Source organism: Mercenaria mercenaria, chromosome 6 (genome assembly GCF_021730395.1).
Source record: "Mercenaria mercenaria strain notata chromosome 6, MADL_Memer_1, whole genome shotgun sequence".
NCBI classification, from domain to species: Eukaryota; Metazoa; Mollusca; class Bivalvia; order Venerida; family Veneridae; genus Mercenaria; species Mercenaria mercenaria.
Genome location: NC_069366.1, coordinates 85,241,122 through 85,385,300, shown reverse-complemented (window position 1 = coordinate 85,385,300; position 144,179 = coordinate 85,241,122). Strand labels below are relative to the sequence as shown.

Sequence of the window (144,179 nt, the reverse complement as noted above, 5' to 3'; positions counted from 1 at the left end):
CAGGTACAACATGCATTCCTCAGGATATTGTGTATATGGTAGACTCGTCAAGTTACATTGGTTATGAACATTTCAAACAGCAGCTAAACTTTATAAAGAACAACATTAAATACTATAACCTTAATCCTCAATGTACTCGGATAGGTATTGTAACATACAGCTCTGGTGCGTACAATCAGTTCTACCTGAACCATTATACGACACAAAGCCAATTGTTCAATGCCATTGACGGTATCCAGTACCATGCCGGAGGTTCAAATACCGCAGACGCCATCAATTATGTCACAGGCCAGGCATTTACCTCTGCTCATGGCGGGCGCACAGGTGTTCCACATTATGGAATTCTTCTCACCGGCAGCTCATCCACAAACTCTGCTCAAACGGTGGCTGCTGGAAAGGCTGCTCAACAGGCTGGCATTAATATGTTCACTGTTGGCATCGGAAACGGCTACAGCAGCACAGAATTGATGGGTGTTGCAAGCAGTGTTAGAAATCAGTTCACATCCCAGAGCTACAATGCCCTGAATTCCCTTGCAGAACCACTAGCAACCAGAGTCAATGGCGGTATGTATTGACTCGAGATATAAACCTTTAACAACATTTTTTTATGTTTTTATAACAGATCTATCCTCTGTTAAAACATTTGCATATAAAATGAAAGTAAATCTATCTTTAAAAAGTTATGTAACTCAAGTCAGAATGATGTCCTCCACTAATTTATATAAAAAGTCATGACATTTTCAATGGTATATATAGAATTATTCTTCTCTTTAATGATAATCATTTCTTTTTCTTTTGGTATTAACAATTGCAAAAATGATGCCGTCCTCAAGATAAATTAAGATATTCATGAAGTTATACTTACATAGCCTTTCTTAACAGATTAAACCAAGGAGATTTTAATCTACTCAGTGTCTGCCATGAAATCCAGATTTGTACATTTTTGTTTATTTAAATTTTCAGCTGTTACACCAACTACCGGCCAAGCAATGGGTACACCAAACTGTAAGTAAAGCATTTTTAAAGATATTGTCAATACTTCAAAATTCCTTGCTATAGCTACTGTTGAATATGGAATCCTTTAAATAAAAGTTAGCTATATGTCCTCTATAATCCTCACTGCATACTGAATTACAATCAAACCTGTACTGGTACTAAAGACCACCTCTGAATAAAGACCACTATTATATAACCTGCCTTGAAAAATCACTTTAACCTAGAAGCTGTCTAATTTTGCCAGTTACAAAACACTTTTAAAAAAGGCCACTTTTTTTTATCTTGCATGACTGTGTGGCCTTAATATAAACAGATAAACAGGTTTGACTGTATAATGATGTATGAACACTTGTTGTTAAAGACAACATACTTTACCAGTCCTTTTGTTTATATTTGCCTTATACACATTTTACTTTCCAGAACAATAGTTGTCTATTTTTGATATTCTATGGAATCAGATAAAATCTTTCTGTTTGGTGTCTGCCGTGCTACATTATAATGGATCTTATATCCACTTAGCACATTTATAGCCATCAGTTCTATATTATCGAGACATGTATACTTTCAGCATGTTTACAGCAATAAATACTATATTATTCAGTCTTGTACATTTTCAGCATGTTTACAGCAAGCCGACATAGCATTCCTAGTAGATGGCTCAGGAAGCATTGGCTCAGCAAATTTTCTCAAACTCGAAAACTTTGTTAAGGGCATTGTGGGTCAACTTGACGTAGGACCAAACAAGGTACATGTTGGACTCGTCCAGTTCAGTAACTACCCAAAACAAGAATTCCCGCTGAATATGTACTCCTCAAGACAGGATGTTATGACAGGTACAGCACCTATTTCCATCAAAGATCTATGTTTGAAAAGGTAGACATAGGCTTTAGAAACCGTGTGAGATATGTGAATCTTGCATTCACTGAAATCATTCATCGGCTGAAAGTTGTATTGATAAGCTTATTCTTAATAGAAATAAACTTTCCTAAAAAGTTTGGTTTGTAAAACAAAATTGAAGATAAGAGAAAACTGTCTTTAATGAATTTAAAATCATGCCAGTATGTTCATGAACTACTTTCTTTGTTCCATAGTGCACTAGCAAAATATTTACATTTTGAAACCGGAACTGTTTTTGTGATACAAACTAGTAATTTCAATCATTGGAATTAGGACTTGCAATTTTGTGATTTAAATGCTGCAAAATAACCTAGTTTTATTTGTACGTATTCATGGTTATACATGTATATGATTACACAGTATTCTGAAACTGCTAAGTTTCCAGTCGTAAATCAAGGGCATTTCAGTGGAAGGCTTATAATGACATTTATTTTAACAGGTGTTGACCAAATGCACTACATGGGAGGTGGCACAAACACAGCTGACGGTATCAAATACCTTAGAGAACAGGTATTTTCTCAGGGAGGTGGTGCCAGACCTAACGTTCCAAGGATTGCTGTGGTGATCACTGATGGCAGGAGTGCAAACCCCACGCAGACTGCCGCCCAAGCAAACCTGGCTAGACAAGATAACATTGGTAAGATCTTTGTATTTTGAATATCTAACTTGTAAATTATCTCCTAGTAAAGGTTGAATATATATTTTTAAGTTTTGCTTTACTGTTTTGGAAATAAATTTTCTTTCATTCATTATTTAATTTTAAAGACAATTACAGTATAGAAATTTACTACATTTGTATGTGTCTGTCTTTTGTCACAGGGAAGGTATGAAGAACAGCACTTTTTTCCATATTACAGATAGACTAATTTGTATTTCCATAGTTGTAATATTATTAAAAAGAAACATTAAAATCTTAATCCAGATAATAAATTGTATGGAAACATTTACAGCCTGATCATCAATTACTCAATGAGTCCAGAGTGATTATATTTGTCTCAGCCATATTTCTTTACTGTAAGGAATACTTGATTAGTTAGACATGGAATTTGATCGGTATGGATTGTTCTGTTTTTAAACTCAGGCTTGCCTACCAAAACGTTGCGCTTTCGTTGATGCTTACATGCAGTGCACAAACTTAGTTGTAAATGTTTTTCTATATTTGAGCTGCATTTGTGACCAGCATGGATTCAGACCAGCCTGTGCATCCGCGCAGTCTGGTCAGGATCCATGCTGTTGGCTAACGGTTTCTCTAATTGCAATAGGCTTTGAAAGTGAACAGTATGGATCCTGACCAGACTGCATGGATGCACAGGCTGGTCTGGATCCATGCTGGTCGCAAGTTCACTATATTGGTTTTCTCATGTTTTTCTATATTTTCTATTGCAGGTTTGCTTGCTGTTGGTATTGGAAATGGTGTGGATATAAATGAGCTACATCAAATAGCGGATGATCCGGACGCATCAAATACCTTTACAGTCTCAAACTATGACCAGCTTAACAATATCGCTACCCAGATCATTACCCGTGCCTGTCATGGTATGCTGTTTTACTTGCCCTTTTTTAAAGAATTTTTTGTTTTAAGATATAAATATTTATACTTTTTTTATAGATTAGAAAGCTCAAACAAGGAGACATTTTATTAAGAGAAATTTTCAGTTAAGATAGGTTTTTTCGAGGTTTCTTGGTTCGAATGATTTTTTGTCTGTGACAGTTTTTGCTTTTGATGACTAATGATTTTTTAGTGTTTAGATAGGTTGTAGTTAAATTTCAAGCAAGAATACACAAATTTGATAAATTTTGAATCTTGATTAAATTGGTTTTTTCTTTCATTATCATGCAAACAGTCCATTAACAAATATAATTGTAGCTATCTTTTTAACAAAAGTCCGATTGTTTTTGAAGGACAAGTAAAATCTTTTTACAATGAAATATTGCTATAAATGTTTTCTTTTGGATAGCATGTTCATGTGCAAACTTAGTTTTCATATCTCTTTCTTTTTTTCAGTATCAGCTACTGCACCTCCACCAACAAAAGGTAGTTTACAACTTTTCATATATCTCTGGCTATATAACCATTACTGACTGAAAATTGAAAAAAGTGTAGTGATTATACTGTTCTTAGGAATTAAGAATTTTAGATATGTGTTGTTTTGAATATTTTTCATGCAGATAAAAAAAAATTTACAGACTGAAAGATTTGACCAAAAAAAACTCACTTAAAGTACTTTGAAATCAATTAATTTCATGGTCATGCACAATATTTCATGGTTTGAGCTAAAGTGGCTATTTTTGTTTGGACCTAGTTTTGTTGGCGATTATGTTAGAAGACTGGATATATAGGACTTTCCTGTGTTTGTTTGTATTTAATTTTTTTAATTGACACAACCACAAATCCACAGAAAATACCCGCCCCCATGAAAATACCCGCCCCCATGAAAATTAATGATTCTACAGTACATTCCCTTGACTTAATGACAGTAATTTCAAATAATAACATTTTAGTTTGATATATCATTTGAATGCAAAATATGCCTTGAGTTTTGGTAAGTTCTACCAAGAGTATTAAAAAAATGAGAAATTGTCTATATATAAGTAAACATTTTTATTTCAGCATCTGGGGTTGTGAATATCAAAAATGACCCATGCCAGAATCATATCTCAAACTGTGACTCATACCCAAAGTCTGTCTGCTCTGGAGACTACTTTGGCTGGGCCAAGGACAACTGCGCAAGATACTGTGGATTCTGCGTCCGTAAGTACAGACACTATTTTTGATAATATATTTACGTATCATCATAGTTCATATCTTCAGTATCTAAGTTCTAATAGATTTAAATTGCAGTCTTTCATTTCAGGTAAAGTTATATTTATACATTGGAGTAATTATTTATACATTGGAGTAATTTTTGCTGTAGACAGATTTTTAAGATATCCCTATTGTTCTTAAATTGTGTTTTAGTTTTGAAGAGAACAAGTTGCTTGGAAAATTTGTCAAGAGAAAAAATTTGAATGATAATTATTTACAGGTTTTTACATGTTATTTAGATACTTCAAGTACTTATGATATGCTGTTGGATATCCTTTTATCAGGATAATTAATCTAGAAAATTCAGCCATTTGCGCCACATAAAATCCCCCTCCCCACCCAAGAAAAACCCATACTGTTTGGCGTCACATTCTTATATTACATGCTGTACAATAAATAAGCATGAAAAATATGGAAATTAAAAAAAAATGTTTCTTGTACTGGAGTTTTATATAAAAAGTTCTAATCTGCTATTAGCAGTCACTCTACCATTTGTCACGGAGCCATTTGCTACAAATTCATGAAAGTCACTCTGCTTATTTTAGACAGTTTTATTAGTAATATTAGGTAAAATTCTATTTTTCTTACCTTTATACTCAGAGTGGCTCAATTAAGTTTTGAGCCAATATGACCCCTAACTACATGTATATTGTTAAAAACTGGATCTATAAATTATGTGCCTTAGTCTTTATATTTTCATACTTACTTGAGATATGAAATATATGTTGTATATGTATATGTTGTATATATGTATCCTAAAAATTAATAAAAAATTACGTAAAGTCTATTGATTTTATATTTACCAGCTCTGTTCACAACTGCCCCACCACCATGTGAAGACAGATTATCCAACTGCAATGAATACCCAAGCTCCTCCTGTGTAGGAAAGTTCTTGGACTGGGCCCATGACAACTGCAGGAAATACTGTGGCTACTGTGGTAAGTTACTGTATTCAAGAGATTTTCTCTCGCATGTTTCTCAATTACTACATCAATTTTGAGTATAACTCAATGTATTGAGTTTGCACTAAATTGTACTTTACTTATGCAGAAATGTATAGTTTTTAGTCCACAATTATTGTGGCTACAAAGCTGCGCATAGATTTGTTTTCTCAAAGAACACTTGATGTTAATTAACAGAAATGTTTTCACTTTTTTTTGCAGAAACAAAAATTATCTGTTTTGGTATTGTTTTAAAGTAAAAATCAATTTAACTCGATAATTTGTATTTTATTTTTCCAGATTCCAAGTCTCAGTCTTTGGGATTTTGTAAGTATTCTTTCTCGGTATATAAGGTATATTTCTTTTAACTGAAAAAAAAAAGAAATACATACACTCGTTAAATGCTGATGCTTGCAATTTTTGTATGCCTATGAAATGGGATGTGTTATGGGAACATCTGCAGATTGTTTGTAGTGTCCACAAAAATTATCCACTCTCATTCTTGTGCAGTTCTTATCCAATTTTCAACAAACTTGGTCAAAATGTTTATGGACGTAATATCTCAGCCAAGTTTGATAAACAGCTGGGCTGTCCCAAGTAACTCGAGATTTGATCCTTGAACTACTCAAAATTGAAAAATTGGCAGAGTTTGCATTTATTATCCAGTATTTTCCAACCTTTGTCAGAATGTTTATGGGCATACATCTTGGCCAATTAAATAACCAACTTGATAGTTCCAGACTTTTTGGAGTCGTTGCCATTGACTTCCCCAAAATTTTGAAAATGACAGTATCCACTCAATTACTAGGAACTAAAGCAAATTCTACAGCATGTGCATCCTTACAAAATCTAGGCTACATGTGATATTTAGCATATTCTTTCTTTGATCTCAAGTAAACACGTACAGAATGTGTGTCATTGTAAAAGCCAGTTATGTTTGATAACCAGCCAGTTTGTTTAATCATTTCCAGAGTTATGGCCCTTGATATAATCAAAATAACAAAAATTGATGGTGTTTGCTCAATAAGTGTCTTTAAAGCTAAAATTTATTTGCTGTTACAAACTCATATTGTGACTGTTTGGCCGTCTTGTAATGCATTCATATGATTATGATTAAGAAATGATTTATAGCAGAAGCATAGTTTAATTAAACTAAACATGATGAAAAGGTTATACATCCTGTTTAATAATTCCATGAATTACATATTTTGTTGACAGATAGTCAATGTTATTACAAGGGTCAGACATACAAGCAGGGCGAGACTTGGGATGATGGTTGCGACTACCAGTGTACATGTATCGATGGACAAACCGGAAAATACCAGTGTTATAACAAGTAAGTTATAGTTTGAGCCGTGCCATGAGAAAACCAACATAATGGGTATGCGACCAGCATGGATCCAGACCAGCCTGCGCATCCGCGCAGTCTGGTCAGGATCCATGCTGTTCGCTAATAGTTTCTCCAATTCCAATAGGCTTTAAAAGCGAACAGCATGGAGCCTGACCAGACTGCGCAGGCTGGTCTGGTCTGGATCCATGCTGGTCGCATACCCACTATGTTGATTTTCTCATGGCACGGCTCGTTTGAATTTTCGCTTATGCTGTTATACAGCAGATTTTTTTTTTCATGAAGGCAGAAGAAAAAAATGCTTGATTTATAAGGCTAGTTACTACAGTGTTAGAAATATTTCCAATACATTCCATAGGTTAGGATGTGCAGTTCAATAAAAATTATGACTATTCTGTTGGTGGTAGATCTACTTTAGGTTTACATTTATATTGAATAAAGTGTATGTATTTTATGCACAAAGAGGGTGAAATACAGCATGGTTCTGCTATCCTTAGGGGCTGATGGTAAAATTCCTTTCAGACATAGATATCATGTGGCTGTGTTAATGAATTATTTTTTATTGACTGGTTTGCTTTGCCACATGAAGTGATTAGTTTCTAATGTTTTCACACTTATTTTAGATGTCCAGTCTATTACAACCTACCTTCCCAGTGTACCCTGGTAAAGAGTGAAACTAAATGCTGTCTGCAACCAGTCTGTGATTTCAATCCAAAAATATCCTCATTTGAGACGACCAGTCCAGGAAAAACAACTGATGGCATAGGTAGGATGTCTTTCACAGTTCAGTTTATTGAATACCAGTATGACTCTTTTCTTTACACAAAGTTAATTATATAAATATTAGGAAGAACAGATTTAAGGAAAGATTTTCTGGTGGTTTAATTTCCTTGCATTTGTGAATGAAACTTCTGTTGACACCTCCAAAAAATATCCAGGGGACTACCTTGATTTCAGATGTTTGCCAATTCCAAGGTCATCAGTACTACCAAGGTCAGACATGGGAAGATGGATGCCAGTACACATGTACTTGCACAAATGGAAAAACTGGAACATACAAATGTCAGACCCTGTAAGATCATTTTATGCATAGCTATTGCTAGTCAAGTCATAGAAACTTGTCAGTTATTTAAACAATAATTGGAATGAAATATTGAGGACTGTTTTTTATGTGAAAAATAAACAGAATTGTTTCTGATTCAGATTTGTAATATTCGTATTGCATGTATTTTGCTGACTGCAATGCATTGCAAAGATCTTGTTTTGATGAATGAAATATAACCTGATGTTTTATTTAACCATGATTGAAATGAAAGTGCATCCATGCTATATTGAGTGTCCATATAGTGTCCATATACTTAAGGCTTGTGCCTTTTGAGGAGCTATGGTAACCTGATCCCACTTCAGACTTAAGCTGCATAATATGAAAAAAATTATCCTATTCATTGTCAAAAATTGTTGAATTGATGAAAAAAAAATGGAATTTCTTTATGATGTTATATTGTTACATGGTAATGTTTTATCTCCAACAGGTGCCCTGATTACACAGCCATTCCAAGCTTCTGTCACCTTGAGACCAAGCCTGGTGAGTGCTGTTCCAGGCCAGTTTGTGAGTTCAAGACCCAGCAAGGTAGCTTCACCGGCTCTGGAACCATAAGTGGACATGGTGTTGGTAAGAAAGGCTCATTGCTATTTTACAAGTTATTCTTATGTGAAGACATGGTACATGGTTAGATGTTGTTTTCAAGCTGTGTTTAGTGTAGTTTATGTTTACGAATCTTCTGTATTTATTTATGCTGTAAAGTGCTTCAGCCTCCAACCTTGTAGATAATATCCATGGATTGTTATTCATAATTTCACTGTTAAAAGAGCATTTTACTTTAAAAAATGTAACTGACTAAGATAGATAGAGGGAGATGATAAATTAAAGGGAGGTAATAAAACATACACACCATTGTATTTGTGTATTGCAGCTGTATCCCCGACTGCTCCACCAGCTTGCATTGACACCTTACCAGACTGTGACCGATACGGGACTAATGCATGTATCAATTTCAAACCATGGGCCAGAGACAACTGCAGAAAGACTTGCAGTTTGTGTCGTATGTATGATAAATTATTGAAATGGAGATTAAAGCAGGCCTTTTAAAAACACTGAAGGTTTTGTTGATATCAAATGTATCTTCCTGCTGCTGAATTTATTTTGGTACATGTAGCAGTAATACAAATGAAGACAATTTTAAATGCCCTTTAGTTCTATTCAGCTGAGCACTTATGTGCTATATTCAAAATACATGTAAGATATACAGTGGATAAACAAGTCTTTTTTTTTTTATAGCGGTTGGTAATGCCCCGAACCCTGAACCTACTGGTAAGTTTTGATATTATAACTACATCATTTATATATACATGTACATTTGCAAATTGACAGTAAACATTGAATGGAGACTACAGTACAGTGATAATTATTGTGAACTTTGTAACTTTTATGTGCTAAAAAACTGCAACTGTTTTCCAGATTTATAACAGTTTATAATTCTTTTGAAGTTTTTTCCCTTGATTGACTTTACTTAACTTATATACTAAAATAAAATTTGAAAAATAGAGATGTTATGAAGATCACAAAAATTACTGGTTTTCAAATTATCTCCCTTTTTGTTAATGATTTTCCATTTTGCTAAGCTTAACTCAAAAAGCACTGAAAAGATTCAATGAATATTGGAATATAGATAGATTTCAGTGAGAGGTTGTACATGTTGCAAGAACCAGTGAAACTGGAGTATGAATAGATATTCAGGAAAGGAGATATTCTTCCTAAAGTTTTTGCAAAAGTTATCTCTCTTTTGCAGTAATATTAAGATTTGTCTACAGTGAATTATCAAGAGAAGTGAAGGAATTTCATGGAATTTGCAATCAGTATAAACTGCATTTTTGAAAAGTAAATAGTGGAAAAAGTACATTGTACTTTTAAACAAAGTTAATTTCTGTTTGGTACATTTCTAAGAGTTGCTTCACCATGCATTATGACACAGCCCTGTGGAGGAGCATCCTTCGCCTTGTAATATGTTGACTTTATGTATTTTAGATGTTTGTATATACAATGGTAGAGCGTTCCACCAGGGTGATTCATGGAAACTTGGCTGTGATACCACATGTACATGTGAAAATGCTGTATACGGATACTACAGATGCGTTAACTCGTAAGTTAAAAAAAATACGTTTTTAGACAGATTGTGATTTCTAGAAGGGTAATAATATGTTTCGGAAAACATGGTTATAATGAGCCACGCCATGAGAAAACCAACATAGTGGCTTTGCGACCAGCATGGATCCAGACCAGCCTGCGCATCCGCGCAGCCTGGTCATGATCCATACTGTTTGCTTTCAAAGCCTGTTGCAATTACAGAAACCGTTAGCGGACAGCATGGATCCTGACCAAACTGTGCAGATGCGCAGGCTGGTCTGGATCCATGCTGTTCGCAAAGCTACTTTGTTGGTTTCCTCATGGCACGGCTTGTATATGTCTGTATGACATTGTACAAATGAATTAATGTACTGTCCTGTTTTAACTTCACATTGTTACAGTTCATGTTATATGACAACATTGTAGCTTTTAACCTTTATCCTGCTAAATTTCTAAAATGGACTGGTCCATTATTCAACTTGGGTAATACCATTTATCATTTGAAGGGTGTTCACTGAAAATTAAGTGACTGAATAGCGAACAGTGCAGACCATGATCAACCTGCACGGATGTGCAGGCTGAACTCCACTGGTCGCAAAGGCAGAATCACTTGCCGGCAGCATGCTAAAGGTTAATGGTAGAGGGAAGAACCCAATGTGTATATTAGAAGCCGGTTTCTACTAAAGGTTTGGAATGATATCTTAAATGACGAGATCATTATTTTATAGATGCCCAACATATAATAACATACCAGCTGATTGCAAGGAAGTTAAAAAGGCTGGAGATTGTTGTACCACAGTACAGTGTAGCACCGGAACTTTTGTCTCTTCAACCGGAAATCTCGCTACCATTGGTGGTGGTGGTTTGATTCAGACCCCCGGAAGTGTAACACCCACACTGCCATCTGGCAGTACACCAGAGCCTGGAACTGGTGGTACAAGCTTCACGGCACCATCCCTGAGTAAGTTATACCTGGTTTTGACATAGTTTAACTCTTTTCATTCAATTTGTTGCAAATAGTAAACACATAATGAATTACATGACGTTGTGTTCTTCTTCTAAAAATAAGATTGTTTAAAGAAGTTTCTACAAAGGTTTCAAAGTAACTGCTTAAGTGAAAAGTGATTAATTTATTCAAATGGAAGTTTAGATTGCTTATTATAACATCTGTCTTAATACTCATGATACATTAGCTTTCTCTTAATATACTAAACTATGTTTCCATAGTAACCAATAATTGTTTCATTGGCCTGTTATTAGGATTTCTATTTTTATTTGAACTGATAAGTAAGAAATAAATGAACACACTATTTGTATATTATAGAGGGTTGCCTGTACAAAGGCAATGTATACATTTCTGGCCAGACCTGGGAGGATGGATGTCAGTATTCGTGCACTTGTGAAAATGCCGAGCAAGGATTGTACAGATGTAGACAGAAGTAGGTTTTTGTCATTTTTGTTATATTGCTTCATGGTTTGAAAACCATGGAAAATTAAGATGTTATTTTTGAAGAAAGCTTTCCCAGCTCTTGCCAATAGCTTTAGATGTCTATTGACTTATTGTATTGTTTCATAATTCACATTTTTGCACCGAGTTCTCTGTTGGACATTTTTCTTATCTATGTTTAAGTTAAGACTACTGTTACCAGTATCAGTATTTCTGTCATATATGTTGTAAATTAAACATAATCACTTGTAATCTACATGCACATAATTCACTCAAAACTGCTGTTAGGAGTACTGAATAGTTAATTCATTTGCAGAATAGGAATTGAATTGATTTTTTTTTTGGGTATAAGTCTGAATTGCTTTTCATCTGTAACCTGTAGATTTATGGCTGGCAGTAAATGTATTGGCACCTTAGAATGTAGATAAACTGTTATTACTTTTAATTTTGTCATTTTTTTTACTACAAGTAAAGTAACTTTTTTATTTCTGTTTAGATGCCCAGAGTTCCCAACTCTTCCATCAGAATGCCACCTTGAAGTTGACCCCAGTGACCCCTGCTGCCAGAGACCAAAATGTCAGTTCACTGGTACCCCAACACCAGTCATCCCAGTATACAAGCCGAGTACCACAGGACACAATGTTGTTGCTCCTCCTAAACCAGGAGAGTTATTCCAGGGAACCCAGACTGTTATTGCAGTTATGACATTACCCGGAAACAATCCTAACCCACCAACAGCTGATCCTAATGCCCACTCTGGTGGAATAGGTAAGGAAACAAATAAAGGTATAAAAACAACAACAAAAACATCAAAATTTAATTTTCTTCTTGGTAGGTTTTGAATTAGATAAATGTGATAATAAAAGAAACTTTTGAAAGAATTAACAGATTACTCTACCATCTATACTAAACATCTTCAGCTTGTAGTAATCACTGGTGTTGAATTTAAGTATTTCACTAATGAACCTCTCTTAACAAAAGAGGAGATAGGTTTAAAGGTTCTAGATTTTTAGAAATACTGTTAGCCTATTTATGTGGTATTCATTAGTGTAGACTTCATGATTGTTATAGAGAAACAATCCACGAAATTTAACCATGACATAAATAAAAGATCCTCATGGTGTTCATTTTATCTTTAAAGTTTGAAGTCAGTAAATTAATGCCCACTAAAAATAGTTATTTTGTGCCATGAACCAAACAATTTCAAGCCAGTGAAACTAAATGATTTTACAGTTTATAAGATACAGTTATTAGTTCTATCATATTCACAATACACAAGAATAAAATGTATCGTATATAGGATACTGCGAGTACAAAGGTCATACATACAAGCAAGCTGAATCCTGGGAAGACGGCTGTGACTACGACTGTGTGTGCGAAGATGCTTCTATTGGATTCTATAGATGTAGAGAAAAGTGAGTTGCATTACTCATTGAGTATAGCTTAACACTCCAGGGTAGAGAAGGCTGTTATGCTAATAATTGAGCCACACTATGAGAAAACCAACATAGTGTGTTTGCGACCAGCATGGGTCCAGACCAGCCTGTGCATCCGTGCAGTCTGGTCAAGATCCATACTGTTCGCTTACAGTTTCTCTAATTGCAATAAGCTTGAAAGCAAACAGCATGAATCCTGACCAGTCTGGATCCATGCTGGTTGTAAATGCACTCTGGTAGTTATTTCACCGTGTGGCTCATATTGTTACTCCCACCTATAGAATAACTTGCTTGTCACAGTCTTTGCCCAGTCAAAGAGTAGAATTGTTTTTTGCCCTGCTGATTTTGTATGACTTGTTACAAGCTGAGAGCCAGTCAACCTTGCGTCAGTCTAGAGTTAGTAGAGTTAAGCTCGTCTATAAAGAAGATATGATTAGTGGTAACTAGACTTAACCAGCAGCTGGACTCGCCACCTTCTGTAGAGTGCATGAAATTAGTAATATTAATTTTTTTTTCATTTTTATTCACTACAAATGCAACTGTTATATATACATGTAGGCATTAGTAACATACAGACTCTTTGTAAAGAATGATTTTGCGAGCCAAATATTCTTATTAATATTAATATTGGAAATAAATATTTTAACAGTCAAATAAAGAGAAAGATAAAACAAAATAAGCTGAACAGAAATGAGCAGTGCCATGAGAAAACCAACATAGTGCATTTGCGACCAGCATGGATCCAGACCAGCCTGCCCATTCCCACAGTCTGGTCAGGATCAATATGTTCGCTTTCAAAGCTTGTTGCAATTAGAGAAACCATTAGCGAACAGCATGGATCCTGACCAGACTGCGCAGATCCATAGGCTAGTCTGGATCCATGCTGATCGCAAATGCGCTATGTTGGTTTTCTAATTATGCGGCTCAAATAATGTTTTAAGTTTACCTTACATCCTAAAATTGAAAAAAAAGAATGGTCATTTAAGATTGTTCAGTTATGATGCAAAGAAACCGGCATCTTTTCATGGCATACTTTTCTCCTTTTTTGATTGTGAAGGACAAGTTTAATTTGATTGAAAAAAAAAATCAGAGCCTTTATTCAAGCTGAAAATATTACATTTTCATGGCAGAATTCACTGTTCATGTGTTTTAAATAATGTGGTGAAGAAAATTACATATCAAGTGAAAAATTAAGACTTTTGTCATTTGAACATAAATGAGTTTGAATTGTTTTACAGGTGTCCCAAATACCCACCTCTGCCTGCACAATGCCAGCTTATACAGGATCCTAACAGCAGATGCTGCAAGATCCCAAAATGCCAGTTCACAGGCCAGGTGACCTCAATTAGTGGACATGGGACAATAACAACCCCAAGACCCATAGTGACCACTGCAAGACCAGTTATACCGGTCACACAAGCTCCAAGTAAGATACTGATACTCATTATCTTTAAAGACCTTGAATAATGATATTTGTAATGTTTATAGACCTTACACAACCTGCTTCTTAGTAGCTGCATTGTTAATATAACTATTCAGCAAGATTGGATTTAGAGTTGGAACTAGTTTTTTATATTTTTCCTGTCATCATAACCTTGTTTGATGTGTAGAATTCTTCATATGAGATGCACCATGAGAAAACCAACATAGTGGCTTTGCGACCAGCATGGATCCAGACCAGCCTGCGCATCCGCGTTTGTCGCAAACCCATTATGTTGGTTTTCTCATGGCATGGCTCATATTAGGAAGCAGTTCAGCTTGGTCACGAAAGTTGATGTTTCTACCCAAGGTACTTGCCCATGGCTGTAACAGTGCCTGGAGGGGCATCTTGCAATTGAAAGTTTTGTCAGATGACCTTTATTGTGCACTGAAAAATTTAAAAATCAGACAAAAGTGGTTTAGCTGTATTTTAAATAGGCCAACTAGGTGGTTTAATATGACAATATTGAACCAAAAGATATCACGTCCAAACACCCCTTGGAATTATACTTGAGTGCATATTATACATGGTATAATTTATTAATGATATTTACATATAGTCACTTACCCCAACCTTAGGATTTTAGGTTGATATTGGGGATGGGTATTATACATATGTGCATATTATACCTGGACTTTTACGGTATTTACAGAAATGTGTGTGTACAAGAACAAACAGTACGGTCAAGGTCAGGTATGGTTTGACGGCTGTGACTACAGATGTACCTGTGATGATGCTAATAGCGGATTCTACAGATGTACAAGAAGGTTGATATAAACTTCTTTATTAAATAACACTAAGCAGATACTATAAAATGAGCTGCACCATGACAAAAAACAACATTATAAGAGCATTTGTGACAAGCATCTGCACAGTCTGGTCAGGATCCATACTGTTCACTTTCAAACCCTATTGCTATTAGAGAAACCATTAACGAACAGTATGGATTCTGACCAGACTGCACGAATGCGCAGGTTGGTCTGGGTCCATGCTGGTCGCAAATGAACTATGTTGGTTTTCTCATGGTGTGGCTCAAATAGTTTCATTTTCTTTGCATAAAATTTCAAGATGAATTGTATTTTATTTCACGGATTGATGCAAGTATGAAATTAACATAAAGAAGCTCCCTTGAAAAAATATTGATTTTAAAGGATGTAAAAAATGTTAACCACTGAATTAAGAATATTGATATGAAATTTGTTTGCCACTTAATTCATTACAATTCTGTAGCAGTCATGTGCTACTTTTCAATGCTCCTTTATAAAGCAATTTATTTTCATGCAGAGCTTTGATGGCATGCCATTGGTGGTTGAGTTTATTCTTGTTGAATATCTCACAACTTCTACACATTTAACAAAGTGTAGGACAAATTATTTTACACCATGTCTTTTATCAGGCTGCATAGTTTAATATTATATTTATTGTGTCTTTAGATGTCCAGAATTCTTCAATGTACCCAGCGGATGCGTGTATGTACAAGATCCCAATGACCCTAGCTGCTGCAAGGTCCCACAGTGTACACCAACACCACCACCGGGAGCCACCTTGGCACCAAACGCCATTGCTACCATCCCACCTGGAACCTTTGTTGGCCAGCCAAACGCAACAGCAACTGGTATCGGTAGGTATAGCTGAAAAGCTGTTCTAACAAAATTCTGACACAGAACTCTGGCAGTTACCGTAATTTGAAAGGACGCCCAGTTAAATGGTGAAAATTTTGAACCCTTGGGTCAGACAATTTATCATGTAATGATTTGACCAACAAAATTAGTTTTCAGTTCATAATTTTTAATTTCAGCTACATTGTTATGAAAGCTCCTTTGAATCACTCATCATCTGCATTCTTGAAAAAACCAAACCAATTAAACCCACAACCACATAGTTTGAGCAGCTAAAATGTTAAATCCAAAGCTACTTTAAGAAAACAAGGATCATAATCGTTATGGTATTTACCCTTAATTTGAACGTGTATTTTAAGGTTACTGTGATTATAAGGGAATGCAATACAAGCAGAATCAGCAGTGGATGGATGGGTGTGATTATTCATGTGTATGTGAGGATCAAAATACGGTAACTTTTTTGTATTTGTTACCTGGAGGTTGTATATAGATATATTCAACTGAGTTTTAAAGAGGCCAATGATATCCCGTTGCGGACCCCGCCTATTTTGATCTGTATTCAAGTGAATTTTCCCTTTTAAGAGTCTCCTTGAGCAGCATAACTAAGCCTGCCCCTTATTTGGGCTTGTCAGCAGTACATTTTTATAATGTAATACTGCGAAAGAATTTAATTTTACTGGTATGAAACTATTTGATTTCAGATAAGAAAGCGTGGGTATGAAGACAATAAAATACTGGAAAAATAAATCAGAAATTTGTTTATTTTGGGATTACCTAAGTGGCTGTTTCTGAGCTTAGCTGCAGTGTTTGGTCAAGACATATTTATAAGTTTACATTTATTTCAGGGTCGTTACAAATGTGTTGACCGTTGCCCAAGTTATGGTGCCCTACCTCCACAATGTAGAATGGTTGCCGACTTCACAAATCCATGCTGCCAGAAACCAGACTGCCAGTTCTCCGGAAACTTTGGTGAAATCACCGGAACATTAACACCAGCTCCACAACCAGGACATTCTGTTGCACCAAACATTCAACCAACAAATGCACCCAAACCTAGTTAGTTTTCTTTTCCAAGCTTTGATCTAGGCCTAACAATTTTCAGTTAAATTTATTCATATGTTTTTGGTTTTGTATTTCAAATATTTGTCTGAAATGCTGTTATGAGATCATTTTAAATCTCAAGAGGTGATTATGAGCATTTAGTTCAGTTTCTGAAATCAGTAATAACTTAAAACCAGATTGCTACTTTTTTGTAATTTATTTTTTATTTCTAGGGACTTCATTTTACAGATTCACATATATCATGAATAATTCAGTAAAGAGTTAACAGCATGATTTGTTAAATAACAAACACAATTGTACATATTATAGTAGTTGCAACTTGACCGCGATGGTTGACCTTAGGCTGATTTTCATATCGATTATTTTATTGTAGAAATATGGGGTGCTTAGGGTATCCGTCAGTTTTAAATATAAGAATGCAAACAGCTGAAGCGTGTTACGTACACTCCTTTTCAATAATAGGTTGTATCTAATTATGTATTATAATACAAAGGTCAACCATCGGGGTCAAGTTGCGTCCACTATACATGGTTACTACAGTCAGCGAATAACAATAAAATATTTGTATATTCTATTGCCAGCAAAAATTTGAAGCGGATGAAAAGCTGTAGCTAATATTACAGACTTTCTAGCTGAGTTGTTCCCTTTGTAAACAAGAAAAAGCAAGATATTTAAAGGGAGATAAAAAGCTGTAGCTAATGATAAGATATTCTAGCTGAGTTGTTTCCCTTTGTAAGACTTCATCTTAACATGTTTATACCTCTTCTTGTTACAGCGTACTGTGTATACAAGAGTGCCATGTACAGTCAAGGACAGACATGGAATGATGGTTGCTCGTACAAGTGTCGCTGTGACGATGCTAGTAGAGGACTTTATGTCTGTAACGACAGGTACTTTCAGATACATTAAACACTAATTGCTCACAGTCACCAGGGAATGGGCGAAATGGGCAAGTTAGCCAGGGTTTCGAGCGATCCAGATATAGAAAATAATATGGAAACTCGCTAGGGATCACATTCAGTTCTTGAGTAATCCCCGGGTGATTGAGTCCTTGGTGCATAAAGAAACAGTAATTCGCGGTAGTTTAAAAAAAAGAAAGAAAAATGCATTAAGCCCTGCTTCTTCGAAGGATGTGTTATTGTGAATGCAAGTCCTTTCAGAATTTACTGATTTGAGTATGATATAATTTTTTTTTACAACTGCCAAAGTATTGGTTTTGTTTATTTTACATCTTTATGTGGGAAGGGTATAGAGTAATATATGCAAAGTTTTTGGTATGCTGCCTAGAGAGGTTTGAGTAGAATGGTGGTTTTGTATTAATGCACCTAACAAAAATTGTTGTATATTTTCTAAGGTGAAGTTACATTGAAAGTGAGTCTTCAAAATAAAAGTTGTTGTGTTTAGGGGTTCTGCAAAATTTGCAATGGATAAGTTGTTTTCAAAATCATTTAGGTGCAATACTTTTATAATGAAATTTGAATAAATTTATTTCATAGATGTCCATCGTACCCCAACATTCCTCCACAGTGCCAGATGGTAACAGATCCTCGTGACTCCTGCTGTAGAATGCCAGAGTGTAACTTTACACCCACTCAAGGACAGATCACCGGCACGCTGGCCCCTAACGTGATCCCCACCAAGGTACCCAGCCAGATCATTGGTCAGGCCAATACACCAGCACCTACACCATACCCAGATGGTCACACACAGGCTCCTCAACCACTGAGTAAGTTTTCTGAATCTAGATTTAGCCATTACTACATACGAAAAAAAGCTATTTTATGTTTACCAGTATTTTATGTCCAGGGTAACTCTAAAATTTCATCAGATTTTGTAGAGTAGTCCTAATCTCTGTCCTTTCACACGTATTTTGAAAATTCCCAAATTTTGTGTATGTATTGGTACTACTATAAGGATACTAAATTAATTGTATTTTTGAAATGCCCTTTTTGCAGGTAAAGATACATTTATGCAGTATTTTGTTTCTGAAAAAGTCATAAGTCATAACAATTTAATGTTTAGTGTGATACTATGTGCAAATGTATTACTGTAAGATTGTTGTGTATGAAGATTGCTTAAGACTACATATGAGCTGTGCCATGAGAAAACCAACATAGTGCGTTTGCCACCATCATGGATCTTGACAAGCCTGTGCATCCGCTCAGTCTGGTCAGGATCCATGCTTTTCGCTTTCAAAGACTATTGCAATTAGAGAAATCATTAGCGAACAGCATAGATCCTGACCAGACTGCGTGGATGTGCAGGCTGGTCTGGATCCATGCTGGTCGCAAATGCACTATGTTGGTTTTCTCATGGCACGGCTCATATTTCTATATACTTAACAAAAGTCTTTATATAATAACAATGTGCAGTAGAAATGAAAAGTACCTTACGTACCTCAAACTTTTTGACATAAGCTTTACAAAGGAAAACTTTTTTTTTCAGATTTCTGTATATACAAGGGTGGACAGTACAACCAAGGTCAGACATGGGATGATGGCTGTGATTACAAGTGCAGATGTACAGATGCTACCCTCGGAAAATATGTCTGTGATGAAATGTAAGGCTTAAATGATAACAATTACTTAAAGTTATCAGTGGAGAAGTTTTGAGTGTACCGGTAATTGTACCTGCATTTAACTGCCTTCCAGTTACATTACAGAAGCATATTTAACTGCCTACCAAAGTTAACAGAAAAATGTTCAACTGTCTGCCAATAGTCATTCATTGCAAAAGTATATTTGATTGCCTGTCTTTAACTGCCTATCATGTATTACATTTTTTTAAAACTTCTTGTCCAATTTTATAGTAAAATTTTCAATTCCTTGACATATTTTATGTGTAGAAAAATATAATGCATGAAAATATATACATCTTTCCTAGGCTTACTTATCCACTATATGTGTAATTTCCTTGCTATTGTTATTTTACTAATTTAGCTATTTGTTATTTTTTAAGGTGTCCAAAATACGGAAGCCTGCCTGCATCCTGTCACTTGATCAAGGATGCAGCAAATCCATGCTGTTTCAAACCCGTGTGCAACTTTGTACCAACCGCCGGACAGATTACCGGACAGGGCAGCACACCAGCACCCATTCCAGGAGTATCTACTCTAGCACCAAACCCAAATCCAAATCCCAACCCGAACCCGAACCCAACGCTAGCACCACTGCCAAAAGGTTAGTTGATTTGCATCTGTTACTGTTAGTTTTGACTCTGGATGTTGCTTGAACATCTTTATTGAGATGCTGAGAATAAAATAAAGAGCTGAAATTTACCATGATATGGCAAATTGTGCTTGAACTTATATATTTCTGAGGTAATTTTCCAACTTAAGTATTTCTTTCACATGCAAAACTTAATTGTTTATAACATATCTTGCACTGATTCATTCAATATTTATATATGTGAAGTACCTAAGAATGTGTATACTGTATGTATTACAGCTGTGTGCGTGTACAGAATGGACCAGTATACACAGGGACAGCAGTGGTTTGATGGCTGCAACTTCAAGTGTACTTGCGAGGATGCTATGCAGGGTACCTACAGATGTGATAAGAGGTAATTTATATTATTAATCTAATGTTCCTCAAATAAAGGGTATTTACATACATAAATTGAGATGCTCAGTTACTGGTTAATCAGATTTTTGTCCAGCAGATTGTAGATTTCATATAATATTTACTGATTGTATTGACATATTGTATCAGAGAAAAACAGGATACTTGCTCGTGTTTATTGAAAATGCCTATACGTGTTAATCAGCCAGCCAAGAGAGTGAGAAAATCCTGTTTTTTATGACAGATGATTGCATAAGGGAAGTTGACAGTGAAACAAGAATTCATTTGAGCTGCACCATGAGACAACCAACACAGTAGCTTTGCAACCAGCATGGATCCAGACCAGCCTGCGGATCCGCACAGTCTGGTCAGGATCTGTGTTGTTCGCCAATGGTTTCTCTAATTGCAATAGGCATTAAAAACAAATAGCATGGATCCCAGTCAGACTGTGCAGATGTGTAGGCTGGTCTGGATCAATGCTGGTCGAAAAGTCACTATGTTGGTTTTCTCATTGCGTGGCTCATTTCATGAAAATAACTGTTTAAGGCAAGTGGCTGATTAATACAGGTGACCGCTTAGGAGGTTCAGTTGTATATTGAATTTGAAAACATATTCTTGCTATTATTTTTTGCCAGATGTGCTGCCTACCCAAGCCTGCCAGCTGGCTGTACTCTGGTTGCCGACCCTGCCGATCCTCTGTGTTGTAAAGTACCTTACTGTCAACCAGTGACCAACTCCACCAATCCCTTCCCTACTCTGCCAACTGGAGTCATCAGTGGAGGTAGTGTCACTAAGGCACCAACACCTGCTCCACAACCTCAGCCTGGTGTCTCCACGCCTGCTCCACAACCAGGTGTCTCCACACCAGCTCCACAACCAGGAGTCTCCACACCAGCTCCACAACCAGGAGTTGTAACACCGGCTCCACAACCGAAAGGTAATGACAGAACTGAAATCCTCAAAAGCAGTTCAGCTTAAATAAGTGAACAAGTAATTGTGCCGATTAATTTTTATCTTCAAAATTAAAACTGCTAATTAATGTCTCTGGGAATTAACTGCTTTGACCCAGCCATGTGCTTTTATGCTCCTCTAAATTACAGTCAAACTTCACTGACTATAACTCAACTGTGCTGGCCAAATTTTTTCAAATTATCGGTAGTTCTAGCCATCGAAAAATATAAATTATAAAGTAACTTTGTGGGGACCTGACGATGAGTTCGAGCAAAAGTTTGTTTTCGATTTACCCAAGTTCGAGTGAACGAGGTTCGACTGTAAACGATTTCATAGTAAGATATGTTTCATCACTGACATTTATACATTATGTGTATTACAGCTGGGTGCATTTACAAGGGCAAACTGTATACACAGGGTCAGAGATGGCGAGATGGCTGCGACTACAACTGTGTGTGTCAGAATGGCATGACTGGTGTGTACGAATGTACAGAAATGTATGTACACAGTAGTATTTTATATTTTAATCAAGACTGTTTTCACATATTGCTATCATTGATTGAATCTGTAATACAGAAATTATTGTATCTACCTTTTTATTTGTACTATTTGTTACTGTAGGCTCATTGTGAAGTGACATTTTATACATTTACTGAGTGGCTTGCCGGTCAATAGTCAGAACTATTGACCTTGGTCCATGGTGTTTTATTAAATGACAGAAAGAAATGTTTATATTTATTTTCTTCAAGTTTTGACTAAAGCCTAGAAAAAATAGTGTTAACTACAGACAGGTCAGAAGTACAAACTATTGTCTGGCTATTTATTCCATATTACTCGACATAAATAAGAACATGTACCATTCTTTGTCTTTTATTTATCTCATTGTTATACTGTTAAATGTTTTAAGATCATATAACACATTATGACGAACAAATGACTTAAAATACTTGATTTCTAACTTAATATATTCTACATCTGCTAAGGTAAATGCATCAATAGATCTGAGAAAAACATTGAAAAGTTAAGTTGGCATGTTTTTGGCCGCTCTGTCTTCAAGCGAGAGGAGACCAGGCGCAAGCATGAGACAACACGCGATGCGATGACCCCTAAAAACCGCAGACGGCACCCAGCACACGGACCACACCTGAATGTATGACAGCAGACCTCAGCTCACCACGGCTCCGCACCAAAACGATGCCACGAAGCAAGTCAAGAGCTGCTACCAAACACTCAGTGCTAGAAAGCTGTCTGATATATGTCTGTGCTAAAACAAGAATGACAATATTGGCATTATTGTCCACGAAAACGGCACGCGTTAAATATTCATGAGACAGCCCAATTTTTCAGCTAGTAAAACTAAAATACGGACTGACCGGGCCTACCACACAAAACACCAACTGATGCACCCCAGACACACTTCACCTTGCAAGAAGCAACGCAACATAGGCACCACACAACATTATAGTGAAGCATTACAGACAACGGAATGCAACCAGGGCCTCACCAGTACCATTGTGATGCATTACAGACACTTCATATCGCAAGAAACAACGCAACATAGGCATTACCAACACTATAGTGAAGCACTACGGACAACGGAATGCAACTTGGGCCTCACCAGTACCATAGTGATACATTACAGACACAACCTAGGTTTCGCCAATACTGTAATTATTCACTGTAGAAGCTTCACTACGCAAAAAAGCAAAGCAACCTAGGCATCACCAGAACCTATAGTGGTGCACTACAACCACTTCACAAGCAAGCAACGCAACGCAACGCAATGCAATCTAGGACTCGCCAGTACTATAAGGACGAAATCCTAGTGACCCGAAACAACTTCAGGTCAACCAACCTTAAATAGCAAGGTGCATCTTTTGCAATGAACAACCTTTGGTGTACTGTTTAAGACAATAATGCCCTTGTGATAGGCCCGATAAAGGCAAACATAGCTTCACCAAACTGAGCGGACCGTGTCCATAACTGACAGACGACAACGCAAATTACACTGAACTGTTCCGAATAAAATTCATCACACCAAACGCATAGATATATCTCTAGTTCGGCGTCTACTGTATAAATCGCCACAAAACAAACACCCAACCGGTTATTGTTTAGCAATCTAATTAACTAGATATCTCGCCTGATCCCCTCAATTCAACATTATTTGAGCGACAGTCCTAACATTTAAGGTATAATTACCGATTCATAAAAATTACAAAACACATAAATAACTGCCAGTGAGCCTTATCTTTTATCTAGAAGCTAAGATATAAATGAAAATACCTAAGCTAAAGTAATACACAAGTTCATGTAATTTCTTTCCTATATATTCTTTTACAGAAAATGTCTTAAACATTAATTTAATTTCCGATATCCTAAAAAAGCACACAGTTCCAGTTAAAAACGTTCTAACGAATGCTGTTATTTATCAACACAATACACCTGAATTCCATAAATCGGGAGCTATCCAAAAGTTAATTTCCAGGAAGTGTCTACGGTACTTTGAAGTTCCTTCGACTTGGCTTCTATCACAGAACATTCATTCGTAACTTCTTTGAGTATGATTATAATTTGGATATCGGAGACTTGACAGTGTACGTTGCACTAACAGCTCACTGACATCTTCAATAAACGCCATATAAGAAATCTGTACCCTGAAAGTATAATACAAAACGCAGCAAATCTGACACAAATTTCTCCAGAATGTCAGGTCTTTCACCAAAAAAACTAACTTAACCATAAAAAACTACTGCATTAGCAACTTTAGGGGTGTGGCGGGAGGGTAAGTTTATCTTTACTGAACGACATGTAGAAGAACTGTAGATTCTGTCAGTCAGTGTATAATAACGGTCTATTCGCCCTTTCAGACGCAATGTGAGAAATCTGCACGGGCTTTTTGCTTTTATACCGAACAACTGGCTGTGTTCTCAGCTCGCTGAACATGCACATCAGTACTGTATTGATAAAATGAGAACCAGTTCAACTGAATAATAAAGGCCGATTAATCCCGAATCCTTAGCAACTAACAAACATTTTAAGTCTCAAGGAATAAATGAAATTATTTTAAAGAAATAATTTATATTATATAAAGAGTCATGCGATAGTGTAAAGATTATATAAAATGGAAAATTGTTTTACTTTGTACCCTCATTGGTTGTATAGATTAGATATGATACCACTGCCATTGTTGAAATGTAGATTCATAAATATATTCATTTGTTAGGATATAATATTCAATTTCTCTATCTCCAGCTGCCCCAAATATCCATCACTTCCACCACAGTGTAGAATGGTACAGGACTACAACCAGCCTTGCTGCAAGAAACCCTACTGTGATTTCTCTGGTACCACTGGAGAGGTCACCGGCCAGGGCAGCACCCCTGTCCCCATGCCAGGTGTTTCCACAATAGCACCTCAGCCAGGATCCTTCAACACACCTGCCCCAACCCCAAAAAGTAAGTATGAATTCCTTTGGCTTTTTGTTCATTGATTAAAACTTATAATCTGTTGAAACACTGTTTAAATTATGTCAAATCGCAGTTTATATTGTAGGGATAACGCATGTTTTTTCGTGTTATAACATCTGCAGAATCCCGAGGGATTCTGCAAATGTTATAACACGAAATGAACATGCGCTAATGCTATTCTAGCATAAATCGCGTAAAAACTGATAAATGGATACAATGTCTCTCAACGTCATTAATTTTCCACGAAATGCGCGGGAATGTCTGAGTTGTTTTTTACGTTGACGTCATTTCGTTTTGAATTATCCGTTTAAGGGCCGAATGACGTTTACGCTTTGCCACGGAACACGCATATATAAAAATGTGTTATAACAGCACGCGAGCGCGATAATCGCTCTGTTAACACACGTTTTCTCTCCTGTTAAAACACCCCTGAAAAGTGACAAGAACAGCAGTTTTATGCTAGAATGTGTAATACAGTTAAACAAGTCTTGGCAGCCATCTGTATTAAGCAGACGCTTTGCTTAAACAGTCAGTGTGCTTACTTTACATATTGTTTTTTTTCTTGTATTTTTTACTAATCTTAGGCAGCCACCCTCCTTCAGCAGCCACATTTTGTCTCTCTTCCCTGGACTTGCAGCTTAATACAGATTTGACTGTTTTTATTGCGTTCATTTTCTGTAATACATTTTCTTGACATTTTCGAGTTCTTTTTCATCTTAATTTTCAAGATTAAGCCGCGCAATGAGAAAACCAACATAGACGACTGCGCCGATGCGCAGACTGGTCTGGATCCATGCTGTTTGCTTTCAAAGACTATTGCAATTAGAGAAACCGTAAGCTTAACCGTATGCAAAGCCACTTTGTTGCTTTTCTCATGGCATGGCTCATTTTTCAGTAATTGAGGAGCAACATTTCAACATTGTTGTTTATTCTCTGGTGAAAATTTTCAACGTTTTTGAAATTTAAGCATTCTGCTAGTGAAATATTTATGAAATTGTACAATTTTTATGAATTTTGTCTGAAGAATTAACATTTTTGTTGTTTTTTAATTGCAGAATTGTGCAGTTACAATGGTGTATTGTTCAAGCAGGGAGACAGATGGGACGATGGGTGTGACCTGAAATGTGTCTGTGAGAATGAGATGACTGGATACTATAGATGTAACCAGAGGTCAGTGTATGCTTTTAAATCTTGCAGATGCCATGTGTTAAATTAAAGGGAGCACTGATCTAGTGGTTAAGGTTTCGGCCGCACAACCTGGGGGTCATGGGTTTTGAACCTCACTGTGTTCATTACCTAGCTGTCTTGTACGACGCCAGTACTGTTTTTTTTTTGTAGGAAGTGGACTCTGGAATGATTCAAATAAGACTGAAGCTTTCATCACAATCAAATTAATAGATTATGTTTGAAACCTTTTTGCGTAATCTATATGTGAAAGATCCTTACATTTTTTATGGTCCTTGAAAATTGCTTCTATATGAAAGTCTTCATAATGTTCTTTGACTTACTTTCTGAAAGGTAACCATTTGTTTGATGATGACAGAAATTTAAGAAAGGTGTAAGAAGCAACAAAAATATAATGAAAAAAGTGTAAGATTTGAATTAGTTCAGGTTTGCTAGCAGTATAGTCACTCTCTTGAAGTATGGTAAAGCTAACAAAATAAGGTGATTAGATTTTAATTATAAAAAATTACGTCTTTGTTGTAGCAGTGAGATTAATAAAATGTGAAAAACAATATTTCAGATGTGCCCAGTACCAGAGCGTACCAGCCGGATGCACTCTGGAGACTGATCCCAATGACCCATGCTGCCGGGTACCAGTCTGCAAGAACCTGCCAACACCAGCACCAAACCCAACACAGTCACCAAATCCAAACCCCAACCCATTCCCAACAATTGCACCTACATATCTTCCAGGCCAGTCCACACCTAAACCAGGTGTGAACCCAACACCAGCACCCAACATGACACCGGGGCCATCTGTGAACCCAACACCATACCTACCGACACTTGCGCCACCGATCATCAACGGACAAGGTAAACAGTTTGGTCGCACTTAAATTATGTTAAAGAAAGATAGTTTATTAAAGAGTTATTTATTAATTATAGAATTTGAATATTTCAACTTCCGTTTTGAATAACCCAGAAAATTTATTTCTTAATGTCTATACCAGTTTTCATGAAAATACTACATATTTATTAAAGGAGTGACACCAACACCACAACCTGGTGTAACTACAAACAAGCCACCTCTTCCTGTTTGTGTATACAATGGTAAATCCTACATGGAGGGTCAAAAATGGCAGGATGGTTGTCAGTACAACTGCGAGTGTGTTGATGGTATGTCTGGCCAGTACAGGTGTACCGAAAGGTAATGTGCAGTTAGATATTCCACATTTATGGTTGATTAAGAATATTGAGGGATGATATTGAACTCTTCTCACTTAACTAAGGTGTAATTTTCCCCCCTAGAATTAAAACTAATAAATCTGTGACCCAATGTTGATGAGATCCATCTCCCTGAATAAACTACTGTGAAATTAGTTAATTTTGTGTGCTTTAAATTTCGTGGTTTTTGAGAAAGCGACTATTTTTTAGGGGATATGAATTAGTGGATTTCAACTTTTGAAGATAAAATGAGCCGTGCCATGAGAAAACCAACATAATGGCTTTGCGACCAGCATGGATCCAGACCAGCCTGCGCATCCGCGCAGTCTGGTCAGGATCCATGCTGTTCGCTTTCAAAGCCTATTGTTATTAGAGAAACTGTTAGCGAACAGCAAGGATCCTGACCAGACTGCGCAGATGCGCAGGCTGGTCTGGATCCATGCTGGTCGCAAAGCCACTGTGTTGGTTTTCCCATGGCGCGGCTCAAATGAATGAAAATTTTCTTTCTTTATTGGAATTTAATTTCAGGGATTGGCGCATCCATGAAATACATGAAAATATTAGTCCTCCAAGAAAACTTGTGATTTCAAAGTATTGCATTTGAGCATTTAAAAAGGTTTAACCAGACCTTAAATTAACTAAAATTGTCTGTATCCCCGTGTGAACTTATTGATACAGTCTTACCTGAATTTTCATGCTGTAAACATAGTTTGGTGAAGAATTATTTCTAATTGAAACTCCAACATGTGATTTAATGTTTTGTATTCATACTTTTTTTATATTTTACAATATTATGTGTACTGTATATATATTGCATATAGATGTGCTGTGTACCCAGCTATACCCAGCAACTGTAGAATGGTAACCAGTCAAGCAGACCCATGCTGCAAGGTCCCAGAATGTACACAGGTCCAGCCAACACCACAACCAAACCCATACAATACACCACGACCTCTTCCAGGTCAGTAATTCCAAAAATAGTTGCTTATAGTTCTATGTTTAGTTTATAAGATAAACTTGATTCATATTTTATCAACTTCTTTTCTGGATAAACCAGTATCTGTGTCATGGTGAGGGGTGCTGTTATTTCAGCAGGTGGAAATAATATCTCCTCCTCTCATTTAAGTCCATATTTGTTTCCATACAAAATTTCATCATTGTAACATTTTATTTTTGAAATAAAATCCATTTTTATAGATAATAATCTAAAAACTGACAGGAGAGTTTGAAGTTTTACTAGTATCTACATGTGACATACTTTTTTCAGGAGTTTCTACAATCAAGCCTCCACTAGGACCAGTATCTACACTGGCCCCTAATCCACTCAACCCAAATCCTACACCAGGGCCAAATGTAACCCCTGCTCCTCAACCAATGCCAAAACGTAAGTTCCGGGTAAACAAGTGTCATGTTTTCTGTTGAATGCTCCTTTTTTTTGTACATTTTTATCTTTTTGCCTATTTTTTTTTTTTAAATATTAAGGCTTAAAATTAGTCTTTATTTTTAATTATTCAATTAAAAAATTTTCACATCTGTTCGATGCTTCTTAAAATATGCAATTTAGAATTTTGAAAATTAACAAACCTTTATGTTAGTTGCTGTGTAAGTTAAATGCTTGCAATATATGTATTCAGAATACTGTGTAATGAATGGCATACAGTACACACAAGGACAGAGATGGAACCAGGGCTGTGACAAGATATGCGTCTGTGATGATGCCTCAACTGGACATTACACATGTAATCAGAGGTATAATTCATAATGTGTATTATGATCTTGAATACCAAAAGTAAATAATTGTTATCAGTTGTAATGCGCCTGTAAACATGTATATCCAGTTCGATAATAAAAATGGCTTTTTCAGTGCTTTCTTTTATGTGTTAAGCAATATTATCCTATACCTATTTTTCTCTTCCAATCAGCTATTTGCATTTGTACCACTTGACCATCCAATATATATCCATATTGGAAACATTCTATTCTGTATTGGATGATGCAACAGTTTTGCTTTGAATCGCCATGTTTAGTAAACAGTAAAAGCCATTGACTGATAAAAAATACTTGAATGAATATCAGCATGTGTAAATGCTTGACCTGATATTTCTTTTTAACATTGTCTTATATGATAGATTATATTTTTGGACTCCCAGCTATCCATAAAACTTGATGGACACAATGGCTTGTCCAGTATGTTTCTTCAAATGAGAACTCAACCCAGTACATTGCCATATTGTACATAACATTGTTTTATGGCCTAAGATTGTCTATGCTTAATTTATTTCTTATATATAAATATGGTTCTGGATGATTATATCTTCAACTGATTATTTTTGCAGATGTAAAATATATCCTACTGTACCAAATGATTGCACAATGGTTCCCGATCCGAATGATCCAATGTGTTGCCAGGTCCCACAATGTATCCAAGTGCCAGGAACCAATGGATACCCAACTCCAGGACCAACAGATAAACCACAGATATACACAAACGCTCCACATGCAGTGGTGACCGGAACTGGTACCCCACCCACTCCACTACCAAGAACAACTGTGGCACCACAGCCCGGTGTGTCCCAACCAGCAACTCCTGCTCCACAGCCAGTACCAAGTATGTGTGACACCTTACTTAATTTTTTCATTTGGTTGTGTTTTGTGTTAAAATGTACCTTTAACTTTTCCATCATATATTCATATAGGCAAGCATAGTGGTAACAGTTGAGAGTTTGAGACTTTTGTTTGACAAAAATGGTCCATGATGACTGACGAAAAGCTTTGTATTTATGAGTAACGGCTCCCTGGTGGTGTTTCAGCTTGGGGAAAGTTGTTAAGTTACTTTCAAGCTGTTAACAAAGATACATTTTAGCAGATAAAGCCTAGCAAAGAAATGTATCCAGATACACAGTGACATTTGTAAAAGCATAATCAACACTGCTAACAGATACAGTGCCCTATAAATATATGTGTTATTATTTTACAGTGTCATTGTAATGAATATGTTCTATACATTTTACAGAGGTTTGTGTGTACAAGGGACAGCAGTATAACCAGGGACAGAGATGGCAAGATGGCTGTGACTTCAACTGTGTCTGTGACAATGGAATGACAGGAAAATATACCTGCACAGCCAGGTAGGCAAACATTTATACCAGTATAAGCTGGTTTGATTAGTATATGAAACTATAAAATTCTTTAGTCTGGTGGACTTTAACTGGTGTTTCATAAGGACTACAGTCAAACCTGTATTAAGCAGGCAGACAAAGGAGCAAAATAACCTGGCTGGTTAAGGCAGGTGGTTGTTTAAAAAAGAATGGAAATCAGAACAGCATGTCAATTTCAGAAGTAAGCTGCTGAAAACAAGTCTCTGTTTAAGTTAGGTGACTGTTTTGGTAGGTTTAGCTTTCTGTTTTTCTTCTCTGTTCTTAGAAAAGACCATAAAACACTGAATTTAATAGAACTTTTTTAAACTGCTGTTGGTTGCTAGTAGTAAGAATATGTGTGGGATACATTTATATGTTTTTTGCATTGTTCAGTAGAAAGAGAGTGAAAGCCTACTGGACCATGTTAATCATATATGAAAACTTTAGAGATTTATATTAAGTATGAATGTTGTGAAATAGCATAATTTAGTAGTAATAACAAAACTAACAATATTTCAGGTGTGGAGATTATCCGAACTTGCCGAGACAGTGCAGACTTCAGAGAGATCCAAGAGACTATTGCTGCTACATTCCAGTATGTGACTGGTCTGCTACTACGCCAGCTCCTGTCTTTACCCCAGCTCCAGTACCAGGATCCACCATGGTACCAGTGCCAGGTGTTTCCACTGTTGCGCCACAACCAGGAACTAGGACCACTCTTGCTCCTCAACCCAAAGGTCAGTACTTTAAAGGCTCATAATTTTTATGATGCATAAATAAGATAATCATATGCAAATGAGGTTCTCAATACAAATTGCACTCATATCCTTGACTTTTCTGTTTGGTAATATTTGTGCTTTCTTTAACACACACATTAAAGTGCTAAGATTTGATTAGTATGTCACCAATCATTTAATAAATCTCTGTAAAATAATGCTAACTCAGGTCACAGGTACAAATCATTCCAGTGGTGATATAAAATATATGTAGGTAATGCCCTATTCAGACTATTTTCCTGCAAAAAAGTGTACACATATGTAATATATATATAGTTACATTTTTTAAAATATTTCAGCACTCTGTGTGATGAATGGAGTAACATTTGGCCAAGGACAGGTACTCAATGACGGCTGTGCTCAGAGATGCAGATGTGATGATGCCAGTACAAACTACTACAACTGTTATGACAGGTAATGTACAAACACAGCATAACCCCGAATAACAGCACCTCTGTAGAGTGAATACCTCTCCTTTTCCCCCATTAGAGTAAAGGAACTTCTCCAGAGCAACATCCTCGGTACAACAAATGCATTTTATAGTCTACATTTCAGAGTCAGAACATAAAGGACTATTGGCCTAGTTTCATGTCCCCAATATAGTTTTATCCATTTATCCTTTTTTCTTTGAAGAAAGACTTTGTATATCCTTCTCGATCATTGATGATTAGAGAAAAACTCAAGATTTAGGCAGCTTACTGAATTTGGAAATGTGTGGAAAAAAACAGAAGTAAATGTAGAGGCTACTTCAAGCCCATCCACTCGGCTCAGTAGGGAGAGAGCTGATCTTCTGATCATTGTTGTGAGGCATAATTATGGTCTCCATGATGATTTGGTAATATGCATTATATCTGAAATCCTTCGTCCTCCACCTCCAATTTATGTGGAGAAGTTGGTTGTTACTTTTGGAGAAGATGTCAGTACTGGTACAGAATCCAGGATAACAGGTTTGTTAACTGCCTATCGTTACCTCACTGAAATTCTGTTAAATGGGGCTACACCCAAACACCAAAGTAGATACCTGGTACTTGAAAGGATTATCTTGAAATTTGACATTAATATACCAAGCAGTGTGAATTCTCTGTGACCTTTTCACCTTATATCTGCACAACATAATATTATGTTTTTCAGATGTGCTTCATTTGCCCAAGTACCAAAGGGTTGTATAATGGTAACAGATCCCAGTGATGCCTGCTGCCAGATTCCACAATGTAACATCATGCCCACACCTAGACCTAATGTACGTTTTATTTTTCTATATTTCTTTAAGAAATGAATGCTTTCCATTATTTCAGACCATTTCTGTTTGATATCTGAATTTCATAATACTTTTTTTTGTGGGATGAGGGGTGAGAGTGTGGGGAGGATATAAATTTGTGGGGTTTACATTTTGAAGATTAGATTATTGGGAATTTTATTTGTTTGTTTGGATTTGATTTCATGGATTGATACGATTATGAAATCCATGAAAATTAGTCCCCCAGAAATATTTATGACTTCACAGTATATTAATGTAATATTTTGTACAGGAGTTTTGTGTGAAAATGATTGATAACCTTTTCTCTGGCTTCCTCATTAAAATTTCATTATTAATGATTAACGAGAATTGTCAGTTTAGATGCAGTTACTTTTGCTTTGAGCTGATTATGTTATTCTAGTTAAAGGGATATTTTTATACATAGCATATATATTTACAGATGACACCAGCACCTAACCCTCTAGGAACCACTGTTGCTCCAGTACTGTTACCGGGTCAGACACTGGCACCACAGCCCCACACATTCCCAACTCCCGCACCTTCCCCGATCCCAACTGCCGTCCCTGGACAGATCATTAGTAAACCAGATGCAACAAGACCTCCACAACAGAGAGGTAACTTAATACACTCTTATTGTGCTGATTTTACCTAGGTTTTCTTCCACTGTTAAAGGTAGCTATCATTTGTAAAACGAATGAAAATTGAAATAGAAATCATGCTTAGAAGTGTTTAGCCAGGGCTAGGAACATTCAGAAAACTCACTTTGGTTGTATTTTGTTCTTCCTTATATTTTGCATTTTTCAAACCACACCCACTTTTTAGAACTGTTCACCATAGAGGCTGATTATGTAGAATTTGTTTCATTTCTTGCATACACAAATATTGTGTTTATATCTTGTCTGTCACAAATTAGAAAATTAGTAACTGACAGTGAGCATTATATTTTTCCTCAAGGATTCTGTGTATATAAGGGAATACAATACACAAAGGGCCAGACCTGGGATGATGGATGTCTATACAACTGTGTATGTCTCGATGATATGACAGGACAATACAAATGTACTGAAAGGTAATAAATATCACACAGTGTTTAACCATACAGATGATTAATTGTTCCTTTTAACTGGTGCTGAACAGTTGTATAGATAAATACCAGACAGAATTATATTGATGTCAATGGTTTATTTCTTGTACTATGCCCGTGTGATCATGCATGTATATAAACATTTCACCATAAGAAAAATTTTGTTAAAATGTGGATACATATATAATTGTACATACTACTTACAGACTTCTTGTGAACCTGTTAAAATTTATTTTTGTATGTTTTTTAAAGATTTTTATGTACTTCAGGTGTCCAAGATATCCAAACATTCCAACATACTGCGTGTTGGTACAGGATCCGAATGATCAGTGCTGCAAGACACCATACTGTCCAAATGTTGTGCCAACCCCAGCACCCAACATGACACCTGCACCAATACCAGGAATCACACTCAACCCACCTACACTTGGCCCGAGAACACCTGCTCCGGTACCTGGGCAGTCAACAATAGCACCACAGCCAGGACATCCTACATTGGCACCACAGCCCGGCACCGTGGCACCAGATCCGTTCCTGCATCCAACACCATCAACACCAAAACCACAACCACTTCCCAAAAGTGATTATTTATCATTTGTCTTGACTCTCAGACTTGTACTCATACCTCATCATTTATAGCTAAGGTTTAAGCTTGACTGAAATGAAATATTGATTTTTTATGTGTTCTCCAAATCAGCTGTTTTGGAAATGCCTCTACTAGTATTTAAGGAGGACTCTTTGGGCATTGAATTCTTCATGTGAGGAAACCATTCAGCTGGCTTATGGAAGGTTGGTGGTTCTACCCAGGTGCCTGCTCAGGATGAAATAATGCCAGGAGGTCCACCTGGGATCTTCCTCTACCACCAAAATTTATAATTGTGTCTGTGTGATGGTTAACCAAACCCAAAAACGAGACAAAGAGGACCCCTAACATGGTTGAACCTCTTCCTCAAAGCTTTTTAAGTTCATTCAAAATTTTGACTTTGATTAGGCATGAAAGATGTATGCATAAAAATAGTTGCCATGTTTAAGCATTGTTGTTCGATTACAGTTTTCATGATGTAATAATAAATGAGACAATTAAGATTATGTAAAAGCAGTAATACCATTAATTGTCGGTACATAGATATTACCATTGATTTTAATTTATTTCAGATGTGTGTATTATGAGTGGTAAGGCGTATACTCAAGGCCAGACATGGTACGATGGCTGTAAACAGATTTGTGTATGTGACGATGGCATGACTGGACATTACACGTGCAATCAAAGGTTACATAATATTTTTATATGTTACAGTAAAACTTGGATATAATGATCGAAACATGACTAATGAAAGATATTTTGTAGCGCAGTCTCCTTGCATACATAACACTGAAATGATGTGATATCATCAATATTTGTGGTGGATAATTTTTGTAGATATTATGATTGAGTCAAACCACAAAATTAAATTCCAATAAACAAGTAAAATGTCCTAATTTAAAAGTTAAAATCTACAAATTCATAACCCCACCAAATAGCCATTTTAGCCGAAACCACAGAATTTTGTGCCCTCAAAATTAAATGATTTTACATTAAGTTTTCCATTAAATACTTTCTATTCACTAGAATCATATTTTCACTTCCAGATAATTTTTAATGTGACGAGGGCAGATTTATGAGAGAATCTGAAGAAAAACAAATTTTATGATGTTAAATTTTGCAAATGTAAAAAGTTTACAGTTTCCAAATATCCATGGAGCATTAAATCATTCCCCACACCTGTTATTGTGAAAGATGTTCTGTTTTCTGCAGATGTGCGACATACACGGGGTACTCCTCATCTTCATGTATCTACGTACCTGATCCCAACGATCCAGTGTGCTGTCAGATACCACAGTGTAACCAAGTTAACAGTACAGTACCCGCACCTGTCACAGGTACGGTATAAATGTTTTAAAATACAGTATAACCTATCTACAATGACACCAATTTTCTTTCCTGTAACAGAAAAATTCTTAGTAAATTAATATCTTCAGAGCAACAACCTCTTTGAAAGCAAGTGGGTTTGTGTCTTCCCATTGTTCTTTGATCCAGCAATGTTGTACTGTAAATAGATTCTACGGAACTTGATGGAACCGACAAAATTTGTCCGAGTTATATGTAGTTTAAACCATCGAACAATATACATTATACAGGGACTTTGTCAGGACCTGACAATGAGTTCGAGTGAGGGGCAGTGCTCAAATTATCCAAGTTCGAGCAAGCGAAGTTTGACTGTATAAAATCATACCTCAGCTTACCCTATTTAACCATCTGTTTAGTCAGATATTTTTAACATGTAACATTAACTAGGAATTTTATGTATTGGCCTTATTTTTTATTATTCTAAATATTGGTACATGTTATATTTCACAGGTATACACACTGGAGGTGGTCCAATCCCCACACCCGCTCCCAACATGACACCAGCTCCAGGTAAGATGAGAATTTGTAATAAATGGTTTGTTGCAAATTGAGTGATGTTAATGTACCAAATATAGAAACTACTTCAGACTTTAGAATTTATTTAAATGTAAAATAACAAATATAACAGACTGTACGTAATGTGCTTTTGAATGGATTGTTATTGATTTGCTTTGAATATATTCTTCACCATTTGTTTAATTTACAGTAAAGCTCTTGGTTATCCTTAAAATCGAAATATTTGAAAGACAGTTATAATGGTCTTAAAATGCAAGTAAAATTTTTAGTACTAAAAGCTTTCTTATAGGTATGTATTATTTTTTTTGTTTTCTTATCAAAATCAGTATTTTGAAGGTCTCAATCCAACCTTGAACCCACCAATGCCAGGACAATCCACACTAGCACCTATACCAGGAGTCAGCACAGTGGCACCAAACCCTAATGTCAACCCCACTCAGGCACCAACACCTGCACCAAGTAAGTTCAAGTCATTTTTGTTAATTGTATATATTTATATTTCGGTACTGAGAACTGTGTGCTGTGTAAACAGCATGATAGGCTTGATCCTTTTCTTGCATTTGAAAATAATTTAAATAGGTTGGCTTGTTGAAATAAAAAAAATATTTGATTATGCATTATTAGAAAAGATATCTAGATGATGAGTAATTTAATTATCTTCCCTAGAATGGTTTTGGTCCATAAATATTAATTGGTCTTAAAATTAGATTTTTACGTTTGTTTCAGAAATATGCGTGTACAAGGGCAGTATATATACACAAGGCCAGACATGGAGAGATGGTTGCCAGTATGATTGTACGTGTGATGATGCTATGCACGGAAAATACACATGCACGGATGTGTAAGCATATATGTATTTGTATTGGTTTAAAATCATAAAAAAACATTTACATTTCAAAAATTGTTTACACTTTGAGAAAAACTTGCTAAATAAAGACTGCACAAAAATTACAAAATCTACAGTACTTCATAAGGAAATAAGATTGCTAGGAACAGTTCTTGGTAGGAATATATTATTGGTCCCATAAACTAGACAGAAGTGCCAATTATAGTATTCAAAATCTTCATCATGATGTTGTGGATGGATTTCTTTGAAGAGTTGTGCCCCCTAGAAGTAAGCACTAGTATAATAATAGGAACATAGTTTCGGAAAAAATTGTGTCAGTATGAATATATATATATGTCTGTGTAGAATGTGTATTGAGTAAACTGAATTTAAGTATTCTAATATGTTTAGCTGCCCAAGATACCCAGGTCTGCCACCACAGTGTAGACTTGTAAGAGATCCAGTGAACCCATGCTGCCAGAAGCCGGATTGTTCTACACCAGCACCTCAGGTCACCCTGGCCCCTGTACCAGGAGTCAGCACTGTTGCACCAAACCCCAACCCATACCAGACACCCTCAACAAGTAAGCATTTAAGATTTAGTTGGTATGTGTAAAACAAATTCGGGAAAACTTAAAAAAAATAGACAAGGTACTTTTTTTGACGTAATTATATATATTTTTATTTTGAAAAGTCGAATAATTAACATTTATTTTGAAAGGATCGTCACTGTTCAAACTAATGGATTATTTATAATGCTAATTATGTTAATTAAAAAGATATTGTAAAGTTATAGAATTCTTTATTACCTCCACACAGGAAGAGTACATTTTGTACATTTATTAGCATTAAACTTCATTCTGATGTAATTATTTTAGGGTCTTAAAACCCAAGGCACTGACTAAGTCACTGGCATAGAATTATTTAATGTAATATAATGCATATATTTCAGATTTCTGTGTATACAAGGGTGTTCCACTCAGGAAGGGAGAGACCTTCAATGATGGTTGTGACAAAGTCTGCAGATGTGAAGACACAATGTTAAACAGCGTGGTTTGTGATGATAGGTAATACAAACAATCTGTTTCACTGTAAATCAGGTGAAATTCGAAGAAATGAAATAGTTTGTCTGTTTTAAGCATGAATTTTCAGAATTGAAGCAAATTATAATTTAAATATTCTTTAAACCAGGGATTATACAAAGAAAGACTGATGTAGTAGGAATATGTGTTCAGTCTTTGTTAACATATATTGCAGCACTTTCACATTCTATCAGAATCTTTGAAATCCTTTACTATAGTGTTGTTGTATTGGCCCAAGCCCGAAGTTTATAAGAGGAAAAATAATGAAGCAAATCGAGGACTAAATGCAAAGCTAGTATTTCTGTTTCTGTATTTATATATGCATAGGCTAGTTTTGCAGTACATCCTCAGAATATGAAATCACTTGATTAATGATAATTTTACTATGTTAACACCTCTGCGTAATATGCCCTCACGATTAATCCCATTTTTGGCCATATTTTCTTGTATTTTCCCGATTTTTTCATATTGGCCCTTGTTTATGTATTTTGACTCATCTGTGTTTGGTATTGGCTCATTCTGTTTCATATGATGTGCACAATTTAGTTAATATTTCATTCAATTTTGCATAATCAAATAAAAGTAAAGAAAACAGAAGATAGCAGATCTCCTACAAGTTGAGTTAATTTACTTTCTAGATGCCCAACCTACCCAGCACTTCAACCTGGCTGCACCATGGTGACAGATCCTAGAGATTCTTGCTGCCGAGTACCACAGTGTCAACCAGTGAACCCATCAACAAATCCAAACAGCACCATTATTACAGGAGTACCAGGCACAATCACTGGACATACACAGCCAAACCCATCCAATCCATTTACAGGGACCAGAGGTAAATAAAACACAGCCTAATTCAGATTCTTGTGTTAAAGAGGCAGATTTCTTTATTGGTTTTTTCCCCCAAAACTTATTATTTAAAGCTGAAAAGAACTTTTAGCCTTTAAGGTAAAGGAAATATAAATGGGAATTTTATTTATTAGGAATTAATATTGTAGACTGACAGAGCCAAAAACTCCAGAGAAATAATGTTGCTTCGAATAAAAATGATTTTGCAGTAATGTCCCTGTTTATTTAAATTTCTAGAAAACTTTTAAATATTCTGATGATACATTTATATTGAATTCAAATATTATTGTCATGCTATTGCAGATATGTGCTTGTACCAGGGAAAAACCTACAAGACTGGAGACAAGTGGGACGATGGATGTACATACACATGCATCTGTGTGGATGGTATGTCTGGACAGTATAGATGTACTGAGAGGTATAGACATGTATCTAAACCATTTGAATGTTGTACAAATTTACCAAATTAAATACATCCACCTGCTTAGCTCAGTAGGGAGAGCACAGATCTACAAGGCGCGGGGTCTTGAGTTTGATTCCTGGGTGAGGCATATCTTTTCTGTGATGATTTGATGAAAGACTTTGTGACTGAAAATCAATTATCCTCCACTTCTAAGTCATGTTGATAAGTTGGCAGTTACTTGTGGAGAATAGGTAAACTGCCTGCTATTACATAACCATAATACTGTTGATTTTGTAGACATACAATAGGTTTTATTGAAAGCGTTTTCAGGCACACTTTATGATTTTACTGCTGTCTGATAACCTGCAGATTTTTCAAACAGTACATATGAATTCACTTCAGCATAGAGATTCTTCTTAAATACATAACAAAAACATGATAAAATGGTTCATTTTAAGAAAATTTTATGGTGGAAGTTCTGTCATCTAATTGGTTAAAGTTCACGCAAAGTGCTTTTGGTTAGGTGGGGTGGGTTGGGGGCTTTATATTGGTTTGAATGACTTAAGGTGAATGAAACATAATTTAATATCTTCTTTGTTTAAGTATATCTCTTTTTATGTGTATTTTAAACATTTTTAAATTTCATTCTCCCTTGAAGATGTGCAAGATATCCCAATGTACCCGCCCAGTGCAGCATGGTATCCGACCCTGCCGACAGATGCTGTCAGAAACCATATTGTCAGTTCTTTGCCCCGACCCCTGCACCGAATCAGACACCAGCACCAAACCCGAACCTAACACCAAACCCATATCTGACACCACTTCCAGGACATTCCACAGTGGCACCAAACCCAGCGGTCACAGTCGCCCCTCAGCCTGGTAATCCACAGCCAACACCAGCACCAAGAAGTAAGTTTCCTTTGTTGAAAAATAAATTGTTTGAATACAATGACCCTTGAAATATTTTTAACTTGTCTTATATTTGTTGACTGTCATGCAAATTTGAATACAACTTTTAAATCATCCTAGGTGTTATATGTAATTTACACAAAGTCAAGGTATAAGAAGCTTAGAACAATTTTCTAGTGATGGAGAAACACAAAAACGTCCATAAAGCGGAACAAATTCTTACTTTTACATTTTGCCAGCTGTATTCATGAGCATTCTGCAGGAAAGTATTTCACAAAAATGTTCCTTGGGTGACCATGCTCTACAATTGTTAGGGCTTTTTAAATTTGTCAAAAAAGCATTGCTGCCTTGAGGTTGGGATGGGGGTATATTTTCATATATTGTCAATATGCAATCCTCAGTCAATTGCTAAACATTGTTTTTACTTGCAGTGGTATGTCAGTACAAGAACCAGTTGTACAAACAAGATCAGGTGTGGTATGATGACTGTAATGCTGTATGTAGATGTGAGAATGCAATGACAGGATATTACAGATGTCAAGAAAGGTCTGTGTTATCGTGTAATAATACATTAGCCATAACATGAAAAGCTTTTAAAGATGGGACTGTGTTTACCCAATTTTATTTCTGTTTTCTTAAAGAGAACTTTATTTGGTTTTTCAATATGTTAAAACATATTTTCCTGCTAGTTTGTTAAAGTTAATTTAATTTGAAGCAGTCTAGGGTAGATTATAAAGTTAGCGACACATCAGTCTTGTCTCTTATGTAAGAGTATAGATGTTGTCAAGATATAATGTAAAGAAAAATACAAACATGTTCCCAAGAATGCAGCATCTGTTCACAACTTGCATGAAGAATGTCTAGAATAGATTAAGCAAGACTTTGATAGATTTTAAAATTATCACACATTATTTCTTTTCAGGTGTGCTAAATATCCAAATCTACCTCCCTCGTGTACCCTGGTACCTGATCCAAAGGATCCATCGTGTTGCAAAGTAGCATCTTGCCCAACACCCCCAACAAGTATCCCACCAACACCAGGATACCTGAAACCAAACCCCAACACACCAGCACCACCAATGGTCACAGGAATAGCCCCAGTGCCAACACAGCCATCTCCCTATCCCAACCCCAACCCACAGAACACACCAGCACCACAACCAGGAGTATCTACACCAGTACCACAACCAGGAGTATCTACAGTTGCACCACAGCCAGGAGTAAATCCAACACAAGCACCACAACCAAGAACAGGTAAATACTGTAGAAAAACAAAGGCTGTATAATTCATTTTTAGGGGGGCGGAGCTTTGACTGCCTAAACAGGTCTTACAGTAACTGCATTGATTAGTGGGCGGAGCTTTGACTACCTTTACAGGTCTGACAGTAAATTGCATCAATTAGGGGGCGGAGCTTTGACTACCTTTACAGGTCTGACCGTAAATTGCATCAATTAGGGGGCGGAGCTTTGACAACCTTTACAGGTCTAACAGTATACTACATTAATCAAATGGTGGAGCACTGATTACATGTAAAGGCCTAACAGTATATGCCATCAGTTACAGGGTGAACTTTTTCTTACCTACAGGTCTGACAGTAATAATACATTAATAAGAGATGGAGCTTTGACTACCTGTAAAGGTCTAATGGTATTTGGCCCGTTTAAGTGACTCCTCCAGAAGACTGTTGGTTCTTTTAGTTGAAGGATAGTGCAAAGTAAAGAAGATGCTCTAATTCCAGAAGCTTCAGTGTTTTTTTAGTGTGCCAGGTATAAAGCACCCAAACATGGGACTCTTATCCTAATGTCAGTAATTTTTAGTTGGAGGAACATGGGCTCGAACTCACAATCTTTGGTTCCATAATCAGACAGTGTTACCAATGGACCACTCTGTCTGCTGTGAACAAATATCTATCTGGTATCCTAACTTTCATTATAGGATGTTATTTCAATGGTATGGTGTACAGTAAGGGCCAGAGGTTTGACGATGGATGCGACTACCACTGTGTCTGTGTTAATGATATGACCGGACAATACACTTGCACTAAACGGTAAATCTTTTCTTGAATATGCAAATTATTTTGTTCTGTCATTGTACATAATTTTTCAGGCTTAAATATTAATTGTTTATCTTAACATTTATAATCTGTTTTTTTTTGTGGTGAGACTCTGTGGAACATAAACATTTACCTGCTTCTGTATTGTTAAAGTGTGTGTATAAAAGGGTGTCTGAGATTATTACAGACTGCAGTTACATTGTCTAGTAATTAAAGGGATAAGATGTAAAAGGATGCTTGTTTTTTTTTTCAATTTCATTAAATCATGCATCTAGAAAAATATAATGCTAGAAGTATATAGCATAGTCTAAATGTCTAATAGTTTTGTAGGTGATTTTAGGGATTTCTTAATTCGAAAGCTTTTCAGAAAGATAAAGGCTTTCTTGTTTATTTCAGTTGTACTGATTACCCACAAGTTCCAACACAGTGTGTGATGGTACAGGATCCAAAGGATGCTTGCTGCAAGGTTCCATACTGTGACTATGTCAACCCATCTCCATTCCCACATGGCATTCCAACACCAGCACCTAACCCATACGTGACACCTCTACCAGGCCAGACAACACTCGCTCCACAACCAGTCACAAGACCACCCCCAGGTAATATGACAGATCTAATCTGGGCATTTCTTCTAATTTGTACTTAAAGAGGCTTTTGTCTGGTCTTAATTTGACAACAGTGTATATATTCAGATTATGTTTAGTTGAAAGCTTTGTATATATTCAGGTTATATATAAAATTTGAAAGCTGTGTATATAAAATATACAGGTTTTATTAAGTTGAAAGCTGTGTATATATACAGGTTAGATATTAAGTTAAAAGCTGTGTATACATATACAGGTTATTTAAAGTTGAAATCTATGTAAATGGTCAGGTTATTTTAGATTGAGAGCTGTTATATATATATTCAGGTTATTGTGTATATAAGGGAGTATACTATCAGCAAGGCCAGACATGGGATGACGGTTGTCAGAAGAAATGTCGCTGCGATGATGTCTCTACTGGATACTATTCTTGCTCAGACAGGTATAATCTAATGTTAATTACCCACCTTGCTGGTCACCTGGGTAGCAAGTTTGATCCCTAGGCATGACATATGCTGACTGTGATGATGTGACAGGAGTCAGTTGTCCTCTACATCTCTACTTTTTCATTTGTCATTACTCCATTTTTATTTGTTATTTAATCTCCCATTATTGCTTACACTTTGCTCAATGCTTTTCTAGGATCTCAGTTCACTTTTAGTTATCTGAAATGATGACAGAAACAGAAACACGAAGAAACAAGCAACAAGGTGCTATATACTTTTTTTTTTTACAGATGTCCAAGCTATACCAATCTACCAGCAAACTGCAAACTGGTCACCGATCCTAATGATGCCTGCTGTCTGGCACCCGATTGTAACACCTTTACACCAGCTCCAACACAGAATCCAGCAATCTTTAACCCAGGAACCAATCCATCGGTTACCGGCATTGGAAATCCCTCTACAACACCTAAACCAATAATTGTTATGCCAACCTATGTACCAGCCGTATTCTCAGGTTCCAGCAGTAACAATCCTGGAGGCAACTTCGGAACTGGACCAACAGGAAATAACAGTAAGTTACTTTTGTCAAGGGGAAACAAAAAGAGCAATTGATTCTGTTAAAAAAGCATTTAAATATGTTTTTTTCCATCATTGCCTTGAATCTTTTTTTTGATTTCGAAGAAGAAAAGATGTACTTTTGTTGCTTTCTAAAAACTTTGAATTATCTCTTTATTTTAAAATATTTATATACATGTAACTCTTAGTGCAAATGTTATTCATTTTTTTATTTATTTTGTATTTTGTTTTTAACATTTTTTTTAAAGAAACTCATTGAAAAATAGTGAAATGGGTTGTAACAGATGACCGCAAACATACATATTAAAGCTAGTGTGTGTACGGTAATTATAGGTTATTAGCTTTGTATCGGGAAATATGCACGAGTTCTTCAGCGGAAATATTGCGCGACTTTAGGAGCGCAATATTCTTCCGCTGAAGAACGAGTGCATATTTCCCGATGCAGAGATAATAACCTTTTTATTACATACGCATCTACACGCATAGATATGTAAATATAATAAATATGCTCAGTATCCTGAATAACTAAACAGAAAAATAGTGTAAGAACAAACACTGAATTACGTCACGCACCCAATATGAAACTCAGGCGTCAGTATATGGAAAAATATTGACGTTTCCGGTACCAGTGTAACTTAACGGGGAATAGAAACGAGTATGTAATAATATAACATACACATGTGTTTAAGTGTTTAACGTTGATATATAAAACTAATGTAAATTTCAGAGGTGTGTGTCTACAAGGGTAAGATGTACACTCAGGGACAGACCTGGGATGATGGTTGTCAGTTCCGATGTACATGTGTGGATCAGTTGAGAGGCCAGTACAGATGTACTGAAAGGTGAGACTCAATGACTCTAAAACTGTATCTCAAAGACACTTCAGCTGTACACCAGTGACTCTATGACTGTACATATGTATGTCAAGGACACTAAAACTATGTCAAGGACACAAAAACTGTCAAGGACACTAAATTTGTATGGCAAGGACACTTAACCTGTATGTCAATAAACTTAAATTTGAAAAATGGCCCACAGTTTATACCACAAGAATCTTTGGGATAAAGTTTCTGTGTAATTTGCACTATGTAAGTGGATATAAAATGTAAGGTGTAGTATACTAAGTAACCTTGACCCAGACTAAGACATTTGTTCAGTCTGAATGGTTGCTTGTTTTACATGAAGTCTGATTTAGAAGGGTTCTACAGTAATAAAATTAGTTCTATTTATAGTCAGCAAGAAATACAAAAACTTGTGATGTAAGTTCATTAAGGATTTTTTTTACACATTTGGGTGACCTAATAGCTTGTACATTGTGTAGACATATTGTATTTTCAGTCATGTATGATCAGCTGGAAAAAAGTATGTGATTCAGCATTTTTCATTTGCTGCTAAGTATTGCTAAAATTTTTACAATAATCACAGTAGAAGCATTGACGTATGAGAGATTTACGAGAGTTGTGTCCACTTACTTGATTGGAAAATTTTGAAATTTTTTAACATTGCACTTCTATATAGAGAAACGTTTTTTTACATTATTTAGATGCCCAAGGTACATTAACTTGCCAGCTTTCTGCACCTACAAACAAGATCCAAAGGACGCTTGCTGCAAGGTGGCTTCGTGCGATGTTTCACAGGTCCCAACTCCTGGAGTGTTTGTACCAACACCCATTCCAAATTATACTGGAGTACCAGGTATGAACACCGGACCTTCAGGTTCAAATCCACCATACACCTACCAACCTGGCTACAACACCGGACCTTCTGGCTCAAACCCGCCATACACTCTCCAGCCAGGCTACAACACTGGACCAGCTGGCTCAAACCCACCAATCAATCCAACATCAGGTTCCATCTCTGGAAATAGAGGTAACATTTGATAATTTATTGAAAATGTATTTTACTTGGAGAGTTGTAGTATTTTTACCTTGAAACTTCCTGAGTTTTAAAATAAATATGAAAATTCCCATTTCTTAATGTGCTTTTCATTAATTCCTGTCTTGTTGCTAATAGAGACGAGATTTTTAGTGAGAAAGCAGGAGAAAGTATGTAATTTAAGCCTCCTTTATGATTTGTTGACATCATGTATGAACTTGCCCTAGCAAATTTGTTTGATGTTTGATATTTGAAAAAAGAACCAGTAATTTATATTTTCTTATTGTAATTAATTTAGATTACTGCTCTGAAATGTTGACCAACTGCTAGAATTTTTTTTCTAGCAATACATTTTCCTCTTATTTTGAAGAATGTTTGTATAAGGATTGGTAACTTTGTGATTTTTTTCACTCGGTTTAGAAAGATGTGTAAATCTTCCTTTTTTAAAATTATGAGTTTGCCACTTTGGTTTCAGACAAGTGTATATACAAAGATATGACAGCCCATCCACTAGGCTCTCAGTGGCAGGATGATTGTAAGAACTGTATATGTGAAAATCCTCTCACCAACTCATACAGATGTACAGACAGGTGAGTTCAAAATATATTCTATAATGTCATCTTTGTAGCATGTAGTTAAGAAGATTTTTTCGAACACAGTATCTAATAAGTCTTATATTTAGTTACAGGAAGCTTTGCATCAAACTGAAATACAGTAATAAAAAAATTTATTACTCTCCATTAGTATTCATTATTTATTTATTATTTATGTTACAGATGCCCAGTATACTCTGACTTACCAAGCACTTGCTATCTGGTTAAAGACCCGAAAGATCAATGCTGTGCCCTACCTCAGTGTTCTGGTACCCTTTCACCTGTTACTGCGACTGGTACCCAGCCTTCAGGACCATCTGGCTCTAACGTTGTACCAGTTGGTACCCACACTCAGTTTTCTGGCAGTTCTAACCCCAATCCAGGTTCAGGAACCGTAACAGGATCAAGAAGTATGTTCAGTCATCATTTTTTATTGATTCAATATTAAATATACTGTAAAAGTAGAAATTTTCACAAGTGTTTAATATTTGCTATATTCGCGAGGACCTACATCTGGAGAAAATCAGTCATCACGTAAATACCTTAAGTATAATTCAAATTGTAATAGGATACCATTTTAACAATTTCACGAATATAAAACCTCGCAAACGTACTCAAATTGGAGAAAGTTTGACCCAGCGAAAATATGTGCCTTTTACAGTAATAGGTTTTGATATCAATACTTGTGCATGCATGTTTACATATTAGTAAAACTTTACAAGTTATTATAAGAAATTGATTAATAGAATTAATTGAGTATTTTGCTACATGTCAGTCTGAATGTTTTAAACTTTGCATTTCAGTATTACATGTTAATGTATATTCTTCTTTTCAAGCTCTTCAAAATTAAGAGGTTTCAATTTTATACTAGTATCAGTAGATCTATGCAAAAGATTTCTCCTTCTTATTTCAATAAATGAGCCACGCCGTGAGAAAGCCAGCGTAATGGCCAGGATCCATGCTGTTCGCTTTCTAAGCCTATTGATATTAGAGAAACCGTTAGCGAACAGCATGGATCCTGACCAGACTGCGAGGATGCGCAGGCTGATCTGGATCCATGCTGGTCACAAAGCCACTATGTTGGTTTTCTCATGGCATGGCTCAAATGTCTATGGTGTCACAATCCAGAACATCCAGTTATTCACAGACTTTGGTTAACCACATTTAAAACTTACACGTGATACTGAAATCCAAAATTTAAAACGTTCAGATTGACATGATCTACACTGGTCGCACGCAAAGGCTTAATCAGTCATGTCCAGCATGATAAGAGTTAAATATTTCAAGTAAAACCATTTATTATAGATGTGAGCTGTGTAATAAATAATACTCGGTTGCAAATTCTGGAAAATATTGACTCTATTTGGGACTTGCTTATTTCAGCTGCATGTGTTTACAAGGGAACTACCCACAATCAAGGGGAGTCCTGGGATGATGGCTGCGCCTATACATGTACCTGCACTGATGCTAAAAATGGTCTCTATACATGTACATCCAAGTAAGTGCATGAGTTTCTCATGTTAAACTTATGATTATGATTTAGGATTGAACACACATAGGAATATGACTGTCACCAGTGATTTTCTTTTGAAAATGAATCAGAATGTGATTAAACTTTCATAATAATAGTAAGTCAATCGCTTATTTCAATAGATACCTGAATTAACTAATAAATAAATAATTAATTAATTGATAAAAAGTACGGTCAAGCTTGATTTACCTTTTAAGCTACGTATTACTGCACACAGGGCATTGTCTTTTTTTTTTCAAGTGAAGTCATATGACTAGGCACAGTTATGTAAACAGGAAACTTTTTGTATATTTTCAGGTGTCCAAGATACCCAACTAACATTCCATCCTACTGTAAGATGAATACTGTACCAGGCATGTGCTGTAAATCTATGAGCTGCAATATCCCACAGGTTGGCAACTATGTACCATCTCCAATGTTGGTACCCACACCAGCACCAACCCTGGCTCCAGGCATGACACCCGCACCAAACTCTGGAAATCCTAATGTCATTTATCCATCTGGTACCCAGCCTGTTATTGGAGGACAGAGCCAATATCCAGGAAGTGGTTATGCTCTACCACCAGGTACCACTGTTGGAAGCATCAGAAGTAAGTCTATAAATAGATTGTAAAAGTATGCCTTATTACAGATTTTTTAGTTTGTAAAATTTTGTGCAATGCAAAATTTTAAACATTTAACAAAGTTAACATATTTTCTTCTTGACTTTATCAAGTGGTGTAATAATCCTTACATATTTAGGAAACAGTCTTGATACTAAGATAATGTCTGCTTATTTTTTAAAGGAGTTTCATATTTAGGGTAGTGATTATTTGTTTTGTTCTAAAACTCTGCTGAAAATATTTCTACTTAAATTTTAGAAAACAGCTTGCAGGCATTTTTAATGCGAACATGTAGCAGTCACTTAATAAGATACTGTACTTAAAAATAAAAATGGATTTTACAGGCCAGTGTGTGTACAAGAACCGCCTGTACAACCAGGGTGAGACATGGAATGATGGTTGTGAATATACCTGTGAATGTATGGATGGCAAGACAGGATATTATCAGTGTAAACCACAGTAAGTGCACTTTATTTGCTTGCAAAAAATAGTGACAAAACAAGCGGGACGCATGGGCGTTGAGGGGTGTCTTCATGTTTTTTAAGTAATTCTTTACAGTCTCAGTAACAGTGTTCTGGGAGTTCACATGTTATATTTTTATTCTGGGTACAAAAAGGCCACCTGATATAGATGATGCATAATAAAAAAATCCATAAGAGTTACTAATGAACAATTTTTCATGCAACAAAACCTGCAATTAACCATTAGAGGTGCATATATTTTGAAATATAAACTTTGGAGGTCTTTAGACAAACATATTTGAAGATAGTTTTGTAGATATAATATCATAAGGAGATAGAATATTATTTTTAATAATTAATGTTTTTGTGTTAAACAGGTGCCCCAAGTACCAACTCCCACAAGGTTGTTACACAGTCAAGGCTGTTGGCAAATGCTGTGATGACCCAGTTTGTATGAAACCAGATGGTACAAAGTTCAACCCAGTGACCAATCCACAGACAGGCTACCCAGTTTATGGCTCATACCCAGTTGGAACAGGAGGATTCAGACCAGGATACAACCCCAGCACGGGAACCTCTGGTACCACAGCTGTAAGTGGATATGCAAGTAAGTAATAAAACATTTTCTTTATCTTCTAATTTAGTTGGTTCAATTTGTTCAGTTCATAACATCTAAAATCATTTGCCATCTTTCTCTGAGTCTTTCTGGGAACTTTTCAGGTCTTTGTGCCTAGAACTAATTTTTTTTCAGAAATCGGCTGTTCGAAATAAGCTGTTAAAACTGCATTAACTGCTTTTATGTTAGTTAACTGCCATCAGATAACTACTTTAAAAAATGGCATTCAAGAAAACTAACTGACAGACTGAAGGCATACCATGCCAGCTATGAATGTTGTATTAAAGAAGTTGAGCAGCACCATGAGAAAACCAACATAGTGTGTTTGCGACCAGCATTGATCCAGACCAGCCTGTGCATCCGCGCAGTCTGGTCAGGATCCATGCTGTTCCCTTTCAAAGCCTATTGCAATTAGAGAAACCGTTAGCAAACAGCATTGATCCTGACCAGACTGCGCAGATGCTACATGCTGTTTCTACTTGTTTGTTACAGACAGATGTGTCTACAAGGGTAGAATTTACAACCAGGGACAGACCTGGGATGACGGTTGTGACTATTCATGTCAATGTACCGACGCACAGCATGGCATGTACACATGTTCACCAAAGTATGTACATTAATAATTTCATCCTAAATGTTTGTTATTCAGTTCCTTACAGTTTTAAGGATATATTCCACATTACATAGAAAATTGAGGTGTCATTTAAGTCTGTTAAGTCTCTAAGAATGAGTTCTAGAGTTTTATTCCATTACCAGTTTTTTATATACCTGCTTCAAATGTTTATTAGAAAATGACTTCATATGTTGTAATTGTTTTTGTTTTAAAACTTTGTCTTTAATGGTTTTGTCTGTTTGTTAGATATCTTCATAGATTATAAATTTACTTTAGAACTAAGGTGTATCAAATTATAATATTGTTGATCAAGATCATGTAAAATACAGGAATGGATTCAGGAGTTGAGGATCGCATTCAGAGGTCACAGATTTACATCCAACCTGTGGTAGCACTTGACTGCTTTAAACATTAGCTTGTATACACAATCACTAACTGCAGTATGAAAATGGTTTCAAGATCATAAATTTGACTGTTTAGACCAGTCACAAATCTTCCATCATCTGATTGGTTGATATTTTGATGGATTTTGAAATTGACCAATAGCAATGAAGTATTTTGAGACTGGTCTCTGTATTCAGTTTTATAAGCTTGTGCCTTGGTTAGCATTTCAGGGAGCAGTCATTGAGATTGTAAGTCATAAGAAATTTCCATACAATGGATGTTTGATTAGTAGAAACATAAATAAAGCTTTTTTGTGTAAACAGATGTCCAACTTACACATCAATGCCATCAGTATGTCGCATGGTCACAATACCAGGCCAATGCTGCCAGGAGCCACGCTGCAACTTCCCAATGCAAACCACCATTGCTACACCAGTCATCCACACTGTTGCTCCACAAATCTCAGGATGTGTCGATGCTATCCCCAATTGTGCTGCATTCGGACAGACAAGCTGCGTTGCTCCATATGATAAATGGGCACAACAAAACTGCAAGGCCTACTGTAACCTGTGTCGTACGTATTTCTCTTATGTTTTACTTTAGAAACTACTTTTAGATGATTTTTTTACCAATATTCAAATAATGCTCCTTAACTTTGTTTTCCTTTTTTCATTTTTAACCAGTCTTGTAACTATCGCTTTTTTAACCAGTCATATCTGTAGTTGTGGTGCCTCATAAATGGAAAATCTAAATGAAAATGATACATCGGTCGACACTAAGCACACAGTATATAAGTAATTCTTATAAAAACATGGTACTGCCTATTCAGTATGCTAATGAGAAAATATTCTAGGGTCACTGTTTGCTAAATTTAATCTCAGTGTAGTAAAATAATATACCCAGTACTTTCTATGTGTTGCATGAATATTTATGAATATGATTTTCTTAGCTCATACCCAGAGCCCCAGTACTTACCAGTGCGCAGACAAACTCCAGAACTGCAATGCTTATGATGCCTCATCCTGTACCGGTGTATATGAACCATGGGCCAGAGAGAACTGCAGGAAAACATGCAACCTTTGTAGTATGTACTTAAAGTTTTCTCTTTTTGATACCATTGGTTATTAGCTTTAACAAATAGTTTTGATACAGACAGCTTCTTAGTTTCTAAATCTTTTTCGATTTATTTCATCTTATATATCTCACATATATATCATAAAGTCTATATTGTATTGTGTTGATTTAAAGCAGTTTTAAGGCAATCAAAGTTAACTTCAGACAAGCCTTTGGTCTTCAGCGATAGCGCTAGTTTGATGTTGTAAATTCCACCAGCATTTTTATAGTACTAATAAGTTATGCTCCCACAATTTACAAATTGCCTAACTGAACATCATCCTGTATTTCATTATTAATTTCTTTAAATTTTAGCAACTGCCCCACCATCACTTGTAACCCATTATCCACCAAACACACTGCAACCTTGCACAGACAAATTGTCTAACTGTGCATCATACGATAAGAACACAGCCTGTGAGGGTTTATACGAGCAATGGGCTATTGATAACTGCCAGAAATACTGCAACAAATGTAGTAAGGGAATTTTGTATTCAAAATGTATATATTAGTTTATACTAATTTGTTTTGATTCATTTGTGATGAATGCTTCAAGCTTATTTGAACTATTCTCAAATTTGTTTCCTGGAAAAAAAACTCATTGAGGCTCGAACCCACAACCCTTGCATTCCAGTTGAAATGTATAAAGTAAACAGCTTGAAGGTTTAACAAGAATGTGAAGGAGAAATTTAAAACTTCATTTGTAATAGCTACTTTTGATTAAATGTTATAATTGAAGTTCTTATATTCTTGAATTAACAGATCAGGTAAGATGAAACTTGGTTAACAGTCAGTATGGATTAAAATTGTTTGGAGCAAAGTAGGAACATGTATAGCAAAGATTCATTCAATGCTCTTCATATTGTTTGGTGTAACAGTGGTATAACAGTATTTATCTGATATATTTCAGGTGCCACAGGAAACTATGGAACAACAATGACTGTACAGTTACCAAGCAGCAGTAAGTTTAATTAACTAATTCTTACCTTTACTGTCATTCTTTCAATTAAAGTCTAATTTTTCTAATTAAATCCAGCTCATGGGGGACTACTTTTCATGGATTTTATTATTTATTTCATTCGGATGCATTTTTATTATTTTCACTGCTCTCAGATTTGTTTTCTCCAGCTCTGTTTTAACTTTTTTTGTCAGCAACTGCTTGCAATGTTTTAGATAACAGAAATTCAGACACCTTTCTTTCCACTAATGGATTTGTCTTGGATGAAATTTAAGCATAAAATGGAAGAAGGAGAATAACAGATTGGTTTGTGTAAGGGAAAGCTTGCATACAGCTCTGATTGACAAATCATGCATTGAACAGAAAACTGTTGTTACTCATATTAGATGAAAGAATCACGACATTTTTCTGTCAAGCATGAAATGACATGCTAAATGCTAATAAAGACTACTTCATCTTCTTTACTTTCTGTTCAGACTGGATGATCATGATGAAGGGTGTAGCAGGTGTACCGGGTGACCTATACAACCTCTGGCATGGAACTGGAACCATGAATCCAAATGTACCAGAAGCCATGTATCTAACTAGCACATATGCAGGACATTACAAACCTGACCTGTCCAATTACTGGAACAGTCTATGTATTGACAAGGTATTTATTACAGAGCAAATAGATTCTCAGTAATTTGATCTTGATGAAATCAAAGTCTTATTTAATTTATTTATGCTCTAGTCTATTTATGTCACATTCCTGTTTTTTTTTAGTTCAAAATAGTTTTTGTCAAGTCTTTTTTCTGTAATTTCATTACAATTATACAGAAATTAACTGCAAAGTCAGTCTAGGGCAGTGTACTGGTACATGTACCTGGTTCATTGTGTATCAGAATAATATATTTACAAAGCAGTAGATTTCAGAGAGCTAAGTGCTTCCCTACAAAACGCTGAATAAGTAGTAGAGGAGAACCTTTCTGATTATTTTTATTTACCTTTGTATTGCTTAAGAACTTCATAGTTTTGAAGGTCTTTCTTCCCAATTATTCTGAATGCCAGTTCTACTGCTAATGAAAGCCGCTCTATTTTGGTTATAAAGGTCAATCGCAATAAAAATAAAGCCCTCTGGGCTGCAGAAAATCTGTCTCATGTAGTTGATGATTTATGTAACATTCAGTGATTAAATTGTTTGCAGTGAGAGACATCACTGTATAACATGAACACATAATTTGTAAATAAAAACATTCCAATGATATTTCAGGTGAAAGTCGCAATCTTCAACAAAGGTGTAGAGAAGGCAAACATCATCTTTGATGCTACTGGCTCTGACAAAGAGAGTTGGTTTAATCCAGACAAAATTATTTCATCCACATGGACAGACATCCGATATGCACCTAAGAACATCTTTAGTTTATTAGGGTATGTACATATATTTCAGCAGAAATTCAAACATTGATTATTTCTCACATTAGAACTTATATTAACGCAACTTTGGTGTAAAGACAATAGCTTTAGCAATCTTCTTCTTTGATAAATTAGGGGTTGCACAAACAGTAGAAGTAATACTATTTTTTGATGTTTGTTAGATTCTGTGCATCGATTAAAAATTATTGATATTTCGTAATTTGTCTTTCAGTGACCAGGCTACAGGACACGAATTCCTTGCCAGTAGTTCCGGAAGTGGATGTAACTCTCAGGGCTGGATTATGGTATCAACAAAGAATAATTGTCCATTTGAACAAGGAACCCAGAAACCTGCCTTTTACTATGCTCCAGGACAGTCCATGACCACGTGGGGATCAAGTAAGTGAATTAGTGGTTTTACTGGTTAGGGTAACTCGGTTACTGGTAGCCTTAATCATGGGAATTTCAATCTACAGCTCTAATCAATGGAACATTTCTCTATCAAGCTATAAGCTCTTACCCATGGAACTTCTTTCTATCAGTTTATAGCTCTATTAGATGGAATTTCTTTCTACCAAGCTATAGCTACAACCAATAAAACTTCTCTCGATCAAGATGCATTTGAAAATAACTGAAAGAGCACTTTCTTGGAGAGTGAACCGGGGAGACATCGTACAGTTTTGATAAAGTGTTGCACATGCAAATATGAAAGTTCACACAATATGTCACATTTTTAATTATAATTTCAGCTCAGGCTGGTACTGGTGATGTCTTTGCCATTTTGGCTCATCCCAACTGTAAGTTTATTCAATAATATGACTTATTCGTAAAGTTAGATTACTACTATAAGACTTATGTTTGAAATAGCTTAAGAAATGTAGGGAGATACCAAAGGGAGCACCACTGCTTGTTCTCAATATGCACACTTAATTTACGTATTTAGTAATAAATGTTTAACACATTTGATCCAGAATTTATACATTTGAAGTAATTTTCTAAAGATGAAATATTTTAATGAAAGATGCCCATTAGATTTTTTTAAACCATTGTTAAAAAAATCCTCTAATTTATGTAATGTTTAGTTGACCTCTTTTATTTTCATTGTTTTTGCGAGGATACGTTTGTGATGTTTTAAGAAAAGGGAGTTTAATATTACTGTTGTTTTGTAATGTAATATATGCAGCAAAGTTTCATTTAGATATATACTTATTCTTACTTGGATTATCTTTGGTTTATTTTCAGGCAATGGAACGGGCGGTCCAACTAGACCATCTCAGACATTTGTATCAACATGTGAGTGTACATTTTATATTCAGTTTACTTATGAAATAATGTATTGACAAAATTGTGTTTTGAAGTTGTAAATTACACGAAAATGAGGTTATACATGCCAGAATAATTTCACAAGGACAGAGCGCGAGTGAATTATTGTGGGAACATATTACCGATTTAGAGTGTATTAATTTGAGTAAAAAACGATTTTGCTATACATTATATCGATTCTAAAAATACATCAAATTATGAAAATACCTGTAGCCAAAAAGTAGAAAGTTTTCTACCATCTTATCTGCAAACAGACTGTCCAAGTTTATTATATCACCCACCTCATTTAGCATAACACATTTCTGTTATCAATGGTGTTATAAATAGTCTTTGCAAGACAGTGTCAGAATGACCTTGTCTGGACTTTTAAAATTGTTTTCTTTCCAATTATCGTTTTCTATCGGATTATTTCACTAAATGAAATGTTACACATAAGTATGTTATGTTTTTTTTAAATTATAAACTTAACTGAAGTTACATTTGAAATGACTTTGAAAACCTGTGAAAAGAGTCTCGCATACAGCATGAAATCCTTCAGAATTGTTAATATTCTGCTTTCTGCAAATGTCCATATTCTATATTCATATACCGCTTATGAACAGTGTCATATTCAAAATATTGTCATTCCAATATTTTGGTTTACAGCTAGTTTCTGTATATACAAGAGCAAAATATACAACCAAGGCGATATTTGGCAAGATGGTTGTCAGTACAACTGTACTTGTGAGGATGCAAGGACTGGATTCTACAGATGTCAAGACTTGTAAGTTATTTTTGGTGCCTCTCTTTGATGCTGTGGTAGTGAAAGCGACTGGTGAACTGGATGTGTACATTTTGTAACTGTTAGATGCTGCCACTATGGCGGCACTGGTCTAAATCCGTACTCCAGCTTTACTTATTTTGTATTTAGATTTCTGATGTTAAAATATTTTTTTGAAAAATGAGTTGTTTTATTTTGTCTACATAATCGTTAAAGTATTCAATATCACCTCTTTTGAGTAGTATATCACAGTTTGAAATAGAAAGTATATCAGTTGATCGCCTTATTATTACAGATGTCCAGTATGGAACAATCTGCCATCCGGCTGCACGTTAGAGAAGAAGCCAGGAGAGTGCTGCTCTCAGCCTAACTGTGGAGGAACAATTCTACAACCTGGAAGTACGTACTATAAATTTCTTGTTTAAATTATTCATATATATCTTTGTAAAGATTTCATAAAGCTGTGTAATATATGGATATGATGAATAAGTATATTATACATTTTATATTTTAACAGATATAACTAGAGTGCCAAATATTTCATAACAGTTTATGTAGCTACAAGAAATACATGTCAGTTCAATGGCAAATAATATTAAAAATGTTAAAACATGGAAACAGTTAAGGAAATATATAGATATTATAAATCACTTCATTCTGGTGGCAAATAAGAATTTTAGTCAGTATGACCGTAGTCGTGCTTCTACGGAGGCAAATATTATTTTGTAGTTAATATAGATACAGCATTGACTTGTCGCTACGGTGGCAACTTTTATTCCCCAACATAAATGTTTACTTTAGAGTCAGAGAACAGATTTGTTAACATGACAAAATATTGTTTACCATTTCAGATACAGCAAATACATGCTACTATGGTGGCAAATATTACCACGAGGGAGAACAATGGAGAGACGGATGTAAATACAAGTGTACTTGCCAGGATGGAAAAACAGGATTCTACCAATGTCAGACACTGTAAGTTATACTTCTAAATATCAAATAACATAATTTATAAAGTGCTTAAATAGCATGAGTGAAATGACAGTTTATAAATTTTGGAAATTCTTTTACTTATATATTAGTTGCTAAGTGTCTGTACGTAAAAAAGTTAAGAATAGACAAACATTGACAAAACTGAAATCATTCAGTGAAGCTCATAGTGCGGATACTGACACTAGAGCGGGTTGAATAACTTTGAAATTACAAGTTTCTAAAAGAGCAAATTCAAGTAAAAGCGTTTACTTATGTTCGTCGAAATGGTGATCGAAAGTCATTGTTTTTCCTTCCAGTTGTCTACAATGGACTTTACCCCAGAGCTGTCATCTAGACCCCCCACCAGCCGGAAAGTGCTGCCAAGTACCGGTTTGTCCTAGCAACGTGCAGCTTCAGTATCCACCTGGTTTTGTTCAGGAATAGAAACATTGATGAAATCTAACATCTTAATATTTGTATTTATTTGTGTTATATAACTTTCAACTTAATAAAATATGTTTTAAATGTATTTTAATTTTGTAATTAATTTGTTTTCATTACACGTCTTAGTACATTTCACATCAATTATGATGATAATGGTGATAGCCTGGATGTATTTCGGAAGTAATGACTTTCGGCAATTTTACTTTGATTCTGTTTACTCCTAATGTCTTTCCGGCACTCTCCGGCTGCTAATGTAGTTCATATGAAAAAGCTGGAGAATGCCGAAATCGCATATGGAAAATTAATCAAAACGAAAATGCTGAATGTCATTACGGGTCCATTACCTTAAACTTTTGTATTAACATTGTTAGTTTCATTAGTATCATAAACATCTTCCTTACGAAAACAATAAATGTAAGAGGGTTCAAAATGAACCTCTTCTGTTTCGAGATACTACACTTAATGAAATTTCTAACGTCCTCCTTCTATATCGTTGTCAGTATCTTTCATATTAATGAAAGTACATTTTTTAAATTTCTCACATATGCAGCAAACTATGTTGAAACATACATGGGATAATTTCAGTAAAATCAAATGATGCTGTGTTATCGTCAAATTTATTCTGCGCCAACCCAATTTAAAGTCACAAAAATACACGTTAATTGGTACAATTTACAAACGAGCGATTTTCGTTCTGAGGCAAGAAAAGTTTGTAAAAAATATTTCTTTATGTCCTTCCCTTTCTTTGGAATTAATCTAAATTTGTTTGATATTTTACCATATATCAGTCAAAAGTCAATTTTCACACCTTTTATTTTTATAAACGATATTTGCTCATATTGTGAAAGCTATTCATTTATGTGTTATTTTGTGACTAGTGATCATAAAATAGTTGAAATGATATATTTGATCTGTGATAATTTTGATAAATGTGTATTGAAAATAATGAAAGATATCTCCAAAAGTATCGAGGAGCGTTAGAAGTTTCAATTAGTATAGTAGTCTGACTAACACATTACCTGTAAGAGGGTTCAGTATGTACCTCTTCAATTTGGAGATTCTTTTAATCTGGCAAAAATAAATGATGTAAGCGGGTTCAGTATGTACCTCTTCGGTTTGGAGATTCTAGTAATCTGACTAAATCTTTAGATGCAAGAGGGTTCAGTATTTACCTCTTCAGCTTCGAGGTACTAGTAATCTTGACTAAAACAATAGATGCAAGAGAGTACAAAATGTACCTATTCAGTTTGGAGTTTCTTGTTATCTGAATAAATTGCTAGAAGTAAGAGGGTTCAATATGTACCTCTTGAGTTTGGAGATTCTAGTAATCCTGACTAAAACAATAGATGTAAGAGGGTTCAAAATTATAGATGTAAAACGGTTCAATATTTACCTCTTCAGTTTGGAGATTCTACTAATTTGACTTAAATAATAGATGTAAGAGGGTTCAATACTTACTTCTTCAGCTCCGAGATACTAGTAATATGACTATACAATTGGATGAAACAGGGTTCAATATGAACCTCTTCAAATTTGGAGACTCAAATAATCTGACTAAAACAATAGATGCAAGAGGGTTCAGTATGTACATCTTCAGTTTCGAGCTTCTAGTAATCTGGCTAACACGACAGATGTACAAGGGTTCAGTATGTACCTCTTCAGCTTCGAGATGCTAATAATCTGACAAAACCAATAGATGTAACAGGGTTCTATATTTACATCAAGTTTGGATACTCTAATAATCTGACAAAAACAAAAGATGTGAGAGGGTTCAATATTTACCTCTGCAGTTTGGAGACTCTAGTAATCTGACAAAAACAAAAGATGTAAGAGGGTTCAATATTTACCTCTGCAGTTTGGAGACTCTAGTAATCTGACAAAAACAATAGATGTAAGAGGATTCAATATTTACCTCTCCAGTTTTGACTCTAATAATCTGACAAAAACAAAAGATGTAAGAGGGTTCAATATTTACCTCTCCAGTTTTGAGACTCTAAAAATCTGACAAAAACAAAAGATGTAAGAGGATTCAATATGTACCTCTTCAGTTTAGAGATTCTAGTAATCTGACTTAAACACTAGATGCACGAATTTAAGGTTCAATATTTACCGCTTCAGTTTCGAGATACTAGTTATCAGACAACAGTAATCTCTTACAACAGATGTAAGAGGGTTCAAAATAACAGGTGTAAGACACATCAATATCCACCTTCTGCAGTTTGAAGATTCTAGTACACAGACTTGAACAATAGATGTAAGAGTATTCAATACTTACTTCTTCAGGTTCGGGGTGTATCAGTAATTTGACTATAGCGATATATTTAAGAGGATTCAATAAATAAGGGTACTATTGGTAGTTAGCCTCCACAAAGTATTGTACAACAGGGCCGACGGCTTTATAGATTTAGACATTTACAGTAAGAAACTACAATATAGTTGAAGCGCGGATTTATAAATAAAGGAGTCACACAAGTTTTTGACCTTTTTTTTAGTTCGTAAGTCTGTTTAGGTTTAGAAAAATTCTACTGAATGGAAAAGCCACATATTTTTCCAGTTAAAATTTCATTGTCTGCTTAGGTTTTCTCTGAGTTCCGGAAATATAAATAGTCTCTGCAAATGTTAGATTCATTCCAGGATGGTCCTAAAAGTCATTTAGTTGATATCAAGCCAATTCTGGATGGGCGAAACTGGAAACATATTATCTTCAGAATTATCCGAAAGGATGTTTAAACATCTTGTCGATATTCATTTCGTTGGGGGAAATTTCCTGACCTTTGGTATCAGCTTATCTCGAAGTAAAACATTACTACCTTATCTGAAATAATCTGCTTATAAATATACTGGCATTTGACCGTTGAATTCATGTTTGTGAACTTTTTTTTAATTGGAAAAGTTGTCAACAGTAGTATGAAGGACTTCAGTTCTAAAGAATAAAATCCAAAAAATTCAATACTTAATGAATACCTTTTAGATCCTTAAAATATCGAATTGTGAAAAACTTGGAACAAAGCCAAACAAAACATAAACTAACAAACAACTGAGATATGCCATGAGAAAACTAACATAGTGGGTTTGCGGCCAGCATGGATCCGCGCAGTCTGGTCAGGATCCATGCTGTTCGCTGTTAGTTTCTCTAATTACATTAGGCTTTGAAAGCGAACAGCATGGATCCTGACCAGACTGCGGGGATGCGCAGGCTGGTCTGGATCCATGCTGGTCGCAAACCCACTATGTTGGTTTTCTCATGGCACGGCTCAATTAATTTACTAATTGTATACATTCTCATCCATCAAACGCCCATAAAAATCCCAAGACGAACGTTCAACTAGAGAACAATGGTATACCTCTGGTATAAGAGAATGATTGTATTTCAATTCTACACTAATTGTATACAGTTTAGTACACTATTACAGTGTAGTACACTATTACAGTATATACAATTAGTGTAGCATTGTATTATATGCTATGTACTGTTTACTTAACGAGAGAATACCTGTTTCCATAAGATTATAGTGTTGGTAATTTCTCTGTATGAGGTTTTTATTTCTCCTAATCAGGTAAACTTAGAAGGTATGTGTCCAACCAATTAAATGCTCTTCAAAAACGCTTTTAAAAGACATCGGAAACACACTAGAGCAAGAACTTTAATTTTCATAATTGTCAAAATTTCTCTGTGGAATTCATCAAACCGCCGCTTAGCTCAGTAGGAGAGCGTTGTTGCTAGGATCACGTGGTTCGCGATTCGATCCGGGGGTACGTTTCCGTGAGATTTGATTAAAAGACATTGTGTCTGAAATCTATTCGTTCCAACCTGTAATTCAATGGGGAAGTTGGCAGTTACTTGCGGAAGAACATGTTTGTACTGGTACAGAATCAGAACACTGGTTAGGTTATCTGAAATACTGTTGAAAAACGGCGTTAACCCCAAAACAAACAAACATGTTCAAAAATTGGTTACCTGAGGTTTTAAATTTTGTCACTCGGTCAAATCATTGTTTGCACTCTACAGGCCATATTTACTACTTGATCTTCATAATAAGACTCTGTCAGAATGTTTGTCTTTTTGAAATTAAGTCAGTATCAAATCTAAGTCAGATTCAAAAATAAGTCAGATTCAAAAATAAGTCAGATTCAAAACTAAGTCAGATTCAAAACTAAGTCAGATTCAAAACTAAGTCAGATTCAAAACTAAGTCAGATTCAAAATAAGTTCAGATTCAAACTAATTCAGATTCAAAATAAGTCAGATTCAAACTAAGTCAGATTCAAAAATAAGTCAGATTCAAAAATAAGTCAGATTCAAAAAATAAGTCAGATTCAAAACTAAGTCAGATTCAACATAAGTCAGATTCAAACTAAGTCAGATTCAAAACTAATTCAGATTCAAAAATAAGTCAGATTCAAAAACTAAGTCAGATTCAAACTAAGTCAGATTCAAACTAATCAGATTCAAAACTAAGTCAGATTCAAAACTAATTCAGATTCAAACTAAGTCAGATTCAAATCTAATTCAGATTCAAAAATAAGTCAGATTCAAAACTAAGTCAGATTCAAATAATTCAGATCAAATCTAAGTCAGATTCAAACTAATTCAGATCAAAACTAAGTCAGATTCAAAATAAGTCAGATTCAAACTAAGTCAGATTCAATCTAATTCAGATTCAAATAATCAGATTCAAAAATAAGTCAGATTCAAATCTAATTCAGATTCAAATCTAAGTCAGATTCAAATCTAATTCAGATTCAAACTAATCAGATTCAAACTAATCAGATTCAAACTAAGTCAGATTCAAATCTAATTCAGATTCAAATCTAATTCAGATTCAATCTAAGTCAGATTCAAATCTAATTCAGATTCAAATCTAAGTCAGATTCAAATCTAATCAGTTCAAAACTAGTCAGATTCAAAAATAAGTCAGATTCAAACTAAGTCAGATTCAAAACTAAGTCAGATTCAAAATAAGTCAGATTCAAATAATTCAGATTCAAATCTAAGTCAGATTCAAACTAATTCAGATTCAAAAATAAGTCAGATTCAAATCTAATTCAGATTCAAAACTAAGTCAGATTCAAATCTAAGTCAGATTCAAATCTAATTCAGATTCAAAACTAAGTCAGATTCAAAACTAAGTCAGATTCAAATCTAATTCAGATTCAAATCTAATTCAGATTCAAAACTAAGTCAGATTCAAAAATAAGTCAGATTCAAAACTAAGTCAGATTCAAAACTAAGTCAGATTCAAATCTAAGTCAGATTCAAAAATAAGTCAGATTCAAATCTAAGTCAGATTCAAAAATAAGTCAGATTCAAAACTAAGTCAGATTCAAAACTAAGTCAGATTCAAATCTAAGTCAGATTCAAAAATAAGTCAGATTCAAAACTAAGTCAGATTCAAAACTAAGTCAGATTCAAAAATAAGTCAGATTCAAAACTAATTCAGATTCAAATCTAATTCAGATTCAAAACTAAGTCAGATTCAAAAATAAGTCAGATTCAAATCTAAGTCAGATTCAAATCTAATTCAGATTCAAATCTAAGTCAGATTCAAAACTAATTCAGATTCAAATCTAATTCAGATTCAAAACTAAGTCAGATTCAAAAATAAGTCAGATTCAAATCTAATTCAGATTCAAATCTAATTCAGATTCAAAAATAAGTCAGATTCAAATCTAAGTCAGATTCAAATCTAATTCAGATTCAAAAATAAGTCAGATTCAAATCTAATTCAGATTCAAAACTAAGTCAGATTCAAAAATAAGTCAGATTCAAATCTAATTCAGATTCAAAACTAAGTCAGATTCAAAACTAAGTCAGATTCAAATCTAATTCAGATTCAAATCTAAGTCAGATTCAAAACTAAGTCAGATTCAAAAATAAGTCAGATTCAAATCTAAGTCAGATTCAAATCTAATTCAGATTCAAAACTAAGTCAGATTCAAAAATAAGTCAGATTCAAATCTAAGTCAGATTCAAAACTAAGTCAGATTCAAAAATAAGTCAGATTCAAATCTAATTCAGATTCAAATCTAATTCAGATTCAAATCTAAGTCAGATTCAAAACTAATTCAGATTCAAATCTAATTCAGATTCAAAACTAAGTCAGATTCAAAAATAAGTCAGATTCAAATCTAATTCAGATTCAAATCTAATTCAGATTCAAATCTAAGTCAGATTCAAAACTAAGTCAGATTCAAATCTAAGTCAGATTCAAATCTAAGTCAGATTCAAAACTAAGTCAGATTCAAAAATAAGTCAGATTCAAATCTAATTCAGATTCAAATCTAAGTCAGATTCAAATCTAAGTCAGATTCAAAACTAAGTCAGATTCAAATCTAAGTCAGATTCAAAACTAAGTCAGATTCAAATCTAAGTCAGATTCAAATCTAAGTCAGATTCAAAACTAAGTCAGATTCAAAACTAAGTCAGATTCAAATCTAAGTCAGATTCAAATCTAAGTCAGATTCAAAACTAAGTCAGATTCAAAAATAAGTCAGATTCAAATCTAATTCAGATTCAAATCTAAGTCAGATTCAAATCTAAGTCAGATTCAAATCTAATTCAGATTCAAAAATAAGTCAGATTCAAATCTAAGTCAGATTCAAAACTAATTCAGATTCAAATCTAAGTCAGATTCAAATCTAAGTCAGATTCAAAACTAAGTCAGATTCAAAAATAAGTCAGATTCAAAACTAAGTCAGATTCAAAACTAAGTCAGATTCAAATCTAAGTCAGATTCAAAAATAAGTCAGATTCAAAACTAAGTCAGATTCAAAACTAATTCAGATTCAAATCTAATTCAGATTCAAAACTAAGTCAGATTCAAAAATAAGTCAGATTCAAAACTAAGTCAGATTCAAATCTAAGTCAGATTCAAAACTAAGTCAGATTCAAATCTAATTCAGATTCAAAAATAAGTCAGATTCAAATCTAATTCAGATTCAAAACTAAGTCAGATTCAAAACTAAGTCAGATTCAAAACTAATTCAGATTCAAATCTAATTCAGATTCAAAACTAAGTCAGATTCAAAACTAAGTCAGATTCAAATCTAAGTCAGATTCAAAACTAAGTCAGATTCAAAACTAAGTCAGATTCAAAACTAAGTCAGATTCAAAACTAAGTCAGATTCAAATCTAAGTCAGATTCAAAACTAAGTCAGATTCAAAACTAAGTCAGATTCAAAACTAAGTCAGATTCAAAACTAAGTCAGATTCAAATCTAAGTCAGATTCAAAACTAAGTCAGATTCAAAACTAAGTCAGATTCAAAACTAAGTCAGATTCAAAAATAAGTCAGATTCAAATCTAAGTCAGATTCAAAACTAAGTCAGATTCAAATCTAAGTCAGATTCAAAACTGGGTTACGTGAGATCTTAGACTTGGTCACTATGCAAAATCATAGAAAAACCTTGTTAAGACTCTACTTGATTTTCATAAAACTTTATCAAAATGTTTGTCTCAATGAATGTCTATTTCAAGTTTGAAATCGTATTATTTAGGTTTAAAACTAGTGCCACTAGGTCAAATCATAGGAAGAAATTGTTAACACTCAAAAGGCCACATAAACTACCTGATCTTCATGAGACCATGGTCAGAATGTTTGTCTGTTTTATATTTTGAAATTAGGATTGATTTGTAACTGGGTCACTTGGGAAAAAATATAGGTCATTAAGTCAAATCATAAAATACTTTGTCAATACGTTGGAGGTTATTTTTTTCAACTTGAACATCATAAATCTTTGTTAGAATGTTTCTCTGTTTAAAATCTAGGTCAAGATCAAATGAGGGTTACCTGAGGTCAAAAACTACATCACTAGGTCAAATCACTGAAAGAGTTTGGACATGATCTACGTGATTCACATAAAACATGGTCAACATGTATATTTCTATCAGGACCCTCTTGTTTTCGTATTGGACGGGAAAACTCTTCCAATTCTTTAATACAAAGTGTTAAGTCGGGGTTATTCCCTTGTATAACGTTTGTCAGCAGACACCAGTAAATTTAAGAAAAAAAACTACGATAACTTTCTTATTTCTGAACTATGGTGCCATATTTCTGCCGCAAGATAGCTAGGCAGCTATCACGATAACATTGCTAAACTTTCAGGGATATTTGTGTCTGTTTTTTTTTTAAATATTTTCTATTTTCTAGATATTTTATTAATTTCCTGAAAATTTCTATAAATTTTCAAAACTGCCACACGATGCTTGGAAGCTAACGCGATAGTATTCTAAATTTCCAACAAAATTGTGCATTCTTCTAAAACATTATCGAAAGACATTATTTTTCTAGATATGCGTTTTATTTGCAGACACATTCAGGCCTTTGAAGTAAACTATTCAGAAAGTTCGAAATATTAAGATAATTTCTGAAAGTATCGAGGGTATTTAACTAATAAATGGCAGATGTGGACACTTATGAAAACCGTATTAATATAACAATAAAAATTATCAAAAAGAATACTTCGAGAAAACTTTCAACGATTGAGATAAACTTTTCAGAAAATTTCGTGATAGCTACCGGACTATCTTGTGGCAGAAATATACCACTATACTTAACGAAACATATGTATGAGCACTCGATTTCTTTGTACGAATATTTCCTACCCGATGGTCATAGAATTTCTTAGTAAAAATATTTCCTACCCGATGGTCATGGTTTCTGTTTAAAATTTGATTAAAAGTTGTTTGTTTGTTTATCATTTCGTTGTTTGCTTTGAGAGTAAAAACATGAGAACACACACATCTTACACTGACATGTTTAAAATGAGGAAAAAAAACTAAAATTTTCATGTGTGTTGTAAAGTAATTGGAAATGTTTCCTTGAAATGTAATCGTAAATGTGTGAATACTTGTGGTTTAATCATTTCATTTTTATAATTATGGTATGAAATAAAGAGTTGATTTAACAGTGTTGAGTACAATGGATTCATACACAGCATGCACAGTCAGTAATAATCCATATTTTTGACTCGGCATTCGCCTCGTCCAAATATGGGTTCACTGATTTCAACTCATTTAGATTTGAAGATTGAATACTGCTTAAGCCGGTGCTAGGGGGCGTGGGCAGTGTTGCATTTTCCATTACTGCTCATGAACAGACTCAATCAAACCGAGTCTGCAATTTTCACTGTTTGCCTTGTTTTCGGTGCTTCCGAGGGATCTACTTTTCAGATTTTATTACTGCTGTGTACTTGTCATTGTACTCAACCCCGTGAAATAACCTCATATTATCATTTCTTGTCCTCTGGCATTGTCTGGTTTATTCAATGATAATGTATAATACAGGTTTACTTAAGCCAGTGCTTGTGGGCGGATTGAGGGGTTTGCACATGTAATTACCATGAATGGATTCAGTTAAACTGAGTCTAAAATCATTTGTTTTTTCTTTGTTTCCAAACGACCTTCTTGCAGTAGGAGATGGTAACCTTGAGAATAAGACTGAAAATGATTACATACCTGTTTCCATTCCCCGTTAATTTACACTGGAGAAGGAAACGTACACTGACGCCTGAATTTCATCTTAGCTGCACGATCACTGTATAAAAGAGCATTGTGACGAAAGTAAACATGTTACAAATACAACTGAATAAAGCTACAAACCTTTAACAATGACAAATATCTCTTTTTTATAACACTTGAATCTTTTAAAGGTATGATTTTATACCTTTTCAAGGTTATCTTTATTTTTGTTGTTAGTTTTATTTGTAACTTTAGATACAAAATCAGTGCACAATATACATGTAGTTGATAGGTTAAATTTTATTGACACTTTCAAGTAATAAAAACAACGAATGACAAGAATCTTTGAAACAGACTATTTTTAGGACCGAAAGGTTCCATCAAAATTAGCTAGATAGTTTGTATATTTTCAGTTATGTAACTTTGAACCACTTTCTAGTCACCACATAAACTGATTAATTTATCATCTTTTACTACCTGCACGAGCGGCATAGTCTACTAAGAGAATTGAACGGAAGCGTCAATTCTTTTTGCAGCGTCGAAAGTTCCTTTTCTGTTTCTTCTTTTAAATGTATAGATCACTGGCCTTGCTTCCCAGTATTTCTGCATTTTTATCTACATAGATTTTTGCTTTTACACTGACAACCTTGCCGGCCAAGTCTTTTTTAGAACAATAAGTCTTCTTTGCATTTACCAGTTCGCATCTTCAGATCTCATTTGTTTACAAGCATAGCCGTTTTCGAAATACTTGTAGCCAGCTTATATCATTGTACTTCACACATACGAAGTTTGCTTTGTCTAGGAGCTCAAAGAAGTTGCTTTCAACTTATTTTGTGGCTTTACCAGGTTCCAGATACATTTCTTTTTCCTTTGCTTCAAGTAGAACTAGAAATAGTAACAGAGTTACCAACGTCCCCCGCCTAAGGACATTAATTTTTCACAAAACATACTGCATGCCAATACAACATCTTCTAGGTAACAGGGCAAAATACTTATAATGTATATAAATCATAACTATATATCATGTAATTCATTAAGACATTCTGAAGTTTGAAAATATCTGGAAATCTATAACTGGTGAATGCATTCAAATGGTAATATCTGTATTTTGATTTTATTTTTAAATTGGTAGGGAAAATAAATAAAAATGTAATGAAATATTTTATATATTAAAGGGATTTAATTAATAAACAAATGAAATGCATGACATATGGTATTAAAAAAAAAACCTTGTTTTTAAATTACACGAAAGAAAAAGTTAATTCTACTGCACTACATATCAACCTAATGTGTTGCAACTATAGTAATGCTACATCTAGCTATATAAGCCATTAAGTTATAACTTGTGCCCAGGTTTGCATTCTACAGGTCTATAATTGTTAATAGCTTTTTATATCTATCAATACCAATCATCTTACTTAAACATAATTTCATTTTTAAATTAATGGGAAAACTGATTTAAAAACACATGAAATGTACTTTATCATATAAAAGGAAAGTAATTTCATGTACAAAAAAAGAAAACTAACTTGGGTGACCTTGACCTTTGTACATGACACAATCTCTTGAAATGGTGAATATATATGCCAAGCTATTTTAATATAAACCAATGCTTAAAAAAGTTACAGACCAGACAAAAAAAAAATCCAAAAATCTCCAAAGGTGACCTTGACCTTGGAGTTATGGGTCTGGGTCTTGAACAAGATAAATCAACTCATTATGAGAAACATTTGTGCCAAGTAATTTTAAAATCCCTTGATGAATGGCAGAGTTATGGACTAGACAAGAAACAGACCATGTTAACCTTTGACTTCTAAGTGTGACCTTGACCTTGGAGCTAGGGGTCTGAGCCTTGCGCATGACACGTCGTCTCATTATGTGGAACATTTATGCAAAGTTTAAAAATCCCTTGATAAAAGGCAGAGTTATGGACCAGACACGAAACATACCCTGTTAACCATTGACCTCTAAGTGTGACATTGACCTTGGAGCTAAGGATCTGGTTCTTGCGCATGACATGTCGTCTCATTATCAGAAACATTTATGCCAAGTTATTTCAAAATCCCTTCATGTATAGCAGAGTTAATGGACCGCAAACGAAGTGTGACGGAAGGACGCAGCCTATCTCTATGTCACCCTTTTTTCTTCGAAAAAGGCGGGGGACAACAATTAATTACTGATATCCCCATTGTCTGTCTTAAATGTCACATTTACATAATATATTTTCACTGAATAAGGTCTCACAAAGCAATTTCGTGACCTTAACAATATGAACTCATCGTTGTCATCACTTTCCAAGAAAGTCTGCAGCCCTTTACTTTTACTGACAGTTTTTGCTTCCAAAAGATTTTTCCACGACAAGCTTTTCATCTCTTTTATATGTGTTCGTTTTGGAGCATCTGTAACATTTTGACAAATTTATGACTTTCTGTCAGATGTGAGCGTAAATGTTCGGGTTTTACGTCTTTCTCATTTTTTTTTCTGTCATATAAACGACGGTGTCTACTTGAAGAAATAAGCGTTGTATTCAAATATTAAGGGCTACCTCACTGGAAAATTATGCTGTAGACACGTGATATGATAACCCTCACAGTCACACTGTACTAACACTGACTGCACTAGTCCTAGAACTATCCTCTTAATGCTGAGCGCCAAGCGAGGAAGCTACTAGTACCATTTTTCACGTTTTTGGAATGACGCGGCCATAGAGCGAATGCACGAGCTCCCGCACTCAAAGCGGGCGCTCCTAGACTTATCACTAGGCTACCGAGGCGTTGTTTTGGCTGTGTTGGATTTATAGTTTGTTTCTTCGACTTTTTTTTCTATATTTTGTGCTCTCTGCCTACTTTGCTTGACTTTATACCCACTAGAACCATAAGCACTAGCACTTTTATGCTACACTCTTACGCAAGTTCGAGCAAGCTCATTTTAAGTCATATCTGTATTTGAGAGTAGCATGAATTATGTCATTAAGTATTACAACAAACGCTTTTGTCCAATTTTCTACAAGAATCCTTTAACTCGCAGTCTTCTGGTAGCTTCGTAGCTCTGCAACATGGTCTGCTACAGTGGGAACTCAATCTGCTGCCTCGTTCTTCTATGACATTTATACATCTGCAGTATTCATAAAGGTTTCGGATGGTCGTGCAGTTGCACCATTCCTTTTAGTCCATCAAAAACAATTTCGTCATTTCTATCTGGACATAGTGTTATTGAAGATAATAAACAGATAATCATGTTGATGAAAGTATAATCTTTTTGTTTCGATGTCTAGAACCCCATTTTGCGTCCAAATAGTGTTCTAAAATTAGCCCCATTCTTTCACATTTCCAAAATTTTTACTTAAACGGTCATGTTCTTTCTACTTTCTTTGTCACCAAATTCTGCTATAACTTGAAAACAATTCAAAATTTATCTCACATCTTTATTATATTAAATCATTCATACATACACACGACTAGTGATAGTCCTTCTTTTAAAATTAACCCAAATGTTGTTTTAATGTTGTTTACAGTCTTTTTTAATGACTTACATTATTACAAAAATGACAAGATTTACAAAACCCCGTTTTTTAGTTTAATTGTATTACACCCACCTTGAGAGCCACATTATAACATTAACGTATTCACAAAACACACGTGCAAATGCATTCAATTGTAGGCAGCGAAAGGTGCATGTTATAAGCATTGCACAAGAAACAAATTAGACTGAAAAACAAAGCAAATTTATTTAGGTGACAATTATATAAGTACATATATCATTAAGACGTTTGACTTCATTGGTGTATTCATTCCTGTACATATCAATCAGGCGGGTAAATTTGTAGGTTGCGTATACTTGTAGCAGTTAATAGGCAGGAAATCCAGAATAAGGCCGCAAGGGCATACTGGTACCTGACAGCATTTGCCGGCCGGTGCAGGGTCAAAATAACATTGTTTTGGTAAGATCCACTGCGGACAACTGAAAAGAAAAATCAGTGGCTCTCGATTACCATTATGTGCATACGTTGATATTGCTATGGCATACCGGTGTCTAACAACATTTACCTGGTTGCGATGGAGGATCTACAATATAGCTTTTAGGGTAAATCCCATTGAAAATGCAAGTGAAAAAAGAACACTATTCTCAACTAAGAAATTCAGTTTGTTTTTCAGATATAGTCATTTCTTAAATGAATGGATCCTCTTTATGTTAGTGTCACCCCAGGCTATCAGCTATGAACTCACTAGTATATTTATTAGTTTGTGAAAGCGTTTTTGTTCTTCACCCAGAAATGCACATCAAACGAACTGTAATAAGTTCAATTGTTCATTCTTATTCCAAACATTTTTATTCTAAATTGTTGTAAAGTGGTTGAATAAGCTCAGCTGTTTTTTTTAATTATCATGAAACTAAAAAAAATAATTAAATGCAGATTTAATAGTCATTATCTGCGATTTTAGCAATTAATGTTAAGCGCCAACTGTACACAAGAGAGCCGCGCCATGAGAAAACCAACATAGAGCGTTCGCGACCAGCCTGGATCTAGACCAGCCTGCGCATCCGCGCAGTCTGGTCAGGATCCATGCTGTTCGCTTTCAAAGCCTATTGCAGTTTGTGAAACCATTAGCGAATAGCATGGATCAAGACTAGACTGCGCGGATGCGCAGGCTCGTCTGGATCCATGCTGGCCGCAAAGGCACTATGTTAGTTTTCTCATGGTGCGGCTCAAGAAACTTACAGTATGTCACATTGGTAGGAGCCTTTTCCGTCTTTGCAAGTACACTTGTACTTACATCCGTCTTTCCATTGTTCTTCTTCATGGTAATGTTTGCCTCCATAACAACATGTATTTGGTGTATCTGTACAATTGCTTAATATACATAACATCTGTCAGGAAAAAAGAGTAACCCTTTCTAGCTTGATAGCAGATCGTATTTTTCCGTCATGCTATCAACATGAAAACCTATTAATCCAATATAATATTAATATACAATGATTCATTTTTGCTCTAACTTCACAGAACTGGCCGACGTAGTAACATTTTCTGTTGTAATGAAATATGCTAGTAAGTTTTAAGGTGATATCACGCTTTGAATTTCAAGTGAATGACACCCCCCACCCCCAAACAAAAACAACAACAAAAAACAACAACAACAAAAAAAAAAAAAAAAACCCCGAAAACCCAAAGGATATTCAGTTTTTTCCCAGAATCATTATATATTCCAGACCATAAACCAAAACAATTGAAATTCTTACATGACTTCAGTGAATTCAACAAAACAAAATCAAGCAAAAATATTGATGTCGAATGTAAAGTAAGCTACACAATGCAATGTCCTACCTAGATACTTACGATTTTACGAAACAATGCATATGCAGAATGGAGAGATAAAATTGATTTTGTCAGATCGTGAAAACTAATGACAAAATTTGACAGGTTATGATGACCCATGATCTAAATAAAGATTACTATTATTTCTACCTTGCAGTTTGATTTTCTTCAAAAAGGCTCTTCTATATTGTAGCTTACAACTCACTCATAATGACCCTGAATCGCTCACCTGAGTAATATGAGCTACATGTTTCAAATGTCAAACTTATACTAAAATATTAAGGAAGTAGGCTAGTAGGTCAAATTCATGGTCACTGAAAGTCAGTTTAAAGATCGGTGTGCAAAAGTGTATATGTAATCATAATGTCAAGGCTGTATCTAAAAAAGACAGAAAGTAGGTCAGTAGGTCAAGGTCACCCTAATTACTTGGAGTCATCAGGTATTAAATTAATAAATTAAATTAATTAACAGTCTAGGAAATATGATCAGATAATATTTGAAGTATTTTTATCTATATAACTCATATGAAAATGACCCCAAGGACAGGGCCTCTTTTCACCCCTGGGGCATAATTTGAAAAATCTTTATAGAGAACCACTAGGCAATGCTACATACTAAATATCAAAGGCATAGGCCTTGAACTTTCAGAAAAGAAGATTTTTAAAGTTTTTCCTGTATTAGTCTATGTAAAACTTAGGACCCCAGGTCAGGGCCTCTTTTCACCCAAAGGGCATAATGTGAACAATTTTGGTAGAGGACCACTAATAAATGGAACATACCAACTATCAAAAGCCTAGGCCTTGCAGTTTCAGGCAAAAAGATTTCTAAAGTTGTTTCCTATGTAAGTCTATGTAAAACTTGAGACCCCCGGGGTGGTGGCCTCTTTTTACCCAAGGAACATAATTTGAATAATCTTCACAGAGGACCATTAGATGATGTCGCACTGCCAAATATCGAGCTCTGAGCCTTGCGGTTTTGGACAAGAAGATTTTTAAGCAACCAATGTTCTGTGTTAAATTCAGTTCTTTGAATAGTTTCGAAAGGGTCATTCCTGTGAAATCTGGTTGATATTTATCAGAAATAGTATTGGCTTTCATAAGAAATAGAATTGGTCTGATTGGCTTTCACAAGCAATATAATTGATCTTCAAAATAATTGAGACGGACCTTCAGAACTATTGGGCTTTGGAGTTCTTGTGCAATATACAGGTAAACATGTATAATCAAAAACGTTCTTCTCTACTACCTATGCAACTGTTTACAAAGCATTTAGCTCTTAGAAAAAGATAAGGAAATCTGTTGCTTAGTAAATAAACTGTTCTTATACATAATGATCCAGATACCAGTGCACTGCACTTGACTGACCTTGGAGTTAATTTCTATAGAGTTATAATAAAATTACAGGAAAAAAGCTCAGCGAAAACAATTTCAAACACAAGACAACAGGAATGTGACATACATGTATTCACAGAGCAGAAATAGAAATAAATAAACTGAATTGGAAAATTAACTTAAACTAGACTTTGATTTCATCAATATCAAAATATTGAGAATCGACTATAATAAATACCTTGTCGATACATCGACCATTCCAATAATTGGACAGGTCTGGTTTGTAATGTCCTGGGTATGTGCTAGTTAGATCCATGGCTTCTAGTACATTTGTATTCATGGTTCCAGTTCCATACCAGAGGTTATATAGGTAACCCGGTACACCTGCCACACCCTTCATCATAATCATCCAGTCTGGACAGAAGGTACAATGTATAGAGGACTAATAAATCTTTATAAGCATTTAGTATGCCATTTCTTAAGCTCCACGGGAAAATGTTGCGATTCCTTTATTTAATATGAGTTACGATAGTTTTCAGTTCAACACACGATTTGTCTGTCAGAGCTGTATGCAAGTTTTACTTTACAAGGAGCTGTCTGACATTTTCCTACTTCCACTTTATAGAGTTGGAGAAAACGAATTTGAGAAATGCAAATGATAAAAATGCATCAAAATGAGATAAATCAGACGGTAAAAATATTGTGACAGAAAAAGAACCCTGAAGTAAAATTGATGATTTACCAATATCAATTACATAGTTGAACACAATAGACACCATCCTTATGTCTACTGAGCTGGTGTATAAATAGGAAAATTAAACTTTGACTGAAAGCATGACAGTCAAAGAGAGAATTAGTTAATCATGGTAATTGTGCACCTGAAATATGTATCACAGTAATACTGTTACATCAGACAAGATGAATATTTGCTTTACAAGTTCCTATTTTGCTTCCAAAGATTTTAATCCATACTGACTGCTAATTGAGTTTCATCTATATAATCTGTTAATTATAAATGTTATAACTTCAATTATTACATTTAATTAATATTAACAAACGAAGCTTTAAATTTCTCGTCAGCATTGTTGGTAAATCTGAAAGCTCTGGATTAATCATTCTATACATTTCGATGGGAATGCAGAGGGGGTTTTGGGGGTGGGGTTGTTCGAGTTCCACTGGGATTACTTTAACACCTATTCATATGACATAAAACAAGTACTTGTTTGTCAAGGAAATAAATTTTGAGAGTGGTTCAAATAAGCTTGAAGCTTTCATCACAGTTGTATCAAAACTAATTAGTCTAAACTAAACTAAACTATACATTTTGAATACAGAATTTACTTACTACATTTGTTACAGTATTCTGACAGTTATCGATAGCCCATTGTTCAAATACACCCTCACAGACTGTGTTTTTGTCGAATAATGCACAGTTAGGCAATCTGTCTGAGCAATGCTGCAGTGTGTTTGATGAGGAATGGGTTACAAGAGATGGTGGGACAGTAGCTGTAATCAAACGAAATTAGATTTAATGCACAGTTTGGCATTTGTCTGAGCAAGAATGCAGTGTGTTTGATGGGTTATGAGTTACAAGAGATGGTGGGACAGTAGCTGTAATCAAACGAAATTAGATTTAATGCACAGTTTGGCATTTGTCTGAGCAAGAATGCAGTGTGTTTGATGGGTTATGAGTTACAAGAGTTGGTGGGGCAGTAGCTGTAATTAAACGAAAGTAGAAACAAAATATATAATGTACAGTTAGGAAATTTTCCTGAGCAAGGCTGCAGTGTGTTTGAAAATAGATAGATTACAAGAGTAGTAGGGGCAGAAGTTGTAATTAAAAGAAATCAAATCACGAAATATATAATGCACAGTTATTCACAGAAATTTAATACTGAAATATGATATAAAGTTCACATAGGCAGTACTATGAAAATTCACTGGTGAAATTTAAACATTTCTACAATATCAAACCAGAGCTATCACTAGAGATGATATGGCTTGTTTGAAGTAGACTTTGCCTAAGAACTGCTACAAAGTTAATGCAATACATTATATTCCCTGCAAGATTTTTCTGTAAACATCATTACCACATTAGACACATACGGACATCCAGATCACACCATAAAAAGAAAGAAGAACATTTTTAGATATTAGAAAATTATTGCTATATTTCTTAAGAAGGCTTTGAAACTTAGTTACTGGCAGATTATACGTTATTGAAATACGTAAGAATGTGTTGAGTATTTTTAAATTGAAAAGTGTGTGTAACGGGATACCGGAGGTAAACTGCCTCAATTATAATGTTTTCATGATATTATAGTATATATATAGTACGTTTTCCTCCATGGTGTGCCAGTGCAACTCTGGTTCGATTCTCGACTCGGGCATGTTTTCTTTTTCTTGATTTGGCATTTTCAAGATAGATTAGAAACAAAAAGTCATGTTTTAATGATCATTATAAGACTTAATCTTTTTTTCAGGAAAGCAAGTGTTTTATCTTGTTGATGAAAGCAACTCTGTTGGTAAAGGGGCAGACAACTTGTGAGCATGGTACATCACTACCTGTATTGGTATTCCATTTTGACAATGCTGCTGGCCAGAATAGATATAACGCCTTGCTGTGGTATGGTCTGTGGAGAGTTTTACTAGGTAACAACCATTATATTTTTTATATCTTTGATAGCTGTTAAAACAGTGTACAATTTTAACCTTTGGACTGCAGGAGGCAGATATGTCTGCATTTGTGACCAGTGCAGATCAAGATCAGCCTGCACAACTGTGCAGTCTGATCATAATCTACACTGTTTGATATTCAGTCAGTAACTTTTCTATGAGAACCCCCTATAAACTATAAATGGTACTGTCTCTATTGAAAGATGGAGTAGCAGGTTAAGGGTTAACATAATGATAACAATAAATGTGTTTGTAGAACATCCTATTTGCAGTTATCCAAATCTGCAAACAAAGTACATTTTGTCAATTTGTGGAGCATTGGTTGTAAGAATTATCTTTTATTAAATACTGATAACTCTAGTTTTATTACAGGAAAAATAGAGGCACACAGGTTAATTATTTAAAATAAAATATTACATGTTTTACTTATTTCTTACAGGATATCACAGTTCGATCGATTGAATAGTCAACGATGATCGCAGGCCATACTAAGTTTGAACCTGATTGGCACTTTGGAATTTGGAAGAATCGATGAAGGAGGGTGAATGCTGAGACCTAACATCATATTGCAGACACAGTGGATCAGTCATCAAAGAAAGGTCATAACATTGCACAGTTGCTCAAAAATGATTCAAAACCTGTCACATTCTACCAGTGGAGAAATTTCTTATCACAATATTTTAAACCTTTGAAGAACATTACCAAGTATTATCACTTTATCATTAGTGTTAAAATCTTAAGTGACAGTCCAGTTGTGACAGTCAACTTACTAAAATCTACTCCTTCTAAGGGTGCAATGTCAAACGAGTATTATTGACATGGAATGACACAAGCCGGACAGTGGTACCTGTACACATAAGAGAACACTGTTTGTCTGAAAAGTCAAAAGATTCAGTTTGACCCAAACCTCTTGTACCGAAAACTGAAATTGTGAGTGAGGAGGATTTTTCTGAAAACTGGAAAAAAGGAAGTGGATGTAAAAGATAGAAATTGTTGTTTTATTAAAAAGTTTTAATACACAACACTTAAGCTTGTTTTGCTGTTCATATCGGTGTGTTTAGCTGTTAAGGTTACAAATCCAGTAAAGGTTATAGTTTCAATTACCAACACAAGAAACGCGTCAATGCCACGAAACCAGGTTTTCAACACTTTTCATAAGAATAAACAAAAGTGCCAGAATGTCACAATATACGCCCGTCACAGCAAATTTCTTTACTCTAGCACCTGTATTTGCAGATGTAATTTTAATTTTGTGGTTGTTTAGTAATCATTGTAATTCTTTTGTTTTTCTAAGTCCACAAAAAAACCCCTTACCAGGTAGAGATACCTTAAAATACACCTAAAATTAGAAAGTAACAACTATGTTGTACCACAGAAAAGTGGTCTTGGTTTTTCCCTACGGTCAATTATATAAAAGTTACAATTTAAGTTATTTATAGTAACAACTAAGGGAAGTTAATCTAAAAAAAAAAAAAAAAAAAAAAAAAAATACAAAAAAAAAATTGTAAGTCCACACAGAAATTCTTACCAGGTAGAGATTGGTCAAAATACACCTCAAAATTGGATGTAACATGCATGTTGTACTACAGAAAAGTGGTCTCGATTTTTCCCTACGTCTAGTAATGAAAAAGTTACAATATAAGCTATTTATAGTAACAACAAAGGGAAGTAATTCTAAAGAATGGAACTGCGCAAGACACTTCGTCTCATCGATGGTGTATAATTGTGCCAAGTTACATCAAAATCCCTCTATGCATGAAGAAGATATGCTCCGGACAAACTTTTCATTCTTGTATCCTTTGACCTCTGTGACCTTGACCTTAGACCTAGGGACCTGGTTCTTGCGCATGACACTCCGTCTCATGATGGTGAACAATTGTGCCAACTTTCATCAAAATCCCTCCATGCATGTAGAAGATATGCTAACCCTAACCCTAACCTACCCTATTTTTAGTAACAATGACCTTGACCTTGATCCCAGAAACCCCAAAATCAATCCCAAGCTACAACTTTATGTAAGTTTTCTATACACCAAGTTTCATCATGATAGCTCATTCCTAAGTTAATAGCGACCTTATTATAGTAACGACTGACTGACCGAAACCCTAATCAATCCACTTTGTTCTATTACTACTACTACAAGTTTACAATATTGTTCCGACAAGTTTGACCGGAAACCCTTTTTATTTAGTACATGACCTGACCTTGACCCCAGAAACCCCAAAATCAATCCCAGCCTTTGTCCTTGATATAAGCTACATACATACCAAGTTTTATTCAAATATCTTTACCGAAACAAAAGTTATTGACCGGAAACCCTTTTTCTATTTTAAGTAACAGTGACCTTGACCTTGACCCCAGAAACCCCAAAATCAATCCCAGCCTTTGTCTTGATATAAGCTACATACGTATCCAAGTTTTATTCAAATCTACCTTTGACCGAAACAAAACAGTGATTATTGACCCGGAAACCAAACATCCAGTTTGTTGAAACGTCCCCGGCCGACCGCGCCGCCGCCACCGCCGCCCGCCGCCGCCCGACCGACATCTACCCCAATCTAATAACTCAGGTTTTCGTTGAAAACCTGGTTAATAAAAGTATCGGCTGGACATAAAAAATAATGTTTTACCAGAGCTTGTAGCCAGTGTAACCTTCATCAAAAGTTGTTACCTTCATGATAGCAGTTTGCATATAACCTATGACCTCTATATACCTTTTAGTCATTATGACAATTTGGCATAAGGGTGAATACATGTTGAATGCCACAGTACCATGCCAAAACTATTGTTTTAGATATGTTGCCATGGCAACAAACTGTATATCATGCTGTTATAGTAATGAGAGAGTCTTGAGTATATATGGCTATACTATCAAAATATGCACTTTAATAGAAAAGTGCTTTAACTTAAGCTGTTGTATTTATTAAGTATTTTTAGAAAAGGAATTTAGTATGTATGTTGCCATGGTAACATAATTCAGATTATGTTTCATAGAAATTATGGATTTGTATTTCAATTTGAGATCTACAACGTATAATTTCATTGTAATAGAATGTTCACTTTCTGCAATATTGTCAGTTATAACTAGCCAGTGAAAATCAAATTATGAGGAAGGAATGACTATAATGTTTCATTCTTACGATAACTACCATTGTAACAAAACATGTCATTAAACTGATTATTTTAAAGTTTTATGTGAAAATTTCAGATTTCTTTTCTGAATACTTATACTTTCAAATATTTAACTTATTAGAAATATTATTTCAAAATTAGCTGTTGTTTTTAAGTATTATTGTAGAAGAAGGGAATTTAATACACATGTTGCCATGGTAACACAGTTTTCTTAGATTTTAAATTAGCTGTATTTTTCTACTTTAAAATAAGCATCTACAATATAAAATACCATAGTAATATAAGTTTCATTTATTTCAAGGTAGTCATTTATTACCAGCAAGTAAAAGACAAGTTATGAAGAAACAATGACAGAAATGTCTTATTGTTAAAGTTATTACCTCATGTTACAAACACAGTCATAAAATCAAACATTTTTATTTTTTAAACATGAAATTTTCAGATTATATTTTTGAATACATATGCTTTATAATATTCAACTTATATGAAACACTTTTCCAAATTTAGCTCTTGTTTGAAAGTATTATTGTAGAAAACAGAATCGAATGCATATGTTGCCATGGTAACACAATTTAATAATGTTTTTATAGAAAATGTGAAGGATTTTAGTTAGCTAGATATTTGCACCTTAGGCGAAGATCTAAATATTCATTGTAATAGAAGATTCATTTATTTAAAAATAGCCGGTGATTACCAATAAGTGAACGACACAAACTGAAGAAACAATGACTGAAATAGTTCATTCTTATGGTTATTTCCCGTGTTACAAAATCTGTCATAAAACCAAACATTTTTAATCTTTTCACATAAAAATTTCAGATTTTACTTCTGAATACCTATACTTTCAACTATTCAACTTATTAGAAACATTATTTCAAACTAAGCTTTTATCTTTAAGTACTTTAATTGTAGAAAAAGGAATATAATGCATATGTTGCCATGGTAACGCAATTTGAATAATATTTTCATAGAAAATATGAAAGATTTTTATGAGCTGTATTTTTCTACTTTAAGTAAGCATGTATCACAAATATAAAAATTCATAGTAATTGAATGTCTTTTTATATTTCAAAATAGTTATTTATAACCAGCAAGTAAAAGACAAGTTATGAAGAAACAATGACAAAAATGTCTTATTCTTATGGTTATTACCAATGTTACAAAAACTGTAATAAAACCAAAAATTCTTAAAATTTTCATGTGAAATTTTCAGGTTATTTTTCTAAATACATATGCCTTCAAATATTTTACTTTTTAAAAACCTTATTTTAAGCATTATCGTAGAAAAGGGAATTTAATATATTTGTTGCCATGGTAACGCAATTTGAGTAATGTTTTTATAGAAATAGTTGTAGATTTTAATTGATTATCATTTTGTGTATTAAGAAGGGATCTAAATTATATCCTGCCATTGTAACAGAAGATTAAATTATCCCAGAATTGTTAGCCATTACCAGTAAGTGAGAAATAAACTAGAAAGAAAGCATAACTGAAATGTTCTGTTTTTATTTTTAATACCTATGTTACAAAACCTGTAACAAAACTGAACATTTTGAAGATTTTCATCTGAAATTTTCAGGACTTATTTCTGAAAGGATATACTTTCTAAATATGCAAAAATCTGAAAATGTCAAAATTCCTCATCTGGACCCATTTTCTCAGTCATGGTCACATATAACCAAACTTCAATTTTAAAGAAAGATCAGTCAGTGCCTTTATTAACTAACGAATTTAAAGATCTTCAATGTAGGGATAACGCATGTTTTTTCGTGTTAAAACGTCTGCAGAATCCCGAGGGATTCTGAAGATGTTATAACACGAAAAAACATGCGCTAACGCTATTCTAGCATAAAACGCGGAAAATTAAACCCTAATAAGTGAAAACATTCTCCCTCAACGTCCTTATTCCATGAAACGCCCGGGAACGTCTACGTTGTTTTTTCACTTTGACGTCATTTCCGTTTTAATTATCCGTTTCGGGACCGTAATGCGTTTACGCTTTGCCACGGAACGCGCATATATAAAAAGGTGTTATAACAGCACGTGAGCGCGAGAATCTCTCTGTTAACACACGTTTTCTCTCTTGTTAAAACACCCCCGAAAAGTGACCATAACAGCAGTTTTATGCTTGAATATATAACCCGAGTACTGACAAATGAAAAACAAAATGTGCCAGAAAATAGGATTAACTACGACTGCTTGATTAAGTTTGAAATAATACGGAATATGCCAGTTTATGTATTTATATTTTAGATGACGAATGTTTTTACCCCAATACCTAAGAGAAAATTACACATATCAGACGTCTTATAGAGTCTAAGTATCAATAGGCTTTGCAGTTGTGATGTGCCTATTGTGTTTATGGTTCTTGAAAACCTGCCGTCCGTATAATAAATAGATAAAGTCAAATAAATAAAAACTATTTTCACATACCCGAGATGGTTTGTAGGACTGCAAAGGTCAATAGAACGTAAAGCAACATGCTTCTTGGACAATTAACGTCTAATTGTCAGCTATGAGAAAATGGAGTGAACACACATGTATCAGTTTCCTACTTCAAAAGAAAAAATAAACATCTATAATAATACCTAGCAACTATGAATAAGCAGCCTGTCTTCGAACGTGCTTAAAGCACATGTTATCATTCTGATAGTGTACATTACCACAAGAATTATTTTATTTCTTTGAAGCGTCAAAAGATTTTTTAGGTGAATTTACGAATAAGAGAAGTGTTTTTCAATTACGTACTTATTCACGATCTCGTGTCCTGTAAAAAAAATCAGTAATCATCAATGTGGCATACAGATTACTGGTCTTTCTATAACTAATACAAGAAACTTGGAACCGAGACAGTAAATTGATGTAATTAATGTAAAGCCTTCCAACATTTGTAGTCTATACTAAGGATTGTCTGTAACCTTTTGGCTACTAAGTCAAAAATTCAAAACAAGGAGAAAAATGATTATTAGATTCTTGCAATGGTGGCAGTTGCAGATGGGAATATCCGGCTTAATATTCTTAACGCTGACCTACTGACCTACTTTCTTGTTTTTGAAGCTACAGCAAAGAGATTTGGATCACCTGTATAATTTTTAACAGAATTCAGTAGTTATCTTGAGTAACTTGAATACTCTTTACCATGACCTCCTTGTATAGCTTTTTTGAAACTTTAGCAAAGAAATTGGTCCAAGCAAGCGACTTAAGTCAGGTGACCGATGCAAGGCCATCATGGCCCTCTTGTTTAATACATCTCCGTCATCACCATGTTCAAAAGTTATATTGGGAATAAAAACATCTCATCCCAGCCAGATGAATCCCCAAGAGTCGTAAATGTAACAAAAGAAGATTCCCAGACAACGCCGCATGAAATAATTTCGATCATCCGAAGCAGACCACCAACCCTGAACAATTATGGAACACACAAAATGCTGCAAAACAATATCTACATTCAAAATGCATATTTTAGTTGAAGCTTTATACAGTTGATGCACAGCATTTACAATGAATCGTCTGAGCCCCAAAATATTCCAGGTGTCAAAACGTCATAATATTTACATTCCTCCTTACAAAGAAGTCTTAAAGCATTCTGAAAAAAAAAAAACCCGTACAATTAGAAATTATATTCTTTTAGTAAAATTAGAAATTAAATTATTCAAAGTGCACCAGGTAATGTAGATATTGCTCACCGTTTCTCTTTCTATAAAGATAAGAAGTGTCATAAAATGTTGTGACCTTACGGCGTATACCGTCCGCTTATCATCATTCTTCACGTTTACAATGTAACGTTATCTTTATTTATACTTAATAGTTAAAATTTCATTTTTTTTCTATAATGAATATTCACTTACTTGTACTTCTTCAGTCCCCTATAGTATTCTCCAAGTTTAAACACACAGTTTAAGTTGACCAGGTTAGTTCTGAAAACTCTGAACTCCTTATAGTAGTTTTCTTCTTGTATCTCTAAATCCATTGACCTTTTCTCGAGAAAAAATGCGACTGGGTATTCCTTAAAGGTCCACTACTAACACTCGAATGAGTATTATTTGAAAAACCAGATTTTGTAGCTGAGACTTCCTATTTACTGAAAATATGACCCACTGCATCGGATCTGACAAAGTAGTCATGAATATGTCCAAGAATAACCAACAAATAAACAAAAAATATTGCCAATTTTAAACCGAAAGTATGTTTTCCGACTGATTACGAACCCGTCGCGCATCTTCGGATTTTTTTTCGGAAGAATTCTCCAAAACGAGACTATAATTTATAAATAGATGTAACATCTATTATATGTCCAAACGATAACGTGATTTTTACAAACTTAGCATAGGAAATTCAACATTTTTGTGACTCACAAAAACTTCATGAAAATCATTCTTATGATACAGGTAACAGCTATACTACAAGTTTTCAGGAGGACAATTTAGGCCCTTCCCGAATAAAAGTATTTTCACAATTTCGTCTGCAAACTTTTTCAGTTAATCTCTTTTCAGCACAGTTTTAAGAATATAAATGAATAACTATCTTACACTGTAGAAACAAAATTTGATTGAAATTTACCTACATACACTATTTTTTAGTACATATGGCTTCATTAATTCAATAAATGTTTAGACTTTAAACACATTGTCTTGGCCTAATATATGTCACTGTCAATTTGAAACTAAAAATTTGTACATCTCATATTTTTCATGCAAATCGTGTATAATTACCATTATGGAAATACAGTTATTTTGTTGCGCGTCTTTAAACGGATATTCATTTGAATTAATTTTAAAATCACGTGATCCCGAAGAATTTCCGACTGATTACGGAAAAGCGATAAACACGGAAGTAGGACAAAATGACCACCCATGTCAGTCTAAGAAAATACAGAAACAATCATTTGTTTCTCTGTACCTGTGTTGATTTCAAGGAAATATTGCACGGCTATCGTAATGTTTAGTAGTATATTTCAAAATGTGTAGTCTTGTTTTAAGATTTATGTCTATTCATTTGTCTTTATTTTGCACCTTTAAAGGCAGTAGACCCGTAATGAAAATTGGCAATTAACGTAATCTCCGTATGGGATTTCGGCATTCCTCGTCTGGTACGGATTATGAAATACACCACCAAGGGCCGAATAATGCCGAAATACAGTCAATAAGCTGTATTCGCACTGAACTTGCCCATTGTCATTAAGGTAAAGTCACAAGCTGCTAGGAGAAGTCTTTAGGTAAAAATCATCAGGTCGATATTGGATAATACTTCTTTTAGCACAAGCGATGTCATGCTATATATTATTTTATTGGTATATACTTACTAATGGTCTGTCTCAAATACTCAAATATGCCACTAACGAATACAAAAACATATTCAGCGTCCATCGGATACGGCTTTTTTTGATAATGGCGTCATGATTTAGAAGTTCACCATTTCAAACGAGTTTTCAGTCTTATTGATATAAAAATATTGACTGATATAACACTAGAAATAGGTATATGTGTACAATACAACAGTCATTTAAACAGTAATGACGTAGATTGTGTAGATTTTGCCAGGCTGGATCACACACGGCGCATGCGGATCTTGGGGTCCATCTAGATCTCGTTTGTATAACATCCTCAAATTGTCCAAAGATTTTATTTAACTTAGATGTGCTGGTCTTAATGTATTGGAATTTAGCAGGTTTAGTTATGTAGTTCCAGTTTTAATCTAAACACATTATTTATTTCGTTAGATCACGTCAAAACATTAAGTCTTCTAAAGGACTTGTTACACCATATAGGAAGTTACTTCTCTGTATTACGTAATAAGTAGTCCAAAATGTTGGCCCATGTAGCTGATGAAATATTGCATTATGAGGCATATTAGGAGGCAACAGTTTTATTTTTGACTTAGTTGTTTTGCTTATTATATTTAGAAAAGATTCTTTCATCAATTTCATGGTTTTACCTTATTTCACGGAGGAAATGTCTACATACGCATAATTGCTAAATAGCAAATTTCATGGGAGATTTTTTATGAGGATGCTGTTTTCAGAACAGATTATGTTTCTTATGTGTAAATAACAACTCAACAACTCAATATTTTCATGTTATACTAACTGGCTGTATATTGTTTTTCTATCATTTAAAGGCTTTCAATTATGGTGGCTGATTTCTGCTATTTTGTGTGTTCGTGTCGGCGAAGCGAATTGTTGAAGTATCGAAAACACGAACGGTCGAAATAATGCTTAATTGTCGTGTGTTCACCTTTCGACTTTCGAGGCGAATATACGTAGAAACGAATCATTGAAGGCGAAATAACGGAATTTGGGAGGTGAACACACGGAAGTTTTGTATTAACCACTTTTTGTGTCGGTGGGTATTAAAACTACGTGTTTGTCGTGTCTTCGTGTATTCGCCTCGAAAGGCGAAAACACGACAGTTGAGTTGTTTTCCACCTTTCGTTACTTCGATCCATCGACACGAACACATGACAAATGTTTCATGTAGGTTACACACACAATAAATGTAAAAAAAGCAATGAGAAAGTCCATCTTAAAAACCTCTGCTGAGAGAAAGGAATATTATCAGCATACGTATTACCAAGTAAGGATGTAATTTTTCCCTCTATGGACATTGTTTATAGAAAATTTCATTTCAGCAGCATAATATTATGTGTAATTGTTATGCGCATGTCTACCGAACGGCGAATACACGAATGGACGAAACTGCACATTTGTCATGTGTGCGTGTCGGCGGATCGAAAACACGGAAACACGAAAGGTTGAAAACTGCTTATTTGTCGTCTGTTCGCCTTTCGACACGACAAAAGAAGGGCAACAACACGAAGCAACATTTTAATACCCGCCGACACGAAAAGTGAAAGATACAAAAGTTCGTGTGTTCGCCCTTGAATTTTCGTTATTTTGCCTTCAGTGTTTCGTGTCGAGTGTGTTCGTCTCGAAAGTTTAAAGGCGAACACACGACAAATAAGCAGTTTTCGACCTTTCGTGTCTTCGTGACTTCGATATTTTGACCTGCTGACACGAACAAATAAGCATTATCTCGACCTATCGTGTTTTCGTTACTCCGACATTTCGCCTCGCCGACATGAACACACAAAATGGTAGCAATCAACTACCATATTAAATAATGTACTAACAAAACGGATTATATATATTGCCTGCATATAATGCATAAACGTCTAAAACTAATTTCATTTTACATATCTTAAAGACTCCAACGATGACTTAAATCGTGGCTCAGATGCATCGTTTCGGAGCTAAATACAGCATTGTCTAAGTGCCAAAACATGTTCTAATGTCGAAATGAGGCCTTCTTTGGACATATGCTGTCGGTATCCTGAAAATCTATCGGCATTGTAATATGTTCTATTTGACATGCATATCAGCTATATTTCCACATGGTACAATTCAACCTCAAGTCCTCCTGGACGCTGTTAACTAGCAGTAATAAGGATTCGAGCCCGTTTAGGACACCTGAAAAAATGACAAAATTTACGATTTTCAACACATTTCAATTCTTCTTCGACACATAATGCATGCATTGCTAACACTAATTTCCTTTTCTATCTCTATAAAGACTACAACGATGACCTTAGATGACCAAATCTCGGCTCAAATGCATTGTTTTGGCGCAGAATACAGCAGTACTTTAGAACCAAAACATGTTTCAGGTTCGTAATGAGGCCTTTTTGGACGTATGCTGTCGGCATCCTTAAGATCCGCCGCCAATATAATATATATTATTATTTGGACATAAATACCAGCAATATATCCACATGTTTTACTTCATCCTTAAAATCTCCTAGACGCTGTGAATTACAGCAGTAACAAGGTAATTAAGTAAGTATCCCCAGGTCCTCCTGGACGATAATAATTACTGTAGTAACAAGGACTCGAGCACATTTGCGGACAACTAAACTATTCTGTAAAAAACGATGCCGTCGGTATCCTGAAAATTCTAAGACAATGTAACATGTACTCTCTTTTGAACAAACATACCAACAATACATCAAGCCCTCATAAAATTTGTACATTACAGCAATAAGAATGTTTCGAGTCCGTTTCCAGAAACATAAAAAAAAAAAATACTATTTAAAACAGATTTGAAAATTTTTCGACGGCAAATAATGAAATAACGATTGCTAAAACTGATTTCATATTTTATCTCGTTTGAAGCAAGGCAGTCAAGATCTACTTTAAGGTAAGCAGATACCATAGGTCAGGAAATGCCTAATTGCATAGCCCCCAACGAAATAAATATTCGCAAGATGTTTAAACATCCTCTCGGATAATTCTAAAGACAATATGTTTCCAGTTTCGTTCTTCCAACACTGGCTTGATATCAAATAAATGATTTTTAGAATCATCCATGAAAGAATCTAACAGACTATTTATATTCCAGGAACTCGGAGAAAACCTAACCAGACAATGAAACTTAAACTGGAAAATAGTGTTTCTTTTCAATCGAGTAGAATCTTTCTAAACATAAACAGACTTACGAACTATAAAAGGTCATACCTTTTGCGACTCATTTATAAAATATAAACATCCGCGCTTCAACTTTATTGCAATTAGTTGCTTTAAATTGCTAAATCTATAATAGCCGTTGGCCCTGTTGCACAATACTTTTTGGAGACTTACACAAATGGTACTCTTATTTACTGAACCCTCTATAATCTATCCCTTTAGTCCAATTACTTCTACGTCCAAACAGAAGAGGTAAATATTGAACCCTCTAACATCTATCATTTTAATCAGATAATTGAAGTCTCGGAACGGGAGAGGTAAATACTGAACGATCTTGCATCTATTGTTTTAGTCTCAGTCACCAAAGAGTCACCAAATTGAAGAAGTATATTGAACAACCCTCTCACATCCATTGTTTAGTGAGAGTACTTGTTATCTCAACATTGAAGAGGTAAATATTTAACCGTCTTTCATCTAGTGTTTTAGTAAAAATACCTAGAGAGGTAAATAGTGAACCCTCTTACATCTATTGTTTAAGTCAGATTACTAGAATCTCCACACTCAATAGGTACAATTTGAACTCTCTTACATCTATTGTTTAAGTCAAGATTACTAGAATCTCCAAACTGAAGAGGTACATATTGAACCCGCTTACATCTTTGGTTTTTGTCAGATTACTAGAATCTCCACACTCAATAGGTACAATTTGAACTCTCTTGCATCTATTGTTTAAGTCAAGATTACTAGAATCTCCAATCTGAAGAGGTACATATTGAACCCGCTTACATCTTTTGTTTTTGTCAGATTACTAGAATCTCCACACTCAATAGGTACAATTTGAACTCTCTTACATCTATTGTTTAAGTCAAGATTACTAGAATCTCCAAACTGAAGAGGTACATATTGAACCCGCTTACATCTTTTGTTTTTGTCAGATAACTAGATCTCTACACTCAATAGGTACAGTTTGAACTCTGCTACATCTATTGTTTAAGTCAAGATTACTAGTATCTCCAATCTGAAGAGGTACATATTGAACCCGCTTACATCTTTTGTTTTTTGTTTGGTGTAAATCTGCCCAGTGGTTTTGAAGAAGATTTTTGAAAATTAAGAGTTTAGCCATATACGGAAAAATAAGCACCCCCTGGCGGCCATATTTTTTAACCGAAACAAAACGGCTATGGCAATTTTGGTACATAGTGACATAGACATCATTTCTACAAAATATATTTGAAATCCGGCTAACAGTTTCTGAAAAGAAGATTTTTAAAAATTTTCATTTCAGTTACCATGGCAACCAGAGTTCTGCATAGACTTTTATTCTTTGGGCAATTTTAAAAGGCAGCCAGTAACTTCTGTGAAGTTTGGTGTAAATCTGCCCAGTAGTTGTGAAGAAGACGATTATTTTAGAAATTTATGACGAACGGACGACGGACATTGAGTGGTCAAAAAAGCTGAACTTGAGCCTTTGGTTCAGGTGATCTAAAATACACATAAATGAAGTGCTTTCACAAAACGAGCAAATATCGTTTATAAAAATAAATGTGTAGAAATTGGCTTTTGACTAATATATGATCAAATAACATTTTTTTTTAGATTCTTCTAAAGAAAAAGAAGGACAAAATAATATTTTTTGCAAAATTTTCTTGCTTCAATACAAAAATCGCTCGTTTCTACCAATTTACGTGTATTTTTGTGACTTTTTTAAAACTTGGGTTGTGGCAGGAGAATGAATTTGATGATAACTTGATCATTTGATTTTATCGATTTTTTCCTATAATTGTTTCAATATAGTTTACTACATATGTGAGAAATTTCAAAAATGTCTTTCATTAATATTAATTGAAGATAATGACAACGATATCGAGTGGGGGTGTGGGGCGGGGGGGGGGGGGGGGGGCGTTAGAAATTCGTTATGTGTAGTATCTCGAAACAGAAGTGGTTGATTTTGAACCCTTTTACATCTATTGTTTTAGTAAGGAAGATGTTTATGATACTAATGAAAGTAACAACGCTAATACAAGGTAATAGGCCCGTAATGACATTCAGCATTTTCATTTTGATTAATTTTTCATTTTCGATTTCGTTATTCTCTAAATTTTTCATATGAACTGTATTAGCAGCCAGAGGATACCGAAAAGACATTATGAGTATACGGAATCAAAGTAAATTGTTGAAATACATCCAAGCTATCACCATTATCATCATGATTGATGTGAAAAGTAATAAGACGTGTAATGAAAAACAAATTAATAATAAAATTAAAATACATTTAAAACAATCTAATTAAGCCGAAATTCATATAACACAAGTAGATACGAATATTCAGATGTTAAATTTCATCAAAATCTCTATTCCTGAACATAACCAGGTGGATACTGAAGCTGCACGTTGCTAGGACAAACCGGTACTTGGCAACATTCACCAGCTGGTGGGGGGTCTAGATGACAGCTCTGGGGTAAGTTCCATTGTAAACAACTGAAAGGAAAAAGAATGACTTTCGATCACCATTTTGACGAACATAAGTGAACGCTTTTACTTGAATTTACTCTTTTCTTTCCGTAACTGGTGCAACCCGTCAGTATTTCCACTATGAACTTAATTGAATGGTTCCATGTTTGTCTATTTTTAGCTTTTTACGTACAGTAAATTACAAGATGTAGCAACTAGTATATATAAGTAAAAGAATTTCCAACCTTTATAAACTATATCTTCACTCATGCAATTTAAGCACTTTATAAATTATGTTATTTGATATTTAGAAGTACAACTTACAGTGTCTGACATGTGTAAACTCCTTTCTTTCCATCTTGGCAAGTACATTTGTATTTACATCCGTCTCTCCATTGTTCTCCCTCGTGGTAATATTTGCCGCCATAGTAACATGTATTAGCTGCATCTGAAATGGTAAATCATATTTTGCCATCTTAACAACATCTAATAAGCTGTGCCATGGGAAAACTAACATAGTGGGTTTGCGACCAGCATGGATCCAGACCAGCCTGCGCATCCGCGCAATCTTGTCAGGATCCATGCTGTTCGCTAACAGTTTCTCTAATTGCAATAGGCTTTGAAAGCGAACAGCATGAATGCAAGCTGGTCTGGATCCATGCTGGTCGCAAATCCACTATCATAATGTTGGTTTTCTCATGGCGCGGCTCATCTGTACTTTGAATCTAATGTATACAATTATGAATGGGAATAAAAGTTGCCACCATAGCGACACGTCAATGCTGTATCTAAATTAACTAAAAAATAATAAATTGCCTCCGAAGAAGCACGACTACCGCCATACTGACGAGAGTTCGAAAGAAGTGGTTTACAAATCTAAATCTTCTAACCTCAACTTCGTCTATAATCTTCATCTATTTTACTTCAGGGTTCTTCTTCTGTCACAATATTTTTACCATAATATTTACTCCCTCCGATTTATCTAATTTAGATGCATTATTATCCATTTGCATTTCTCAAATTCGTTTCCTCTAACTCTAAAAAATACTAAAAGAAATAACAGTCTGATAAGTATTGAGAAGAAGGTAGATACAGCTGAAGAGGTTGTTAGACAAGGAAATAGTTAAAAAACCATTGTAATCCAGATACTGTGAAATTAATTAATTTTATGGGCATGAAAATGCAAAGATTTTTGCCAAAGCTACTACTTATTGGGTATATGAATTCGTGGAATTTGACCTCTGAACATAAAATGAAGGGGCATTTTGCTTGCACTTTGATTTGATAAACTTTTGTGGATGCACTCTCAGTGAAATCCTTGAAAAGAAGTCGGCATGAATATAATGATTACCCCATATACCATAATCAACTGCAAGTTTGAACACAACACAATAGATACCCTCCTTATGTCTTTTGAGTTTGAGTATGATTCACAAAATCAGACTTTGACTGAAAACATGACAGTAAAGCAGTACAGGAGAAAGTTAGCTAGTTAAACTTACTGCTGCTTTGTAACTGTACAGTCATTTTTGTTCCGTAATTTCCTGTGGCACCTGAAATATGTATCACACAAATACTGTTGCACCAGACAATACGAACATTTGCTTTACAAGTTCCTACTTTGCTTCCAACAATTTTATTCCATACTGACTGCTGAGTTTCATCTACATCTATATGAAAAATTATATAATGTTCTCTTCGGCAATTTCTGATCGTGGTAGTGGAATTTAAACACTTTTACAGTATCAAACTAGAGCTATCAGTGAATGTAATTTTGACTTGTTTAAAGTGGGCTTTGCCTAAATTACAGCATTATAATTAACACAATATATTGAATTTCCTTCAAGGTTTAATAATATAAAAGATAAAATAAATCGTGAATACTTTGGAAATTGAGAAGTTTTCTATATCAAAATTATTTTTTAAAGCTGATAACCAATAGTATCAAAAAGAGAAGAAAAATACAATATCAAACAATCACTATCACTGAAGATGATTCATAACCCTGCCAATAGCTTGTTTGAAGTAAGCTTTTATTGCCTTACTACTGCTTTAAAACTAACGCAACATATTAAATTCCCTTCAAGATTTTACCATATATAAGATGAAATAAATCGAGAAAACTTAAGAAACTAAGAAGCTCTCTGTATCAAAATTGTTTGTTAAAGCTGAAAACCAATTGTATCAAAAGGAGAAAATTCATGTAAGTACATACTACAAAGGTTGCATGTTTTTCTGCATTTTTCTCTGGCCCATGGTTCATATATACCGGTACAGGATGAGGCACCATAGACGTTGCAGTTCTGGAGTTTGTCCGTGCACTGGTAAGTATTGGGGCTCTGGGTAAGAGCTGAGAAAATCATAACTGGATTAATCTATACATTTCAGTACTTGTTTGTCCAGGAAATAAATCTGAGATGGGTTTAAATAAGCTTGAATCTTTCATCACAGTCGAATCAAGAAAAATTAGTGTAAACTAAACTATACATTTTGAATACAGAATTCACTTACTACATTTGTTACAGTATTCTGGCAGTAATATATAGCCTATTGTTCAAATACACCCTCACACACTGTGTTTTTGTCGTATAATGTACAGTTAGGCAATTTGTCTAAGCAAGGATGCAGTGTGTTTGATGTGTGATGGGTTACAAGAGATGGTGGGACAGCAGCTGTTATCAAACGAAATTAGATATTATGCACAGTTAAGCATTTGTCTGAGCAAAATGTTTGACGGGTTATGAGTTACAAGAGTTGGTGGGGCAGTAGCTGTAATTAAACGAAATTAAGATATAATGCACAGTTAGGCAATTTGTCCGAGTAAGGTCGCAGTGTGTTTGATGGGTAATGGAATTCAAGTGATGGTGGTACAGTAGCTGCAATTAAATGAAATTAATACATATAATACACAGACAATCTTCCTGAGCAAGGCTTCAGTGTGTTTGACAAGTAATAAAGTACAAGAGATGGTGGAGCAGTAGCTGTAATTAAAAGAAATTAAATAACGAAATATATAATGCACAGTTAGGAAGTAGCTAGAATTCACAGATTTAATACTGAAATATGATATAAAGTTCACTTAAGCAATTTCAAAATAGCGGTTGTGCATTATATTAGTGCATGTACTATGGAAATAGATCTTTAAAACATGTTTAAGCTGTAAGTTAATGTTTTTCAGATAAGCTTGGAAACGTTATGAAATATATCATTAATAGTAAAATGAGTAATTTGCCAAAATACAAGTTTGACATTTATATTCCATGTAGAATGATAGTCATCATTGGATTAATAATGAACTCTGGGGAAATAAGTGTTTTTTTTTTCGATTTTATCAAAGTATTATTGTTTGCTGTTAACGGTTAGCTCCATATTTTGAGGGAAAAAAATCCTCATAGGGTTGTCTAGGAATACGGAACTTCCATAATCCTAGAATCGGAGGCTAGGATTACGGTACCGTTATGGTAGCCAATGCCTTTGGAAAAAAACGCATGCATTCCTGCGCATGTAATTTTGATCCGAGGACAATAAAGCAAATTACTTTTATCCTTTTGCGCTGTCATCATTGGTATTGTTGTATATTTAACTCCTGCCCTATAGTTTACCTACTTACCTCTCTCTCTCTCTCTCTCTCTCTCTCTCTCTCTCTCTCTCTTCCAAAGCTACCTGACCGAGCTGCTCTGTTTCATGATCTAATTCTCTCTCTCTCTCTCAAAATTTAATCATAATTCCATGGAATCTATAAATACCAGTTTGTGTTGTCGCTGCAATAGGCTGGCCAATAGAGATTCTCGCTGGGATGGTAGGAATTGCGCTTGGTGTCGGAGTTGCTCCTGCCAGCGGTGTTGGTGTACACTGTGGAACCTTACAGCAAGAGGGGTCATTGGGATCTACTACCCATATACATCCGATTGGTACATTGAAAAATTCTGGGCATCTGATAATAAAATAAAGAAATGCTGTAATATATTGAAAAATTAAGCAAGAGATATACTGACAAGATATGAGCCACTAGCAGTGAACAAACTCCGCAAATATGTTATAAATACCATTAGAAGAAGCATAAAATGTAACATTAATAATGTATTGCTTTTGATTTGTCATATATAAAAAGGCAACATAATCACTCAATTATAATCAAATGGTAACGTCATGTTTAAATTAAAATATTTGAACTCATAAATCTATGACATAGCTGTGTCATTATTAGGAAATTTGACAGTTGTATAGTATCTTTTCGTATTATGAACTAAATAACATACCAACCTTCTTTTGCATCTATAGGATCCACTGCTGGCATCATCACAGGTACATCTGTAGTCGCAGCCATCAAACCATGTCTGACCTTGACTGTACTGATTGTTCTTGTACACGCACATTTCTGTAAACATTGCCGTTACCGCTTAAGACAAAGACCTCGAGACCATACGACAACATCAAAGAATTAGTTTTAGATATACGAATATTACTGCTATATTTCTTAAGAAAGCTTTGAAAATTAGTATATTGATTCTACGTTAACTCGTTAAATTCAGAAATAAAAATAGTTGAAAAACACCTATCTTTAAATGGTTTTTGAGTGTTTTTATTTGATTGAACAATGTTTCAACAGTAAACATCTGAAGTCAGTGGACACAAACAGGCTTTAGATTTTTTTACCAGAATTTACGTTATATTGAATAATATACATTCCTCCAAGGCCAATATACGCTGCATTTTTTTTTGTGTTTTTCAAAGAGTTTTATAAGAAATGGCTTTATGAACAATTCAGTTAGAAATTTTGTAATAAAAGAAAAATATTTCAATATTTGACAGATCTGATTGGTGGACTTTTTACATTTTACTACTTTCAATTTCTAAAAGTTTTAATATTTTCAAGAAAAGATACATTTATCCAGTTATTTTATATCAAAATCAATCAACGCTGTGCATCCGTTTATTGCAACGCATATTTTAAAGTAAACTCCTCTGAAAATCTTTCAAATCTGATATAACATGACCGTCTCAAGCATAACGTATCTTATGCTTTTTGCAATATGTTTCTTATATTAATGTTTAAAGATAATTTTAATGTCTAATACGAAAAATATCATAATCCAAAACCATTTATATAAAGTCAAATATTACTGGTAACAGTATATCTCTCACATGTTTAAAATATTTGATATATATCACCTTCACACAGAAGCGAGGAAAAACGTGAACAATTCAGTTAGATGTTCAATGAATTTATTTTTTAAAACAATACATATGTAATGTTTTTCTTATCAATTGTTTTAAGAATACACCATCATGATCATGATCTAAGTCATATGTAGTACCTTAAGAAAATCTAAATATGCAGGTTAAGGCACTTACACTTTCATTAGAATTTTCAGGTTCTTATAAAGTTATAAATGATAGATCTTTTAAAGTATCGAACTTAAACTTTATCTTCTTTCGGTCTCTTTCATATATCTCATATATTCTATTCCTATCTCTTCTTTGCTTGCTGGTGTTTTAATATGTTTACTGGCTGAGGGATTCGGTTGTTTTTGAGACTCTGTCCTTTTCAGATAATCAAGATAGATTTCTTCGCTATTCATCTCTGTTCTTTCTGCCTAAAATACTGCATGGTTGATATTATTGCTGACAATAAAAGAATATGAAATGTAGATCTACTGATTCTATTGTAAACCAAGGAGTTTTACTTCCATTGCTACGCTTTAGAATAAAACAAGAGATTTTCATTAGATACGTTATGATTTTCATAAGAAATGGTACATAACTGGCCTTGTTCAGCATACTCAATAGAGGAAAGCACGTCTTATTAGACATTTGCGAATTAAGTCTACGTGGACTGCGGACACCTAAGACGATAGATTTTTCAAGTGGACCGTCTCAACATAATTTGATTATATTATGCGCGGTAGGAAAACGAGTTAATAACGGCAATAGGGTTTGGATTATTATATCATCACTATGCGGTAGGTGATATAAATTCGGATGTGCCTGTTTTAAGCTCGACATTTCGAAGAAAAAGTAGAACTACTGCACTCGCTCCGGTTGGCGTCTGCGTCGGCGTCGGCGTTAGTTAAGTTTTTGATAAAGTCAAATATTTATGTTACTATCAAAGCTATTGACTTGAAACTTAAAATAGTTATTAACTATCGAAGTATGCACCAGGAAAAACAATCCCCATAACTCTGGTTTGAATTTTGACAAAATTATGTCCCTTTGTAACTTAGAATTTTCAGTTAATTTTTTTGATAAGGTCAAATATCTCTGTTACTATCAAAGCTGTTGACTTGAAACTTCAAATACTTATTTACCCTCAAAAGGCTTCACCAGGAGAAACAATCCCCATAAATCTGATTTGAATTTTGATAGAATTATGCCACTTTTTAGCTTAGAATTTTTGTTTTAAGTTTTTGATAAAGTCAAATATCTCTGTTACCATCAAAGCTATAGTCTTGAAACTTAAAATAGTTAATTACTATCGAAATCTACACCAGGAAAAACAATCCCCATAACTCTGATTTGAACTCTGAAACAATCCCGATTACTCTGATTTGAATTTTGACAGAGTTATGTCCCGTTTTAACTTGGATTTTTTTTTACTGGCAAAGCTCTAATTAAGAGTCAAGCACTGAGGAAAGTCGAGCGCGCTGTGTTACGGACAGCTCTTGTTCCGTTTTTCTGTCCATCAGAGAGAAGTTATGCTACACATATCGCCAAAAGTATTAAAGCGAGCCATGCGCTCTGCACGTCGTCATAATGTGGTGACAATTTGTGCCATGTTTCTTTAAAATCCTTCAAGCAGTTCAAGAGTTACACATCGCACTCGAATCAAAGTTATATGACCTTTGACCCCTAAGTGTGACATTGACCTTGTAGCTAGCCATCCAAAACATGCGCTCTGCACGTAGTTTCGATGCGATGGACATTGTGCAATGCTTCTTTAAAATACCTCAAACAGATCAAGAGTTACTGAGCGGACACGAAACAAAGTCATATGACCTTGACACCTAAGGGTGACCTTGATCTTAAAGCGAGCCACCTGATACAGGCGCTCTGCACGTCGTCTTGATGTGGAGAACATTTGTCAAGTTTGTTTAAATCCTTTAAGGGATTTACGATTTACAGAGCGGAGTCGACACGAAATTGCTAACGGACAGACGGACAGACAGACAGACAGACGGACAGATGAACACCTGTTATCTCGGGTGTAATAACAACAAAGAAATGGAGACGCATGCTATTACGTTTTCTACAGTTTTCACAATGATTTACCTACTGCCCTACATTTTGATCCCAGCTGTCCCAGTTTAGACTTTTTCATGTCGGCCGACGACGACGATGGAATACGGATCGTTTCAATCAGACTAGCTCATCTTTTCAACATTGACGCAGATGCGCAACTTATAATATTAAAGAATATTTCAGGAAAGTGTTATGACGCTAGATCAAATATTTTTGCAATATGTATAACAAAACATTTCTCTGGTGAACAGACGGACGGAGAGACAAATCCAAATCTTATCCTGTTCGGTGACATAATAAGCCAGACCTTACCATCATTATAGGAATGTTTTCTTACCAAACATAAATTTAAATTATCATGTGGAGACGGTCCCCTTGAAAAATCGATCGTCTTAGGTGTTCACAGTCCACGTAGACTTAATTCACAAATATCTATTAGCTTATGTTTTGTCTAGATCTACACTAGAAAAGTTTATTAACGTACATTTTCTTGATTTAAGATTATAAATTACATGTATAAATAATGTTTCATTCTTTCAGAATACACGTTATAATGCATAAGACACGTTACATAACTGACGACTATTTTCGTTTCCTAATCGACCAACTTTGGCTAAATAAACCGACAGTTGATTCGGCATAAAGGATAAATGTATAACCTGTAATAATATTGCCAAATATCATGTTCAATACAATACATGTTTAACAACTTCTCACTTTTTCTAGGCTATACTTCATTCATTTTTCTAACACTTTCACTAAGTAAGCATTATGTGTGAACAAACATGTTCGCGATGAATTTTGCTTCCACCAGATGTTGTTAAAGTACCAAATTGCGCGTACATCGATTTTCGTGAATAGTCGTTGTGAATTAATTAATTATTTTATCAGTATAACGTTTCTTATTTTAACGTATCTTACTTGCATTTTATGAAATTGAATCCCACATAAAAGCGTTCATCTTTTTTACTACATTTCCTTCACATACATAAAGCAGGCATAGCTGGCCAATCTTTCCAAAACTTATTTTCATTTTCTTTCAAACTCTGTATATCGTATCTTATGTTTTTGTCTAAGAATTCCAGTCGCGGTTGATCAACTTGCTTGGGTCTAGAAAGTTTGTATTCTACTATGAAATAACTTGCAAAATGTAAACAACTATGCTGTGTGTTCCATTTAAAAGTAATATGAGGTTCCATAAAACTTAAAGCATTGGTTATTTTGTCCGTTAAATTTGCATAACGTATCTTTCTTGAAAATCGGGACAATGGACTATTTAAAAATGCAAAATGATATCACTCAATAATTAAGATTTTGTGTTTTAAAATCAACACTTACCCTAGTTCTTTTAGTTCAGACTTTGTGCTCAAGTGTACAGTGCGCGCTGACTTTGCAAAATAGCTTGCATTGTACACATCCATGCTAGGGACAGGCAAAAATGGTCAAAATTGGGCTATACATATTGCTTCTGTTGATGAATGACTAAAAAATATCGCGCAAAAGGTGGTGTCCTGGTGTCAACTCATTATTATTCTACATTATAAATATATAAGCACTAATACCAATGACTTTAAAAGGTAAAAAACGTAATGTGACGAGTTAACGTAGAATCAATGAGTAACTGGCAGTCTATAACTTATGGAAACACATAAAAACTAATTGAATTTTTAACTGGAAAGTGTACGTAACAGGATACGGGAGATAAAATGCCTCAGTTATAAAGCCTTATATTTAACAAACGTTAACTATGTGAGTACTCCTCTGTGGTTTGTTGGTCAAGACCGCAGGAATTTTTTTATTGCCGACTCCGGTATGTTTTCTTTTTCTTGATTCCGAATTTTTAAGATATAGTTTAGAAACAATATTCTAATGATAATAAAATGACCAAACTTCAATTTAAAATTAAGATCACTTTAAGCCAAAATCTGCAGATCAGTGTCTTTAACTAAAGAAAAATCAAAATAGAGTAATGAGAAGTGAAAAACAAAATGTGCTAAGATATAGTTTTAGCTAAAACTGTTTGATTAATTTTGAAATAATACGGACTTTGCCAGTTTATGTAATACATACTATTTATATTTTAGATGCTGAATGATTTTACCCTAACACCTGAGAGAAAAATACACATATTAGACATCTTACGGAGTCTAAGTGTCAATAGGCTTTACAGTTTTGCTGTGCCCTCTTGAAAACTTGTCTGTCCGTAACGAGCTCATTTGATAATTATTGCACATTGATACATTGTTGCGTAAACCGATAATATCCGAGGGCGTAAAATTAAGTGAACTTTAACTGTTTAATGTTTATGCTACTTTGAGGATTTTGTTACTCCGAAAATGTACATATATACTTGTTGCTGTCGGTTTGGACACGGGAACAGTCGGAGACGTTGCCATTGTGGTACTTGAGTAAGTGCCGTTACAGTTTATGTTACACATGTCGGTTTGGCAGCACTGAACAATACACGATCCTCCTGCAATATGGCAAGTGCTTGTTCTATCGTTGGTTCAATTATAAACAAAACATATCAGAAGATTCGATAGTAGTATAGAGTACAGCTTAGTAAAACTACAGCAAACTAAACTTGAAAGGTAAGTTTATGCAGTGTGTAACATCCCTCACACCCCTCCCCTACCATACACAGTTTTAAGTTGGCTTTTGGGAGAGGATGTGTTTATGCAACGTTGCTTAACCTGTTGAAAATTAATCCTATTTTTTAGATACTAAAACAACAATTTATGAATTAAAAGACTTCATGTTAAAATTTCATAATCCTTAAATATGAAGCAGGTATATACGTATAATATGAATGATAAAATTAAAAATAGTGTAATAAAACCTGTTTTAAAATTGTCATTTCGTTAAATCAAAACGGAATGTTGCATTTATGCTAAAATAAAAAAAACATAACAGATTTAAACCGATACAATCTTTTTAAATGATGACACACATGGTTTCAGAACCAGAGAAGAACATATAAATATATAGTTCACATTTGACAAAGTCGACTTTCGCGAATTAAAATCTACTTCTTATATATGAACATTTATGCCCCATACCTGTTTCAAGAGAATTCCTTTTCTCTCGCTTGCCTATAAGTAACGCAGCAAGTTGTTGGTAGTGTATTATCTCGTCATTGCAACTCTAAAATAACAGAATATCTTCACAATGGAAGAAACATGTCTAGATAAGGTACATGGAATTACAAAATTAAAATATATTTACCATCTGTTTATCTATTCATCCATTTGGGCATCTTTCTTTAGGTTTGATTCGTTTCCAAGGCTACTAAATCTCACTTTGTACGTTAACATGCTTGAACAATATGAAAATCAACCAATTTATTGGAATCGGTACAAGCTTGAAACACTTATATATAGTGTGATCAGTTTGTTGTTACCTTTCTATGCAACAGGATTGCGGCAAAAATTACAGCTTGCTTTATTATAGTTCTATATTGCTTTGTGCCAAGTTTATATCATGATTTTTTTTTCAGTTGACATGCTATGTTTTATACAAGGCATTTAACCTTATGAAATTGTTCTCAAGTAAAATAACATCTAGTTTTCCAATTTGAAATTTACTTCAGTGTAGCATACTGCAGCTCATTATTCTTAAAATTGTTACATGGTACTTTTTGTGAATGTTTTAGTGTAATTTGCTTATTACCTCGATTTGATTTGTTTGATTGCTTTTCGGCAAGTATTTATAATGTACTACTTATCTCTAAGCGTTGTCATATAATGGTATTGATCGTTGAACTATACACATCCGTACTAAATCAGTTCAAAGAAGCATGCACTGTGTGTTAAGTTGTATGGTAGTAGTACGGCATGTTACCATATCATTGCACAAGAAGGCGCTTATGTACCTGGTTCGAAAGTTTCCGAATGAATTCAAAACAACAGTGTATTGTTATATATCCGTACTGGCCTACTTCAGTATGCACGTCGGGCAATCAACGTTATTTGGCGGTGTATTATTAATCATTTATGGAACAAATGGTGTAACATTTATTTTCCAAAATGCAAATATGACATGCAATGCTTTTATTTATATTTTTCCATGCCATGCAACAAAAGGCTTATGTAGTCAGGAAGTGTGTGAGAGTGCAGCTATGGGATAACAGTTTGTTTATTCATTGTCAAAAGGGACACCGATATTATTTAACTTCATTGACATTTTTAGTCAAACATTTTGTAAGCAGGTATTAAAGCGACTAACCCACACATTGTGATTTGTGCTTTTTAAAAAAATACAAATCACAGAAAGGCAAATTGCCGACATGGTTTTATATATTTACATGAAACTTAATGGTTGATAAGTTTCTTGTTTGAAGAATCACGGGAATTTTTGAGTTTTCGAAAATTTTCTCCTTCAATTTTATAAAACCTTTCAACGCTTTATAAATGTAATAATAAACATTGATAAATATAGAACGAGAAGCGACAGTATTTTAGACTCTATCATCAAGTGGGCAGCGAACCAAAACTGCGCATTGCAAAATGTGAGGTAATGAGGCGTACTGCTGTATAATGTATGGGAAATTGAGCATAATTTATATTTATATTTATAATGGAAAGATGGTATATTTTAGCCTAAAAATCAGGTGTAGATATATTCAAAACTATTTCTGACTGCCCTCTTTATATATTAGGTTTTTACCTTTCTTAGGTCAATTTCTTTTTTTCATGCATTAAAGCTACTTTCCATAGAATCGCAAGCAATCTTATCATTTGTCTATATTTTCTTTATGGTTTCAGACTATGCAAATAGCAATTATTTTATCTCAATTCCATTTTGTTACTTTGTAATCGCTTATTTTCCTTGGAGTACCGAAACCTATTTTTAGAATGTGAAATTGAAAGTAGACTATGTTAATCAAAAGAGCGTACACTTAGCTGGCAAACAGTAACACAATGGCTGCCCTAGCGCACAGTAAGGCTTCTGGGTAAAGGAATTCGGTATTTAAGGGCGAATATTCTAATACACGGCCTTTTATGCAATGTAAATGTTTGTTGGGGGTATATTCAACAGCTTAAAGACAAACTGTCAGGGAATGTGACACAATTTATTATACAACGCGCATACTTTGAGAATGAATAGGGTGTATTAATCTATTTTGTATGTATCTGTCAAGGGAGAAACGCCGTTAGTAAACATAATGAAGAGCAAACAATTACTATGCCAGGGAATATGGAACCATTTACTGTACACCATTTTAAAGATATTTATATTGTCTTTCAAATGCTTGAACATGCAAGGTTCTATCTTGGGGAAAGTACTTCTAACGGCATTCTAATAGAAGACATAAGGTTGAAGATTGAATGAACTACCTAAATCATACTAGAGATAAAAACCTGGGCCATAATGAATTTGAAAGACAGTAAATATCTTTAAATATCTGTAAAATGATGTATGATGAATTGTATCAATTCACACAGCTTTTTAAATGTTTCGCTATTGAAACCAGAATTATTTGATCACGTACAAGTAGAATTATTTTTTTTTATAACGAAATTTTAATTAGAGTGTGGAAAGCAGCTTTAATTAATGTGCATCAATTCGATAAAGAGAACGTCAATATTTTTCTTATATTTAGCCTAGACATTTCGTTTTCTTATATTTTTATATATTCTTCCCCTTTATTTTGTTCCGTAAAATTATATTATAAAAGAATACAAAGACATCGAAATCAAATGAAAAACAATATCAATTTCATTGTAAGTATTGAGTCAAATTTAATTCACTAACTTTATATTTTCAAATGACAGTACGGTTCCAGATTTTATTAACAAAACCGTTGTTACATTTTTACATTTGATCTAATCAATATGACACCGCAATCCATGAGTGTCCATTAATCAAGAGAGGGGGAGTAACATGCTACCTTCGTGTATATCACACGTGTATGGGCGGCGGTTACCGCCAAAATTAGTACATGTAAATATACAATCCATTCATAAACAAGTCTGTCAGTGCAGTGCATTTCAACACCATCTAGTTTAAAACCCCATCCCGTCCAATAAATTTGCATTCAACGCATTGTATTTTGAAACCATTTAATACAAAACTTCAATCCATCTATTCAAACATGGAACGATTCATTGAAAAACATGTTGCGATGCACTGTACTATGCAATCATCCAAAAAAAAACAACAAGAAAAAATGGATTATATTTTTACTAATTTTGGCGGTTACCGCTGCCCATACACGTGTCGTCTTTAGTCAATTACTGTGCTATGCCATGATTCGTCTTTAATCGTAAAATTTGTTTCGGCTTAAAACAACACTGAAATTATTAAAGGACCAATATCAATTTCAGCATGGCGCTGATTAACATGAAAGGTATATTTATTCAAACAGTGTCACTGGTCAAAGAAAATGCTAAAATTTAAAATTGCTTCTGAGTGAATAGTAGCAATATAAATTACCTTTTCACGATTAATTTAGTTGTATACCCTTTATTCTAAATAAATTCACATAGCTCTGCATTTGCTAAAAATCGTGTATTGTGATTACGTGTATTTGTTTTATTGGAATATATAAACTATTCATATTTGAACAATATATAATATTGTGATTTGAGCTTATCGGTTGAGGAAAAACAAGTCCAATATTCATGCAGATCAATCAGAAAATACCGAGCGTGCGAGCTAATCAATGTTTAAAAGTATTAAATATTTGGATCCTTAAACACCCATTGAGTAAAACATATTTTCAACAAATTTTGCAGTCTGCTAAATCACTGTTCTTTAATGACGCTTTTGCAGTAAATTATAACAAAATGTTTGTTATAATCGTAGGATTTAACAAGAAATTAAATCAGATAACTGTTGAATCTACAATAAGAAAAACACATGGTGAAATCCCTCAAAATTTATTCTCATTTTGCATCATTACGCATCTATTTTCAGGATCTCTTGATTTGAAAAGTTGTCGCACATTTTTAGATTCTATTTGAAAAAAAAGTGTATGAGATTTTAAGCGAGAGAAAACCCTGCATTAATTAAAATATCTTATAGTAGAAAGATTTCATAAAATAATCACTGGAGATGCTTATAATTATGAAAAGCTCATACATGAATTTTGAGAACAATACCTTGATACGTAAAGGGCTGAATCAGACATTAACTTTGCCAACCCAAGGACTAAATGAGGAGTAATATGCAAGCTAACTAATTATTTCGTTTTCCACAAAATCGCTACTCATTATTCCATTTTATTCCATTTCTATTAAAATGTTTATTCATCAGAATCATTTTGAAAGCGTTTGTATCTTAAAACAATCAATATTACGCCTATAAAATACAAGGCTTTCATCATCAATACACCGTATTTTGCTATGAATGTTGTCTATATATTGCGGTTTACCATAGATACAAATAATATTTCTCATCAATTTATGAAAGTACTTTGCTTTGAATACTACCTACATAATGTGTTTACCATATATAAAATAATTATCATGATTAATGAAAAAAAAATGTTTTATAAGCAACAAAACATTCACTGCGCAAGTATTTTAGCTCTTGTATTCAATTTATTTATACATAACGCCCCATTTTGCTGCATTATGCGTCATTTTGACACATTACATAACTGTATTTTTTCTCACTGACACGTAATGTTTGCAAGGTGCTCAGTGAACGGAATCACGTTTTTTTATAAACTGAGAAACCTTTGTCAGAAATTGTAGACGAACGCTTTTATTTTAGATTTATTAGAAAAACGACGATTATGCAGAATACATTGTTATAAAATCAAATATGTAAAGATTTCACACCACGATGTGTGGGTTAGTCGTTAGTCGCTTTAACAAGTAAAAGTTCTGGATTTGATTTGCAGTGTTTATTAAACTCTAAATAAAGAAAACCTGCAAATAAAATACCTTTTCAGAGAGAGAGAGAGAGAGAGAGAGAGAGAGAGAGAGAGAGACTAATCTTAAACAAAAGTTATTTAAAGCAGACATTGGCTTTAAGTGCGTTAACTTACACACCTTACTAACGTATGTTCATTAATTATTCTTCATACACTGATCAAAAGAACAACAAAAATGGCAGCTATACAAGACTAAGATTTAGTTTAATATTTAATAAAAACAATGCGTATCTGTAACGAAAAAATATGAACGGATGTCCTACCCTTTAATGTCTGGTTAATTTACCGGAAGGGTATGTATCTATCGGTACAAGATTTTGAGGAAATTATTTCAAATGAAATTTATTTAATTATATGAATATCAAGTCCATATACACAACGCATAGCTAAATCCATCATTAAGCATCAAAACTCGCTTATTTTACCGAATAAAAGGCATGCAAGATGTATTTTCAATTGTCAAAATGTAAGATAGCGACACGGATGTGCAGCAAAGCAGAATAATTTTCCATACCTGTTCCCTTTCACATCGCGTTGTGTATCTCACTTCGTTTGACATTGGATTTAGGGTCTTCAGTAACATACACACCTGTGAAATATAGGTAGCTATGTCTTTCTGTAATATCTCAGATGTTTATGACATAAACTGGTATTTATTAATTGCTAAAGCTTTATTTTTAGTTGAAACTTTAATCCAGCAACTTTAATATTTTAGCCCACCTTATTTTACAAATATGTTCCCAAATATTTCATAATAAATTTCAAGTTATATTACAAGTTCCCATAAATGTATGGATCGTTTTACGATAAGAAGTAACATCACGTATCTGACCCGACAACAATATGACCTGTTGATTCTATCACATAAAACTGAAATTTGCAAAAGAAAAACCTTACATGCTCTACAACAAACCAACAAACTACCAATTATACTTCTTGCAGTCCGTTAAGAACGGGACAGTCACTAATAGTAAATCAAGTGAACAACAAAAATACTGACCTCACCAGTACTGCATAGTCTAATTTTATAGCAGTCTTCTGGATTGATCTGTTGGGCACAGTTGTAGCAAATAGGACCTCTTGGGGAAATATAACCTTTATATAAAAAAACGAAGCGATAGAAAAGCAAGAACAATTAAAGGCACAACAATAGAAAACCAGGCAAAATCAGAAGTTAGTATCAGAGTTCTGAGAAAATAAAAGTGCTGATATTTTTTTCGGCATTCTTAGTGCATTTTTTGTTGATTTTGTTTTTGTTTTAGGGTTTGTTGGTTCTCACTTATGTTATAATATAAATAAAGAGATACTCGTGAACTAAACAGAATGTGCTGTTCATGTGTGCTCCAAAATCAGTCGGAAAAAAAATCATTAAAACGTGCACGTGTAGATGATTTTTTTTCTCACCTTTATTTCCGCATCCTGCGTTACTACACAAATTTCCCTTGCAACACTCGCTGCAAATCAATAATCCATTTGTTCGTTTAGACAGGTCATGTGATTTTAAAACATAATTGGGACTGTTGTTAGAAAAGGCACGCGCCAATGCTTTATCCGTATTCAACATTGCATCAACTTCCGGTGGATGATATGACGTAATCGTTAGTTCGCGTCTTCCAGAGTTCGGTGATCCATTACATTGCTGAAAATTACAGCTTTATGTATGTTTCTTTTTGGACCTAAATTTTATATTTGAAAATTTAAGCAATTTGTACAGATAAATCATATTCGCATAAAATTGATTAAGTTTTCATGGTGCACTGGTGCTTTGGAATTTAGCTTGCCATGACAACACAACATTTATTTTTGAAATATAGTAGAATTTGATTTGCTTTTGATAAATGAATAACATTAAATTTAAACACATTTGGAGTAAATAACTAAATATAATATTATGTTCAGACTGTGGCTTTCAGAACTGTAAAAAGGAAGTATAATAATATGTTAAGCAGCATCAAATATTTATTTTCTTTATTTACAGTTCATTTGTCTTAAACTTACAATTTCATCTCTGCAGCCCAGATTATACCTAATACTTCCACTTGCTCTGACATAGGAATCTACGTAGCAACTCTGAAATGTCATTTGAAAGCCATTTTTGTCATGTAAATATAAAATTTTATTTTGATAAGTGTTTATTATTAATCACTATCATTTGAATACTAGTACATGTTGCATAAATTATGCGATAACACTTCGTAAGAATTTTGTTTAAAGACAGTATAAATGCATATTAAAATCTTAAAATGATTTCCCCAAGACTACCTTTTCCACATTCGTACAGTATTTATTCATTAACGACGAATTTTATGTTCTTCTATTTACTCGAAAATATCCATCCATCAGAAGTTTACAAATAAAGATCAAGTTCTCGAAAACGTATGGATAACGAAAAACTATAATCAGCTGTACATAGTTTCCACAGAAAAGACAGAAACATGTTCAAGTATAATACATAATAAATTTGAAAATGGATATGCCATTTTATATTTTAAATATAAAGTGGAATAAAGATAATTTTATTTACCTCATGAGGTCCACAGTTTATGACAGTATCACAGTCAGCAGGGCTGACGGCGTCAGTGCAGTATAAACATACTAGACGTGTCGCTAAAATGGTATGTTTTAATTCATAACTTATGAGTACTTTAAATAGTCATGATGCGTTGTTATATTAACTAAACTGAGCACCCAGAACCATTAAAAATTTTTATAATATCAAAAACACACTTTTGTAGTAATTGAGTAAAATTAGAACGGCCTTAAAGTTCTCTATCAGGAAATGAGTTTTATCCTTTTTCCGATCGAATGTCAAAAGCTATGTAATATTTAACATACCTGTATTGGTATTTAGGACTGAAATGGTCAATAGAACGTAAAGCAGCAACATGCTTCTTGGACAATTAACGTCTAACTGTCACCTGTAAAAGTGCAGTGAACACACATCTATCAGTTTCCGTGTTAAAAACATCTATAATTAATACCTGGCAACTACCAATGTTATCATTGTAATGGTTTGGTACACATTACCACAAGAATTATTCTATTTCATTAAAGCGTCAAGTTTCTTTGGAGTTTACGAATGGGGGAAGTGTTTTAATTACAAAACGTATTAACGATCTCGTGTCCTGCATCAAAATAAAAATTCAATGTTAGGCCCCAAAATACAATTAATTTCCTATAGAGTTACATTCAAATGCAACAATACAATGCTTTGACACAATGTTATGGAGATAAAAGCAAATATCTGTTCTTAATTAATCTATCTGAGAGAAACACAAAAATAAAATCCCTATTAAGTGATATGTTGACTTACCTCTTCCTAACATAAGTCAGAATGAACAGTGTATTGTATTTAACCAGAGTAAAGCTGCTTCTTGTAACATTCCTCAGACAGGCATTTGCAAAAGAAATCATGATTTCTATGCAATTTCTGACCCCTTTCTCTTTATTCACGTCAGCTCTATAAAATTTGGTTGCTTTCAGAAGCTCATGGTATCTATTTTCATACAAATCTATCATGAAATGTTAGAAATCTTTCTCTCGGATACACCTCCTTAAGTAGGGTAATGAGGGGCAGGTAACTGTACCTTATTACCTATTTAGTAAGAACCTATGTGGTATGCAGAGTTATGACCATTCAGTAACTGATACAAGAAACTTGGAACCGAGAATGCGAATGGATGCAATGCAACGATTTCCAACATTTGCAAACTTTTTATAAGAGACTACCATGTCAAAGATTTAAAACAATGAGAATAATAATAATGATAATAATAATAATAATAATAAGATTCTTGCATTGGTTGCAGTTGCAGATGTGAATATCCGACTTGGAGGTCAATGTTATGGTGGTAACTAGGCTCATCCAAGTAAGTACAAAACAGCTTACCCACCATTTACTATTTTGCAAATATCTACATTCGACCCATTCTTTTTTTCCTTCACAATTATGACGTTCATTCCGCATGACTAGTAAAAGGAAAGGCGCGAAAGTAACGTCAACGTTGCCTAGTAATACCGGGCCGCTGTTTCGACAACGTCCGCGTATAACAGGGAGAACATCCCTTAGATGAGGAAGCAGTTATTCATGGCCGGGAAGCTGATCTTAATGTTTAATGCAACAAAATTAGTGCAATTTATAATTTGATATTCTTTACAAATGGAAAGGAAATATAAATGAAAATAAAGTTCTTTTGTGATGTCATTTACACCATGAGAGTAATCGTATAAAGAAATATTACAGTGTTAATGAATAGTAATGGAAGACAACGTACGTGACACTGCCTACTGTAACAAATAACACCGGGGAATTTAAACCGGTTTAAAAACACCTCAGTCTTAGCAAGATAAATCCCTAGCAGCCGTATTTAGAATATAACAATAGAAGAAAGATGAAAAACGGATTCCCAGACAACGCCGCATAATATAATTTCGACTATCCAAATCAGACAATCAACCGGCCTCAACAAATATGGAACACACAAAATGCCACAGAATGTATATTCAATGTATATAAAATGAAAACATATTGAACAATAGTTACATCAAAAATGTATCTTTACATGAAACTTTATACAGTTGATACACAGCAATTACAATGAATCCTGTGAACCCCAAAGTATCCCTGTTGTCAAAACGCCATGTTCACGCTCCTCCCCATGAAAAATCCTTAAAGAACTCTGAAAATAAAATACAGTTAGAAATTTAATTTTCATACTAACCTATTAAAAACACCAGATACTATAGATATTTCACCTTTTCACTTTCTATAAAGATAAGACATACGGTGTCATAATATACAGTGACCTTACTAGGTATACCGTTCGCTGATAATAATTGTTTATTATATGTTTTGACGTAAAGCCATCACATCAAATTGAAACATTAGTGAAATAAAGCTTTGAAGTCGACGGCGTTCAAAGTATAGGAGATGTTGGTCAAACTGACTTGTTCATAATAGCTAAAGAAAGTAGAATTTCTAATGTTTCGGTAGGAAAACCTATCATTTGATAAAAACAATTCTACATTTGTGACTTTCCACATTGAATTTATTTAGCTCGTTGATTAAAACTTGATAAAATGCTCGACAGAACCTTACATGTTAAAATTGTTTTCTGTAATGAATATCAATCACTTATTTGTACTTTTTCAGTCCCCTAGGTATTCTCCATCCAGTACATACAGTTTAAGGTGACCAGGTTAGCTCTGAAAACTCTAAAGTCTTTATAGTAGTTTTCTTCTTGTATCTCTGAATCCATTGATCCGTACTCGAGAAAAAAAGCGACTAGCTATTCCTTAACCTTTAGTCTGCTGGCGGCGAGTTATTCTGCTTTTGCGACCAGTACAGATCATGATAAGCCTGCACATCTATGCAGGCTAATCACGGTCTGCACAGTTCGCTATTCAGTCAGTAAACTTTTAGTGAACACCGCTTCAAATAATAAATGGTACTGCCCAAACTGAATGATGGACCAGTCCATTTTCGGAATTTTGCAGGCTAAAGGTTAAAGGACTCGTAATGACAACTGGCAGTTAACGTAATCTCCGTTTGCAATTTCGGCATTCCTCGTCTGGTACGGATTGTGAAATACGCCATCAACGGCCGACAATGCCGAAATACAGTCAATATGATGTAAGCACACTGAACTTGCCCATTGTCATTAAGGTAAAATCAAAAACTGCTAGGAGGTCTTAAGGTAAAAAATCCCCAGGTTGATATTGGATAATACTTGTTTTAGCACAAGCGATGTCATGCTATATAATATTTTATATTATACCTACAAATAGCTATATTCGTACAATAAAAGAGTCGTTTAAACAGTACTTTTAATTGCAATGATGTATTCGTCTCATGTAGATTTTGCCAGGCTGAACTACACATAATTCCGGTACACCATCGAACAGTTACACAGAGTAGAAAGCGCCTTTATGGGTTTATATATTGCAATAGCAGGCTCCCAGCTTGCCATTTAGGTGACATTATTGTTTATTAAAATCTGCTAATTATTGAAAAATAATTTCTTCTGCCTTTTAAATCATGTAGATCTCGTTTGATTCGTCTCCTCTGATTGGCCAAAGGTTTTATTTAGTTTAGATCTGTTGGTCTTAATGCACTGGATTTTGACATGTTTATTTCTGTAATAAAAGTCTTTGGCCAGATTTTTTCTTCACGTCAAATCTTCTAAAGGACTTGTTACATGAAATAGGAAGTTACAGATCAACGGCCATTATCTTAACGTTTATCTAGTTTTATATAGTTTCTAATTTAGTCCATTTTACATCAGTTTATTTCTAAATTTAATTTGCACTGTCAGAAACTATTTCAATATAATATTTAACAAATTACTATTCTTTAACGGCAGTTATTTGGAAGTTGGTTTAGTTTTATATAATTTTTAATACTTAACAATTTATTTTTCTAGCGGATGTATTTTTAAAGTTTATCTAGTTATAAATTATTCATAACTTTCATGACTTAATTTCTAAATTAAATTCGCAAAGTCAGAAATTATTTCTATATCAAAATTTAACAAAGCAGTCTTTAACGGCGGTTATTTGGAAGTTTGTTTAATTAAATATGATTAATAATTTAGTCCGTTCTACATAAATTTACTTCTAAATCTAATTCGCATCTATTTCTATCTCATACTAAACAATTTACTTTTAGCGGGTGTTATTTTAAAGTTTATCTAGTTATAAATTATTCTTAATTCAGTGCATAAATTATTACACGATTTTTTTTCTAAATTTAATTCGCAAAGTCAGAAATTATTTAAATATCAAAATTTAACAAATCACTTTCCTTTAACGGCGGTCATTTGAAAGTTTGTTTAATTTTATATGATTAATAATTTAGTTTATCATATATAAATATATTTCTCAATCTAATTCGCATGGTCAGAAACTATTTCAATATCAAAATTCACACCAATTTCATACAATTAAAAGAACAAGCTAATTATATAAAAAAAAATCCGTACAAGTAAGAAAATACTGCCTCGGAGTTTCGTCAAATCATCTCGCGGCACTTGAAATGACCGATTTATTATTTATAACGGACTCGGAGTCGCGCGGAGTGGCCATAAAATACCGGAAATCATTATAGTGTTACCTGTATAATTTCGACTCGGATTTCCGTCAAGTTATTTCTCGGAGTGACTCGACGAAATTCCGCTAAAGTAATAAAACTATAACAGTCGGTACTCCGAGTCAGAATTAGGCAGTACTCGAAGGAATTCCTCGCTATGCAAGATTTTTCCTTCTAGGAAAAACGGAAAGTAGGTTTTCCGCGTGAGCTGATCTGTACTTCTTAGTGTTAAATGTGAAGTAGTCCAAAATGTAGGTCCATGTAGTTGATGAAATATGGTATTATGAGGCATATAAGGATGCGGTAGTTTTCTTGTTTGGCTTATTGTATTGAGAAAAGATTAAAACCATTTTCATTGTGTATTTACAAATTTTACTGTTATTCATTACATACGCACAATTGCTAACTAGCAAATTTTAAGGGAGCGTTTGAACAGTCTTTTTTTCTCACAACAGATTATGTATCTTATATGTAAATAACATCTCAATATCTTTTAGTTTTGGTAAGAATATGTGTTAAACTAACTGGCTCTATATGGTTTTCAGTGCCCGCCCGCTTAGCTCAGTAAGTAAGCGTTTGTCTACGGACCGCGGGATCGCGAGTTCGATCCACGGGCGGGGCGTATGTTCTTCGTGACTATTTGATAAACGACATTGGGACTGAAATCATTAGTCCTCCACCTATGATTCATGTGGGAAAGTTGGCAGTTACTTGCGGATAACAGGTTTGTACTTGTACAGAATCCAGGAACACTGGTTAGGTTAACTGCCCGCCATTACATAACTGAAATACTGTTGAAAACGGCGTTAAACCCAAAACAATCAAAACAAACAAAACTATATGTTTTGCATATCATTGAAACTCTCAAAGTACTGAAAAATGAGGTTTATTGGTGTAATTGTTTTTATGAAATAAAGAAGGAACTAAATTAGTATAATGTAGATATAGTACTAGAGACCAATCAATTTCACAACTAATTATCCTAACTTGTATTTACATACTAGTATCTGTACTAAAGTTAAAAAGAACAATGGAGTAACTGAATTATTTGTAGAATTTTTAACAAGTAACAATGACTTAGAATTTTTTCTATGCACTCGCTCTGTTTTCAGCTTTTAGAAAGCCCAATACTTTACTAGAGTAATTTAATACTGAAGCTACATAAGCATCAAACTAATTTAACATAGTGTTAATTGGTATTTCTATCATTTTAGTAACCGAAACTTGTGCAGTCATTGCTCTATGAGCCTTTTCTAAAAGAGTTTTTGCAGCATTCATAAATGAGAAACGTTAGAAACAGGGAGAGGAATAATTCTACATCATTTATGAAGATAGATCTTATTACATTGCCGTAAATACCACTTTTAATAAGTTTTAGCCATTGGCCATTTCTACGAATCGAATCAAAGCATTTAATAAGATCTGCAAAACAGCAGCATACGAGGGGCACTTCAAAAATTTATGCAGCTGATTATCGTTTCGCCTTGCTATGAACGGGGTTCACATAAAAAGCGTACCGGTACTTGTAGGTTACTAACCGAGTAGGAGGTCTTCATGAACTGAAAATACCCGCGCTCATGCGAATTGTGACACCGTATTTTCAATTCATGAACACTGTTCTAAGAGGTAAGTAACTGACTTACAGGTATTATAAAAAATATCTCACAGTAATAAAGCGCTTTGAAATGTAAACAAAAAAAACGATAGCTTAAATTTATGTCAATACACTACGTTTACAACGCAAACAGTAATTCCTCGTTGGCCGGGCGGTAACGGTGCTCGTGTTATACTCGTGTTATACTTTTTCGTCGGGGGCTCGATTCTTAGACCGACCCGTAAAAATTTATTTTTAAAACCGTATTTAATTTCTGATATTTTTTTAATACGATTCAACGAAAAAACACGAGCTGTTTAATCTAGTTCTAACTTATTTACTAACTGATATATATGTCAAGGTTAACACGTAATTATGTTAAAATACGCTTCATCTTTTATTTGATTAAACACTTGAAGCTTTCGTGGATGAATTCGAAACCAGAGGAAAACAAACTTGCACAAAGAATGTAAATAAAAATGCAAAATGAAGGAAATGGACGGATGCAAGGTTCAAACCATAAAAACTAGCACTACAAAATGATAATGTCTATCCACTCAACGTACTGCGCCATCAAGCAAACTATTAAATTCATTCCTATATCTTTTATTTTAAAAGAGAGTGCTAAGTACTGATTGTTCATTTACGTGTTGCTAAAAATGAAAACGCCATAATACTGTGCGGTACTTATACACAACGTCATTTTAATTTCTAGTTTGTATTGATTTATTTATCAATAGATCTTTCCTTACCCAAGTCAGAAAAAATGATTGGAGGTAAATTGAAATATGTAAAATGATATTAAAAAAACGTTTATGGAAGTTCTGCTTAATACGCCAGTGTAAATGCATTTTTGTTAGCCGATTATGTTGGGAGTTTTTCTTTGTTTCATTTTACAGACAAACAGACAACGCACTAGTATAACTGAATGAAAAGTACGCATTTGTTCATTGTTGTTATTTTTTGTTTGATCGTTTTAATGCACAACTTCACACTTTGGTTGCGTGTTCATAAAAGAAATTAGATCTATAATGATTCTCTTCTTCTTCTACTACTACTCCTTTCAGTTTAGAACTGAGTTGTGAATGTATCTTAAGCGTATTGTAGATGAAAACATGACGATCGTAATTTAAAGGGGAAAATTTATAATATTAACCGCCTCGATAGCCTAGTGGTATAGCGTGCGCTATAAGTGCGGGAGGTCGTGGGTTCGATCCCCGGCCGCGTCATACCAAAGACGTGAAAAATGGTACCAGTAGCTCCCTTGCTTGGCGCTCAGCATTTAAGGGAAACTGTCCTCTTCTCTCATACCCTCGTGGCGGTGGATTCCATCAGGAATGAGGTGTCGAGAGTGATTAATATAAGTTGTAGAACTTCCTTCGCAATCCACTTAAAATAAATTATGTATAAACTAAATATATAATATTTGAAAAATATAAGTATACATTTGTAAATGCTACTTGATGCAGGTATAGTCCGTTAGTATTGACCTGGCACTCATTAATCTTTACCAAAATTTCGTGGGTTTCTGTTGTTTTTCGAAATATTTGTATCCTAAAATAATAAATATAAATAACCAGTGGCACGGTGGCGTAGTGGTAGCTGTCTGACTGTCACGCACGTTACCACCTGTTCAAAATCACTTCAGACCATTTTTTATTTTTATCTTAATTCAATGTAGTGTTGTTGTCGATATTACTTTTATTCTTACAATATCTACGTAACATAGTTCGCGAATTCTGATTGTTTCTCTTGTAGTATTCATTTTTTGGAAACGCTGGTGACAAGTACTTTGTCTTTTTATCTAAGATACTTTTAAAGATGTTTTATTCAACATTTTCCATAACAGTTTCCATTCTTGTATCAACTTATATGAAGTACAATTTTTTTCAAATCAGTCTAAAAAAAAGTAAGCACACGACCTTATTTTTTTTTTGCCGAATTTTCCTAGCGTGCTCTGAAGCTTAAAAGAATCAGGGTTTAATCAATTTCTACATGGTAAATATAAATTTGATTCGAATGTGCTTAACTTAACCATAATTAAACTTTATAAAATTAATTAATGCAATACTGTGGGTATTTCGTACTTGAATTTTCTGCGCTATGATGCCATTTTTGACAATTTTATTTGTCGTTGGTAGTTCTCAGTGCCGGACTCAGTTTCGAATATTGAATATGTTTTTACTTTGATAAAATTATTATAATATTAGCTTGCGATATTAATATAAATCGGGGACCAGTAAATAATAATGATAACAGTTCATCGGTTTTTCACGGAAACATTTGTAAGTATCCGAAACAAATAAGATTTTGTTCTTGACAGTTTGTTAGACTTTGATGTTCTTTGGTTCATTGAGTCGCAGCTAGATACTTCGGAAAACACAAACATTTAATGCAAGACCATTTTGGAGAACTCGAGGCGTATATGGCATGTCAAACGTTGCTAAATTATATAATCTATTTTATTATTAGTGTAAGTCTGATATTGTTATTCAATGTCGTGTCATTCATATTCTGAATCTTACCATTGTTATTCTATCTGTCGTTATTCTTATTGTATATTCGACATTCTTATGGTAAAAGTCAATATTCTTATTTTATATTTCGTTATTGTTATTGTATCTTTGATATTGTGTCACATACACACACAAACGCACGCACGCACGCACGCACACGCACACACAGAGATATATTTATGATAAAAAGACACGGTGTCTAAACTTATTCGTCCTCCACCTCTAATCAAAGTTGAATGAAGGAGTGTGCACTCACACCAAAAATGTGACATATTTAACAAATATCATTTCTGCATTACATTTAATTATAGAGTGTCTTTCCATATTGATTTTTTAACCGAATTGAATAAAATGCGAGATTCTGTCGAGCATTTTATCAGTTTTATTCAACAAGTTTTAGAAATGCAATACGGAAAGTAACATGTTAGTTTTTCCTGCCGATTTTTTCTTTCTTTCTTTGGTATTTAAAACAAGTTAATTTGACCATTACGTTTCATATTCTTTAAACGACGCCGACGTGAAAAGTTTATTACATAAGTGTATTATCAATTTTTATGTCCCCCTCCCCTAGCCTCGAAGAAGGCGAGGTATATTATTTTGCAGATGTCTACCGGTCGGTCAGTATGTCGGTCCGTATGTACACACATCGGTTTCTGGATGATTCCTTAAGAACGCTTGAGCATAGGATCATGAAATTTGACAGGAAGATTGGTCATGACCAGTAGATGACTCTTTTAGTAGGTCAAAGATCAAGGTCACAGTGGCCCGAAACAGTTAAACAGTTTATGCATGATAACTCAAGAACTCTTGGGCATAGATCATGAAAGTTTATCGGTAGGTTGGTCATGACCAGAAAATGGCCCTTATTTATATTGAGGTTAGTAGGTCAAAGGTCAAGGTCATAGTGATCTAGAACAGTTAAGCGGTTTCCCGATGATAACTCGTGAACGCCTGGGCCTACGACCATGATAGTTGATAGGTATGTTGCACATGACCAGCTGATGATACGCATTAATTTTGAGAACAATAGATCAACGGTCAAGGTCACATTACCCGGAACAGTTAAACAGTTTCAGATAATTTGAGAACGCTTTGGCCTAGGATGACGAAATTTAATAGAGAGGTTGAACTTAACGGCAGATGACACCTGCTGATTTTTTAGGTCAGTAGGTCACATGTCGAGGTCACATTGACCCAGAATAGTATTACTTGTTTGCAAAATAACTAGAGAATGCTTTGGTTTAAGATTAAATTTATTATGGAGGTCACTTATGACTGGTAAATGAGCCTAGGTCAGTTTGTCAATTATCCATTGCACAGTGACCAAATAATTTCTGTTCCTTGTGAAGTTAATTGAATGCATCAAGGCGGGAATAGCATTTCATGTTCTATGAGCTTTTGTTAAGTAATGGCTTTTTTTATACTTCTGCGACGTCAAACATATGATAAAGTTTTATCATGATCAGGCCCCGCTTTCACTAACGTTCTCAAGTCAAAATCTCAGCTCAAGTCTGAGAAAAATCTCAACTTTGATTCTCAGCTTGAGATTTTTCTCAGATTGGCTTTCACTAAAAATCTCTCAGTAAAATCTCAACTTCCGCGCTGAGATTTTTCTCAGATTTCTTGAGTCAAGGGTTGGGCTGTCTCAGTGCTTTTCTCAAAGAAACAAAATGGCGACTTTTCGACGATACAATATACGCCGCCGCCGTAGTCGGTGCCAGTTTCACGTTGAGTTCACCAGCATGACATGGATGACAACAAACTTCGTCGGAGACGGTAATTTCTTAATTTCAAGGGAAGTAATCCAAGTAAAACTAAAATGGCCGATTGTTGCTAGGGATACTGTTTACGCTTTTAAAACACATGCAGCAATTAATTTACCACAAGGACAACATTTTCAAACATTTTTACTGTTTCTAAAATGTTTCTTTCTCGTCTTGAATGCTACAAAACTTTGAAGACAATATTTATTAAGTACAGTAGACGTTTTACTGTGCCAATGTTTCGTACCAAAAACGCTCGTACCGAGATATATTTAATTGTGCAGTAACGTCCATAGAAGTCCTTATTCTTGTGAAATTTCGTTTCACAACTTGGGGGTTATCATCAAGGGGTGATAAAAATGAGAAGTTAGTGGTCGGCTCAAAGCCGGGACCCCTTGTTTACAGGGTGTGCACACTATCAACTGAACTAACCAGCTGCTGAAACAATTCCCCCTTTGTGGTAATCAAGTCCTATACCATAAGAAACTCCCCAGCTATATAAAAGTAGTGTACATAGAGGGGACTATTCCTGGATAATGCCTCTAGTTTATAAAACTGTCACAGTCCAATGTGTGCATCTAGTTAATTGAACAGATTGAGTAAAATGTGCAGTCAGTCTACTGTAGGGCTCAATCTTGGGGACCCTCTCATACAGGACTAGTACTTTACCAACTAAGCTAACCTACTGCTTAAGCAAAATCTCCACTTTGTAGTAGTCAAGTCCTGTTGCCTCATAGGCCTCAGTAGCCAAGTGGTAGATGGCCCACCACTTCAGTGGGATATTGTAGGTTCAGTCTCTAGCCATGTCAAGTGATAAAAGTTATTACATAATGGCATGATATTACATACGGCTTTATACACCAGCTTGTTTATAAGTAATCACTCATTAATAAGCATTTGGAAATATTTTGTTCTGCATTTTGCAGTGCTGTTAACTATTAACATCTATACTTTAGATAGTTCACATTTAGCAAGTGGCAAATAGCATGATGTAATTGAATAAGCAGAAAAACTGATGGACACAAAGACAATGAAAAATATTTAAGTTCTAATAATTTATTAAAGTTAACAGAAATTTTTATAAGTTGACAACAGTTTTATTCATTTATAAATAAATATGGCATTTCATAATTTGATCTAAAATATTGGTTGAACATTTAAAGTACAATATTTTTCAAATCTTTCCAAAATATCAGAAAATCTTTACTCTATGCTATTGATAAAATTTATATTACCAGTAAGTTGTTAGAGTTCAGTATGATTTACATCAATAATTTTAAGTAAAATTTTATATTTCACTGTCATTGTCTTCTCAGATAAATTTGATCTTTTAAAAAGAACTATGAAATGCCAAAGTGTACAGGTTATCATTTTCATTTCTTTTATAATTTTCATTTACTGTTCCAGTTCACTATGTTCCTTTGAAAATGTTTATAATTAACTTCTGTTCACATGTTAAAAGTTATGTTGTTGACTCAAGTTGATGGTGTTTCTCTTACTGATGAGTCCTGGAAACACTGTATGGGTCACAAAATTAAATTGGGACGAAACACACCTGACAACAGATGTTGATAAAAACAATCAGTTGCATTTATAACCAACTGAAGATAAAAATAAGAAAATGTTATAACTTAAATCCAAAAACATTTTTAAAACATTGCACGTATTTTCAAATTGATCTTGATTTTCAGGTGTGTCTAAGGCTGTTTTCATTCAAATGACATAGTTTAATAATAAGTTTTAATAGTTAAATATGCTATTGCCTCCCTATTCCCATAAAGGAGTACATTGTGATGAAACAATGTTAAAATGCTCACTATTCCAATAATTAGTTAACCAATAATAGTAGATGGTTTTGCAGTTAACAAGAACTGCCACTTTGACACATAAATTCGAAAACAAGAAATTAATGTGTCTTATATTTCACATTTAAATTTAATGTAAACAAAGATAATGCCTTCAACAATGTGTATCTATCGGCTATATTGTCTTATTCAGTTCAGTTTTATAAAGTGTTTTGGGGCAAGTTACATTATATCCAATCAATGTAGTCAACAAATGTTTGCAATTTCAGTTGAATGGCTCAAACAGTTTTAATCCTTATCATGCTGTTCATGGTTGGTCCTACCTTTGCGACAAGTGTAGATCATGATCAGCCTGCATATTAGTGCAGTCTGATCTTCATCTGCACTGTGCGCCATTCAGTCAGTATCTTTTGGTTAGCACCCCTTTTATCACTTAATAATACTGTCCAAATTGTAAAATGGACAAGTCCATTATAGAAATTTAGCAAGGGCCTAAGGGTTAAAGTTATATTAAATTATATAGCTAATTGTGTCCCCTGTGCACCCAAGAAAGTGTGACAATTACATGCTGGCTAGTGTTTTTAAATCAAGCTTTATTGTTACAGCTTTGATTTTTTATACGCCCGTTTGAAAAACGGGACGTATTATGGGAACGCCCCGGGCGGGCGGGCGGGCGGGCGGGCGGCGTCCACAGACCTTGTCCGGAGCATATCTTCTACATGCATGAAGGGATTTTGATGAAACTTGGCACAGTTGTTCACCATCATGAGACGGAGTGTCATGCGCAAGAACCAGGTCCCTAGGTCTAAGGTCAAGGTCACACTTGGAGGTCAAAGGTCAAATTCAAGAATGACTTTGTCCGGAGCATATCTTCTTCATGCATAGAGGGATTTTGATGAAAGTTGGCACAATTGTTCATCATCATGAGAAGAGTGTCATGCGCAAGAACCAGGTCCCTAGGTCTAAGGTCAAGGTCACACTTAGAGGTCAAAGGATACAAGAATGAAAACTTTGTCCGGAGCATTTCTTCTTCATGCATAGAGGGATTTTGATATAACTTGGCACAAATGTTCACCACCATGAGGCGGAGTGTCATGCGCAAGAACCAGGTCTCTAGGTCTAAGGTCAAGGTCACACTTAGAGGTCAAAGGATACAAGAATGAAAACCTTGTCCGGAGCATTTCTTCTTCATGCATAGAGGGATTTTGATATAACTTGGCACAAATGTTCACCACCACAAGACGTAGTGTCATGCGCAAGAACCAGGTCCCTAGGTCTAAGGTCAAGGTCACACTTAGAGGCCAAAGGTCAGATACAAGAATGACTTTGTCCGAAGCATTTCTTCTTCATGCATGGAGGGATTTTGATGTAACTTGACACAATTATACACCATCATGAGACGAAGTGTCATGCGCAGTTCCCTTCTTTAGAATTACTTCCCTTTGTTGTTGCTATAAATAGCTTATATTGTAACTTTTTCATTACTAGTCGTAGGGAAAAATCGAGACCACTTTTCTGTAGTACAACATGCATGCTACATCCAATTTTGAGGTGTATTTTGACCAGTCTCTACCTGGTAAAGATTTTTGTGTGGACTTACAATTTTTTTTTTTGATTTTTTTTTTTTTTTTTTTTTTTAAGATTAACTTCCCTTAGTTGTTACTATAAATAACTTATATTGTAACTTTTTTATAATTGACCGTAGGGAAAAACCAAGACCACTTTTCTGTGGTACAACATAGATGTTACTTTCCAATTTTAGGTGTATTTTAAGGTATCTCTACCTGGTAAGGAGTTTTTTTGTGGACTTAGAAAAACAAAACACTTAGTTATTACTAAACAACCACAAAATTAAAATTCCATTTGCAAATACAGCTGCTAGAGTAAAGAAATTTGCTGTGACGGGCGTATATTGTGACATTCTTGCACTCTTGTTATGTAACTTAAATGCTACACATTTAAAGCAAAATACTTTTTTTCATAAACTACATCTCATTCTTACCAATATGTCACATCTTGTGATGGAACCCTCTTCACAAAATGTAGTGAAAAAAAACAAACAATTTAAATGTTGAACACTGCAGTTTCATTACCCCATTACTTTTCTTGAGTCCTAATGTTTCCTAAGATCTTAATCTTTTTCAGCTTTGAAGACACAATATGACTATTTCTGTTTAATAAATCAACTTTCTCAGAATCTTGATGAAAGTCTATACACACAAAAATGTCCCCTGTGCACCTTTTCAGTAGTTTAGTGTCAGATTTCTTATATTCTTTAAATAAAATGTTTTTTACATAGGCCCCCACTTCCACAGTATATCTTGCAGCTTGCTCCTTTCACATGGCAGAAAATATTTTCATGGAGATACATCAGGAGGAGGTACATCAATCTGAAAAGGAATTGTTTTTTCCATATAATATACAGTACACTATCACAAATTTTTTTTGTTATGCATTTATGGAGCAAAATTTCCTTTTTTTGTTTTTTGTTTCAATATGATTCAATTTTGCAACAGTATTTCAGTCATGTAATGGTGTTCAGTTAACCTTTTAAGTGTTCCTGCATTCTTTACTAGAAATGACTTGTGCTCACAGACAACTTCCCATTGTAAATGAGTAAGAAATGGTGGACAAATGACTTAGACATGTTCTTCTCTCAAACTGTTAAAGATATTGCATGCATAGCATGCATAGCCAAAGGATCAAACTTAGAACTTTTCTTGATTCATAGTCTAGTGCTTTATATTCTGAGCTAGGCATGCAAATTATCATAAGTGAAAGTTTCAAACCAAACCAGTACTTGGTCAAAATCAGACCGATCCATTTCAAATGGTTGTAAATGAAGTGCCTCCATTCAGGGTATCAATTTGGTTTCTGTATTATGTTGCAAGCATGATTTTATTTATTGTTCTCCTTTATTTCCTTTTGAGTAAAATTAAAATCTTAGGCATGGTTTGAATTAAAATAAAGTTTGCAAATTTAGGAAACATTGAGACTAACTTAGTCTAAACAATACATACTATAGTCTATACTTGAAATCACAGGCCAGACATCAGTATATGTACTGCCTTCAATTCCATCAGTGTTTTGAAACGTTGGTGAATGATCCTAGAACAACTCAGAATGGATTATCCACTGTCATTAGCATCTTTTGAATCAGCACATAGCTCAAGCCTGACCTCTGTATAATAAGCTGAGGATCTTCATCAGCAGGCTGTGACCTGATATAAATTATATAAAAATGTTTGTCTGAAAATTGATCTGTAACCAGGTTTAAATATATAGTTTATTCCATTTATAAGAAGGAATATCAAGCTTTAAATTACACAAAGATTTTGATAATACAGAAAATCTTAAACACTAAGTTTGAGCCTTAGGTATACAAGATCAATGGTTACTGTGTACATAAGCTTATAATTATTAACAACATAATTTTGATATCTACAAGAATCTACAAGAATCTTTATAAAATTGTGTGTTGGTGTGTATTATAATATAAACCATATATAAAATATATAAACATATAAAACTAAATAGCATACTTTGAAACATATGCATTGACAATAAACATTTAAAACTGTTATCAAAATCTGTGACATTTCAGGGATGCCTTACAATTGAAACAGCTTTTTCTTTCATAATGATTTTCAAAAAAAAAAACAACAACAAAAAAAACAATTATATTAGCATTTTATTGAGGAATTTTATATTCTGTCTCTATTTAGATCTACAATATAGAGAAGTGTTCAGTAAAAGAAGGAAAAGCTTTAATATACAAATATATATTCTACTGATTGGAAATTTCCCATCATAAAATGCTATTATACTGTCATACAGATTTTCAAACTTCTGTTTCAAAAATATATTTTGTTACCATGCTTATGTCAAAAATAGTTTTTATATAGTCCTGTCTCAAGTTATGAAATATAATTACAAACCTGCAACATTTTAAAACAGGAATAAGCTAGGCCTATATATGACACCTGTAGGTTACATCTCAAGTGAGACTAATGTTTATACTATTTTCTGTCCACATTCTACCTTGAAGAAATGTCAATCTTTTTTTTTTTTTTACACATTTTTTTCTCTAAATTTGTTTTTGTTGTGTGTCTAACATACTTATCTAGGTACTCTGGTTAAAAAATCTAATTAACTTTTATATTTTTTGAAATATTGCATTTTGTTTTTATTTTGACAGCTCTACCTACTTTCACTTTCATTTTGCATTAATTTTTTTCAAAAACATACATATACATGGTTTGCAGCACTTTCAACTTACAGAGTACCTGGCGAAATACGTTAGACACAGAATTAATTTATAATCATGACAGCAATGACAAAATGCTTTGGAAAAAGAAACTTGATATCTTCTACAAAATAGAATGTGAGTATTTTGAACAAATTGTGTTTTTCAAGTTTGAAATGCCTACAGTAGAGAATGCATAGCTATTTATGTCCCTGCAATTATTGATATGAATACACTAGTCTAATTGCAGTAATTAATATGTGAATCAAAAAACAATATACTGTATACTTACGGCTGCATATCTGATTCTCATAAACATATGCCCGATAACATAAAATTGTCACACGTAGTGTAGTGTAACAACATAAGGCTGTGTTTACCTAATCCCATATTTGGTGAAGAAAACACATGCAATATGACGTAGTACCCTCGACTGTGTGTTTGATTGGTTCAGAAGTGACAGGTTTGAAGTTGATTAATTATAATATTGAAAACACACTGCCATACCTTTGTACAAACACAAGTTGGATATATCCCGAAACTGTACATGTTGTTTATGAACATTTCTCAACGCTTCGTTTCGTCTCAATAAATGAATAATTCCACTGCCCCCAACTATGCACTCGTGTTTGTGGGAAAGTTCACGCGGCTCCTTGGATGTTTGGCCGCTTATGTTTTAAAAAATTACGGCTCAGCTGAGAAAAATCTCAAGACTTGAGAAAAAGTTTAGTGAAAGCCAACTTGAGAAATTTCTCAGCTGAGACAATTCTCAGACAGTTCTGAGAAAATCTTGAGCTGAGAATTTTCTCACCTTGAGAACGTTAGTGAAAGCGGGGCCAGCAATGCTTAAATAATCTCAACAATATTACGTTGACGTCATGTCGACGTGATATTTAGCACTCCTGCGGTTATACGCAGTTCAAAATATTTCAAATTGGGCTGCGCCCTTGCGAAATTATTACGCCCGGGTTATAAACATCCATCGTGTAAAAATAGTGTTCGAACACTGTTTTGTTATCAATTATTTCTTAAATATATTTGATGGGGATTTTCAACATGTGAAGTTAATATCTTAATTGTTGAATGTTAAATGGAAGATAGCCATTGATTTGATGAACGTTTGGTGAAATGTATTAATTTTTCTTGCACACCGGACTGGTGTTTCCGGTGATTTTACCAATGCCGGCAAAACCCATCTGGCACCCCCCATGCCAGATGACTCTCGTGCTGTTAATGAAAACTAGTGGTTCATACACTGATAATATATAGTTTATGTAAAATACGAAAAAAGCAGGTACCTTGATAGTTTCTCTCCATTTCTTATAGTATATTTCTCGATTCAAAATACGTTAGTTTACCGTAAGAACATAACGTTACGCTGCAAACGATAAAACTTAAGTGGAACTTTGTTATTGTGCGTAACGCAAAACATCATGACGTCACTTCTGCTTACGGACGTTAATTTCTCGCGCTTTGTGTTCATTCTGTACTATAAGAAAGAGTGCTACGTAAGTATTTCTACCTGTTATTTGTAAAATACGGTATGCAAGCCTCATTACCACCCAATACACAGGTGCCCTCGGGACGGATATTTCTATCCGATTCGTAAACACATGACAGATATTATTATACTTATATCACCGTTTTCATAAATGATTAGTGAGTAGATTGAGTAAATTTTTCTTTTTGAAGTTTCTAGTATTCATTCGTATGCTTGTATTACATATGATTTATTATTGAAAATTTACTCATTAACTGAAGCGCCGTTATATTAACTGCTATTTTCTCCCTTGTTAGCTCCACTATTCAGAAAAAGGGGTGCTATTCTTCTCGCACCGGCGTCGGCATCGGCGTGAGCTTTCTTGGTTAAAGTTTTTCGGCAACCTTTTGTTTTTCTTTGTTCTTATTGCTTATATTTTACTATAACTTAATATTAACATTGCCCAGTATGCAAACAAAGTATGTGCAGGGGCTGGGCCCATTATACCCGGGGTCAAGGTCACCAATGTATTATACATGAATTTCCGCAAAAATATATTCTCAATATGAAAAATAATCCCGGTAGTACCAAATACATGTACACAATTAATATAAAACTAACCATTTTGAGCGTACATTAAGTTTAACAAACGTTTGTGCATTCGTACACCACATTTTTTGTCGATGCGGCTGCCTAATGCATCTATGACTAATAAATTAGGGTCACACGCTTCTAGTTAAGTATTACATGATGTAAAATATAAATAGCTAAGATTACCTGACGAAAATAGATCAAATTCGATGGTTTTTTGATAAACATTTCCTTGGCGAGAAAGCAAAAGTTGTAAATTTACACTCAATAACTTTTTATATACGACATAGTTCTTCCTTGTAGAAACGGCATTACACAGCTAAAACATTTGTCCGCTCGTTGCACAGTTTAAATAACCGCAATAATATTCAGATAATATAATTTCTTAAAAAAATACTGACCTTGTATCTTGTTTACGTGTTTATATCCGCCATTTTGAGTCAACTAACCTTTAGCTCTCGCTTAAAACGTCAACTTACCCAAACACGTTCGACATCCTGATGGATAGTTTGAGGCTTTTCTCTGACTAAAGACACGGTCTTTACGAAGAAATCAAGATTGTCGTGATATGAAGTCTCTAATATTCTCTTTGAGACAAGGACAATTCAGCAAGTTTTAGAAATGCAATGCGGAAAGTAACATGTTTGTTTTTCCTGCCGATCTTTTCTTTCTTTCTTTGGTATTTAAAACAAGTTAGTTTGACCATTACGTTTCATATTCTTTAAACGACGCCGACGTGAAAAGTTTATTACATAAGTGTATTATCAATTTTTATGTCCCCCTCCCCTAGCCTCGAAGAAGGCGAGGTATATTATTTTGCAGATGTCTACCGGTCGGTCAGTATGTCGGTCCGTATGTACACACATCGGTTTCTGGATGATTCCTTAAGAACGCTTGAGCATAGGATCATGAAATTTGACAGGAAGATTGGTCATGACCAGTAGATGACTCTTTTAGTAGGTCAAAGATCAAGGTCAATTGATTGATTTGTGTCTCGGTGCTAAATAAAAATACCAAGTCAAATTGAGTTTAAATTAGGTTGCATATAAATATTTATTGCAATTAAAAACTGTTTTTTTTAACGCTTAGCCTTACGTTTTGAGAAAAGAAAACACAACCAAATCCTAGAAAGAAAGAGTTGTTTTACATGAAAATTGAACAGCATGTAAAACATGTACAGGGTGTTTCATAATATCTGTACCCAAAAGAAATTGCTGAAGAATCATCAATATTCTCTGTGTAATAAATATCAGACCATCAGTTGGAAGTGTATAAATGATTATTTTTATCAACGTAAAAATATTGGAAAACATTAACGTCATGACGTCATTGATAACGTCATTTCTTGCGGACTTGTTTTCAAGATGTCTCCTACAACAGAACAGTGTAGAGACGTTATAAAACTGTATCATGAAACTAAATCATTGAAAACGGTAGTGAAAACAATGAAAAAGAATCGCCCTAGCCTCGGACAGATTAGCAAAAAGCAGATTGAGATAACTGTTAAACGATTTAAATAATCTGCATCAGTAACAGACAAAAGGCATAGAAATCTTGGGCTTCCATGAACGGCCAGAACAACAGAAAATATCGAAGAGGCGAAAACTGCCATTAGTGAAACCTCTCAAAGAGAGAGAGAGAGAGAGAGTGAGAGTGAGAGTGAGTTCCATTTTCATTACTTGTACTAATTTTCAGCCAAGTAGACTGAGACACATATGGTATCTGGAGTATTTGCTGAAGGAGACATCTCAAAGCCTGACCAGGGACCAGACCCCAAACCTCTTAGTAGCAAATCAAAAGTCGTACATATAAAAAAAGTTTGATGTTTTGATTGTAACAGAACAAATCTTTCTACGCTTTGACTAAGTGACCTAGTTTTTGACCTATATAATCCTGTATCAAACGTTAATTATATTTCAAGGAGACAAACATTCTGTCAGAGTTATATGAAGATCAAGTAGTAAATGTGGCCTCTAGTGTGTGAACAATGTATTTCTTTGATTTGAATGAGTGACCTAGTTCATGACATTTGGTAACAGAGTTTTAAACTTCACCCTGATTTTATAGAGAGAAACATTCTGACAAATATTTATGAGGACCAAGCTGAAAATGTGGCCTCTATGTTTGTCTTATATTCTTATAGGTATGGCTTGTGTATAAAAAGATATCCTCCCACCCGATATCTATATTTTTATCTTCAATCTAAAAATATTTTACCAGTACAAACTCAGCTGTATAACAAATTAAATCTGAAAGTTTCACTTTTGTTGAACTATGCACTAAAATTTCACAGCTTTCAATGTTACACATGGTATCGGTCAAATCTGAGCGAAAAAAAAAATCGCGTACTTTTCAGATGGAAAAAAACCCCGCAAAATTCTATAACTCTTTTGTTTGATGAGATTTTCACCTGAAATAAAAAAACAGCATGTTTCCTTATTATATATCCATCCGAATTAAGAGCCACTTCAAATTTGATTACAATATCAGTTTCGGGATATATCCAGATTGTTTGTTTGTACACTGTTGTACAAAGGTATGGCAGTGTATTTTCAATATTATAATTAATCAGCTTTAAACCTGTCACTTTTGAACCAATCAAACACACAGTCGATGGTACTACGTCATATTGCATGTGTTTTCTTTACCAAATATGGGATTACGTAAACACAACCATATGTTGTTACACTACGTGTGACAATTTTATGTTATCGGGCATATATTTATTGGAATTAGATATGCAGCTGTAAGTATATATTGTTTTTTGATTCACATATGAATTACTGCAATTAGTGTATTCATATCAATGATTGCAGGGACATAAATAGCTATGCATTCTCTACTGCAGGCATTTCAAACTTTGAAAGTTTGTTCAAAATACATTTTTTTTTTTGTATAAGATATCAAGCTTCTTTTTCCATAGTATTTTGTCATTGCTGTCATGATTAGAACTATAAATTAATTCTGTGTCTAACGTATTTCGCCAGGTACCCAGTGAGTTGAAAGTGCTGCAAACCATGTACATTTTTTTGAAAATGCAAAATGAAAGTGAAAGTAGGTAGAGCTGTCAAAATGAAAAAAAAATGCAATATTTCAAAAAATATAAAAGTTAATTATATTTCATTAACCAGAGTACCTAGATAAGTATGTTAGACACACAACAAAAACAAATTTAGAGAAAAATATGTGTTGAAAAAAAAAAGATTGACATTTCTACAAGATAAAATGTGGACAGTTAGAGGTACATGTGTTTAAGACAAAATACTAAGTATAACCAAACAAGGTGACCTTTATAGAAAGTATCTGCTACTTGTGTATATGTACTATGAATATTATTGGTCTGGCAGGTATAATTTCCATTTATGAAAATTTACATGAGGGGGGTCTCAAAGGCTTCTACTTTTCATTTCTACTTTCACTTTCAGTTTGAAATGTGTTCCATTTTTTTAATTACATTTTTGCAGCACTTTCACCCCCCAGACACCCTAAATAACCAATATGTTGTTAGACAATAGTGTAAACATTAGTCTCACTTGAGATGCAAACTACAGGTGTCATATATAGGCCTAGCTTATTCTTGTTTTTAAATGTTGAAGGTTTGTAATATATCATAACTTGAGACAGGACTATATAAAAACAATTTTTGACACAAGCATGGTAACAAAATATATTTTTGAAACAGAAGTTTGAAAATCTGTATGACAGTATAATAGCATTTTATGATGGGAAATGTCCAATCAGTAGAATATATATTTGTATATTAAAGGTTTTCCTTCTTTTTCTGTACACTTCTGTATATTGTAGATCTAAATAGAGACAGAATATGAAATTCCTCAATAAAATACTAAAACATGTTGGGTTTTTTTTTAAATCATTATGAACAGAACAGAACAGAACAGAAGTTTATTCAGTAATTTGTACATACAGTACCTCATTACATGATATACATTGACATATAAGATATGATCATGTGGCAAAGTTGTTGAAAATTTAAACTTTAAATGGAGAACGGATCGTAACAAGCCGTAACGGGCAGGTCTTTTTACCCCAAGACACCCCAGAACCCCAAAACACAGCAACCACCATGACACCCAGCATCAAAATAATCACTTGTTTGATACTGTAATTAGGTAACTATATAACAATGATAACTCAAGGGGAACAACCCAAAACTACTTAACTGTAAATAAAGATGTAGCAGTTGTTTCCCTTTCAATTGTTGCGACAAACTCAAAAATGTAAACTGGGACGTCCCGGGGCAAAAAGACCCGCGAATCGTAACGGTCTTAAAATAAAGATGATGATGTTGCGAAGGAACACAAAAACGTTACAATAACAACATCAGTGGTTACTATTCAATATTGATATAGTTACATAAACTATCTGGAAGAATGAACTATGTATAATTCACTATGACAAAAAATAACTAGTTGTTAGTCCTGCTGGTATTAATGTTTCCATGCAGTTATAATTGTCAATGCTTTTATGCAATGTGGGATGAGCACAGATAATAATTTCGTATACAAAATATATGAAACAATCATAACAACACTACAAATAGAGCTGCTTTTAAGAAAAGGGAATGCCTCCCCCAACTGCCTAATCATCTAAATTGCAAGTTAAGCCTTTATATACATATCACTCACAACAATTAACGGGCCCAAACTCCGCTTTGGCTCATTATCGAACTTGTCAGAGGTCTTACAGTCAAACACATTTTGTACAAATTTGGCGAAGATCATGTTGGAAATGTTCAACTTGGAGTGCGGACAACAGCAAAAGAGCTGATTTTTCGGTAATTTCAAGGGCCGTAACTCCAACTTGGCCCTTTATGGTCAAACACATTTTGTTCAAGTTTGGTGAAAATCGGATAAGAAATGTTTGGCTTAAATTGCGGACAATAGCAACAAGGCCGACTTTTCGGTAAATCAATGGCCGTTACTCCGAAGTAACTCCAATATGCCTGGACCGGTTTAGCTAATTATCGAACATGGCCGAGGTCTTATGGTCACACATATTTTTTCAAGTTTAGTGAAGATCGATTGAGAAATGCTTGACTTAAAGTGCGGACAATCTTTGTGACAGACAGACACACACACACAGACCGGAGTAAATCAATATGTCTCCCACACCACTGTGTGGTGGGAGACATAATGAACATGTTGCCTTATTATCTAAGTAACATAGTATTCCTTTTATCGCTTGCCAATCTGATATATCTACATAACCCTAACTGAACAGATTTTTTTAGTACACTGCAATAGTTCGACAAATTTATGCATATTTGGTCTTTCATAGTAGTACCTTTGTATACATTTGCTACGATATTCATTATAAAAGTTACATTTCAAGATAAAATGAAACTCGTCCTCAATATCGTGGACATTACAGAGTTGACAAGTTCTTTGATTTCTCTCCAATCTATCTCTACCATATCTTCCAGTTTCTATGCGCAAACTATGTGCAGATACCCTAATACGGGTTAAATATTGCCTAGTTTTTTTACAAACAATTTTTTCTAGATAACTTTCCATACCAAATACGGTTTAATATACATATACAAAGTATTTAATACATTGTTGTTTGCAATATCAGAAAACCACTTTTGCTTAAAACAATCTATAGCCCTTTCTTTAAATGTTAGTAAAACACATTTGGCTGATAAGCAAGTGGGTTATTCCATATATCTGAAAAAACATATTCTTCAAGCAAACATTTTACTTTGGAAACCCAATTTTTAACACCTTTCTTACATTCATTTAAAGCATTGTCATACACTACATTTAGTAAAATATTGTTTGTATGCAATAATTTAAACCAGTACTTGATTATTTGAACATATCTATTTATGTATAAAGGGTATCTTCCCAATTCGCCATAAACTGCCGCATTACTGGTACTAAGTTTAACACCCAAAGTAGATTTACAGAATTTTAAGTGGATCCTTTCTAGATCCTTACTTTTGGTAAATCCCCAAACAGGACAAGCATAATTTAAAATAGACCCAACAAATGAGTCAAACAATTGCAATACAACATGTGGTGATAATTCGTACTTATTTATATTATATGACAAAACATTCATAGCCTTTAAGGCTTTCCCACAGACGTACTGGTTATTAAGTACAAAAGAACCTGTATAGTTAAAAACAACACCTAAATAATTGAAGTCATCAACAACTTCAATTTGTTCATTATTATAAAACCAAGTTTCATGGGGATAGATATTCCCCCTTTTTGCGAAAAACAACTATTTTGGTCTTTGTAGTATTGACTTCAAGTCCCATAATTGACAGTATTCATATAAACTATTAAGACTAGTTTGCAAATCTTCTTGGGAATGGCCCCAGTATTACCATGTCATCCGCAAATAATAGTAAAATAACACAAATTTCATATAAAGATAATCCAGAATTTATATCGTTCTGTAAATACAGTTCCAAATCTTCTAAAAATAGAGCAAACAGAGCTGGAGAGTTATTTTGACCTTGACGTAAGCCCACTGATATGTTAAAAAAATCAGATAAACTATTACAATGTCTTACACAAGATTTGCCAACATGGTACATGGCTTTAAAAATCCTCAGCAGTTTGCCATCATGCCTAATTTGAAAAGTTTATACCACAGACCATTACGGTAAACTGAATCAAATGCCTTTTTCAGGTCATAAATGCACAAGGTAACCTTAATTTTTGTGACAAAACATGTTCAACTATACTATGTAAGACAAAGTCGCATCTACTGTACTACAGCCTTTGCGGAAACCAAACTGGGCGTCTGACAAAATATTGTACCTATCAAACCATCTCTCCACTCTATGCGTCAATATACTAGTAAATAATTTACCAAAATTACTTAGTAGGGTTATGCCCCTGTAATTGTCTGGAGCTCTGACATCTCCTTTTTTGTATATCGGTACAATATAACCATATGACCATGATTCGGGAAAATGTCCCAAATCTAGAACTATATTAAACATATCTGTTAATGGCCAACTAATATGTCAATAGAAACAATAAATATTCGTTCAGTAAATTATCACTAGGACATGATGCCATTATTTCTGTTTAGGCGTTTTACAGCATCTCTTACTTCAACAGAGGTAATAGGAATGTTTAACTCATCAAAAATAGGGTCATTTACATTACAATCATCTTTAGAATTAAAATCTTCTACTTCATTGACTACAGTTGTCCTTATATCATCAAACATTTTAGAAAAATACTCATGAAATTCATTTACTTTTATATCAGCACCAGACACTGAAGTTTTCTTTTTGAAATGTTCCAAAAGTCCTTAGGTTTACTTTTCTTTAGTTCGGCCAACTCCTTAGATTTTGGATTTTGTGTGCTCGTTTCTTAAATTTAATAATACATTTGTATTCCTTTTTTGCATTACATAAACTATTTCTATCTTCCTGTGATTATTTTGATTAAAAACAAACAGTGCCTGTTTGTATTTGCGTTTAGCCGTGGTACAGTCGGCATCAAACCAGGAGTTATTGAAAATTGATTTCGTTTAGAATTATTACAACGTTTTAAAAAGTGGATCTGCTACTTCACAAATAACTTTTGAAAAATTCAAAATCAAATTGTCTACATCCACAGTGTCATGTACAACAGTGTCATATACAATTCTATTAAATGTTGATAAATTCCCTATTAGGCCACGCCTAAATTTATCTTTGTGATCCTCAGACCATTTTATATTATACATATTGTCTACATCACTAGTCACATCACTATTTTGCATGTAAGCTTTACAATTTAATGTAAACAATATTGGTGCATGATCACTGAATTCGTTAAATTGACCGATTTCAACGAGTCAATTATATTGAAATACCGTTCATTCAATAATAGATATCTATTGTACTACTACACTGTCTATTGTAGTAAGTGAAAAAACCATTATTATAATCATTGTGTAGCCGACCGTTAGCTAATCGCATTGAGGTAGTTTTACATAAATCTAACAATTTAACTCCCCTTCCATTACACACCTTATCATATGAGGCCCGTAATAATGGTACATCTGGAAGATAATCAACTGAGTCTAAGTCAGAAATTTGCCGGTCACAAGCAACAAAATCAGATCTGGTGCCCACACGAGCATTCCAGTCTCCAGCCACCAGTACGGTACCTAAATTTCCAAAATGAAAAATGTCATTTGCAACAATTTCAAATAAATCTTCGTTAATTATGCTTGAAGCTGGTGACTCATCACCCCACATGTACACCCCCCCTAGAAAAACATCATTTTGAATCTCAAAGAAGTGTTTATCAAATTTTAGCCAAATGATGGTATCAAAATGATTCCTTACAATGGTTATTCCAGATTTTATGGTATTTCGAATAAATATAAAACAACCCTCCACTATTTCTTTTGGCCCTTCTATGTTTAAATTTCCTATAGAAATTGAAGCAAGTAAAATCATTCAACTCATATTTGAATTAGAGTCCGTCCATGATTCTAACATAAAAATGACATCATTTTTAGCAATCTTATCCACAAATTCAGGGTCACAAAGTTTTGTTTGGGTCAATCCGTTGCAATTCCAAACACAAATTTTAGGTCCATTCTCCGAAAAATCCTACAGATTATCTCTAATTGGTTTGCCTTCGATGAACAGTGTATCGTACGAAATCCAGGCATCTTTATTGTCTTTGAGGGCTTCCTTCAATTTTGGTATCAAACGACGCCGTTTTGCTACAACTTCCGGCGGGAATTGTTCATGAACAAAGTGTAATTTCTTATCTAGATTTTTGCGGTAACTCTTAACTAGCTCTTTATCTTTGAAGTACGCAAACTTACACACAATTTTTCTGTTAATTAACTTGTTAGGATCATCGTTTTGATGGCCCCATCCTATGTGCGCGCTCGATTTTTAATACTTTTGACTATATCTTCGGCCATTTTGAATTTCTCTTTCAGGTGCACACGTATGAGGCTCTCAGTTGCGTCTGGTCTCTCGTCCTTTTGTTCAGTAACACCGCCAAAAATTAAGTTGTTCCTCATTGACTGTGACTGCATGTACAACATTTCTTCCTTTAGTTTCGAATTTTCGTGCAAAAGCTTATCAATCTCGTGCTCTTTTCCAGACAGATCCATCTGAATGTTTTCGACTTTATCATCTAACTTGTTAAATTTACTTTCACTAGTTTTCTCTACATTGTGTACGTAGTTCCACAGTTTCGATAATTCCGATTCAATGTTATCTACTTTTTTCTCCAAATTTTCTAATGTTTCTAATTTTGCATCCATACTTTTCATCTGAGCCTCCATATTTCCAACTTTAATGTCAATCTTTTTCAGATACGACAAAATATCCTCAGAAATGTCAGCTTTAACAAGTTTAGCACCATCTTTGTCCTGAATCGACGTACTTCCTCTAGCGTTAGTTGCCATATTACTATTGTCACATTATGAAAGAAAAAGCTATCTCAATTGTAAGGCATCCCTGAAATGTCACGGATTTTGATAATGGTTTTAAATGTTCATTGTCAATGCATATGTTTCAAAGTATGCTATTTAATATTATATGTTTATATATTTTATATGTGGTTTATATAATACGCACCCACACACAGTTTTATTAAGATTCTTGTAGATATCAAAATTATGTAGCTAATAATTATAAGCTTATGTACATGCACCCAATAAACATTGATCTTGTATACCTAAGTCTCAGACTTAGTGCTTAAGATTTTCTATATTATCAAAATCTTTGTGTAATTTAAAGATTGATATTCCTTCTTATAAATGGAATAAGGTATATTTAAACCTGGTTACAGAGCAATTTTATATAATTTATATCAGGTCACAGCCAGCTGATGAAGATCCTCAGCTTATACAGAGGTCAGGCTTGAGCTATGTGCTGATTCAAAAGATGCTAATGACAGTGGATAATCCATTCTGAGCTGTTCTAGGACCATTCACCAAGGTTCCAAAACACTGATGGGTCTGAAGGCAGTACCTGTATTGGTGTCTGGTCTGTGATTTCAAGTATAGTATGTATTGACTGAGTTAGTCTCAATGTTTCCTAAATTTGCAAACTCTATTATAATTCAAACCATGCTATATTTTAATTTTAGTCAAAAGGAAATAAAGGAGAACAATAAGTAAAAGCATGCTTGCAAAATATACAGAAACCAAATTGATACCCTGAATGGAGGCACTTCATTTACAAACATCTGAAATGGATCAGGCTGATTTTGACCAGTATTGGTTTTGGTTTGAAACTTTCACTTATGATAATTTGCATGCCTAGCTCAGAATATAAAGCACTAGACTATAAATCAAGAAAAGTTGTAAGTTTGATCCTTTGGCTATGCATGTAATATCTTTAACAGTTTGAGAGAAGAACATGTCTGAAGTCATTTGTCCAACATTTCTTACTCATTTACAATGGGAAGTTGTCTGTGAGCACAAGTCATTTCTAGTAAAGAATGCAGGAACACTTGATAGGTTAACTGAAAACCATTACATGACTGAAATACTATGGCAAAATTGAATCATACTGAAACAAACAAAAAAAGGAAATTTCGCTCCATAAATGCATAACAAAAATAAAATTTGTGATAGTGTACTGTATATAACATAGAAAAAACAATTCCTTTTCAGATTGATGTACCTCCTCCTGATGTATCTCCTCGAGACACTAAACTACTGAAAAGGTGCACAGGGGACATTTTTGTGTGTATAGACTTTCATCAAGATTCTGAGAAAGTTGATTTATCAAACAAAAATAGTCAGATTGTGTCTTCAAAGCTGAAAAGATTTAAGATCTTAGGAAAACATTAGAACTCAAGAAAAGTAATGGGGTTATGAAACTGTAGTGTTCAACATTTAAATTGTTTTTTGTTTTTTTTTTCACTACATTTTGTGAAGAGGGTTCCATCACAAGATGCGAAATATTGCCTGATATTGGTAAGAATGAGATGTAGTTTATGAAAAAAAAGTATTTTGCTTTAAATGTGCAGACTTTAAGTTACATAAAAAATCAAAGCTCTAACAATAAAGCTTGATTAAAAAGACACACTGTTGAAAACTAGCCTTCATGTAAATGTCACACTGTTTTGGGTGCACAGGGGACACAATTAGCTATATAATTTAATATAACTTTAACCCTTAGGCCCTTGCTAAATTTCTATAATGAACTTGTACGTTTTACAATTTGGACAGTATTATTAAGTGTTAAAAGGGGTGCTAACCAAAAGATACTGACTGAATGGCGAACAGTGCAGATAAAGATCAGACTGCACAGATGTGCAGGCTTATCATGATCTACACTTGTTGCAAAGGTAGGACCAACCATGTACAGCATGGTAAGGGTTAAAACTGCTTGAGCCATTCAGCTGAAATTGCAAACATTTGTTGACTACATTGATTGGATATATGTAATTTGCCCCAAAACACTTTATAAAACTGAACTGAATTAAAATAAGGTGAGAGAGAAGAAAAAGCTTAATTATTTAAAAAAAAAAACTATAGCCGATAGATATATATTGTTGAAGGCATTATCTTTGTTTACATTAAATTTAAATGTGGCTGCCACGTTGTTTGTTAGGAACATGAGACACATTAATTTCTTGTTTTCGAATTTTAATTATCGCATTTATGTGTCAAAGATTGGCATGGGTGAAAATGTTACTGAAAATATTAAATCAGTTTTTATTGATTAACTCCTTTTTTGGCTTGTGCAGTATAAAGTCATGTGCATCATTGAAAGTATAATATAGTACTTTTCTAACCAACTGATAAACATTCTATTTTTGGAAAGTTTGCTGCATAAAGTTAAAGGGTTTTTTTGTATGAAATTTAGATGGTGTAGGCCTTAAAGCTGTTTACTTTAAAAACCTCCTTGTATCATTTCTAATGTTTTCTCTTTTAATTGACCCTGAGTGGCAGTTCTTGTTAACTACAAAACCATCTATTATTATTGGTTAACTAATTATTGGAATAGTGATCATTTTAACATTGTTTCATCACATTGCACTCCTTTATGGGAATAGGTAGGCAATAGCACATTTAACTATTAAACTATTTATCAAACTATGTCATTTGAATGAAAACAGCCTTAGACACACCTGAAAATCAGATAAATTTGAAAATACATGCAGATTTTTAAAAATGTTTTTGGATTTAAGTTATAACATTTTCTTATTTTTATCTTCAGTTGGTTATTAATGCAACTGATTGTTTTTTATCAACATCTGTTGTCAGGTGTGTTTCGTCCCAATTTAATTTTGTGACCCATACAGTGTTTCCAGGACTCATCAGTAAGAGAAACACCATCAACTTGAGTCAACAACATAACTTTTAACATGTGAACAGAAGTTAATTATAAACATTTTCATAGGAAGAATAGTGAACTGGAACAGTAAATGAAAATTTAAAAGAAATGAAAATGATAACCTGTACACTTTGGCATTTCATAGTTATTTTTAAAAAATCAAATTTATCTGAGAAGACAATGACAGTGAAATATAAAATTTTACTTAAAATTATTGTTGTAAATCATACTGAAATCTAACAACTTACTGGTAATATAAATTTTATCAATAGCATAGAGTAAAGATTTTCTGATATTTTTGGAAAGATTTGAAAAACATTGTACTTTAAATGTTCAACCAATATTTTAGATCAAATTATGAAATGCCATATTTATTTATAAATGAATAAAACTGTTGTCAACTTATAAAAAATTCTGTTAACTTTAATAAATTATTAGAACTTAAATATTTTTCATTGTCTTTATGTCCATCAGTTTTTCTGCTTATTCAATTACATCATGCTATTTGCCACTTGCTAAATGTGAACTATCTAAAGTATAGATGTTAATAGTTAACAGCACCGCAAAATGCAGAACAAAATATTTCCAAATGCTTATTAATGAGTGATTAATTATAAACAAGCTGGTGTATAGAGCCGTATGTAATATCATGCCATTATGTAATAACTTTTATCACATGACATGGCTAGAGACTGAACCTACAATATCCCACTGAAGTGGTGGGCCATCTACCACTTGGCTACAGAGGCCTGTGAGGCAACAGGACTTGACTACTACAAAGAGGAGGTTTTGTTTAAGCAGTAGGTTAGCTTAGTTGGTAGAGTACTAGTCCTGTATGAGAGGGTCCCCAAGATTGAGCCCTACAGTAGACTGACTGCACATTTTACTCAATCTGTTCAATTAACTAGATGCACACATTGGACTGCGACTGTTTTATAAACTAGAGGCATTATCCAGGAATAGTCCCCTCTATGTACACGACTTCTATATAGCAGGGGAGTTTCTTATGGTATAGGACTTGATTACCACAAAGGGGAAATTGTTTGAGCAGCTGGTTAGTTCAGTTGATAGTGCGCACACCCTGTAAACAAGGGGTCCCGGCTTTGAGCCAACCACTAACTGCTCATTTTTATCACCCCTTGATAATAACCCCCAAGTTGTAAAACGAAATTTCACAAGAACAAGGACTTCTAGGGACGTTACTGCACAAGTCAATATATCTCGGTACGAGCGTTTTTGGTACGAAACATAGGCACAGTAAAACGTCTACTGTACTTAATAAATATTATCTTCAAAGTTGTGTAGCATTCAAGACGATAAAGAAACATTTAAGAAACAGTAAAATTGTTTGAAAATGTTGTCCTTGTGGTAAATTAATTGCTGCATGTGTTTTAAAAGCGTAAACAGTGACCCTAGCAACAATCGGCCATTTAAGTTTTACTTGGATTACTTCCCTTGAAATTAAGAAATTACCGTCTCTGACGAAGTTTGTTGTCATCCATGTCATGCTGGTGAACTCAACGTGAAACTGGCACCGACTACGGCGGCGGCGTATATTGTATCGTCGAAAAGTCGCCATTTTGTTTCTTTGAGAAAAGCACTGAGACAGCCCAACCCTTGACTCAAGAAATCTGAGAAAAATCTCAGCGCGGAAGTTGAGATTTTACTGAGAGATTTTTAGTGAAAGCCAATCTGAGAAAAATCTCAAGCTGAGAATCAAAGTTGAGATTTTTCTCAGACTTGAGCTGAGATTTTGACTTGAGAACGTTAGTGAAAGCGGGGCCAGGATCTTCTGTGCGGCTGGAAGGCCTGCGGCTGAACAACATCTGAAATATGAGTCAAGCTAATCATAATATCTCAGATTGATACTTAATCAGTTTGAATGATTGCATGTATGTGCAAAATATATTTCAAAACAATCTGACTGCAAAGAAAGTGTGAAAGTGCCCCTCACAGCAACTTTTCTATGAACATTTATATCACAATCTCCTTTCCCCATACTGAAACTGTCAAAATGTAATATAAAACCTCAAAAACAAGTTTTACATATGTGAAATTTGTCATAACATACAGTTTGAATAATAAAACTATCAATCACAAAGCAGTCTGTTCAAATTCCTTGCTTTACTGACTTCTAGATCTGAAGAAATGTTTACTGTTTTCAAGTAAAACTAGCTACAATCTGAATTGAATATTCACACTGTGAATACAGCTTACTGTATCAACTATTATGAACGAAATCCTGTCCAATTTCATGGTAACTGATTATAAATGTATTCTCACTACCACACATGCTTCAGAAAGTAGTCATTTAATATGGCAAAACTGGCTGAAATAATGTTATTCCACTATAATTCTAATTTCTAGCTTTTTTTCGCTTGCCGTTGCAATTTAACGAAGTCTATTTAATCTAACAATATCACAGAAAAGTACCTGATTTCGATTAAAAGCATCTACAACGGAATTATTTACCCATTCGCAACACCGAACAATTGTCTTCGGTCAAATCTGAGAAGTTGTAGACTTATATATACAACGGCGGACAATCCCCGTCTATGCGATAAACTTCTCATTGTCCGAGCGCTCTCATTTAAGGTTTTTGAATACTAAAAATGTATGAAATCCAACAGAATAAGTAAATATACATTTCAGGACCTCAGATATGATGATTTATGCTCAGTTAAGCATTAAGGAAACCAATATGCAAGTCTAGTGTGTGAAAATCTGCCTGTTTTCCTTCAAATCAATTAAAATATGCCAATTTCAGGTCTGATCTCTTCAGTTTTCAAGTCCTAGAACTGATTTTCTTGCACAGATTATGATTACACACACTTTTCTCTTCAGACTGTGTGCACTGTGTAAATTCAGGTAACTAAAAGAGTAATTTAATGTAAACAGGAATAAAAAAATACATATCCGACCTTAGGTCAGATTTCCTCGGCCCAGCTTAAATTTCTAAAAATCCAGAAAATATCACATCGCGGCATTTGTAATACGCCACTTTGTTTTCCGCATACCGGTTACAAACATAGAACTTATAAAAATGCATTTCATGCATGAAAACCTGCAGATTTAGAAACTTTTCAGATATATGTAAACTGAAAGGAGGATTTTTCACATTTTTCAAGTGCCTGTATACCTTTTATCCAAACTGAAGCAATTTCAGCAAATGTAATGATTATTCCAAATATTTACAAGATTTCTTTGCCTACCAGCCATTTACTGTCAAAATTACAGCCATGTAGAATGAAAAATAACAAAAATATTGACAATTTACTTTCTATGTTTTTCCATTATGTCAGGCACACGACCACAATTATTTTTACTATAATTCTATATAGACACTGGACACTATTGCAATTTTGCATGCATTCCAAACCCCCCTAAAAGTACCTGAACTTAACAGAACTATTCAAGAGAAAAAAATCCAGCCACAACAAACATCGGGTTAACCGGTTCTTTTTCCCACCATTTTGAACCAAATCACATGCGTATGAAGAATACCCTCTAGATGGCCTTAAACAGGCAAAACTGGCCCTACAAAAAGTCATGTTATGCATATTCTGACATTCTCATTCTGTCAAATTGTACATGTACCTACTATTTCACATCTCCACTATTAAACCATGTCATTTATTGCAGGTCTTTCACTCAAATATTTACAAATATTCACCATCAAACAGAGGATCTATTTTCCGCGTAACGTGGTCAACAAAGGGCAAATAACTGCGATCTTTTGCCTATTTAGACGACTCGAGCCGTAAGAGGTTTAATTTTTAACAGAAATTCTTGATAAATATGTCCTGTTCTTACGTTTTTATTTATTATTTATGATTTACAGTTAGATCTAACAAATGACTACTAATAAATCGGAATTTCCATCGATCACATTTTTCAGCTTCAGAATGTAAAATAGGTCTACCCGAGGTCTCATTATTTAGACTAGCCGTAACAAAGTTATTAATTGATGGAATGTTTTGCAATGTTCTAAATGTGCTATTTTTAAATCCAACTCATAGACGCGCTGTATTTATAGGTCGCAGAAAATCAGTACTGGGACTCCAATATTAACCGAAATAATGACATTCGTCCGACTGAAGTAATGAAAGCTCTAATCAAGCCTAAAATCATACATTTCACTATTTCAGGTAGATCTTCAATGGTGTCTGTGGCTACGGAAGGTCCGCCAAAAGTGGTAGCTGAGATTGGCTGAAGTTGAACCGGCAGCCGGTACTTGAATAAGTGTGCCGGGCGGGTTTAAAGGGCTGTAGGGATAAATAAAAAGCTCGACCCTGCAGTCACACAATGGGCTTTGTATCATTTTTTCTTATTTTTATAGTTGATAGTTTGATCAACAGTCACTGTGATAAACGTAATGTTATTTTGAATTCTGCTAAAAAGGTTTGAATTGTTTGAATTATTATTTGAATTATTCATCATCGCATTGTATATGTTGTTAGAATCATTCAAGCGTAGGATTGTTTTACAATCACACTCTTGACTGAATATCGTAATATTCTCATGCCAGTAGAAATATTGACAAGCGTAGGGTTATACAATGAAGATCTTTTAGCGGTGTTAGTAAATACTGATTAATGGGATATGGAAAAGGAAATAGAGACTACAGTAAAACAAAACAATATTTCAAATACATATAATATAATGCGTACTCAAAAACAAATGTATTGTGTAACAGAGAGGAAATTTACTGATAGTATAAATCGTCAATACGTTACAACAAAAGCAATATGTACATCTTTCGGCAAAATAAAAACAGAGTTTGCGAAACGTACTGGACGGACAATTGACATTTATAAAGCTATGTTACCTTTTTTACCTAAAAAATGGTTAACACTTCCAGGATACAAGTATTGTGGAACCAGTAACCCTTTAGATAACGGGCCCCCTGTTAATATACTACAGGATGTATGCATGAGTCATCATTATTGTTATGATAACGGTGTAAATAAAGGTAAATGTGACAAGAAGACGTTATCTCATTTAAAGAACACTCAATCAAAATCAATTGGGGGAAAATATCAAAACACTTAGTTGTAAAACCAGCAATAGATATGAATAAAAACTTGGGCTCGGACAAGTACAGTCGAAATCAAGAATAGGTAAAAAAAACACGGGAAAATGGAGAATTAAGCCTTTAAAATAAAACTAATGGCTGAATCCCCTGAAATAA

At 34.3% G+C, this 144,179-nt stretch overlaps 2 protein-coding genes and 3 long non-coding RNA genes across 10 annotated transcripts in view; 2 read left to right on the top strand and 3 right to left on the bottom strand.

Annotated features, from left to right (window-relative positions):
• LOC123549885 (uncharacterized) overlaps positions 1 to 57,755 on the top strand; it is a 61,116-nt gene extending 3,361 nt beyond the window's left edge. Inside the window, exons 3-87 of the mRNA XM_053546526.1 lie at positions 4 to 564; positions 964 to 1,005; positions 1,614 to 1,829; positions 2,333 to 2,530; positions 3,280 to 3,429; positions 3,899 to 3,928; positions 4,505 to 4,645; positions 5,506 to 5,637; positions 5,941 to 5,967; positions 6,859 to 6,976; positions 7,612 to 7,754; positions 7,946 to 8,060; positions 8,521 to 8,660; positions 8,962 to 9,090; positions 9,327 to 9,359; positions 10,074 to 10,188; positions 10,901 to 11,133; positions 11,497 to 11,611; positions 12,116 to 12,387; positions 12,920 to 13,034; positions 14,294 to 14,481; positions 15,188 to 15,302; positions 15,969 to 16,156; positions 16,514 to 16,605; positions 17,000 to 17,210; positions 17,992 to 18,106; positions 18,713 to 18,942; positions 19,662 to 19,776; positions 20,175 to 20,395; positions 20,663 to 20,777; positions 21,412 to 21,713; positions 22,110 to 22,224; positions 24,983 to 25,185; positions 26,253 to 26,367; positions 26,942 to 27,234; positions 27,403 to 27,568; positions 28,407 to 28,546; positions 28,853 to 28,969; positions 29,220 to 29,334; positions 29,922 to 30,193; positions 30,599 to 30,713; positions 31,242 to 31,459; positions 31,798 to 31,912; positions 32,630 to 32,738; positions 33,196 to 33,370; positions 33,711 to 33,825; positions 34,110 to 34,420; positions 34,996 to 35,110; positions 35,636 to 35,760; positions 36,239 to 36,298; positions 36,641 to 36,763; positions 37,031 to 37,145; positions 37,542 to 37,714; positions 38,083 to 38,197; positions 38,851 to 39,044; positions 39,362 to 39,476; positions 40,120 to 40,370; positions 40,802 to 40,916; positions 41,293 to 41,624; positions 42,307 to 42,418; positions 42,821 to 43,023; positions 43,336 to 43,450; positions 43,745 to 44,025; positions 44,758 to 44,872; positions 45,574 to 45,899; positions 46,381 to 46,495; positions 46,682 to 46,908; positions 47,882 to 47,996; positions 48,327 to 48,619; positions 48,976 to 49,090; positions 49,470 to 49,699; positions 50,201 to 50,315; positions 51,029 to 51,279; positions 51,655 to 51,789; positions 52,134 to 52,295; positions 52,729 to 52,779; positions 53,253 to 53,428; positions 54,029 to 54,186; positions 54,404 to 54,570; positions 54,921 to 54,968; positions 55,414 to 55,464; positions 56,140 to 56,257; positions 56,550 to 56,653; positions 57,106 to 57,229; positions 57,544 to 57,755. Coding sequence (XP_053402501.1) covers positions 4 to 564; positions 964 to 1,005; positions 1,614 to 1,829; positions 2,333 to 2,530; positions 3,280 to 3,429; positions 3,899 to 3,928; positions 4,505 to 4,645; positions 5,506 to 5,637; positions 5,941 to 5,967; positions 6,859 to 6,976; positions 7,612 to 7,754; positions 7,946 to 8,060; positions 8,521 to 8,660; positions 8,962 to 9,090; positions 9,327 to 9,359; positions 10,074 to 10,188; positions 10,901 to 11,133; positions 11,497 to 11,611; positions 12,116 to 12,387; positions 12,920 to 13,034; positions 14,294 to 14,481; positions 15,188 to 15,302; positions 15,969 to 16,156; positions 16,514 to 16,605; positions 17,000 to 17,210; positions 17,992 to 18,106; positions 18,713 to 18,942; positions 19,662 to 19,776; positions 20,175 to 20,395; positions 20,663 to 20,777; positions 21,412 to 21,713; positions 22,110 to 22,224; positions 24,983 to 25,185; positions 26,253 to 26,367; positions 26,942 to 27,234; positions 27,403 to 27,568; positions 28,407 to 28,546; positions 28,853 to 28,969; positions 29,220 to 29,334; positions 29,922 to 30,193; positions 30,599 to 30,713; positions 31,242 to 31,459; positions 31,798 to 31,912; positions 32,630 to 32,738; positions 33,196 to 33,370; positions 33,711 to 33,825; positions 34,110 to 34,420; positions 34,996 to 35,110; positions 35,636 to 35,760; positions 36,239 to 36,298; positions 36,641 to 36,763; positions 37,031 to 37,145; positions 37,542 to 37,714; positions 38,083 to 38,197; positions 38,851 to 39,044; positions 39,362 to 39,476; positions 40,120 to 40,370; positions 40,802 to 40,916; positions 41,293 to 41,624; positions 42,307 to 42,418; positions 42,821 to 43,023; positions 43,336 to 43,450; positions 43,745 to 44,025; positions 44,758 to 44,872; positions 45,574 to 45,899; positions 46,381 to 46,495; positions 46,682 to 46,908; positions 47,882 to 47,996; positions 48,327 to 48,619; positions 48,976 to 49,090; positions 49,470 to 49,699; positions 50,201 to 50,315; positions 51,029 to 51,279; positions 51,655 to 51,789; positions 52,134 to 52,295; positions 52,729 to 52,779; positions 53,253 to 53,428; positions 54,029 to 54,186; positions 54,404 to 54,570; positions 54,921 to 54,968; positions 55,414 to 55,464; positions 56,140 to 56,257; positions 56,550 to 56,653; positions 57,106 to 57,229; positions 57,544 to 57,670 — 13,478 coding nt within the window. The 3' untranslated portion in view covers positions 57,671 to 57,755. The remainder of the gene's footprint in view (positions 1 to 3; positions 565 to 963; positions 1,006 to 1,613; positions 1,830 to 2,332; positions 2,531 to 3,279; positions 3,430 to 3,898; positions 3,929 to 4,504; positions 4,646 to 5,505; positions 5,638 to 5,940; positions 5,968 to 6,858; positions 6,977 to 7,611; positions 7,755 to 7,945; positions 8,061 to 8,520; positions 8,661 to 8,961; positions 9,091 to 9,326; positions 9,360 to 10,073; positions 10,189 to 10,900; positions 11,134 to 11,496; positions 11,612 to 12,115; positions 12,388 to 12,919; positions 13,035 to 14,293; positions 14,482 to 15,187; positions 15,303 to 15,968; positions 16,157 to 16,513; positions 16,606 to 16,999; positions 17,211 to 17,991; positions 18,107 to 18,712; positions 18,943 to 19,661; positions 19,777 to 20,174; positions 20,396 to 20,662; positions 20,778 to 21,411; positions 21,714 to 22,109; positions 22,225 to 24,982; positions 25,186 to 26,252; positions 26,368 to 26,941; positions 27,235 to 27,402; positions 27,569 to 28,406; positions 28,547 to 28,852; positions 28,970 to 29,219; positions 29,335 to 29,921; positions 30,194 to 30,598; positions 30,714 to 31,241; positions 31,460 to 31,797; positions 31,913 to 32,629; positions 32,739 to 33,195; positions 33,371 to 33,710; positions 33,826 to 34,109; positions 34,421 to 34,995; positions 35,111 to 35,635; positions 35,761 to 36,238; positions 36,299 to 36,640; positions 36,764 to 37,030; positions 37,146 to 37,541; positions 37,715 to 38,082; positions 38,198 to 38,850; positions 39,045 to 39,361; positions 39,477 to 40,119; positions 40,371 to 40,801; positions 40,917 to 41,292; positions 41,625 to 42,306; positions 42,419 to 42,820; positions 43,024 to 43,335; positions 43,451 to 43,744; positions 44,026 to 44,757; positions 44,873 to 45,573; positions 45,900 to 46,380; positions 46,496 to 46,681; positions 46,909 to 47,881; positions 47,997 to 48,326; positions 48,620 to 48,975; positions 49,091 to 49,469; positions 49,700 to 50,200; positions 50,316 to 51,028; positions 51,280 to 51,654; positions 51,790 to 52,133; positions 52,296 to 52,728; positions 52,780 to 53,252; positions 53,429 to 54,028; positions 54,187 to 54,403; positions 54,571 to 54,920; positions 54,969 to 55,413; positions 55,465 to 56,139; positions 56,258 to 56,549; positions 56,654 to 57,105; positions 57,230 to 57,543) is intronic.
• A 12,855-nt stretch (positions 57,756 to 70,610) lies between these two features.
• On the bottom strand, positions 70,611 to 83,337 carry LOC123549963 (uncharacterized). Of its 2 annotated transcripts, none has more exons than XR_008371486.1 (5): positions 82,015 to 83,337; positions 75,119 to 75,279; positions 74,012 to 74,187; positions 71,849 to 71,997; positions 70,611 to 71,088 (listed from the first exon to the last, which is right to left on the bottom strand). It is a non-coding gene; the product is annotated as an uncharacterized LOC123549963 (long non-coding RNA). The 2 variants fall into 2 exon arrangements; XR_008371487.1 differs by having other exon boundaries at positions 71,849 to 71,969.
• Positions 83,338 to 90,306: 6,969 nt separating this feature from the next.
• On the bottom strand, positions 90,307 to 110,387 carry LOC123549964 (uncharacterized). Of its 5 annotated transcripts, none has more exons than XM_053546524.1 (15): positions 110,333 to 110,387; positions 108,447 to 108,529; positions 108,136 to 108,218; positions 107,610 to 107,681; positions 107,016 to 107,250; positions 106,612 to 106,706; positions 106,126 to 106,200; positions 100,789 to 100,873; positions 100,080 to 100,202; positions 94,754 to 94,868; positions 94,237 to 94,424; positions 92,706 to 92,840; positions 91,993 to 92,043; positions 90,815 to 90,938; positions 90,307 to 90,517 (listed from the first exon to the last, which is right to left on the bottom strand). In XM_053546524.1, exons 2-15 carry the CDS (start codon positions 108,496 to 108,498, stop codon positions 90,391 to 90,393), a joined length of 1,560 nt encoding a protein of 519 aa, XP_053402499.1. In that variant the 5' UTR covers positions 108,499 to 108,529; positions 110,333 to 110,387; the 3' UTR covers positions 90,307 to 90,390. The 5 variants fall into 5 exon arrangements, 4 of the variants coding, with proteins under 4 accessions (XP_053402499.1, XP_053402498.1, XP_053402497.1 ...); XM_053546523.1 differs by lacking the exon at positions 110,333 to 110,387 and adding an exon at positions 110,155 to 110,319; XM_053546522.1 differs by lacking the exon at positions 110,333 to 110,387 and adding an exon at positions 110,174 to 110,319.
• Positions 110,388 to 121,623: 11,236 nt separating this feature from the next.
• On the bottom strand, positions 121,624 to 125,089 carry LOC123562935 (uncharacterized). The gene is made up of 3 exons (XR_008371484.1): positions 124,915 to 125,089; positions 123,397 to 123,597; positions 121,624 to 122,766 (listed from the first exon to the last, which is right to left on the bottom strand). It is a non-coding gene; the product is annotated as an uncharacterized LOC123562935 (long non-coding RNA).
• Positions 125,090 to 136,160: 11,071 nt separating this feature from the next.
• Positions 136,161 to 139,434, top strand: LOC123553787 (uncharacterized). The gene is made up of 2 exons (XR_008371483.1): positions 136,161 to 136,703; positions 137,317 to 139,434. It is a non-coding gene; the product is annotated as an uncharacterized LOC123553787 (long non-coding RNA).
• The last annotated feature ends 4,745 nt before the right edge of the window (positions 139,435 to 144,179 follow it).

Excerpts from the sequence above, each read along its gene's own strand:
- LOC123549964 (XM_053546524.1), bottom strand. The coding sequence starts at position 108,498 with ATGTTGCTGCTTTACGTTCTATTGACCATTTCAGTCCTAAATACCAAT. Across the intron at positions 106,707-107,015 it reads CGCAGGATGCGGAAATAAAG|GTTATATTTCCCCAAGAGGT; the intron begins GTGAGAAAAAAA and ends TTTTATATAAAG. Across the intron at positions 90,939-91,992 it reads TGTACAGTTACAAAGCAGCA|ATGCAGCTAATACATGTTAC; the intron begins GTAAGTTTAACT and ends TTACCATTTCAG.